Genomic DNA, 144,179 nt, shown 5'->3' on the forward strand with positions numbered 1-144,179 from the left:
GAGTGAAGCCACTTCTGAGCACTGGCAGGGCACAAGCAAAGCCCAGCCCACCTGGTCTGAGAACCTGGCCCTGCTCCCCCCCAGGGTCTGTACAACCTCCCCTCCAGCCTCACACTAAATCCCAGGCAGAGTTGAGCCTGCCCCACAGCAAACAGTGGGCATTAAAATTCCAAAGATCTCAGCTGCCTCTGCTATGTGCTTATGCCAGCTGGATATCATTTCTCCAAAGCTCCAGAAATATTCAAGTTTGTAACTTCTGGAAACCCCCTCCTCCAACTGAAATATGGCATTTTAAAAACTATTTCCTTTATCCAGAGACCTCTGTGGGTTTTGAAAATGCCATGGGTTTAAAATATTTCTTTTAATGGTTATTCTTTTTTTACAAAAGTCAATTTTCACAAAACCACAAATGTCTGTGGTCACTCAGGCTTACTAATACTTTCCACAAATATCTCAGACAGTAGTTAAAAGAAAGGAATTTGTTTTAAATCCTGGCACCTGAAAACAGCTGCTGTGATTTTTTTATATTTTCCATTAATTGCTTGGGAAAAAGAAATTGGATGCACTCTTTTGCAGTATTTTTTAAAGGTTTCATCAGCCTACCAAGTGATAGCAGATTAATAATTGTGGAAAATTCAGTGCAAATTGACAGACAAAATTTAATTAGCTTAGGTCACCTCCCAGAGTCAGGTATTAGATGAATACATTGTTTATGCAACCTGAGCAGGACAATGAATGAATGTTTGTTGCTTTGCTGGTAAAAAAAATGTCATTTCTGGGATGAAAAAGCCAAAGTCTCTACGTGGAATGGGGTGGGCTGTGCAACAAAGGATGCTGGCACAGCAGGTGGGAGGGCAGTGAGCATCAGCGAGCATCACTCCTCTGGGCTGAGGGAAGCCTGGTGTGGCAGAGGGCACTGCCACAAAGGTTTCACCTGAGAGCCTGTGGTGGAGCCCACCAGGCTTCTCCTCACCCCAGCTGCCTTAGGGAGCAGGGAAATGCACTTCCCACGAAAAGCAGGACTTGACACTGGTGATTGGGCTGTAAATCCTGGGAATCCTGCACTGCTCTCGTGCTTCAGCTTGAGCATTAACCTAGAAATTCGAGTGATTTGTGCAGTTTCCTGCACAAGGCAGGGACTGGTGTCTGAGGAGCCCCTCTCAAAGGAAGCTGTGCTGACAGCAAAGCTGCTGGGGGTGCTGACTTGCTCAGAGTAGATGTTCATAATGCTCTCTCACAGCATTACTGATCCTCAGGCTTTTCTCCACACATCATGTGGTCTTCATGACATTTCTACTTTGTGTTATCCCTTCCTGGAAAACTGAGCTCTAAAAGCCTCTCTTGTAACCAGCTGCCCTGGGCTACTGAGGAGGAACAGCACATGATCTCTGCTCTGGGCAGATGTGAGGTCCCAAATCTGTGCCTGTTCCACCACAGCTGTGCTGCAGCTGCTGCCACCAGCATCCAGCACTGCTGTCTCCAGCACACCAAAAGGACTCGTCAGGTAGGACAGAGTGAGGCTTGATTTGAGCTTGCAGCAGCATCTTGAACAGGCTGAGAGGGTGCTTTGCTTCAGAAATTCCTGATTCCTGTTGAAGAAACTTGCTATTCCCTTCACTACATGTGCACTCAATTCTATTTCCAGCACACAGCTCCCCACTCAGCCCAGTGCTGCTGAGCTGGACCTGCCACTCCACAGAACAGTGCTGCAAAGTCTGTGACTCAGAAGAGGAGCCAAGGGCTGGCTGGCCATGGAAATGGAATTGTTTCATCATGCCTGAAGTGTGGTCCCTCAAAGGCACAGTGGGGGGAAGAAGGTCTCCACCTCTGGGAATCTCTGGCTGCTGACTATTCATAAAGAATCTTCTTTCATTTTCCTTTTTTTCCTTTAAAAAGAAAAAGTACAGAGAAGCATATGCATTTCTACAGTCTAAATCACAGAACCACAGAAAGGCTGAGGTTGCAGGGGTCATCCAGCCCAAACCCCTTGCTCAGGCAAGGCCACCTACAGCAGTTCCTGAGCACCAGGTCCAGATGACTCCTGAATATCCCCAACAAGGAAAACTGCCCAGTCTGCCTGGGCAATCTGTGTCAGCATCCAGCCAGCCTTGCAGTAAGGAAGAGTTTCCTGGTGTTCACAGGGAGCCTCCTCTGTTTCAGTCTTTGCCCATTGCCTCTGATCCTAGCACAGGGCATCACAGAAAAGAACCTGGGTCCATTTGATTTGCACCCTGCCTTCAGATATTTATCTGTATTGATAAGATCCTTCTGAGCCTTCTCTTCTCCAGGCTGAATAGTCCCAGTTCTCTCAGCCTTTCTGCATATCAAAAATGCTGCATTGCTTTAATCATCTTCGTGGCCCTTTGTTGGATCTCTCAAATATGTCCGTGTTTGGCAGCTCAGCTCTGGATAGAACATTGCAGATGTGTCTCAACCATTCCTGAGCAGAAAAGAAGGATCACATCCCTCATCCTGCTGGCAGTGCTCTGCCTGATTATCCCCAGGACACCAGTGTCCTCTCTGTTGCAAGCACACCTTGCTGGCTCACGTTCAGCTTGGTGCCCACTGGGACCCCCTGTACTGCACAAGTGATTTCCATCTGTGCATTCCATGGGGTTTTCCACCACACATTGTTGCATGAGGTTGTCCTTCCCAGACACAGGAATTTTTCCTTCCTTTTGTGGAACAGCTGATCCCATCTTTTAGAAGTAAGTCCTTTCAGTGACTTTAAAATAGAGAAGAAACTCAGCAAGAGGCAGAATAAAATGCCAAAGTATGGGAATCAATGGAGCATCACTCAGGGCATCTTTGTTGGGGAACTGGGAGAGTGAGGAGCACAGAGGAAGAGAGTCTGTGTCTCTTTCCCTGCCCTGCCTGGGTCCTGTCCAGTGTGCTAAGGCTAAGGCCAGACCACAAATTCACAAGAAATGACGTGAGGTTTGCTCCAGGACAAAAAACTGGAATGCAGCGAAAGTTGTTGAGCACCCTTCCACTATTGCTGGGATTTGCAGGGGAAGAGCTGCCACCAGGCATGCAGCCAGATGGAAAAATCCAGGGAGAGCCATGAACACTGTCATGGATATTTCTGCTTAGGAAAGTCCCTCTTGGAGCTGATTCTGGAGGAGTTGTGACAGCACAACTTCCCTGGCAGAAAAGGCATTGCTTTTCCAATAAACTGTTTCACAAGTGGCCATCAGTTTAACATATTACCAAATTTGAAAGCATTCTTAATGTGAAAAAAATTGAAACAACTTTCAACTCTCCAGTAATTACTTATCCTGTGTTGACAGATTAGATGAGTTTAGATCATATTTTATTGTGCTATGTATGTGTTATAGCAATATTACAGTAATCTGGGCTACCAGCCCTTTGCTTTATCTTGTTTAAAGTCCTGCATCTTTGGGAGTAGGACTGCCATTTTAGTCCAGTCCAGAACATTTCCCATTAGTCTCAGCACATCCTGTGGGAGGGTTAAATGGAGTCAAGGGAGAGAGAAGGAAAAGAGCACAGACACAGTTAAAAATATAGAGCAATCCTTTTTCTTTAACTGTGAACTTTTACACAATAAATGATGTCTTCTGACTCTGGTTTATATTGGGCACATACATTGTCAGTAAGAGGAACTCAGGAGTTTTCTGCAGGGAATTCCTTTGCTTTTATTAAGATTAAAGGGAATTCACTTATAACTGTGCTTAATTGCCTGGTGTCTTGACACAGCCTTTGAGAAGAGGGAGGGTTCCTCTTGCTTTCCAATAGCAGAGCATCCCCAGAGACCCTGCTACCACGTTTTCCTTCATTTGCAGAGGTGCACTGGAAATTGAGGATAAGAGCTCTCAGTGTCAAGGTGTGCTATAAAGAAGCTGAAAGCTGAAGATTAATGAGGCTTAGGGAGAACATCCTGTGCCTTGGTCCATAGATCTGAAGGGCTAAAAAGATCTAAATTTCTTCACTAAGGGGGAAAATTATGCCTGACCAATCTAGTGATATTGTGTGATGGAGTGACTGCAGCAGGCAACAAGGGAGGATTGAGTGATGCCATTTGCCTAGAGCTCTGCAAGGTCTTTGACACAGCATGACATGGTTTTCTCCAAAGGAGAGACATGGATTTGATGTGGGTAAGGAATTGTCTGGAGGGGGACAGCCAGACAGTTGTGGTCAATGTCTGCTGTGTCCAGGTAGAGGCTGGTGGTGAGTGGTGTCCCTCAGGCTGTGTCTCAGGACCTTTCCATACCATCCACACTTCACAGTGACATGGAAAGGGAAATAGAGTGAACCTTCAGCAGATCTGCAGATGACACCAAGCTGAGCAGGGCAGCTGGGGGGCTAGGAAGTGGCAAAAGAATACAGCAACATGACTCTTCCTAACAGCAAGAAGGAGGAATTTATTGAAAAGCCATGGCATTTATATAAGGGAGATAGTGGAAAACAAAGTAGAAAAGACTCATTGGTCAAAGAAGGCAACACCTCTTCCAAAATATGAGACACTCACACGACAACACCAGGTGTCTATCTGTGTTTTCTTTCTACCTTTCCTTGTTTTGTGTCTGAGAAGGATTTCCATCCTGGGAAAGATTTCAGGCTGGAGCTGAGAAAAGTGAACAACCTGGGGAAAAACCTGACTAGGTTCCCCACGAGCCCCCAGCAGTGTCCACAGAGCAGGACAGCTGGCACTGAAGGATGGGATGCCATCCAGAGGCACCTGGACAAACGTGGGATGTGGCCCCACAAGAACCTCATGAGGTTCAACAAGTCCAAAAAAGTGCTGCAGCTTTGTTGGGGCAATCCCAGTCACAAGTACAGACTCACTGAGAGCAGTCCTACAGAAAGGTTTTGGGCTCCTTTGGGATGAAGAGCTGGGCATGACCTGGCAATGCGTGCTGGCAGTCCAGAAAGCCAAACCCATCCTGGGCTGCATCCAAAGCACATGGGCAGCAGGCAAGGGAGGGGGTTCTGCCCTCTGCTCTGCTCCTGTGAGACCTTCCTCTACAGGCTCCCCTTCCTCTTGCTCCTACATGTCCTCAGCACAGGACACAAACCTGCCAGGGCAGGTCCAGAAAGGGCTGCAGCACCTCTCCTGTGAGCTGAGAGAGCTGGGGTTATTCAGCCTGGAGGTGAGAAGGATCAACAAAAACCTTATGGTAGCTTTCCAAAACCTAAAGGAAACTACTAAAAAATACGAAGAGAAACCCTTTACATGGGCAGAAAGAGACATGACAAGGGAAAAGAGTTTTAAACTTAAGAAAGGGAGATTTAGATTAGATGTTAGGAAAAAATTGTTTACTGTGAGGCTGATGAGACACTGGATCAGGTTGCCCAGAGAAATGGGCATCCCTGGAAGCGTTTAAGACCAGGTTGGATGGAGCTCTGAACAACCTGGTGTAGTGGACTGTGTCCTTGCCCTTGGCAAAGAGGTGGAAGTAGCTGATATTTAAGTTTCCTTCCACCCCAAACCATTCCATAACTGTAGCTGAGTGGGCAGATGAGGCTCACCTGGAGGGGCAGAGGGCCCAGGGATGCCTGAGAGACACAAAGAAAGTGTATTTTCATCAGTTTTCCTCCAATCTAGTAAATGCATTGCCTCAGTGGCTTTCTGTAGATATTGTTCCACTTGGTCTCCTGCAGAGACTTTTCCCCAGAGCTCTCTGCCTGTGCATGCCCTTCATTTAAGACCACACTGTGAATATTTTCCAGGACACCTACTGCTCAGGAAAGCTCTTTGCCACACCCAGGTCTCCTTCTGCAGCATGCCCCTTCCAGGTGAGTGTCCTCACAGAGAGCCAGGCAGAATAAAACTCCCTTCAGGAGTCTCCTTTTCCTCCCAATGATCCAGGTGTAGAAGGAAGTTGGTTGCTCCCACCCACGACTCACAGGGAAAGAGAGAACAGACTGGAAAATCTGAAGCTGTAGATCAGACAAGGAGAACTGCAGCAGTTAACTGGATACCTCTGGTGACAGCTTAAGTGACCCAGAGAGACAAATCTCCAGAGGCAATTGAAGTGTCTGCTGTCACAAGTGAAATATCAGAGTCTTAAGATGTGTCTTGCATCAAACTGAGATCTCTGGCTCCTGTGAGGAGAGGTCAGCTGTGTTCCAAGCCACCAGAGAAGCTGCAGCAGCAGACAGTGATCTGCACCAGGGGAGGCTGGGAGGGGAGCAAGGAAGGAAACAGTGCAGGGGATTGTGCAGAAGACAAAGCTGATAAAGAGAGATGGAAGATCAAAGTGAGAGGACAGAGGGAGGAGGACAGCAAAGCAGGGCAAGAGACAAAAGGGCAGATTGGGAGAAAATGGGAGGAGACTGAAAGAAGATAGAAACTGGGGCAAGAGAGAGGGGTAGGGAAATTACTTGGAAAAAGAGTATGAAAAAGTGCTGCCTGAAAAAGGACAGGGAGAAAGGAGCAGAACACAGTGCAGCAGAGAAGAAAAAAGCCAAAAAACAATACTTTCAGAATAGCAAATGTTTCCATAGAACTAAGATGCAATTGGAGAAGGGTATGGACCCTTATTTTTCCCCAAGTTGAATAAATATAAAGATATGTCCTCCCCAGCAAGAGTCCATCAGCAGCAAATAGATATCTTGGACCAAATCATCATAAATGCTTCTCTTTTGCTTGGAATGCTATAGGAGAGGCACTGCCCCTCCTGGGAGCAAAACAGTCAGAGCAGTCTCTTTCAGACTTGAGAACATGTTTCAGCCTCATATTTCTAAGGATTCAAGAAGGAAGGAAAGAATGAAATTAAAGCCCTCTCTGCCCTCAGCAGAACCTAGCAGACAGTTTTTCCTCTAGGGGCTTAGTTTCCTTCTAGCTCTTACACCCAGCTGGCATCACAGGGGCAGCAGGATGAATGCAGTTGATTGGACCCATTGCTATTCTGTGCCAGGGATCTCTTCAGGTCTTGCAATCATTTTACTCAGCACAGTTATGAATTACACAGCACAGAGATGAATTACTCCAGGGTGGGATTCCTTGATAGCTTCAGTAGTTTGAGCTTTAGTAAGAACTTTTCTTCCCTATGACAGATGCTATTTCTGTTCTTTCTTCTTGTGAGCAAGCCCTTGCTATTTTCTTACCCCTCCTGTTTCTTTGTAGTTCTGGTCAGAAAGCTGAAGTAAAACCACCCCCCTCTGGCTCTGGTTGCATTTCTCCAACCTTTCCATGCTCCTGCCAAAAGATACAGCATCCCAAAGCTTGTTTCTCTCTATCTAACAAATCTCACACATCAATCAAGTGTGCCAACCTCCCATTTCCATTTCCTGTTGGCTTTATGCCCTTTTGCTCCTCTTCCCTTTGAACTTTGCTGCCAGGTGCAGGAATCAATTTGTGGCTGGTACCTACAGCTTGGAGCCCAAGCTTGGCAGATCTGTCTTCTTCCCTGTGGTGTCTAGATCTGTGGCTTGAGGCAGAGCACATCACTGCAGCAGTCAAGAAACATCCTCCACTGTGAATTATCTGGTTAGTACTACTGTCCCAGGTTACAGTGTAAAGACATGCCCAAAAGTATGTATTCTATCCATCTGCTGAAACCAGGTGGGCAGTGATTCTTATCTCTGTGGGAGATATCCTCTGCTAATGGGCCAGCTGTTAAAAACCAGCTGGGGCAATGTTCTTTGTCTTTCCCAAGACCAGGGAGATATCTTCTGTTAATGGGACAGTGAGTCTCACTGCATGACTGATAAAATTACATCATCCCACTGGGAGATGCTCCACCCAGGGGGAGGAGCCAAACATTTCCTACCCAGATAAAAACTGAGATTTGGAACACCAAACAGCCCTTACCCACTGGTTTCCAGAGGACAAGAGCTACCAGACCTTTCTACAGGATCACTGCTTCAACAAGATCACTTCATCTGGACTGCTACCACCACCCTAACTAGTGGGGTGTCAGGTTGTATTCTGACTCTGTCAGTGGTTTTTCTTTTGTACTATTGCATGTATTTTATTTTTCCCTTTTTCCTATTAAATTGTGCATATGGCTTGGAGTCTCTCACTGGTTTTGATTTCAAAACCATTACAACTTCCCAGTACCAAGAAGTAGAGCAGTGACAGCTACTCACTTCTTAGTTCAGAATGTCCCATACCAATTCTTTTTCAGACCATCTAATTACATGGTGTTTTCCATTTTCTGAGTTCATCTCCTTCACCCCAAGGCTGCAATAGCAGCTTGAGACACACGTGAGCTAAGCACCACATCATTTCCCAGTAAAAGTAACTTCTCAGCTCCATTATCCTCTTTCATGCTGCATCTCTGTAGTCCAGAAATCCACCTTGCTGACTGTCTCTCCACAGACATCACACAACAGAGTAGATCCTATAGAAAAAATGTCAGTCTGTCATTTCAGCCTGAGGAATCAATTAAAATTTGGATGGCAGCTGCAAGTAGCAAGGAGCACTGCTCAAAACTGCAGCTGCAAACAAGGCTGAGCTGGAGCGTGCCTTATGAGTTGTATGGTTTATCTCAGGCCTGGTACAGCAAGTGTAGGATGCACAAACATTGCAGAGCAATAAAGATTTAGTCCCAAATGCTACTATCAAGAAAGATGGCAACATAATGAGGCCACAAAGAAGGAGGTAATTTCAGGATTGAGAATGGGACTACAATGAGCTACTGCTTTCTTGCTCACTCCCCCAGGTCAGTTAAAAGCACCAATGCCTACAAACACCCTGGCCATTGGGTTTAGCTTTTTGACCCTCCTCTTTTATTTTCTGTATCTATTTGCAGACACTGACAATTTCTCAGCCATGTTTTCCCTCACCATCTCTATAATTATTCAGGCTGCTAGGTGTGTGTGGTATAGATATACCTAGTCTTGTAATCATTATAATAATAAAACATCTTCTCATCACTGTTCCTATTTTTTTTCTGCAAAAAGACAGACATATAGAACATTTTGAAATTTAAATTTATGATGAGTTTAGATTCAGGTGCTTAAAGATGAAAAGTCTTAAGTATGTTGAAGATTCTATCCTCCCATCTCTACAATTTACAGCTATGAGGAGTGTTTACTCATGGAGAAGAATCCACATGCATCCTGGAGCATGCAGCAACAATAAAAATTAAATTAAATACAACCCCAAATAGGTCCTTCAGGAAGTGGCCATTATTTTATTTTAAAAAATCAAACAAACAATCCTGCCCCACCAAAGGCAAGTCAACTACAGCCACACCAAAAATCAAAATACAACTAAAAAAACCCCAAAATGCTAAAAAGTGTGCAGATTCTAAAAAGAATTTCTTGTTTTGCTGTCAGTTCAGAGTAGCTGGGTGGCCATAACCAGTGCATCCAGCTTGCTGCAGCCTACAACACTAGACCCATTTTGTAGGTGAGGACACTGAAGAACACATCAGATTTATAGTGCTGTGAAAGCACACACAGGAGACTTTTCATTACCCAGGCCCCAAAGGAGATATAATTGGTTTCAGAATTTATGTGCAATAAATCCTTCTGCTTGGTTATTTGTTAATAAGTTCTGTTGATAATACTTTGCAGTGCCTTTAGTGCCTCCTCTGTGGGTTATTGCAATGAAAGTCCAAGTTTTGTGTGTTGGACAGTTGGGGCATCAGTAACCCTGCAAACTTGGGTGTGAAAAGGGTAATATCTCATGCTGAGGCCAGAAGATAATGGTCAGGGGAGGTCAGGAAAAAGTCCTACGTCTCTGCACTTTGCTGCTGTGCCTTGGTCTGTACAAATGGTGAGACAAAGGATAAGTGTTCTTATTTTGGGAAGGCATGTGAGTAGCCAGTGTTTGAAACATCCAGGTGTAGGAGGGATAGCTTGTTTTTCTGGCTTGCTAGTATTTCTACTGACTAGCAAAGCAAATCTCTAAAGTAATTTTTGCACCCCTGTATCTGTCCTGCCATTCAGTCTCCATGAATCTCTCCAAGTCCATCTCAGGAGCAGCAGCTCTCCATGGACTGTTGCAAGGTGGGTCCATCCCACAGGAACAGAGGGTGCTTTAAGTGTGCTAACACCTCGGTGTCTCCCAGACACTGTGAGTGTGCCCAAGCACACCCGTCCCCTCCCAAAGACATTCTGACCCCAGGAGAACAGACAGTGATGTTCACATGTCACTGGGCCCCCCAGTTGGGGGGAAGAGCACACAAATCATTCTCTAGCTGCTCTCTCTGTAAGGGTTAGACAGAGCCACTGTCACAGAACAAAACCATAGCAATCACAGGTAATTTCCAGGTGAAGAATGCTATGGCTTATCATCATCATTATATCAGCAGGGAATCTCCTTGGGGATCAGATGTGAGCAGAACACAATTAGATGACAAGGAAATCCTTTACCCAAACAAGGGTTTGGTTTAGGGTTGGTTTAAAACAATAAGTGCAATGAATTGTAAGGTTACATTCAAAAATGCTTATCTGAAAGCTGATTCCATAGAGGTTTTGATTATCATGTTATGAAATCACTTCTTATTTGTAACCTTTTATGCCTATAGCATGTACTTGCCAAATTTAGACTGGTAGATCACTTATATTTTATAAGAAGATATGGCAGGGCAGGCAAAAACTGGATTTTTATGGTGAGTTACAGCCTTAAAACATTGGAAAATAAATGGTTGGTATAAACTTACCACTGCACATCTATCACTGCCACCCAGCCTAGGAAAAGGATCTCACTGCCTTGGCGTTGTTCCCTGCAGCTCTCTTTTTCCAAAAAGCCCCATGTGCAACAGGAACCATGCTCACTGATAACTCAGCAAGGATTTGACTTTTCAGAATCTAATTTATGGCTGCCAGTACTGCTCTTTCACTGGAGAAGGGAAGGGAAGGGAAGGGAAGGGAAGGGAAGGGAAGGGAAGGGAAGGGAAGGGAAGGGAAGGGAAGGGAAGGGAAGGGAAGGGAAGGGAAGGGAAGGGAAGGGAAGGGAAGGGAAGGGAAGGGAAGGGAAGGGAAGGGAAGGGAAGGGAAGGGAAGGGAAGGGAAGGGAAGGGAAGGGAAGGGAAGGGAAGGGAAGGGAAGGGAAGGGAAGGGAAGGGAAGGGAAGGGAAGGGAAGGGAAGGGAAGGGAAGGGAAGGGAAGGGAAGGGAAGTTTCAGGGAAGTTTCAGGGAAGTTTCAGGGAAGTTTCAGGGAAGTTTCAGGGAAGGGAAGGGAAGGGAAGGGAAGGGAAGGGAAGGGAAGGGAAGGGAAGGGAAGGGAAGGGAAGGGAAGGGAAGGGAAGGGAAGGGAAGGGAAGGGAAGGGAAGGGAAGGGAAGGGAAGGGAAGGGAAGGGAAGGGAAGGGAAGGGAAGTTTCAGGGAAGGGAAGTTTCAGGGAAGTTTCAGGGAAGTTTCAGGGAAGTTTCAGGGAAGTTTCAGGGAAGTTTCAGGGAAGTTTCAGGGAAGTTTCAGGGAAGTTTCAGGGAAGTTTCAGGGAAGTTTCAGGGAAGGGAAGGGAAGGGAAGGGAAGGGAAGGGAAGGGAAGGGAAGGGAAGGGAAGGGAAGGGAAGGGAAGGGAAGGGAAGGGAAGGGAAGGGAAGGGAAGGGAAGGGAAGGGAAGGGAAGGGAAGGGAAGGGAAGGGAAGGGAAGGGAAGGGAAGGGAAGGGAAGGGAAGGGAAGGGAAGTTTCAGGGAAGGGAAGTTTCAGGGAAGGGAAGTTTCAGGGAAGGGAAGTTTCAGGGAAGGGAAGTTTCAGGGAAGTTTCAGGGAAGTTTCAGGGAAGTTTCAGGGAAGTTTCAGGGAAGTTTCAGGGAAGGGAAGGGAAGGGAAGGGAAGGGAAGGGAAGGGAAGGGAAGGGAAGGGAAGGGAAGGGAAGGGAAGGGAAGGGAAGGGAAGGGAAGGGAAGGGAAGGGAAGGGAAGGGAAGGGAAGGGAAGAGAAGGGAAGGGAAGGGAAGGGAAGGGATTATTATGGGTTATTATGAAGGACATGCTCTCTCTCATTGCCCAGCTGTGTGTGGTCCCTTAGTCTCCTTTGCTGCCCATTCATTTTCAGAAGTGACATATGGCAGCAGTCACAGACTCTCCTTCAGCATCAAATGCTGCTTTTCCTTTGATCCTAGAGAATGTATTTTGAATTTTCTTCCCATATATAACTAAAATGACTGAAATGTCATCTGTCACTTCAGTGTGAATTGGGCTGGAAAGACAGCCTTCAATCACACCAGAGCCAATGGAAAGGGAAGGAGGAAGTGCTCAAGGCTCCCATTACAAGACTCTCATACCATTCCTGATGCAGCTTTGCAATACATTTGAAGGTGAGCTGGAGATGAGACAGAAAGGTCCTGACAGGGTCTATCTTCAGCCCAGAGGGGAGACAGCCTCAGAGACCTCTTTCTGAGCTGGTAACAAGAGAGTCTTGTTGTCATAAGTATGAGCATCAGCAATGGCAAAGGCTCACAAGGGGCTAAGCCAGATCCAGTGATCATATTGCAGCTGCACCAGCTGACTTCAAACAAAACCTAAGCCACCTCCAGTACTCACTCAAAAGGTGGCACAGGAAGAAAATAAAAGGAATCTTGCCTAAATAAAGTAGAATGTTAAGAAAACAAACCCTGAAGGTTTATCAAATACAAAGGAGAGGGGTTTTCTCTGGACAGTTGTCAAATCCTGATCCTCTTTCCTGATCCTCATCTGCAGCAGCCAAGGGATTGCCAGGTGCTCTGACCTGTGCCCTGAACCACGTCAGTGGGCATTGCTCTCAGCGTGTGCCTCCAGCACCTGGACAAGCAAGGTGAAGCTTAATCCTCTGTCTAATGAGCTGAAACAGCAGAGTGCTCCATTTCCTTCAGCCATAATCCCATTTCCACATATGGAATAATCCACTTCACCTTCAGACAATAACTTTATCCATCAAGAGTGAAAGAATGAAGCAGATTATCACTTTACTCAATGAAACAACTTATTGGTCCCTAAAAAAGCCCTTGTCCACATGTGGCTTTAGCTGCTGGCTGCTAACAGAGAATGACTTTGTCATGTTCCTGTCCTTTAATGCATGTCTGTGTTCCTGTTCCACTGTGATGTCACTGCCACCTATTTCCCAGACTCCCTTTTAATCTTATTGTCAGGAAAGAAGCTTGATCACAACCCCCTAAAGTAGATTCTGGCTCCTCGCTCAACAGACTCAGGATGTTGCTTTACCTAGGTTTGCTCAAGACAACTGGCAGAACTGTGTTTACATATTGGCTCAGAAGCTCAGAAACCCCCCAGATGTCTGAGGTTAACGATGGAGTGAGTCAGTGCTCACCAGATTAACAAGATAATTTTACCCACCTGCCGTTCTCAAGGTGCAGACAATGAGAAGACCAGATTGCTGTGTGTGCTAGAGTTTAATCTACTGCTGCTGTATAAATTTTTTCCTGAGCATCAGAAATTACTTAGAATAAAACAGAGGCACTCCTGCCCTCCTTTTCCAGAAGAGGCTGTGTCACTAAGGCATGGGGAGTGATCCAGGACCTTCCTCCTCAGAGTGACAATGGTTTGCAGCTTCAGAGAACTGTCTCCAACAGGCTTGGCTACAGCAATTAAGACAAGGGGCTGCACCACAGTTTTCTTCTTGGTAACAAACATGGACCCATTTGTGGGGTGTTCTTTAATGTGTCCAGGCAGAACTACCTCTAGGCTAGTTCAGCCATTGATTCTAGTTATCTGGATGTATACCACAGTTTTAAAATCCATACAATACTTCTCCTATGTGTCTAACAACACGAGTGCAAAAACAGGTCACTGAACTTTGATTAAAAGAGAGCATAAAATACATTAAACTTGATTTGGGGAGCTTTGACATGAAAGTCTGTCACACAGTTGTTCAGATTTTTGCACCAAGTCTCAGCTGTTGATCAGAAATTCATTGTGTTATTTTAAGACAGTTAATCTATGTCCTTTGAAGGAAGGGAATGACTCATAAGCTTGGTCTGGGGTCTGTTGTTACCTAGAATGAAATTTTTTAATATTGAAACAACCCATAAGTCCTAGACAGGATGGCTGGAGATAGAATGAATCATGAACTGATATACAGAGATATGAGCTGCACATATGTACACATAATGGTATTTTTTTCTTCCATAATGCTCATTACTTCAGCATCAAAGCATGCATTTGCTTAGCAGCAATTCAAAGACCTGGAAGATCTTTGAAGCAAGCAGGGAAGAAGGGATTTTTTAAGCAACTCCATTGCTGGAGGACATGGAGAGAATTGGTGACAATCACCTACTTCTCACAGGAAGGAGCATGAGGACCATCATTTTAATAATGAATCAAACACAGTTTGCATTTTCTATTAGTGAAATTACACTGCAGTTGGGTAATTTAACACTGTCCTGATCCAGTGTCACTATGGATGAGCAGTGTGACACACCAGCTTAAACAACAATGAGAAACTTCCTCCTCCCTCCATGTCCTTGTCACTCAGGAGCCTGGTCCCACAGCAGCAGAGGAATCCCTGGCAAGAGTTGCAAGTGGAAGATTAGATTTAATTGAACGACATTTTGATTGGTAAAGATTACACAGATGGAGAAGCCTGATTTAAAGGAAAGCTAAAGGTCATGCACTACTTAGGCAGAGTGGGATTTGTCCATCATGCTAACTCCAAAAATAAACTTTTAGGAATGTAATAAAATTGGACTTAGGACTAGAGGTATTTTGTATATTTTGAAATGCTTATGTAGGAGCTGTGTGGGACACATGTGCCTAATGAAGGGAATTGCATAGTGATTAAAAACATGGGCATGAACAGTGTAAGCCTGCAAGATGGAAACCACAGTGCTGTCCAAGTTCACCTCTAAATTAAGACAATGATTTCACTGCCCCTGATTTGAGACCATTCAGCAGCAATGTCTGTAACATTTGAGTAGTGGGTGCATATGATCCAATCACTGAGACTGGGAAGGGTTAGAGGACCTCATCCATTGACTTCAGAGGGCTTAGGAAAACCCTTTTCAGCTTGTGTATAATTTTTCTCCTAATTAAAATCCATGATAGATAAGTTTTGGGACAAGAAAAAGCTCAGTCTTCTACCTCCTTCTACCTATATGACCCCACATGCACATCAGTTTTTATTAGTGTTACCAGGAAAGGCAAACCCCTCTGAAAAACTGGCTCAGGAGAACTGATTTCTCTCTAATGGGTAATGACCATGAAAGAACTCAGAGCTCACAACCTTAAAACAGCTTTTTTTCCTAAGAGAAATATTTACAAAGCTTCTGCAGCTTTTAAGGCATGGATGCATTGAGTGATAGCATGGATACCTCTATTTCTCATGCCTACTAATCTTACTTGCCTTCTTCTGAGTCCCAAGATTATTACCAAAGGCACCAATGACAAAATTTGGTGGGAGAGTTGCCTGAACCACCCGTGCAGGTGACACATAAGTGCCACCTACCTCCTTGTAGGACCTATGGGTGATGAAAAAGGAAGAAACTTAAAACAATTCTCACTGTCATGATAAAATAGGAAGCAGTCATCACATGCAGTACAATCCTTCCTTGAAGGTTATCAATCCAATGTGATATTTTGAGAAGACCAGCTGCTTCAGAGAAACATTAGATATATTATATCATCAGAACAGACTTCCACCCTAAGGGAGGCATATTGTCACCAGTTGTTTGAGGAAAGAATAGCTTAATGCAAAAATAAATACTCTAAGCCCTTTTAATATGCAAGCATGCAATGAGGTTCATCCTCCAACACTCCAAGGAAACACCAAACCATTTCCATGCCCTGTGCCCTGCAGTGAGAGCTGAGGGTCAATTTCCTTGAGGAGCTTGGTGTGCATACAGGGGAAGGTTGCCAGTGTGAGGATGGACATGTGTTCAAAACTGCATTTTGTTTCTCAGAAGCAGAAGAACTTTTCCTACACAAGCAGGATTTACCCTGATCATGATTTGCAACCCAGAAAGCAAATGTCAGTGAGATAAACTGGGAAGTGCTGTCTTTCAGTGGGACTTGTGCACATCACTGCAGGAAGAAGGGTGATATTTTGAGTGGCACAAAACTGCCTACAGACCTCAAATATACTTCTTTTTCATTGCATTATAATTTGTCTAGAACTGTTCAATTCAAGGAGTCACTTCATGCATGAGAACAGAGTGGCATAAATCAGGCTGCTTCAGGAGCAGGTCTGATGTGGAACTATGCTTGAGATCTGGGCAACAGACAAGATGGCTTCTTAAAGCAATTGCAAATACTTAGAAACTATCCAAAGAAAAAAGTTTACACTGGTGAGTGCAGGTTTGCTGCACAACAACCTTAGTGCAGGTCTCTCTGTGCAGTGAAATGCAGATGTCCATAAAAACATCTGGCACCTGAGAAGAAACCTGCAATAATCCAAGGCAGGGGGCTCAGCCCAGGGGGTATTCTCTGTGCCCCAAAACTCCCTTTCACTGCATCTGATTTTTGCTGTGAACCTCACAAGGACATCATGGTGGTAAGCAAGAGATTGGAAGGCTTCCAGATTCAGAAATCATGGTTTAAATCCTGGCAGGAGCCAAACACAGTAAAAGCCAGCCCAAAGAAATTATAGCCAACAGGAAATTCCGATCATCCTTTGGCTATATCTATCAGTTCCTCAGGGTCATAACCCAGACCCTTGTGTGTATGTAACCACTCTAGTTGTCATCTTCCAAATAATTAGCACAGACAGGATTTATGTGTTTTGCTGGTTTATGGGGGCTTGCATTTCCTGATAAGCATTTTGTAAGCTCATAGACTTGTAACTAGCAAATTCAGAAATTAAATTAATTCAAGACTGAAGGTTCCTTATATGATCAAATTGTTTTAGGGTCTGTATCTGTCTGATTTTAATATAAATGATTCTCATTGGATTTTGCTCTCAGTGAGACTTTTAGAGCCAGAATCACAAAAGAGTCTAAGGAATTCAGAGGGTGAACTCCTCAGTCTGTTGTTCTGTTAACAGTGCCCCTATAAACCCACAAAAGGAATGTAGAATGGAAAAGTGAGATGCATTCCTGTCTTCACTGCTCATTAGTGTGCTTAGGGGTGAGAATAGCACCACACTTGGGCTATGCCAGAGCAAGGTGTGAAGTAATTACCAAAAGAAAGATGGTCTTGTAAAACAGGGCCATCCAATCTCCTTGTTAACAGCTCTCCAAAGATCTATTCCCCTGGTCTCATTGCTCAGAGCATGTCTTGCATACAAGCACACCAACTGGCAACCTATTTACCTGGGGCTGGCCACTCAACCCCCTTTTCCCTCTGTTTTCCTACCTTTGCTCCTCTCTAAACCAGTAATATCCTTCCCTTTGCCTGTCTTTGGTTCCTTCCCCAGCCTATCCCATACAAGGTTTGTGGAATCCACAGCTGCTCTATCCTGTGTCCCCACCCAGGCAGGGATGCCTCTCCCAGCTCTCAGCTGAGCTGGGGAGCTGTTTCCCCTGGGAAGGTGTTTCTTCCCACCCATGAAACTGAGGCTCTCCTGGAACAGCCCCAGCCCAGTTCAGAGCCTTGTGTCTCTGACTGGGATTTTCTGGCTCCATGGCTTGTCCTTCTGCCTCTGCATGTGTGCAGATGAGCCTTTAATCACACAACCTAATACAGTTCTTCCAAAACACATCACATCAGATGAAAGAAGATCCTGAGGACAGCCCTCTGGCTCTGCATCTGTGTCTTGCAGCTTTTCTGTTTGGCTTTGAATAAAACACTTTCTCAGTCTGTGCCATGGGACATAACACACTGGGTGAAGTGGAGGAGGATGATGATGTTGGGCACTTTTTTAATGGTTTTGAGATACTGCCAAAGACTTGGTTGAGAAAAGGTTTAAAAAAGGGAACACAGAGGGCTGTGCTTCATCTATGTTAGAAAGAAGAAGGGAAGAGAGAAATACAACTGTTCTGAGAGAAGGATCCTTTGTGGGCACTTGAGACATCTGTATTCATTTAAAGAGCACTGGAAAATCCTGGCTGTATGGAACTGATCTGCACTCTGCATCATGGAATAAGCCTCCATGGGGACATGGGACAGGAGAAAACCAGAACTCTGGACCTGTGCTACCTTGTGCTACCACACATCCCTTATCCCACAGTGCACAATTCCAATACCAGCCTTGCTGCCCTGGAGGGTTACAACCTGTCCATCTTCCTCATTTGGGGCATTAGGTGCAGGTGTTGATGCTTGTTTCATCTTCTCCCTTGAGACCTAGGTAAAGCACTACTAGACTTGCTGAATTTATCACTTTGTGCAAACTACATTTATATGACAGCAAATCTATACAACTTTCCCATGTCCATTTACTCTGTTGTTCAGCTGTCAAGAAAAGGCAGCCCATCAGGTTCTTGCCAAAGGGCACAGTGCCTGCCTCCTTCTCCTGGCTCAGTAGGATCCTTTGCCCTACATGAAGCCAGACACCAGAGCAGAAGCCTCCTTGGGATTTTTCCTCAAAGATGCAAAAACCCCCCCAAAGCCCCAGATCTCTATTCTAATAAATGACTGAGGTCTTTTCCACTCAGTAGTTCATCTTTAACTTTTGACAATCAGTCTGATTCCCCTTTATATTTCCTATTTTCCATAAGACATAAACATGCATAAACCAGGAAAATCAAAGGAAGAGGAAGATAAGTCCCAAGAGCAGGTACCAATGTGAGGGAGGGAAAATCCTTATAAACTTCATTTTGGATTTTGGCATCACTCCCAGTTCTATCATGGGCACCCCAGGCTGGCAAGGGATTTTCAGACCTATCTGAGGTGGATGAGGAATCTGGAAACTAAGAGACAATATTCCAGTGGGAAAGGTCAGCAGCAAAATCCAATGAAGTTGATTAACCTGAGCAATACCCTAATATTTAAATTTTTTATGAGGCATAACATTGCTGGACCCTGCATTGCTAAATCCATCCTATGCACAGATTGGAGGCATTTGAAACAGTTAATTTTAATTAGAATTCAGTAAGCACATCTTCACAATTTTTCTACCACTTTAAGGGAGAAGATGTTGGCAGGACAGTAGATGTTTGGTTGTGGAGTGAAAACCAACAGATGTGACCCAGCAGGCTGCTGATCCCTTTTTCTGCTCCTTTTTATCTTGCCATGTCTCACAGCTCAGCAAAGAAATCCCACATGGATGGAATGAGGCAGAATTTTACTTGTGGCCAAATCTCTTATGCAGTGAAGAAGATTCAGAGACAGCTTTTTAAAGCAAAATTTTCAGTGCAAGTTTAATATCTAAACATCCTGAAAATTTGTCCTAAGCTAGTGTGAAAAATGAGCCTTAGTCAACCCAAGTGTTAACTTTGGCTTGCTGCAGCATACAAGGGAATGGTTGTAGGCTCCAGTTTTAAATGAAACAATCCAGGAGTCCCCAAACCTCAGCTCTGCTCACAGTGTCCTCTTTACTCCTGGGGTTCCTGTTCTGCCCATCTTCATGATTAATTTTCTCCACTCACCTGACAGCAGCAACAGGAATCACACTTGCACAAAAGCTACACAACACTGAAGGATGACAGCCCTTGTCACCTGAGAGCAAACAGGAGTGTGGAGGCTGAATGGGTTGGGACAGTCAGACCCTTCCCTAAAGCCCTTATGATTAAAAAAAAAAAATTTAGAACCATGGGTTTTGTTGTTGTTGCTGGTTTTGTTTGGTTGTTTTTTTCTGGTTTTGGTTCTTTGTACTTCATCTTGGATTTGCCATTCTGATGACCATGAGCAGTGCAGAGCCACCATGCTGGGACACTCCACTCTTGCCTTCTTCCATCCCTCCTTGTAACTGCTACCTCACAAAAAGCTCATCTCCACACCCACAGAGGCACATGGGATGTGGGGCAGTCCTGGTACCCCAGCAAGAAATGTCCAAAAGGAGTTCTGTCTCCATAGAGTGGCACTCCTGGTGTGGGCAGCAGCTCTCTGGGTCCCATTGACTGAGGAGGGTCTCTGTATGGGGATGCATGGGAACATCTCTGGATTGTGCAAGGCTTGTCAAGGGGTGGTGAGGGGGGTGACCAAGGCAGGGAAAGGAAAGCATTAGCAAGGATTAGGGAGGAACAAGCATTGGAAAATAGAGGGATAAGGGGATGAAGCATAAACAAGTTGCTGGACACCATGCTTGCCTGGCCATGCTCTGTGCCTCATGAATGCTGTCTGTCCTGCCTTCTCAACAAACACCATTCCAAAGCTCATTCAAACCCCTTTTCCTGTGTGAGACTCTGCTTGTGCAGGGGCACAGCTGCAAGTGCAGCAGCTGGAGCAGGAGCTGTGGATCCCTGTGTTGGTGCAGTGCTCAGTCTGTGCTCACCACTGAGGCTGCAGCTGGACCAGCCAGCAGCAGGTGGCATGGCCTGGGAGCAAGGGGGTCAGCAAGTCTCTGGGGTGGGGACCAAGGAAGGCTGGAGGGACCAGGGGAGTGCCAGAGAGCTTTGTGTGTGTGAGCTGCTCTGCAATAACTGGGCTGGGGCTGTGGTCCCAGGGACTGGACCCTCCAAGCTGGTGCTTACAGTGCTGGTGTGAGCTCTCTGTGTGTCTGAGTGCCCAGGATTTATGTACTGTGTGCATTTGTGGTGTGTAGCTGTGCCCTTGGCGTGTGTGTGTGCCTGCAGGAGTGCAGGTCCTCCAGGGCACTGACTTCCCACCTGTGTGAGCATCCTGAGAGCTCAGGCTGAGCTGAGGCCACAGGCAGGTTCTTGGAGCCAGTCAGTTGCTACTGCCAATGTCATCTCTATAAATCCCCTATATCTCAATTGATTTCAGTCACATTCTGCTGGATTTATACCTGAGAGCAGACACTGACCTTAAGCACATGGTCTGAACAGGGCATTCCCACTCAGCTGAAACCATTTGGAGGTTTTCCAGTGCCATTTGATTGGCATTAAGATGATCCATAATGGGAGTGGATGCTGCTGGAACCTGGGCATGGAGCTGCACCTGACTGCTGGATCCAGGCTCCCCCAAGAGCACCCACTGCCACTGCCATGGCACCTCCAGGTACAGATGGGGATGGTTTCCATCTCTGTCAGCCCAAATCACTCAGTGGAAAAGGCCAAAGAAAGAAGGGAAGGGAGAGCACAGCTATAAACCCCAGGGTGTGGAAACAGCTGCATCCATCAGTCACAGTCTGTCTGATCTGTGGATTCCACAGCCCCTCCTCCCTTCCTACCTCCTCCATTTGCATCCCACCAATCTCCTCTCTTCTGAAGGGAAACTGTGTAATTACTCCTCAAATTTAGCCAACATTTTTCTGCCTCCCTCCTTCCTGCCTTCTCAAACCTAATCTGTGATCAAATCCACCCACCAAAGTCAAATGTCTTTCCAGGGATGAACTTTCACACAATCTTGGAAGCAGTTTTCTAGTTTTGTGGTTGGTGAGAATTAAAAATTAATGTGTTTTTTTTTCTGTGTAGAAGCATCAGTCACTCGTTTTGTGTACACTAAATTCACAGGGTCATAGAAATTAGAGACTGGAGAGCCCAGGGGAGAGAACTGCACAGCTAAGGAGCTGTGCAAAATTGTTTTCTGCATTGCATTAAGGCAAGGAAGGTCTTTGAGCATTCCTGAACTGTCATGTTGTCCTTGTTTTCTTGTCACTTTCTTCCTGAAACACAGGTGTGGGCATTGTCTTTCCCAGAGAAAGTAGCTTATTAATTTTAATGAGCAAGGAAGATGTGTGCTGTTGAGGAACAAGCTCAAATTAAAATATTATTATTATGTAATCAAATATGGGCCTTTCACAGTGACATTTAAAGAGCCATGTCCTTATTTTTAGTGAAAACCTGCACTGAGCTGGCTTATGATCCATTAACATCTCTGTCTGAGGATCTGACCCAGATTAGATTTGTTTGATTCTGTTCTCAGGCTATTATATACTCTCCCATTATGGCTGGAGTCTTAATGCCAATCAAATGGCACTGGAAAACCTCCAAATGGTTTCAGCTGAGTGGGAATGCCCTGTTCAGACCATGTGCTTAAGGTCAGTGTCTGCTCTCAGGTATAAATCCAGCAGAATGTGACTGAAATCAATTGAGATATAGGGGATTTATAGAGATGACATTGGCAGTAGCAACTGACTGGCTCCAAGAACCTGCCTGTGGCCTCAGCTCAGCCTGAGCTCTCAGGATGCTCACACAGGTGGGAAGTCAGTGCCCTAGAGGACCTGCTGTCCAGTTATCTTCTGACTCTCCTTTGAGCTCTTTTGGTTTAATTTTCTGAAAAAGCAGACACTGAGTGCACAGACATTGGGTGGAACATCATGATGGCATTGAAAAATGTCATGTTTGCTGTAAATTCACTGTCATATGTTCACCTGTCCCTGTGCAAGTGGGAGCATCAGGAAGAAAGTGTCGTCCCTTCCTCTGCCACCTCAGCTGAGGGGCAGCTGGAGCATCCCTGAATTTCTGTGTAGAAACCAGGATTGCCCTGTGCAATGCTGCTCCCACCATCCCACATCCCCATTTAGCCCTGCAGAGATCCTGGAGATGCCCTCAGAAATTCCCTCTCCTGCATTTTGCCTCCTCCAGACTTCCCAGCGTGGGCTGTGACTTTGTGCTCACCCTGTTCACGCCCTGAATTCACCCCCTTTGTGGATTTAAAAGTTCAGCAAAAGGGCAGCCCCATGCAAAGATTTAGAGGGTTCCTAAGATACTGCTGCAACAAATCTGAAACTCCCAAGCAGTGGAAGTCTGGACATGAGAAGAAATGCACAAGGAGGAAGAAAAAAACATTTTCATTAGCAGTGACTTGCTGACAATGTGGTTTCTCTGTCAAAACCTGTGACCTGAATTATCACTGCCTGTGCTGCTGGAGGGTTTATTGGAAAATGGATAGCTTTGCAGGGAAAAGAAACCAGGCTGGTGGACATGGCATTTTTAAAATATAAGGAAACAAACCCACTTCCTTATATTGCACATAAGCAAAGAGGATGTGATCAGAATACTCTTGATGATGAATCAGGCTGCAGAGTTCATCTGGTCCATGGGAATCACAGGTCAGGGATGTTCCAAACTACCTTTGTGCCCCTGCACCTAAAGCCCCCCAAAATGCATTCTCCAACCTGCAGTTATTTAGATGCTGCTAGAGTTTCCAGTAAGCTGAAAAAACTCCCAAGCAACACTCCAAGGACTGTCATGTCTGAGGGTTGTCCTCTCCCCATCTCCCATTTTGTATGAACATCACCCCAGTGGAGTTCTGCAGCCAGCAGGGCTTCTGGCAGCCTGGAGCCCTCATTCAGATGGTGTTTCCAAGTCACTGCCAAAATATCAGGGATGGAGGAATTTCCTGAGCCTGATAGGTGAATCCTGCCCCCCTTCTGGATGAATGCAGTGCCAGGAGGACAGCAGACAGGCTCAGGTACACAATCCCTTGGGTGGTCTGAAGGACAGACTCGTGTAAGCTCCTGGACAAAAACACAAAAACAAGACAGCACAGGTGGCCAACAGGGCCAAGTGCAAGGTCCTGCACGTGAGCCAAGGCAATCCCAACCACAAACACAGGCTGGGAGGAGCTGAGAGCAGTCCTGAGGAGACTGGCTGTGCTTGGTGCAAAGCCTGATGTGGCTGGCAATGTGCTCCAGGAAACCAGCTGTGCCCTGGGCTGCATCCCAGCACTGTGGCAGCAGGTCAAGGAGGGGATTTGCTCCTTCTTCTCTGCTCTGGTGTGACCCCACCTGCAGTGCTGCATCCAGCTCTGGGGTCCCCAACAGAAGAAGGGTGTGGAAACAGAACAAGGGTGTGAACTTGTTGGAGTGAGTCCTGAGGGTGAAGATCAGGGGCTGGAGCACCTCTGCTATGGATAAAGGCTGATATAGTTGGGGCTGTTCAGCCTGGATATGAGAAGCTTCTCCAGGGACCTTAAAACACCTACCAGTAACTAAAGGAAGCCTACAAGAGAGCTGGAGAGGGACTTTTTCCATGGGTAGATGGAGTAGCAATGCCTTTAAACTAAAGTAGAGTAGGTTAAATTAGACATTATGAAGAAATTCTTCCCTATGAGAGTGGTAAGGCACTGGAACCTACAGGAGTTGTGTATGCCCCATCTCTGGAACTTCTGCTATCTTCAGAATATTTATTGTTGATGCCAGTACTTCTGTTCTTCTTTATTCTTTTTAATGTTGTGGTGGGTTGACCTTGGCTGAACACCAGGTGCCCATCAAGCCACTCAAACACTCACTCTTCTAGGCAGAGGGAAAATAAGATGGAAAAGAACTTATAGGTTGACATAAGGCAATTTACTAAAGCAAAAAAAATAAGTTTACATTCACTGAAGCAAAGAGAAAAAAAAAAAATTGCATTCTCTACTTCCTACCAGCAAGTGATATTCAGCCACTTCCCAGGAAGCCAGACTTCAGCACGTGTGGCAGCTTCTCCAGACAGCAAATATTTTAAATAAAAGTACCCTGTTTTCTCTCCTTTTCTTAGCTTTTCTATCAGAGCTGATGCTGCACAGTATGGAATATCCCTTTGGTTAATTTGGGTGAGCTGGCCTGCTTGTGTCCCCTCCCAGGATTTTCCCACTCCTAGCCCCTTGATGGGGGAATTCTGGGGGGACAGTGCTGGTGCTGTGCCAGCTCTGCTCTGCAGGAGTCGAACTCTGCTGTGCTACCAGCACCTTTCCAGCCATCAGTGCCCAGCACTGTCAGAGCTGCCATGGGAAAACAAACTCAGTCTCAGATCCAATAAAAATGCTTTTCTTCCTTCTGACTCCAGAGTCCCTGCATTAGAAAGGTTCTTCTTTGTTACAACACTTCCACAAACATGTGACTAAAGGGGAAGTCAGCACTTTGCAGACACCAACGAGTTTAGGCAGAGTGCTTGACCACTCCCTCCCAGCCAGGCTGTCTTTAAGTCAATCTTGGATGAACCAGAATTTTGTACCTGTGTTTGCCACTGGTGGGTATTCTTTGTTTCAATTTTTAAAGAATAATGGGTGGGCTTTTGGCATCAAAATGAGGATCCCATCCTGCCTTAGGCAAGTTCTTGCTTTCCTCATAAAGAACAATTCATCCCATCTTTATCAATATGTGAAAGCTCCTAAACAAACGTCACCAGTCAGAAGGGGAATACTCAAACCTGCTATATTTTCCTATAGCAACCTCAGTTTTTGAAAATGTGCCCATTACTGTAGAAGCTTTTTCATACTTCTGGTTGTCCTACGTGGCTCAGTGTTGTGCTGTGTAGATATACCCAAGTCATATCTGAAAACACCACATCAAACACAGACTAATCATATTAATGGAATCTTCCCACCAATCAGTCCTCCTGAAAAGCAGGATAAAGAAGCCAGGAAAGCCTGGCTGCCTCGTCCAGGACTGTTGCAGCTTCTTTGTGTGGTTCTTTCACTGCTCTGCATAAATACCCCTTGACTCACAAGCTTTGTTTATTTGCTGAAATTAATGCAACAGCATGCAGTTACTATGGTGATGTGGGCTCCCTGACTGTGTTAAGCTAAATCCATACCCATGTGTGAGCTGGTTCTTGCAGTGCCTGAAGTTTGCTGGCTCTGGAGCACAACCAGACTGGAACACGTAGGAACAGCTGGGTGATCAGGGAATGTGGGTACCACTGGCACTGAGATATTGGCTCTGCAGTAGCTAGGGACCGTCTTTGGTTGTCTCAATGTCCCTCGTGCTCATGCATGGAGGGGACAAGCACAGATGACCTTTAATCTCTATGAAGAAATGACACAATTCGTGTCTCCCAGCCTTGTTGCTCGTGTGCTCTGCATGATGCTTTCCTTTTGCCAGGCTCCTGCCTTTAGAGACTGGAGATAAGGATAGTTCTGCCTTATTCTCTTTACTGCAAAAGGCAAGACTTCCAAAGTAGGTGGAATTCATGCAGTGACAATGTCCTCAAAGTGTCTGAAACACCTTGAATGCTGTGACATCCTCTGTTTCCAGGGCTTCAGGGCATTTCACAGATGCACAGTTCTTTCACTGGTCTTTAGCATAAAGGGCTCCATTTGTAATTACTAGAAGAAAGTAGGGAACTTCCAGGAGGTTTGACAATTTCTCTGCAGCTGATAAAAGGGTGCACTTAATCAAAGCTGTGGTTTGCTGTGAATTACCTGCTCAGCTGTTGATGGTGACTGGCTTTACCCTGCAGCTTGTTCCTGTTCCCTGGAGCCTTAGATACCTCTGTGCTGCCATGATGATTTTATCTTGTTCAGCCTTTTCTTCAGGGATAAATCTGTGTCCAGTGGTGTCTCAGCCAGCAAGTTTGTCTGCCTGGTGCAGCTCCCCATGGCACACAAAGTTGTGCTGCAGCATATTCTGGAAAAGAACAAAGTGGCTCAGATGTGCTATAACAAAGATGGTTTCCCTGCTAGGCTGGCACAGAAATGTTTGCTCTGTTGAGAGATTAAAGAACATCTGAGAGTTTTCCCCTGACAGGAATGTGTCACTTCACACTGGTTGTTTGCAGAAGTGCCCTGCCATTGCCCAAGCACCCAGCCTGCAGCTGTGTGGTGCCCAGGGAGCACTAATCATCGTCAGAACAGTATGGACTACCAGGCTGGAAACATAATTATGGGCAGATTTTGCAGAGTGTCTATAGATGCAGAAATTTTGGCAAATAAGGGGGGAAAAAAAAGTAAAGAGGGGGAAAAAAAAGGAAAGCTCAGGGATAAAGGGAATTAGTTACCTAAGAAATTTGGGATCTTAGAGCTCCCATTTTTTTAAGTAACTGTAAAATCCACAACTGAGATCCATGGGTGTATTTGAGCTCTTTATCTATGGAGAATTATATCTTTGGATGCTCTTTCAGCTCCCTCTGAGGCTGAAGCTCTTCAGGTGGTTTCTAGCACCTGATGCAGAGAGAGGAGTTGGCTGTGAGCTGCAGAGAGAGTTCTTCATGGAGATCTGTGGGGCTGACAAAATGCTCTTCCATGGGCATTGTGAAGAAGAAAAAGAATGTCTCAAGCTGTTTTGATGCCTTGAGAGGTTACATAGAAGAGGGGCTAGATGGTGTTAAAGGAATAAAGTAGGTATTTATTACAAAGGCCTTAAAGGACACACCTTGGGCAGTACAGGAGCCTGGCAGAGGCTACACCCAAGGTGGACAGCAGGTCACGAGTTTTCACACTTTTATAAGTCTTGGGATTCATTGTCCAATTTCAGTTCCAGGTTATGCAGTCCCATCCTCCCAGATTGCTCTCCTTAATTCAATGTTGTTCACAGTTTTTGGGCCTGAAGCTGCAACAGTGTCCTTGGTTCTCAGGCTGGAAAAGGATTGTTTTGTTTAATTAAACTGTGAAGAGAACTTGCTAACACTTTACATGAAGTTCAGAGCTATATACTAATGCAGTACGGAATCTGGAAAATATGAAAGCTAAAACTTAATGTATCAGTTTCAAAGGTCTTTCCTGGAGATGGGAGAACCATGAGAAAATGGAAAGACTGCAAAAAGATAGGTTTCAGCATATCAAGTTCTCTAGCAACATCGAGACAACAACTTTGGAATAAATTTGCAGATTGTTTTAACCAGTCTGAAGCAGCACAGCTATCATGCAACAACAAGCCCACTGGGACAGGCACTGGTGCATCTGAGCCTTCAGCTCTGTCACACCTCTGTATTTCAGAGAGAACTGTCTCCCATGAAACTTCCCTTTGCAGAGGACAGCACAGACCCAGCTAGTTAACATGCCATGCTCCCTCACACAGACTTTCCTCTTATCCTTCCTTGTTTTGTTTCTCTTGCAAGGAAAGAATTTATTTTAATGCCATTTAAGCTGAAGGAATGTGGCTGCAGTTACTGTACACTGTAATTCTGCTGCCCTTCCAGCACAGCACAGCCCTTCCCTCTCCATGGCAGCTAAATGAAAAGGAGAGGGGAATGAGATATGGGCTACGCTGAGGTGATTATTTTAAAAAGTTCATTGAGCAGATCATTTGGCAGTACAGATGTCACCTGTCATTAAAATGGGAAAGGAATTTGCTCTTTTAGCACACAGCAGTGGGTTTTGTCTCATTAAAATGTAATCCAGGTAACTGCCCTGCTCAGGATGTACTTCCAACACTGCAGTTTGGGAGTTACAGCTCTGTCTGACTCCTTAGGTAAACAAAGACAATAAACTGTTCCCCAAAATAAAGAGGAAGCAGAAGACTGGACCTCAAAGCTGAAAACCAAAAAACATCCTGTGTAACCATGCAATGCCTCTCCCCTTATCTCTGTGTGTCCACATTGTTTCTGTGCCATCTGCACTATCACCAGAGCTCATCACCAGCCCTGGGCAGCTGTGGCTTCTTCTGTGCACTGGTCAGTTCAGCCCACCCATGTCAGAGAGGAAAACAAAGAGAGGATTTGGTCATTCAAAGCACTTCATAGCCATGGCACTCTGGAATTAAATGGAAATGCTCTCCTAAGGTGTAGGAACTAGACTACAGCTGGAAAGCAAAGTAGTTCAAGCCCAGATCCAGGCAGCTGTAAGGCTTCTCAAGGGTGGGGTGCTTGAGAAACTAAGAGGAACCCTGAGCCAGTGAAGACTCAGATGTTAGCAGGCATTATGTGGGCCAGAAGAGGGTAAATAGTGGCTGTAAGGCCAGCAGGAGCCTTTGTGCTCATCTCTGCTGAACCCTGATAGTGTACAGCAGGGTTTCCTCAGCAAGCACATGGCTCCTGGCTGAGCATGAGTCCTCTGGAAGGGCAGAGCCAGCCTAAACCCCCAGTCTTGGGAAAAGATATCAAGGGATGGAAAACACCCCACTGCCCTCAAGAAGGAGGTATTAGAGGAGGGGCTTGAATTTGGTTGGAAAGGTTGGAAAGGCTGGAAAGGTTGGAAAACCTCTCATTGCACTGCTCTCATGTCCTAGGTAGGATTAACACCCTCTAGCCCAAAACCTGGCCTGGCTGCTGCCTCAGAGGGCCTTGGCTTGTTCAGAAGTTAAGCTGATGTCTCTGGGAGGAGCAGTTCCAGAGGTGGTGCCCAGCCCTAGCAGAGACCCCTCTCACAGTGCTTGTGAGGGTCCCTGTCAGCACCAAAGGTGGGACAGAACTACTTTGGCCTTCTTTGTTCTCCTTTTCCTGAAGAGCTTCCAAGTCTCACGGGGTGAGACAGGGTGTTAAAACCAGCATTCAAAGATGCTTAAGCACAGACTAAAATCTGCATCAGGAGCCCCTCTCTGTCCCAAGGGCAGGTTCAGGGGGCAGCACAGCTCCCTTGCTCGTGCTGCTTACTCACTGGCCTTACTGTGATGGACTTGCACCTCACAAATATATTTAGATTCGCTTTTCAGACACTGTGTCTCATGGGATACAGTGAACCTGGAGTTGTACATAGGAAGTATAAGGCAAGTTCTAACTCCAAAATACTCCATACCTGCATAAGGAGTAATGCAAAAAGGTTGGTTCAAGGTGAATTAAAGAGCTCCAAGGTAAAATCTGTTTGGGCTGCAGATGTGTGAGCATCTGTGCTTTGTCTGGTTTCTGCTTCTTGGCTTCTAACTGAGCATCTGAAGCCTTTCCTTAGACCTTCAGCATGCTGTGATCTGCAAGCACAGAGCCCTGCCTGTTCCATGGGAGCTCCCTGCAGGGCCACCAGGCAGCCCACATGGCTCCCAAGTGCACTCACTGAATTTCACAGCAGTGCAAAATTCAAAACAGGTGAACTAGATCATCCCCAAATCTCCAAATCCATGTCAAAATAGCATTCAATGTTGAAATAAATGTTGTAAAGTTTTGGGTTGCATTCTGATTTCTGAACCTACAGGGCACATTCAGTTGCCTAGCAAAATTAGAAATAGCGTGTGTGTATATATATGTATATATATACATATATATGTATAAATTAAAATACAATTAATATGCATTTACATTATATTTAAGTATTACTATATAAATATTTAAGTACATAAATGTTAATATAATTCATCAAAGCTAGAAATACCATATAGAAATATTATTTTTCTAAATCATAAAATATACCCATATATATATTTTTCCTGTGATAATTTTCTTTAAAGTAGCTCATGTGGTGCTGCTGTGTTTTGGATTTGTGCTGAAAGCCAGTGTTCTCATTACTGCTGACAGAGCTTACACAGAGTCAAGGGCTTTTCTGCTCCTCATCTCACCCAGCAGGGAGGAGGCTGGAGGGACAAGGAGCTGGGAGGGGGCACAGCAGGGACAGCTGAGCCAGGGGATATTCCAGATATTCCATTGGGGTCACACTCTGTGTAAAGCTGGGGGAGAAGAAGGAAGAAGGTACATTCAGAGTGATGCTGGCTGCCTTCCCAGGTGGGAAATGGATCCTGGTTTTCCGGGGTGGCTGAACACCTGCCTGCCCATGGGTATATTTTATGATTATGCAGGTTTGGCTCTACCTGTTAAACTGTTTTTAACTCAACCCACGAATCTCTCACTTTTACCCTTCTCCTTCTCTCCCCTGTCCCACATGAGGGGATGAGCTGACTGTCAGGGTTAAACCACAACACCCTCAAACAAGCTATTTCCAGAAATGGGGGATTTCAGTCAAACAGCAACACTTCTGTGCACTGTGTTTGCTCAAATAGTGGCAGTGATTTTTCTCCCCTTCAGATTCTGTTAGGGATGGAGCCCTAGCACAGAACACTTCTAAAATTGCCACACAAATATTGCTTGTTACATCCATAATTTGAATGCTGGGTATTCAGAAATGACAATTCAGCTTTCCAAAACTGAGCACTAAAAAGTAAAAGCTATTTCCAAAAGTCCATGAATAACTTGCTTATGCAATAACATCCACAAATCCAGTGTCAGAGTTAAACTTTGAATTCCACAGACTTTAAATTGCAGAAACACACTCAGCCTCTGCATGTGATACCTTGGGAGATGAAGATCCATCTGAAAAAGTCTATGAATTTGAAAAATAACTCTCATAAAAACTAATGTGATTTATGTAAGCACATTAAGGGGAAAATACCCTGAACAGTTGGTTTAAGTGCTTAGATTTCTTTAACTTAATATTTCCATATGGTTACATTGTAATTTAAATTTTTTTTGTTGCTTCATACTCTTCTTTGTTAAATTTGAGAAACAAATCAAGGTACTGGCACAAAGAAATTAAGCAACAAAGATGCCTGCAATGAGTGCTTGATTGTTCCCACATGAAGCAATGATTCTTTCTACAAATTCCCCTAGTCCTCAAGGAAACATTATTCCAATTGTCACAGGGTTGTTAGTATGATTGTGAACAGACAATCATAAAAAAATCTGATATAAAAAGCAGAAAAATAAGTGAAGAAATAAACAAACTACTATTAAAAAAAAAAAAAAAAGCGGGATTACATTAGCTAAATAAAGATCAGTTTCAAAATGCCAGACATGATTTGAATTCTTAGTGAATTGTTTCATGTTTTTAACACTTTCACATTTATCCCACAAGATTTTCACTTTTGCCTAGACTTTACTACCCCTGCAAAGACCCACCACTAAAAATACTCAGCTCTCAAACTGGCTTATGTGCTGTTTTTTTACTACAGCTTCCAAAGATATTGAAAATAATTATTTTAACCAGTACAGCACATTGTGTGAGCCTTCTCAAACCAATGCAAGCCCACATTATGTTGATTTAACTGAAGTTGATTCCTACCAACTAAAACTAAATGGATACAAATCACTTTTAGAGCAATGTGGAGCTGCAGGGGAGTGGTGTGATCTCACCTGCACATCTCAGCTCACTGACTGCAGTTGTGTACAACAAAATTCAACAAGAAAAGTCTTTTTTTTTTTTAGGAATTTCTTCTCTGCAGTTCATTCTTCCTGTCCCAAAAGAACATGGTAAGAGCAAATGAGAAGACAAAGTAATAAATGCCATCATGAATTTTCTTTCATTATCTGCATGTTTAGATGTTTATGTTTATCTATGTTTATCTATGTTTAAATGTCTATATGTGTCTATATATGTCTATATAAACATATATCTATGTTTAGATGACAGAGTAAGTGTTGGCTGAAATTTGGTTCTGTAGCATGGCCTGAACATCTGTGGGGGCACAGACAGAACTAAGTGAAAGTGTCAACACTTGTCCAAAAGTGCTGTTCATTTTCCTGAAAGTATCTGCAATCAGAGCCAGTAATCATGATGGGGAAGAAGACAGGGTGGAGAGAGAATGGACAGAACAGAGGGGACAGAGAGACAGAGGGGACAGAGAGACAGAGGGGATAGGACTCACCTGAGCTGCTCCTGCAGCTGGTGGTGGAAGATCTCCATAAGGACCAGCAGGATTCTCTTGGGAAAACTCCTTTCTTCTCCCAGCCAGAAAGACTGGAAGTTCCCCTTCAGCCCCATTTGCCACTCATCCAAGTGGGCAATATATAAATATACCAATCATTTTTACCACGTGAAAACATTCCAACCAGCCATTCTTAACACAGGGGCAAGATGCTGGGCAGGAGAAAGGAATTTTATTGCACTTCTTTCCTTCAATCCTAATAAGCCATGATGGATTGAAGGTCAACATCCCAACACTCAACACACTTTGTATGAATTAAAGGGAATCTGCTGAGATACACAAATTTGGCATTTGTTGCAGAAAGTATGTAATTCTAATGTGCCTTCTTCAAGTGACAGAGGGAAAAAAGCCATCAAGAATGGATTCATTGTTCTCTTCTTTATAACTTGGCAGATGTAAGTATTTATTTAGCAATAAAACACCTGCAGATGTCTGGCAGGGCTAGTGGCTGAGCCTGGTACTAGTAGATACAGCTAATGTAGGAATGGCTAATGTTGGAAACCAAGCTGGATGGAAGGAGCTGAAATCTGTGATGCAGCAATGCTTTTTAGTATCTGAAAAAGGGAAAACAGTTATGGAAGAAAAAAATACCAAGATCAATAGTTACATAATCTGCTCTTTTTCCAGGGGACCACAATTATTAAGATATTTTCTCATCTGAGCCACATGCAACTCATTAGAAAGGTACAATCAATAGCAAGCACAGACTGTGGACTGCCTAAGTATTGAAATCCAGCTCTATCTCCCTAACCAGATTTTCAGTGAACTGCCCCTGTGTGCACCCCCAGCACTTGGAGTGAATCCTCTCATATGTAGGCAACAACACCATGCATCTGCTGGAGATCTGCAAAGCCTCATCAGTGTGATGTGCAGAGGAGGATGCCAAGGAAATGATTCAAACCTGGGAAAATGCCTTAGTCCAAAAGTCAGATCCATCTTGCCTAAATACAGAAGCCTGTGATAAATACTCAGGCTGCAATATGAGAGGTAGCCAGCACAGAGCTCCTTGATTGTTGCTAGAGAGAAATAGGAATGCTGTGAGGGACATTTATCCAGTCTGGTTTAAAGATTCACTTTGGGATGAGGCAAGCTTCACTGAGAAAGGGCTCATTGCTCTGAGCTTACTCCAAGGGGATGGTGACCAGGGCTGTATCTGTTGGGTACAAGGGCACATCTGGCCAGATATGTCCCTGTGAGAGACTGAAAAACTTCCATCTACTTAATTCATCAGAAGCAGATCACAGTGCTAACATATCAAGGAGACCTTCATGTAAAGACAGTTTTGTTTCCAATGGGCATTGTTAACAGCAGACAGAAATGAGAATTAACAGGTGTAGGCTGAAGCCAGATACGTGCAAAGAAAATACAAAATGAAGGGCTCTGTACAATGAATAAACAAGCCACTGCTCAACAGTAGAAGAGGTGGCTTCTTGATCTCTGTGAGCCTCCAATGTCTTTATGAAACATCAGTGCTCCAGTTCCATCTAAAGTGGATTAAACAAATAAACCTATTAACCTGAATAAGACTGTGTTGCTCCATAAATCAGACCAGATCTGATTACTTCAGAATGTCTGGCTGGTCCCTGTCTTAAATTTGTTTTAAAACTTGCATAATTTTCTATACTTAACAATCTTCTCCTCTGCTCTGCAGGGGAAATAAATAAACACATAAATAAATAAATACAGTAAGTTCTTTTGTCTTCAAAAGAGAGATTATCCTTTTCAAAAATAACTGCATTCTACACAGTCATGGCAGTGAGCACAAAGATTTCATCTGCACAGACAGGAACAATTTTGCAAGCCAAATAGAGCAAGTCACCTGAGCTGCTGCTGCTGGAATCAATGGTTCTTCAGTCCTGTGCCTGCTCCAGGTGACAAATGTAGGTTAGAAGGGTTGAGTTTGTTCAGCCCCCTCCAGGTAGTACTGGTGTCCATAACCACCTGGTTTCTGAGATAATGAGACAAGTTTGCCCTGAGCTCTGCATTGCTGGCTCAGTTTAGATCTCAGAGAATTCAGTAGAACGTGTTCTATTGCCTCACAGGAGCTGCTGCCAGCTCCTCTGACTGCTTGTGAAGCAGAGTTAGAGCATCACAGGGGCAGCTGGGAGGTGATGCATGCACTGTGCTATGTCCTCATGTCTTTACATGCAATGTTCCTTGCTTTGCACATTTTCCCTGCTGTAAAACAAGAAATTGTTTTGTGGAAACATGAAGCTACTATTCTTTATATAATGCAGGTTATTTTCTCAAACAGGAGAAAAATATAATATATTTGTCAGGAATGCAAGCCCCATCTGCAAACTTCAGAGAATTTGTTCTTCCTGGAGGCTTTCCTGCATCTTTTTGACTTTTGATATGATGTTTACCAACATTATTTTAATTTGCAGCCTGAATACATTCACCTGCACATGAAACTCTTTTCTTCTTCATCTGCTATACATCCCACCTTCCCTGACATTTTGTTCCCTATCAATAAACAGCAATGGGATCCCATTTCAGCTCTCCTTTTACAAGGTTGAGCAAATCTCAATCACCCATTTCAGGGCTTCATCCTGCTAGCAGCTTAAAGTCATCATGTACATCACAATCCTTCCCCTCCTACACTGGAAGCAAGTAAAGAGCTCTTATCCCAAGGCAGACTGCTTTATAAATTTCTAAGGGTGAGGTTCACTCAGTTACCTTGCCCTAAAGGACATCTTGGCAGCTCTCTCAATGGTGTTGACTGCTTTCCAGCAATTATCTCAGTCCAGGTAACTCCTCCTACATGAATCTTGGAGATAGTTTCCAATCTTAATGGTTCTATTTTCCATACTTTATTTGGATACCTTTTCCTCCTGAGTGGTGGACTTCACTATTATCTTGGGTGACATCACACCCTGCTTCATGGAATGTGCTGTGCAGCACTTGGAATTACACTGGGCATGAACCTTGCTCCAGGGGCCTGTTTCTGCACCCTGGCTGCAGGCACAGGCTTGTAGATCATTTGGGCTGCTGCAGCAGTGAAGGTGAGAACCTCAACATCAGGAAAAAACCAGTATATCCAATGAGATTGTAGGAGATTTGGAAATGTTCCCATGTATCCTTAGGAAGCTATTTCAAATCCACTTTCACTAAAAGAACCAAAGGCTCTGAACCTCCATAAAAGCATAGTTTGGTTTGGGCTGGAAGTGACAATAAAGATCATTTAATTCCAACCCACCTGCCAAGAGCAGGGACACCTCTCACTAGTTCAGGTTGCTCAGATCCCCATCCAGCCTGGACTTGAACACTTCCAGGGATGTGGCATCCACAACTTCTCTGGACAACCTATTCCAGTGCCTCTCCACCGTCACAGGAAACAATTCATTTATAATGCACAATCTCGATCTACTCTGTCTCATTTCATAGGAGAGGTGCTCCAATCCTCTGATCACCTTCAAAGTCTCATTTGGAATTCCACATCCTTTTCATGCTGGGGACTCCAGAGCTGGATGCAGTGCCCCAGGGGGGATTCACAGAGCAGGGCAGAGGGGCAGAATCCCCTCCCTCACCTGCTGCCCACAGGGCTGCAGATGCAGCCCAGGACCCCTGTGGTTTCTGGGCTTGCAGAGTGCATTGCTGGGTCATGTCCAGCTCCATCAGCACCCTCAAGTCCTTCTCCTCAGGGCTGCTTTCCATCTGCTCATCTCCCAGTCTGTGTGCTCAGCACTGCCTCAACCCAGGTTGGCTCTGCACTACCAGTCTGCTCCTACCCTTTGGCCCAAATTATCTGGGTATCTTTTTTCTGCTTAACTAAAGGCCAGGTAAACACAATTTATTATATTAATCTTTTTCTGAGAATCATTTATTGCCTCAATAAACTGACAAGGTAATATTGTTTACTGTCTCTCCAATGAACAAAGATTTGCATTTTATCTCACTATGTATTTATTTCTGGATGGTAAATAAGTCTTTTCCTTCTGGATTTACTCAAAGAAATCACACTGTATTGAGCTTAGATTAATTGTTTTCTGGTTTTCTAAATATTTTTTTTCCAATTTCTTAGATGTAGGTTGTGCTCTGAATGCAGCACTTGTCTGGTTTATGCTAAGACCATTTTCAAGTCTTTGAAATGTTTTGTCCAGATCTCATATCTGGTCAGCAATTCTTGTATCATTACAGCACAATTCTTGTATCATCTTGCACAACTTTGCTCTTCTGCCATCAGGGAAGTGTACCCCTAAGCAATCTGCAGAGGCAAGATTTTCTCTAAATGTTGATTTGTTAATATCAGAACTAAAACAGCATGACTTAGTACTGCCTTAGTGAAGAATTCTGCTAGCTTTTGCACACTGAAATAATGCGACATAAGTATTTTCTAGGCAACATCTGGGGAATTGATTTCTAAACTTTTTTATTTTCTTTAGCAGCATCTCAGCTGATCTGTCCTGCACTGAGCTCCAAGCTGTGGGTTAACAGCAGGTCTTCAGAATTATCCCTGCACAAGCACTCACCATCCCTCCTTGGAGGGATTCTGCTATTTCTCCCTTCTCAGCCTATCTCAATAGCTGGAATGGACTGAAAAGTTATTTTAACCTATATATCTGTCAAGAAAGCAAAAACACACAGAGTTTTTTATCCCACCTGGGTTACTATATTGCTTTTCTACCATTCAAAATAAATGCTTATCCATATTAAGTTAAGCTGTGTGAGTAACATCTGCCAGGTGTGCTTCAGTGTTTTATTCCCAATTTTCCCTGGGGATGAATTTCACCTGCAATTATGATTTTTTGTTATTTGTGTTAAAGTTAATACAGAATGTACAGCCCCTGGTATGTGTATGATGTCCTTTGAAGAAAAGAATTTTTCTTGAGAACTGCATGGTGGCACAGCTCGTGTGCTTCTGTGACATTCAGGAGAGATGGAACTGTTAGCTGGTGCTGATCAGACAAGCACATAAGCCTGACTTTTAGAAGGTTCTTCTGTGTTACTATATTTATTTTGTTGGAGCCACTGAAAAATGCATTCTTGTCAAGATGTGTCTTTAACAGGCTTTGCTTGCCATTCTTCTTGTGGGCTGGAAACTCAAACAGAAGCCTAATAGACACTTCAACCTAATCAACAACATTTATTTTCTGGGTGTAATTTCACCTTCTGGTTTATTCCTGACTGTCCTGGGGGACAAGTGAAATGAAATAAAATTACATGATGCTAATAACTTCACAATCACCTAATGCACGTATTTTTGAGTCTGTGCTTGGGAATAGATGGTACTCAAGGCACCGTGAGGTCCAGATGGCCAAAGGTAAATTAGGTTTATTTTACTTTTGTGATGTTCTGTAGGTGACATCTGAACTGCAAAGAAGGGTCATTTGTATTGGAGAGATTGAAAATGCTACAGTTCAATCTGTGAAACACACGCCAGGTACACAGGGCTGTCTCTCCTTGCCATGTCCTTACTTACCTTCATCCTCATTTTAGGTGCTTATGCCATTTCTTCCTTCTGCAGTAAAATACTTACAGCCAATAATTTTTATATTCTTTTAATCTTCCTGTATGCTGACAGAGGTAGAATCATAGAATCATTAAGGCTGGAAAAGAGCACTGAGATCAAGTCCAACCTTTGACCCAGCCCACTAACCGATATGGCAAAGTGCCATGTTCCCTTGTTTCTTGAACACTTTCAAGGATGAACACCTCTACCTGTGTTATGTTTTTTTCTTCTATTTTCATGTCCCATCATTGCCTTTTAAAAAATTTTTCATAAGTGTTTATTATTCCTCTCAGGTTTTACACTGTCCTTATAGCAAAACTTGCATTTATCTAAGAGTACAAAAGTGGAGAAGTATTTCATAGCACAGAGAGGTTTTTATGTGAGTTTGTGGGAGTTCCAGATTTGCTGAATATTTCTGCAGATCCAGCTTTTGGTGTTTACTGTGTGTTTTTATGTGCTGCAATACTGAAAGGTTTCTCTGACTTTCACAGACATTTATTGAGAGCAGATTGTACCAAATCACAACCTTTACCCATAGCCAACGCTCCTGTATTCAGCACTAATGAGTCCTAGCTGGCAAAAACACGTCTCTGTGTAATACTTTGGCCTCACAAGAAATCTTTCTCTGAAGTCACAGCTGTCTCTGATGTGGGCCTGCACCCAGGTCTGTGTCAGTACCACTGAGCTCTTGCAACTCCTCACCATTTGAATTCCACGGGCAAGCAGGGGAGGATGCTGTTTATTGTTTCTCTTCTCTTTGCTCTTAATGCACCCTGGTGCCAGAGCCTGGTGTGTGAAGTGTGGAGGCTGAGGATGTGATCTAAAAGCTTGCTTTAAGCCTGCACTCTTAATACTGGCTTTTAGAAGGCTCTGGATCAGGGAAGCTGTTACAGTCCTGTGACATTTGTCAGAAGTATGGGGTGTTTTTTGTGAAAAAACAGTAAGAAGACCAAGCCAGACATAATAAAGCTGTGCATCAGTTATGGCAAAGTCTATAGCCACCAAATAGCCTTATCAAGTTTGTTAGCACGGTGTATAAAGTGCTGCTGTTCAAATTATACGATAATATAATAAGATATGATAAGGGCAGTGACTCTTACATGTTTGAATACAGAGCACAATGCACCTCTTCAGTGGAAGTAATGTAAATGTGATACACATATACCATCTGTCTCTTCTGCCAGTTAGAATAAATAAATTGTGTACAGTCCATCTGTGGTCAGTCTTCTTAGTTTCATATCTATAAAGTCTGGAATTATTTAATACCTTTCACATCTAGTCATCCTGATCAAGAGGTGTGTTTCTGTATGATATAAAATAAACACAAATAGTTACCTAATGTAAATATATAGATTACCAGCAAATGACTGTGAAGGGAACCACCCTGGTGGTGACCTGGGGGCAAAACCAGCAAGGTCAGGAATCAGTCCTGCTCTGCTCACTGAGACAGGAGCCACCCAATGGCACTTGGCCTGTGCAGGAGCAGTCCCATTCCACAGAAGGAGGGGGAGAAGCTGGGGAGGGGGCACTACTTGGCCACACTCCTGGATCCTCTCCTCTTTCCTCCCACTGGGAGCACAGTGCACTGGTAGCACTTAGCACATCTTTTAGAGCAAGCCAACCGTTTTTGAATGACAATTTATTTACACAGGCGAGGAGAAATAGCTTCTTGGCAACTGTGTACATGCCAAATGCTGATTTTCTATTTTAACTTCTAGACACAATGGCAATTGGCTTGTTTGAAAGATGACAGATTATGAACTGAAGGGAGAGCTAATGAGGGGGGAGCAAACATGAGCCCAAATCTGCACTTTCCCAGGGCACTGCCTCAATTTACAGCTTGGTCAAACACTTGACATTGGGTTTGAGCCCAAGGAGCTTTTGAAATAACCAAATCAATTTATTTTTAGCTGCAAGTATGGAGTAACTTTAAAATAGAACAGCTGGACAATGCAGGAAAACAAGGAAGAGTGTGGGAATCAGTTGATGGGGTTGAAGCCCAGGCTGCCTTTGAGCATCTGCAGGGTAGGTGCCTCCTCCCTTTCTTGTTGCAAACAATCAGGAAGGGACAAGAAATGAAATCCATGAAAGGTGTTATTCACCAGCAATTAGCTTTGCCTATTAAAACTATTGGGAATTACTCAGATGGCATTCCTAGCACAATATTTAGGGACTTAACAGGAGGTTAGTAAAAAAATACCCCAGCTATCCTTCAAAAAATAACCCAAAGACAACAGGTTTCATGGCTCCTCCAGCACTACCTGGCTCCACCCTTTTTGCAGCCTTAGAGCAAATAAAACTCAGCTCCTCTTTCTCTACCTTGGGACAAGGCTTCTTAAGATGGGAGAACCACAGTTCTGCCCACATCTGGTTTAGCAGTGTGTGTAAGAGGAAAAAAGTGCTGCAATTGCTTCATTTCTCCTCTTTTCTGATCAGTGCTGGTGATAATGGTTTCCTTGTTATGGCTTGTAGGCTCCAGCATGCTGCTGTGTTGAAGCATAGGAGGGCTCAAATCTGACTCTTAAATAAAAAAGGATTTGGTTCCAGCACAGCATGTTTGTAAAATATCTACTGACAAGTCAAAAATTGTTCCACATGGCCTGTAAAACATATGTTAAAAATTATGCATCATAGACCAGCTTTAAATTATTCATTTTTAATTCTGTCAGCCTTGAAGGGCCTTTAAACATTGACTACTGAGAAACAATCCTGCCACCGAGGGAAGAGCTATAAAATAAAAACCTGGCTACTTAAAAATATAGAGAAAAATGCTTTACCTAGGTGCAGTTTCTGAATTTTAAAATATGAATAAAGGTCTGGATCCCCACTTGGTAAAAGCTGATACAGCTCCTTTGAAGTCTGCATAACTATCCCCCCTCAGCAGTTGGAAGCCCTGGCCCAGACTTTAGAATAGATATAGTTTCTCTACATAAGACGACAAGCAAGATTTGCATGGTGAGTTCAAACTATTCCATATTCACTGAGCTGTTGAGGAAATACTGTCTGTGAAACAAATCCTGGATTCTTTCCCAAAACCATCTAAATGACACTTGCTAGTGAAATGCTGCAGCATGAGGGAGATCAGATCCAGCAGGTTGGACCCTGCTGTAATTCCTGTGGTGTTATCAGAGAACACTTGTTACCTCCACCTCGCTGGGATGCTTCAGGGAACTTGGAGCATCTGAAGGAATTAAGTGAGTGTAACACTGATATAAAAAGGAGAAATAGGCTCCAAACTTACTGTTTCAGGTGGATTTGGTTTTGTTCCCTGCTCTTGGCTCTCAAGGTGCTGGCAGAGACCTGTGGATCTTCTCCATGCTCTGCACTTCTCCATGCTCACTGTATCATGCTCCTCTGGGGCAAACACACTCCTCCTCTGCCTTGCTTTACAGAAAGGAGTCTTTCTGAGCAAACCCAGCCACTGCAGAGCTTGCCTCCATATCTGCTCCTTGCAGCGTGTGACCAAGGCTGGTGTGGCTGTGGGGTGCACCATATCTTATCTCTCGTGTGCTCCAGAGAAATGGTGCAGAGACCAGGCTGCTCAAAGCCCCACCCAGCCCAGCCTTGAACACTGACAAGGATGGGACAGCCACAGCTTCTCCAGGCAACCTGTGCCAGTGTCAGCTGGATTAACTGTTAATAATTAGGATGTTCTTGGCTGCTGGGTTAAGTTTTCCTTGATACAACCTAGTGAAACTTTACGTGTTGTATGATGATAAATCATCTATTTTACTGTTGAACTCATGGACAGACCAGGTGAGGTACAACAAGTAGTGAAATGCAGAGTGCTCAGACTCTTCTTTCTCATCGCTCTCTCACTCCCTCCCTCCCCTCCAGAAATGCTTGGGAGAAATCTCCAAACCTGATGCACACCCCTATTACTGGTGAGCTGTTCCCCAGAGATTCATTTTTGTAAACAGCCCCACTCGCCCACTATTATTGTGAAGCAAATGAAGCACCAAATTCAACCAATTTGCCTGAAAGTATGAGAATGTCAAGGCAAAAAGGTAACAGAGACACTAACAGACAATCAAATTGGAGCTCCTCATCCCACCTCCAGCAAAGTGTCAAGCAGCTCCTGGGAAAAAGCAGTGAACAGCTATTTAATAGACTGTTTCCACCACACAGTAATTCCTTGTATTGATACATTCCTCGTAATGTGCTTTTACTTTTTTTTTTCTTTAATGATTAAATCCCTTCCAAACCCTGTTTTTGTAGCATATGACACTATGCTGCTGTTGAATATCCAGAGGCAGGATTTAGTGATGGGGTGAGTCCCTCAAAGGGCTTGTGTGGGGTTATGCTCCCCAAGCAGAAAGCTCAGGCTGTCACAGGTGCTCTCACCTGCATGCAAATGCCTGCACAGCACTGTACATGATGTGACACCAGGCTAAATCCACACTCAGGCTTCTGCTAATACAACTCTATGGAAACAAGCTCAGTGTGATTGATGAATTACAGCTCCTACATAGCACGTTACACTTTCCAGTGGAAGTACCTTGTGCTGGGTTTAATAAACCAACAACGTGGGCAGTTTCAGTAACTAGATTAATCACCTGTAAACTCATCTGCTTCACCAAGGGAGGTGTGCACTGCTCTCCAGTGTTATGGAACATGTTTTTCAGAGCTCAGGAATGCACTCTCCCCTCTGATATGTGCTGTGCATGTTCACTGTGCATATTTGCCTGCCTACAGAAGGGTGGAGAAGATCAGAGATCATTTGCTTCTTTGGAGGTGCTATAATCCCCCCACTTCTAGTCATGGCCCCAGTCTTTGCACATCTCAAGGCTCCAGTCTTTACACATCGACACTAAAAAAGACAGCATTATGTTGTTAAATAGTTTTAGCAGACACTTTATCACTTGAATGTATCTGTCTGGGGGATTCTTTAATGATGCTGCTTTCTTTTTAATTCTACAGTTTTTATAGTCACCTTAAAAATGTCTGATGCTGGACAGAAAGAAGAGGGGTGAAGTACCTCTCCTGTAAAAACAGGCTAAGGGTGGGGATTGCTCAGCCCAGAGAAGTCACAGGGGAGACCTTATAGCACCTTTCAGTACTTACAAGGGCTGCAAGAAACCTGGAATTATTTGGGGTTTTTTGTTGGGTTTTTTTTGGGTTTTCTTCCCCCAAGGATATGTAGTGATAGGACAAGGGGGAATGGCTTTAAAACAAAAGAGAGTAGGTTAAAATAGGTATTTGGAAGACATTCCTTCCTGTGAGGGTGGTGAGATGTGAGACCAGGTTGCCCAGAGAGGTTGCAGAGAATGCCTCTGTCAATGTGTTTGAGCCCAGGCTGGATGGAGCTCTGGGCAACCTGGTGTAATACAAGGTGTCCCTGTCCACGGCAAGGGGGTCGAAACTAGAGTGTCTTTAAGGTCCCTTCCAACCTAAACCATTCTGTGACTCTGTGAATATCGACTATGCACTATTTTTATTAGAGATGCCACATAGATTTTCTGCCCTGAGAAGCACCAAATCCCTTTCCACTTTCCCTGCTGATCCCTGCAGCCCAGTGTCAGACACAGCAGTTTGGGGGTTGTGGGGAGCACAGCCATCCCTGGGAGGTCACCCTCTAGGGAGGGCCCGAGCAGAGCAGGATTTCATCCCGGCAGCGCCCGGGGTGAGTGTGATGGGAGGGGAATGGGGCTGAGAGAGGGGCAGTGCTGGGGGCAGTGATGAGGCAGTGCTCGGGTTAGTGCTGGGGGCAGTGATGGGGGCAGTGATGGGGGCTGAGAGGGGGGCAGTGCTGGGGGCAGTGATGGGGCAGTGATGGGGGCAGTGATGGGGCAGTGATGGGGGCAGTGCAGGGGCAGTGCAGGGGCAGTGATGGGGGCAGTGATGGGGCAGTGATGGGGGCAGTGCAGGGGCAGTGCAGGGGCAGTGATGGGGGCAGTGATGGGGCAGTGATGGGGCAGTGATGGGGGCAGTGATGGGGGAAGTGCTGGGGGCAGTGATGGGGGCAGTGCAGGGGCAGTGATGGGGGCAGTGCTGGGGGCAGTGCAGTGATGGGGGCAGTGCAGGGGCAGTGATGGGGGCAGTGCAGGGGCAGTGAGGGGGCAGTGATGGGGCAGTGCTGGGGGCAGTGATGGGGCAGTGATGGGGGACAGTGATGGGGCAGTGATGGGGGCAGTGCAGGGGCAGTGATGGGGGCAGTGATGGGGCAGTGCAGGGGCAGTGCTGGGGGCAGTGATGGGGCAGTGATGGGGGCAGTGATGGGGGCAGTGATGGGGGCAGTGATGGGGCAGTGCAGGGGCAGTGATGGGGGCAGTGATGGGGCAGTGCAGGGGCAGTGCTGGGGGCAGTGATGGGGCAGTGCTGGGGGCAGTGATGGGGCAGTGATGGGGGACAGTGATGGGGCAGTGATGGGGCAGTGATGGGGCAGTGCTGGGGGCAGTGATGGGGCAGTGATGGGGGACAGTGATGGGGCAGTGATGGGGCAGTGATGGGGGGGCTGCTTGGGGAGTGGGATGGGGGTGATGAGGGGGGTGAGATGGGGGAGATGGGGGGGTGATGGAGGGGGGATGAGGATGGAGAGGATGATGATGGGGGTGATGATGGGGGTGATGATGGGGATGATGCGGGTGCCGGTGGGGCGATGATGATGGGGATGATGATGGGGGTGATGCGGTGCCGGTGGGGTCCCGCCCTCCCGGCCCGGCCCCGAGGAGGAGCCGGCGGCCCCGCGCCGTCCACGTGGCCGAGGGCGCGCTATATGAGCGGCAGGAAGCGCCGGGGAGGGAGCGAGGGGAGGGACGGGGCCCCGGAGCGGCTCGGCGGGCAGGGCCGGCAGGCACACACAGACACACAGACACACAGACAGACGGACACACAGCGCGGCGGCAGCCACAGCAGCGTCCGTCCGTCCCATCCCGGCCGTGGGGCTCGGCCGGCCCCGCCGTGAGTACCGCGGGACCCCCTCTCTCTCTCCCTCCTTCCCTCCCTCCTTCTCCCCGCTTACCTGCAAGCCCCCGCTCCCCGCTGCTGCAAGGCGCGGTGGGAGCCTCCCAGCCTCCTCGCTCGGCTCTTGAGTTGTCGGGTTTTGAAATCGTCCCTGTTATTCGGCAGCAGGGCGGCCCCGGCGCTGGCCGAGCTCGCAGCATCCTGCGGCGCCGGGCGCGCTCCGGCGGGCGGCTGCTCCCGTAGCGCCGGGATTCCCTGGGGGCGGCACACGGGCGGCGGGCCGGGGGCGAGGGGGCACCGCCGGGGGCGAGGGGGCACCGCCGGGGGCGAGGGGGCACCGCCGGGGGCGAGGGGGCACCGCCGGGGGCGAGGGGGCACCGCCGGGGGCGAGGGGGCACCGCCGGGGATGCTCGGGGCACCGCCGGGGATGCTCGGGGCACCGGGAGCCCCCCGGGACCCGGGGCTGCCCAGCCCGCTGTTCTGACATCGCTCCCTGGGTGGGCTGTGTGCCCGAAGAGGAGCCGGTGCTGCTCCGTTAGAGGGCAAAGAGCAGGCTGCCTGTCTTAGGGATCCGCTCTGCACTCCTCCTTGCAGAATTAGTCATTTATGCTCGTCTAGAAATTAATCTTCGAGGTCAGCGGTTTGCTTTTATTGTGCTTGGTATATTTATCTCAGCAGAGAACATCCGTCCCGGGTCCTTAGTGTGACTGTGTGTAGTCTTGGCACAAATGAAAACAAGCCAGTAAAAAAAAAAAAAAGCCTTGATGTAGATTTACTCATTTGAGGCACACAAGATTTTTCAACTCTTTGTAACGGTTGTGCTTGTATGTAGCCAATATACTGAAATAACTCATTCACGTAATTGTAAGTCTGAATTATATATTTCTCTGCTGGGCACATATGTTGAAGGAAAAACCTCCCTAATTATGGATCTTTCAGGGAGATTGGAAGGGTGACAAAGCCCTTGTAATCTTTTGGGTCAATTTTCATAAGCTCCAAAAGCTGTCTTTGAAAAGGAAATTAAATTTCAGTGTACAAAAGGGACAGGAGATTCAAGGATATAAAAAACGAGTCTCTTATTCTACTTTGATCTTGTCCTCAGGAGTTCATTTAGTTTGGTGCTCTTCAGTGACACAAGTTAAAATAAGAGTTGCCTTTAACTGGAGCCTTCCTGCCTCTTGGCATTTCAGGAGGAGCAGCACACCCCTCCTGTATGTTATTTACACAGCTTCACCTGGGTGGCTGGCTCTGTGTGCAGCAGCTGCTGGGAAACACTTGGCTTGTTACATCCACAGCATCCTGTGCCTTCCACAAGGCACTGTGTTCACCCCTCCTCTGTTCTTCTGTCCCAGCCCAGAGCCAGTGATGCTCTGCCCCCTGTGCACAGAGCCTGGACAGAGCTGCCCTCGTGGTGGGAGAAGCTGGGGGTGGCCCTGGGTTCCCTCTTCTGCTTTCAGCAGAGGCAGGATGTTATCTGCAGGCATGGCTGTGCTTGAGGTCCTTCCTGGGCTTATCTGGGACCCTGACCATTTTTAATCTGCTTGAGCACACGTCTGCTTGGTGGCTGGGGGTAAAGGAGGGAGTGCTTGGATGTGGATAAAAAGAGTGGGTATGTTTATTAGTTAATAGCATGTATTTTCTTGATTTTCCTGGAAACAACAAAGCCCCAGCATAAGCCTATGGTAAACTTGGTGGTCTGTTCCTCTGCCAATTTCTCACTTCATTTACTGTTTTGGTGCTGCTGTAGGATAACATTTCTGTGTCAGGAGGTTTAAATCCTGTGCCTCAACAAAGTCCCAGTCTATGGTTCTTCTTTAAAGCTACCACTAAGTTTTTAAACTACAGTTCTGCCAATACACATTTATTTTACCTTTTAGCTTAGTTGTGTGTAAAAGCATTGTCTCTGAAAGTGCAAAAGAAGAGAGAAATTGTATTACTTCTTATTTTGGCTCGCTCACTCGGTGCACAATCTAATTCTGCAGGGGAGACAGTGAGTTGCCCTGTTTGTATGGATTTGTCACATCCCAGCCAGAAACTAACTTGAAACCTTCTTTGCAGTTTTTCTTCCAAACTTTATTATAGTGCTAATGGTAATGGCCTCTCAATTGAGGAAGGTTACTTTTCAAACTAAACATAATTTTATGTAAGATTTCGCATGTGCTTATCAATTTTCTTTTTGTTTATGCAAAACTGGGAGCAACTTGAGAGGGAATTAAGGTCATGCAGATGGCAGTTCTGTCTTCTAGATTATAAAAACATATTTTATGTCAAATGAGTTGCAAATGCTGCCATTAAATGATAGTAAAAATAAATTTTTACTTGTAACATCTTTTGCACCTATTTTCAAAACTGGAGTGAAGCAGAAACTTGCTTTTAAAAAGCAAAGGAGAGAGAGCAAACTCAGCTCCACAGCATATTCCAAGTGCTGTTAATCCCACCACCTGGTGGAGCTTTTCATGGCTCTGGCTGAGGAAACTGAAAAGGATGTGTTTTTTGTCTTATTCCAACACTTTCACATGCTACATGTGGAGTTTCTTCAACTTTTTTTTTTTCATACTAGACAATTAATTTTCTGTGTCTTCTGTATCTTTTATACTCTGCAGAAGGCAGCATAGGACTATTGATGTTTCATCTGAAGCAGCAGATAGATGAACTGGTGAAGCAGGGGATAAAGTTTTCACCCACAAGTACTTAAGTGGAAGAATTATTTTTAATAACCATCCCCTCTGCCAACATACTCTGGTGGAACCTTTCAGTGCAAGCCCATTTAACTTTGTACTAGTACTTTTTATATTTTTATATAAATATTACTATAGCATATTTTTATTTACGATAAAATATTTGCTGAACAGCCTGTGTTCAATCAAGCTTGCAAGGAGCAGAGAGGCAGATATATTTTGAACTGATCTGAGATTCCTGATGTAGGTTATTAAAACAGGGGGATGAATTCCAGGAATTAAGGTGAAGTATGGCAGATGTACTTCACCCCCCTCTGCCACAGTCTTGCCTGAGTGCATCTAAGCCTGTCTGTTATGTTTATGGTGTGCTCCTAACTGATAAATCAGATCTAACTCACAGGTGATGCCTTAGGTATGCAGGCTGAAAGCAAACTCTGGGGTTATCTGTCAGCTCACAGGTCAGAGGAATTGCTTACAACAGCAAGAAAGCTCCTTGCCCCACACAGAGATTTCCTGTGCACGACACAGCCTTGTGGGCAAAACCCTGCTGTAATGTTTATATTGCTCCTTTACCACAGTGCCTGTGGCAGCAGCCAGCAGACCAGGGGAGGCTGTGGCTGGCTAGGGATGTGACAGCTGCCATTGCCCCTGAGTGCTGGCAGGAATGGTGTGCCTGTGCCTGCTGGGATGGGCAGCTGCCCTTGAGCCCATCCAGAGCACGTCTGCATCCCTCCTGGCTGGCTGGGTGTCTGTCACTGCCCAGTAGGTATCTGCTCACCCAACATGTGCCTCAGGGAGCTGGGAAGCTCCTACCAGGCTTCAGGGATCTTGGCTTCTCACCCCTGGTCTCCAAGTGCTGTTTGAGCTGCCCTGGACTATCTGTCCTTGTCCTCTGGTGCCAGTACAGAAAGGTGTGGCTGGCTGACACCTGCTGTTGTATTTGAGACCAAGGTGTCTTCAGTGGCACCTAAAATGTATCTGGCAACTGAACTGGCCCTGTGGGAGCTATGTGTGTTTTCTGGTCACAAACCTCTGTCTTATGGAATAGATAACCTTATCAACATAAGTGGCCTCTGTTCAGTGTGTGTGTGTCTGTTTGTTCTTCAAAGTTGTCGCTTCTTGTGACCCCTCTTGTCCTGATAAGGGCTCTGGGCTGACCTGGCACTAATTAACAGCAGCCACACAGGAACTGCTGCCACCCTTCTGGTCACCTTTCCCACTCTTACCCCAACCTCCTCTTCCCACTGCTGCCAAGTGTCCCATGCTCTGGTTTGTAAGTAGCAAGCTCAAGTCACTTTGTGTAAAATGTCCTATAAAACTTGGAAAAACTCTTTTAAGTCAGGGCTGCACAACCCCCTCAAGCTGTGAAATAGCTGTGGAATGTGGAAAATGGGGGGGGTCTTGACACACAGGGAGCTCTTTAAAAGAAACTCCCCACAGTATTGGTAGGAGGTTGCTCTGAAGCACGAGTTAAGATTAGGAATGTCATCAGTTGTGAAGACTGTAGTAATTGTTAAAATGCAGTTCTGGGGGAAAGGAGGATGGAAAGCAATTCTTTCCTGGCTCTGCTTCCCTTTGAACTGCCTGTGATTAAGTTGCTTCATCTGGACTGACGTGCACATCCCTCCTCAGGGAGAGAAGGTTTGTGCCCTGCCTATGAGATGACCAAACCTTTGAGCAGAGCAGTTGTTCTATTTCAGGAAACCTGTTAACCTCATCAAGCCACATCTGTTTCTCTGGACCAGTCCCACAGCTATTTCTGCCAAGCAATTACAGATTATCCTAGAATGCAAAAGAGACACAACATAGTGGTTGAAACCTGCACCTGGTGACAAATGTTTGAAGTGTAGCTGTCTTTCTCTAAGGACATCATCTCAATACAACTTTTTTTGTCTGTTTTTTGTAGTAACTTTTCCATCTCTTTGGAAGTCCTTTGTCCCAGCAGATTTTCAGTGCAGGCCCAGCACTCAGCTTTCCATCCCAAAAGATTTGAGGGGTGGTCAAGGGGCAGTGGGTGACAGGTTAGAGCCCACAGGGTCCAAGCACATTTCCCACCTTGCTGGCACCTGACAGAGCTGCTGCTGGCATGGAGGGGACCACACATACTCTTGGTATTCCCAAAACTCCTGCAGTGGGCTCCTTATCCATCCCTCTGGAGGGCTGTTCTGGAGAGTGAAAACTGGCACAGTGACACTGAGGCATTAAATCTGGTACAATTTTAAAATGTCTCTGGACTAAATAATTGCTGCTGACATTTCTCCAGGAGTTTGGGATTTTTTTAAATTTTGTTTTTAAAGCTTTGGGACAAGAAACAAAGGTGTTTCCTTTTAAAGGACACTACATTATTTCTAGAGGCTGGGTCTTCAATCAATGACTTAATCTTACTTATCTGAAATACTTTGTGTATTTCACTGACACATCACAGTGCTGTGCCAGCTCAAAAAAGAAATGTAATTCTATCAAATCTGCCAGCTCAGTCAACATGACCCTGCCAGGGAAGCATATGGCATCACCTCCAGTTCTTTTAGGGAGGTATCAGATTCCCACTGCCAGCTCAAATTCAAAGCACAGTGCATGTGGCCAGGTTTGGATTTTAATAACATTTTCTAAGGTCCCTCTTGGATCCTGCCATGCAAAACCACAGATCAAACTGGAAGATATTGTCTGAATATTTGGGTTGAACCATAGCAGTTCTGAATCCTACAGCCAGTCCTTTGGGATTAGTCTTGAAGCAGAGACCTGTGTTACTGCACCCTGAGACTTCTACAAGCTCATGTGTAAAGAACATGATGTGGGGCTACCTGCAGCTTGAATCAGAGCTGACCTGGCAGTTTCTGTCTCTTTTTTGATACTCTAGAGTGCATCCAAAGCTGCTAGGGTGTGATAGGGACACCCAGGCCTGTATTTGAAATTCCGTAGCCTGGTGGGAGATGGTGATGCCTTCTATGAACCAGCAGCCTGCATTACTGCAAGACTTTCCCTGCAAGTGCTGTTGATCCATGCATCTAAAGCTCTCTTACTAGAGCTTCACTTAAATCAAATTATCTGACTTAGATATTTTTGGTGACAACACTGAGAAAAATACTCATTTACATTGAATTAAAGCAATTTTTAGTTAAGCAAAGGCAAGTCAAAATAATTATGGTTTTGAGAAAGTGATGCATTGTTGCTTTTAGATTTACTTCATCTTAATTCCAGGTCCATTTCAAACCTCTCAGGTAGTCAAAATTACTCATTTTGAAAGAACCAAGTCTGCAGAGATGTCAAAATGATTCCTCTGAATTTGGTGTCACCTGTATTGTCACAGTTTGTCAGCCAATGGCTATACTGATGTTATAGCTGAATTTGGGGTTTTGTTTCTTTTTTTCTTTGAAACTATTTTTGTAGTGAAGTTATTATTCTTTGGAAAGTTTACCTTGTTTGTCTCTTCAGGGAAAATTCTAAATATTTTGAGTAAGAAGAGGATCTCTCCTGCTCCTCAGTCTAGTGCTTATTAGGAGAATTAGAACTCTTCCTTCTTGATCTCCCTTTCCTTTTCAAGTCCTGTATCCTCTGCTTTTCCCCTTCAGTTAAAATCTGCCTTTATTGAGAAGCATTGACTTTATGATCAGATATCCTGTGGCTTCACTCTGCCTGTTAAAACAGACCTGCTGCTCTTCTCAAGCAGCTGGCTTGATTCTAGCCTAAAAATTCAACCTGAGAAGTGAAAATGAACTTCTGCTTACCCCCCATCCCATTAACAAATGTTCAGCTTCAAACCTCAGACTCTCACACTGGGGCTGCCAGAGGATCAAGCACTGCTGGAGCACAGAGCAGGTAGGTGCTGAATCTGCAGGATTTGGTGCATGTACAGCAGCTGAAAATGCCACAGCCCTTGGAACTGAGCAAGTGGAATCATGGAGCATCCTTGGTTGGAAGGGATCATTGAGCTGGCCCTGTGCAGGACACCCCAAGAATCCCACCCTGTGCCTGAGTGTTGTCCAGATGATCCTTGAGCTCTGCCAGGCTGGGTGCTGGGATCCTGCCCTGGGGAGCTGTTCAGTGCCCAGCCACCCTCTGGGGAAAGAGCCTTTTCCTGCTGTCCAACATACACCTGCCCTGATGCAGCTTCAGGCCATTCCCTGGTCCTGTCACTGTCCCCAGAGAGAAGGGATCAGTGCCTGCCCCTCCTCTGCCCCTGTGGGAAGCTGTAACTGCAGTGGGGTGTCCCCTCAGTCTCCTGGCTGAACACACCAAGCTGCTCCTCATGTGGCCTCCAGGCCCTTCACTGTCTTCACAGCTCTCCTTTGGACATTTCCTAATATTTTTTTACCTTTCTTGTGTTATGTTGCTGTTGTGATGTTAGGATGAAGGTCTGTCGTGCTCTGGAGATTGTGCTGTAATGGAAATACAGAAATGCAAGGGAAAACTGCATTGCCCTTTGTAAAAGGTCAGGAGCTAAACAGACCCTTTCAAAAACTTCTCTTGGTTAGGAAGGCAATATTGAAATGTAAACTGGCTCTTACAAAATAGCACCAGCATAGACAACTCCAGTTTCCATATGATAAGAGGATTTGGGAGGGTGTGTGGGGATGCTTTATAAATTTGGTAAAAGGCAGCTCCCTTCTCCTGGGCTGCCAGAAGTGCCTGTGGTGTGCCTTGCTGGTGTAAGTGGATTCCTGGAGAAAATCTGGGCAGGGGACACAGCTGTGGGGTCAGGATATGGCTTTGCTTCAAGACCACAGCTATAGGCAAAAAGACATCAGCTCCACCAAGGTTATGTGATGTGGAGTGCCCATGAAAGCACAAAGTGTGTGTGAGAGCTTCTTCAGAGCTTTGAGAGAGTTTTTTTTCTACTTTCACCTCCATTTCTCTGCTGTCTGAGTAGGTGCTGAAATGTCCTTTAGTCCTGCTCTTCAGGCTTTTTTCCCTGTCATGGTTTAACCCCCCAGACAGCAGCTACACCCCACACAGCCAGTCTCTCACAATCCCTGCAGTGGGAGAGAACTGGGAAGGTAAAAGTGAAAAAACTCATGGGTTAAGATAAATTTAATGTGTAAAGCATCAGCTGCACATGGCCAGCAAAGCAAGCTAAGGAATTAATTTGTCACTTCACATTTTCATATGATTTCTGAGATTTTCTGATGTTTTTCTCAATAATGCCTGGAATATTGACCTGTTTGTTGTGTTCCAGTGTCGATTTTAGGACAATTTGTGGCCATTTTCAAATGGATATTGTAGGGATTTTTGCATGTTTTAGTGGGAATTTGTTAGGCCAAATTTATCCTGGATTTTTCCCATGTTTTCCAAAGACTGCCTTTAATTTTGACTGGTTTGAGGTGTTTCAGTGCTGATTTTAAGACAATTTCTGGCCATTTTCATATGGATTTTGCGGAGATTTTTGCCTTAGTGGGAATTTGTTAGGCCAAACTTATCCTGGAGTTTTCTCAATGTTTTTCTTAATAATGCCTGCCATTTTGACCAGCTTGAGGTGTTTCAGTGTCAGTTCCAGAACTATTTCTGGCAGTTGCTCAGCCATCCCCAGGAAGGCAGAGCTCCATCCCATGAAGTGGTGAATGGGCAGATCCATGCCATCACTCTGAACATGCCTCCTTCTCTTCTGCTCCCATCTCTGCATGCTGATCACGATGCTGTGTGATAAGACCTTGCTCAGTTGGGGTCAGCTCTCCTGGCTGTGTCCTCTTTCAGGTCCTTGTGCTCCCCCAGCCTCCTTGGGGTGGGGTGAGGAGCAGAAAAGGCCTTGGCTTTGTGTAAGCAATAATGAGAACATGCCTGTGTTATCAGCACTGTACCCAGCACAAATCTAAATCACAGCCTCATGCCAGCTACTGTGAAGAAAACTGACTATCCTGGCCAAAACCACCAGAGTCCTTCTTTTGCACATTCTTGTCCCACAAATTCTCCTTGCTCAAAAAAATTCACAAAATTCAACCTTGCTCAGGTTATTCCTGCAGCTTCCACCAGCCCCTTTGTCCTCTGCATGCCAGGATCAGAGTGAACCAAGGCAGAGGAGAGCCAGGGACACCCAAACTTTCCATCTGAGGACAAGTGAGTTGAGAACTTGCAGTGCCCCTTCTCAGCTCCCTGCTCCAGCCTCTCTGGCTGCAAAGGACAGTATTTCAGTTTCCTGGAGGTTTAGTTCAGCCTGTAAAGTGGTTGGAGATTCCTGTAAAGATGTAAACATTGCTCTTTTGACCAACAGCTTGATTTTTGAACTATGAAAGTAAAGGGAAATCTACTACATGGAGGAAAGAGCTTTAGAGAAGGGATTCACTCTCTGCCACTCCACTGAGTGGGCAGTCATCAAAGATGTACAAAAGCACAGATGATGCAATATAAATTTATATTTTCTGTTTTTTCTGGATATTTTTGTTTTGTTTACTACAATGAGGTTATCACTATAGGGCTACAGGGATTGTGCAGTTTGGTGCTTTATCCATGTGGCAGTTCATGAACTGCTTTTGCTTGCCTGGATCTTAAGACCTTACAGAGGAACATAGTGTCATTGACTCCCTGTGGCTGTCAAAGCAGATTTTCTGTTAAAGAGTATGCAAAAATATATATGCAAAAGTAAAAGCTGCTTCAGACCCAGAGTTATAGAGAAAAAGCCTGTATTGCGGTGGCTGGATGTGTGAAATACAAGAAGCTTCACAGCTTTGTGATAAAACCATGAGGATGCTGGAGCACAGCTGTCCTGCATCCTGCTGGTAAATCCATCTCTCCAGTTCCAAGACAAGGATGTTGTGTGGGACAGTGTGTCAAATGCTGGGCACAGGTTCATGTAGATGATGCCAGTGGCTCTTCCCTCATCTTGTAGCTTTGTGAGACCCTTGCATGCCCATTGTAGAAGGCCACCAGATTTGTCAGGAGCAATTTGACATAATGCTCACATTTCAGACAGTTAATTATACTGACAAAAGTTGGCTGTTAATGCCCAGCTAAGACATTGATTTGTGTTTCTCCAAAAGCTCTGTAGCTCTGTTGTGTAAAAGAGTTTTGCTTCAAACAGAAATTACCCCAAGCAACTGCATAACTGGCTGTGAGGCCAAAGAGCAGAGGAGCAGGAGATGGATACTGGGTGTTGAAAAATACAAGGTTATTGAAAACCAGAAGGTGATACAGTAATTGCAGAAGTGGCTAAAACACTTGGAAGTAGCGAAGGAACAAAGCAGTTTAGGATAAGCTGCTTTTCTCCAAGGCCAAAGTCTCCTGCCTGTGCTGAGCTGAGTGTTGGCAGAGGACGTTTCTGTGCATTTGCAATTCATTTTGGAATGTTTTTAATGATGGAAACGAATCAATAGGTTAGAATTACCAATCAGACTCCTTTGGAGGGGGATGTAGCTTTCACAGAGCACCAGGAGAGGCTGCTCCTTTCTTCCTCCGTTGCCATCTGACCTGCTGCTGCTGTAGGAGAGAGGCTCCTTTGATTTTCTGCTCTCTTAGGAGGATACACACTTCTCCTTTGCCTGTAAAAGGTCTGGATGAAGAAGTCTATCATAGAATCAATTAAGTTGGAAAAGATGTTTGAGATCATCCAGTCAAACCATCAGCCTAGCACCAACACCACACTCACCATTAAACCATGTCCTCAAGTGCCATCCACAAGTTTTTTGAACAATTGCAGGGATGGTGACTCTACCACTCCCCTGGGTAGCCAGTCCAATGCCTTACAACCCATTTCATGAAAAAAAAAGTCCCAATGCTAAATTTGAACTTCCCCTGATGCAACTTGAGGTCATTTCCTCTCACCTTGTCACTTCTTACTTGGGAGAAGAGACTGACCTCCACCTGGCTATAACCTCCTCTCAGGTGGTTCTAGAGGAAGGGAAGCTCTCCCCCCAGCCCCCTTTTCTCCAGGTTAAACACCCCCATCTCCCTCAACTGGTCCTCATAAGACTTGTATTCCAGCCCCTTTTCCAGCTAGGTAAAGCTAAAATTCTGCCAGGTTAAGGCAGAAGTGCTCAGTGTGGCCACTGTCGGTTCCCACACTCCAGTGACAGTAGCTCTTTGTCCCTTTGGTTTAAAATACCCAAGTCCTGTCTGTGGTGACTGTCATCACACTAATTGAGAAACAATCCTAAGAAATTTGCCCCATTTTCAAGTTATTATCTTGGAAAAAGGACAGTTATCTTATGGGAACATGCTGGACCAAGAGTTAATCTTAGTGCAGCAGAAAGCAGTCCTTACATCCTTCTCAGGCAAACTATCAGAGACTCACTCACCCAACTTTCCTTCTTGTGTGTGTGTATGAATTTTTAAAGAAGCACTGCTCAAAATGTCTTTTTTTTTTTTTTCTGACTTATCTTACCCTATGTAAACTTAGAAGTTCTCTGTCTTTTATGAAATAAACCCACCAGGCACAGCTCCACTTTGGAAAACAGCTTTTCATTAAGGTGTAACTCTCCCCTGCCTTGCTCTAAGCCACTAACCTTACTTTTGTTATGTCTCTGAATTTGGAAAGTAGTATTATGAGTCTGGCTGTTGTCTGCCACTACAATTTTTACACCTTTGCTGTCTTGCTTGGAGATTTAGTGGCTCTGATATGCAGAAGATGCCATGGTGTATCTTCAGTGAGGAGCTGCTGGTGGAACAGGCTGGAGCTGGAGCAAACCCCAGGGCAGCTTGCTGCACTTGCTGTGGGGGTTCCAGGCTGGGCAGAGGGGCACACCCTGAGGGTGGGATTAACCCTTCCCACTCTTGGAAGGGACCAGCTGGCTTTCCAAGGCAGCTCTTCCCCAGGGAAAGTGCCTTTGGGCAGGAGCCACCTGCTGTGCTGCTGGCACCCCCCTCCTTAAACCTGAGATGTGGCACACTGCCACCCCTGCCCAAGGGTTAATTTAAGGGCAAAACGGAACAGATTTGCATGTTTTGAAAAGTATCTCTTTCACTGTCCCTCATCTCTACAAAGGGAATCCATGCAAATCTACCTTTGTTACTTTTGTATCTGAACAGGCTTCAATTGACAACTCTACCTCTTGGAGCTGGAAATTCTGTTATTAGGGCTCTGACACTTTTCTGAATATTAAAAAGCTCTTGCTTTTATAGCTGTCAGAATCGATCTTTCAGATCTCACCCACAGCTGCTGTGGTCTCTTGTGAGCTGATTGCTGCTCCTGGGCAGGTAAGTGTCAGCATTGTTTTGCCTGGCACCAGCAATATTGACTTCCAAGGAAAGGAGGGTGTTTCTGCATCTGGGATCAAGCCCTGGATTTTTTTTATGATACTCTCTTCAGTCAGAAAAAATGCTGCATAACACTTTCCCCTTTGTCCAAGAGAGAGCAAGGTCGTGCTCAGTAACCTTGAGTTCGGACCTGTTGTATCTGGTGAGCTCGTTAGAGCTTGATCTGCTCATTACCTGGAGACTTTTGAAGGCAAGACCAAAGTATTTCAGAATTCAGGGAGGGCAGCATGCTTCCCTCTGAGTGAGCATGGGAATGTTGTTCAGCACGTGTATTTGAACTGATTGCTGAAGCTGACATCTGCTCACTGAGGTTTACAAGCTTGTGGCTTCTCCTAATCTGTAAAACACATGGCATTTGTATGAACAGGCTTGTCAGTTGTAGTTCCCTTACCCAAAGCCAACAGGACTCTTCCATCTGTATAGCAGAGCCCTTTCCTTAGAACCATCAGTCATCACTGTCTAAGAGTCTAGCTGAAAGTGAGTAAAAATAAAATTTTCTTCCCTTCCCCAAGGAAATTCTTTTAGAGGTGTGGCAGCCCTTATCAGTCCACTTATAGCTCCTATTGAATTTCAAGTTCCTGTCCAAAATTGTTGGGATGTGAGATGGTTAACAAGATGTTCTTCCTCAAAGGCCACAGGACAAGGGATCATTGTCAACAGTACGTGGTGAAAGATTTCAAGCCTGATGAGTGACTTTAGGGCATGCAGCAGACACCCAGAGAGTGTCTTGGGTGTTGAGAGAGTTAAAACTGGTTTGGATTTTTTTCAGGAAGAGCAGAACAAAGCCACAGCACTGGCATTAGCATTAAAGATGTCCTTCAGCCTGCCCAGTCAGCTATTTTGGGAGACACAAGTGATGTAAACATCATGGCAGAGAGACTAAAACACTTGTGGTTTAACCCTAGCCAGGAACTAAGCACCACTTTCACCCCCCCACCAGGGGGACTGGGGGAGAATTGGAAGGGTAGAAGCTGGAAAAGTCATGGGTTGTGATAAGGACAGTTTAACAGGGAAAGCAAAAGCCACACACACAAACAAAAGAAGGAAATAATTTCCTTCTTCCCATGGGCAGGCAGGTGTTCTGCCATCTCCAGGAGAGCAGGGCCCATCACAGGTGATGGTGACTTGAAGACAATGCACATCACCCCAAATGTCCCCCCTTCCTCCTTGCTCCCCCCACTTTATTTACTGAGCATGATGCCACATGGTCTGGAATGTTCCTTGGGCCAGCTGGGGTCACCTGTCCTGGCTGTGTCTCCTCCCAGCTTCCCATGGACTCCCAGCCTTCTCACCACCATGGCAGCATGAAAACCACCCAAAACCCAGCCCTGAACTGGCCCAAATCAGACACCACTCCACACCAAATGGAGTGGTGTTTATGCAGGCTCATGCTCTCCTTCTCAGAGTGCCCCAACACCTATGGGACTTGTATCATTATCTAAACAGGATGGAGACTTGTCACTTGGCTTCTTCCATCAGGATTCTCTAGGTGCACACTGAAAACCAGTGTGTAGGTGCACCACAGCATCATGAGTGGCCAAAGTTACACCCTTTTGGTTTAGCTGAACAGAGATGAACCTTTCATCAAGGTGCTGACTTGGTTTCTGAGCTCACCTAAAAATAAACTGGGTGCTGACTGGCATAGTTATATTTTCATTGCTTGACCTATCAAAGGAGACAGTGGCAGGGAAAGGACACATCTGAAAATGTTTGGGTGACATTGCATTGATTTGTAGCAATGCTGGAATTTCCATTGAGATGCTTCCTAAGGATGTTGCAGGCATCCAGCAAAGGCTCTGCTTGTTCTTCCCTTTGATATATGCCCAGAACCAGAGACAGATGCTGTAAAACTGAGTAATTAAATGTGTAGATTTCTTGTAAAAAATGGTTACTGTATTTCATTTAATAGTTTGGGGGTAAGGGGGATCTTTAAACATATCTTCACTCTGCTTGTGTAAAGTGAAGGTGGCCTTTTTTCTCTTTTTTTTTTTTTTTTTTTTTTTTTTTTTTTTTGTGTTGGTTTGTGGAGGTTTTTTTGGGTTGATGGTTTGTTTTTTTGTTTTTTTTTTTTATTAAGCACAAGGCTTATTTAAGAACTTTATAGGCAAAAATACTTTGCAATACCAAACATCTTCTGTTGTGTGTTCAGAGCAGGACTTTCTTTGCTCTTCAGCTCAGAATGCTTTAGTCAGAATGGGAGAAGGACATGAAGGAGAATTGTGTTGTACTTAGCAGAATTAGAATAAGCCCACAAGCACATGGTTTGTACTTTTTAATTCCAAGAGCCTGAATCTGATCTCACTCCCACTAATCTCTAAAGAGATTATTCCTGATTTACACCATCCTGAATGAAATCAGAATCTGGCCCTGAAAGGCTGTTTGCACTTCAGACTTTCTCAAGGCAGCTGACCTGCAAATATGAAAAGGAGACCTGAGTTCCTGTGGGTTAACTGTTTAAATCTGTCAAGCTAAGTCAACTACAGCTTGTTTAGCAGGGAAATGGTACTGCAAAACCTCAGGCTGGAGCCTATTTACCTCTGTTGGACTAATGGGAGGTAATCAGAGGATCCTCTTTGGTACAACAGTGCTCTGCATTTGCATAGCACCTTTCATCTGAGGATATTAAATAACTACTTCACTGCACTTCTGGAAGCTGTTCAGCCAGACAAATCTCTTTAATGACCTGCTGCGACTCTGGTTGCTAGCACTGAAGCAAAAATAAGTTAGTACATTGAGTCTCTGGTCATGAGTGGCATCTGTAAGAAGAGGTCTGCAACCTAGAACAGTGTGAAGCTGTGAGCTGAAAATATTGGGGTTTCTGGAAAAAAAGGCTATGTCATACTTAGCTGCTGAGAAGAAAATTGATTTTTATTAGTACAGGTTCAATTAGTGTTCACTGAGACAGGTACCAAAAGCAAATGTACAGTTTTAGGGTAGGAAAGCCTTTAGGTTGCCTTTAAGTCATCATGCCAACTCCTTTATGGCCCTAAATTAATATTCTTTTTATTCATGTTTTGGTTGTCTACATGCTCATTTTTAAGCCTGTGTTTACACTGTGATTAAGGGAAAGTTGAAAACACTTTTTCATGGGGCTGCTCTAAAGGAAACTGGTCTATTATTTTATACCTGTGCATATTCTCAAATGAGCATGTCATGTTTGCCATTCTGCAAAGCACAATTTTGGTGTGGTGACATATTTGCACAGTGTTTGAATATACTAAATGTAGCCATACAGTGGGAACCAGATGGGTAGCCTCCTGCAATGGCACACCTATTTCCTTTCAGATTTTGTTCTTGAATTTGGTTATCAGCTCAGATTTCTTAGTGACTGTCTCTCTGCCATCTCAATTTGAGATGCTCCAAGATTTAGACTGCAGTAGTTAGATGATTGTGGATCCTGTCTTTATGGACTGTAGGATTCCTACAGCCCATGATTCACCCAGCACAATGGAAAAAAAACACTGAACTCTGAGACACATGAAAAAGGCCCAGTATTGGAAGATTTTGCTCACACTGGTTCAGTTATCCCATGCAAACATGCTCCTGCTGTGGAGCTGAGACACTTTTTCCTTTCCCACCTGAAAGCATGGTTATGACATTAAATGTACTGAACCAAATTTGACATGCACAGTCATTTGTCCAGAAAATATCCTTATTTTTCTTACAATAAGTAAGAAAGTCTGCTACTTCCTCCAAGTGTATTTAGTTTTATTGCTAGTCACTCCAAGTTGTTAGCCATGGCTGATGTTAACCCTGCCTGTCTATCAGCAGAGACTGGAGGAGCTCCTGTGTCCTGGAGGTGAGACTTCATTGATTCAAGCTGAAACAGCTGCTGAGCAATGCTCTGAGGAGTTGGCATTAAAATAAAAAACCAGGAGGATTTGTGTCAATAGTTTATAGGAGTAACCCAGAAAACTCTGTAGTGAGATCTCTGCATTTTTCTGTTTTCTACAAAAGAATCATCACCTTAGGTCCACATCTCTCTACTTTTCTATATTTACCTGATATAAACCAGAGTAAGTGCCATGTGAGCAAATGTGGGATTTACTGGGGGAATGAGAACTCTTCGTTAATCCCACACTCTTCAGCAAAACTCTCCCTTCCTTCAATTTCACCTCTACAGCAATGTGTGCATCAATCTGGGTCCTCTTCAGTGAAAAAGTGATACTGGACCTTCCTTTGAACCTTTTGTTTTGTTATTGAATCAAATTCTCCCTATATATCCACTATAGGGTAAGAGACATTTTTCCCTGTTTGTCTCTGCTGGTCCCATGAAGACTACTGCCACAGCAGATGTAAAGGTGGAGAAATTTTAAACTACACCACATACCAGATATAAAATCTACTGCCTTGCTGAACTGGCTAATGTTGCTTATCTGACATTTCTACAGTGTAGGAAAAGCTGCATATTACTGGCCAAGCACTTCATAATTTTCTGTTATTTCTAAAATGGATGCCAGCAATTGGAAGTATTGAGTAATTTTTAATTGAAGTGATATGATCAGTGGGTGATTAGTTTTTGGAGTGCCTTGGATGTATGCTGTGTTGTAGAGACAAGCCATCTGGAGCAGAGCTGTGGTTTAGCTGCTGTAATGAGTGCCCATGGACTGCAGTGCCAAAATGACCAGGTTTATTACATCCATGAAGATCTTGAGTAATTCAATCCATTTTCACAGATCTAAATGAACTAAAATGAGAACATAATTTGGCCTGAAGTTTTAGTTTGATGCTCTTAATTATTAAACCAAGGATCATCGATGCATTTTCCACTATGCTTAAAATAACCAGCCATAGCAAATCAAGCTGTTGAGTTCCTTCCTTTGCCTGCAGCTTTAACCAAATTTATTTATGATTTTGCCTGGATGGCCAGTGTGACTTCATTAAGTGCTTCTTGCATTTGCTGCTCCTCTGACCTACAGGCATCACAGTCTGCCTCTGGCCTTGGGGAGAGGAATCACAGAACCTCAGAATGATTTGTGTTGGAAAGGACCTTTAGAAGTCACCTAGTTCCACTCCCCTGCCATGAGCATGGGTGTTTTCACTAGACCAGGCTGCTCAGAGCCCTGTCTGTGCTGACCTTGGCTGTTTCCAGGTGTGGAGCACCCACCACTGCTCTGGCAGCCTGTGGCAGTAATACCTGAGGTTACTGGGCAGGTGAGTCCCACCATAAATCTGTGTTAGCCACAAAGCTTGCATTGCTGCAGGGTACCTGCAGCAGCTGCTGGACTTAATTACTCTAAAATGAAGACTGATTTGTGGCATCACACCGAAATCAATCCTCCCTCTTCCTGAAATTTTCATTACACAGTCCTTTTGCTGAAGTCTGATCAGTCATGGTGATGTACATCCCTGAGACTTGAATCTGAAGTGCTGCCCTCTATTCAGTGTATCCAGGGGTGTTTGGAGCAGTGAGGGTTACTGGAGGAAGTGACTGGAAGTGGCTGAAAGAAAAAAAAAAAGCAAACAACCTTTGAGAATGCTTTGATCTGAAATCAAATATCTGCACCAAGGAGGCAGTGTATTTTTAGGAAGAGGGCACAGGCTGCATGTAAGTAGATGCATTCTATTTGATGTGCTGAGATCAAGGTGTTGGAGTCTTTAACTGCTCATCTGGCCATCTTATCTTGTGTTTTCCCTCTTAATTTTTCCCTTGTGTTTTAAAGTAATTTTTCCCATTTATTCTGTGAAGCATTCTTATGCAAAGCCAAGTCTCCTGCAATTCAAGCAAGCTTGTTTGTAGCACAAGAGCAAAGAGGTATCAGAGTTTTGGTTTTGCATAAAAACACATCCCTTTTTTTTTCTCCCCAAGCTTGTTATTAAATGAGCAGTACTCTAATGAAGCATTTAATGGAGAAAACAAAACAAAACAACTTCTGTATCCTCGAGGTTGTTCCCAAATCCCTGAATGAAAAATTATTTAGAGATTAAAGCTCTTGCTGTTTCCTGTGTCATTGCAAAGCAATAATGAGCAGAAGTTGAAAAGCTCTGCTCTCCCCTGGTTTGGAGTACCAGCCTCTATCACAGCATCAAACAGCTATGCCAGCACTTTTTCATGGTACCAGATGATGAAGTTTCATAGCAGATTCTCCCCAATTTAATGCTGCTAGTGACTATGTGAATGAGATTTACAAGTTTGAAATCTCAGGTTCAGCATTGGAGCTTAAACAATCTGTACAGGAAGAGGCTGTTGAGAATGCAAGCATCAGTTTAAAATTGCCAAGTTTTCCAGTTTTTATTGCAATTTCCCCAAAGCCACGCAATCCACAGCAGACCCAGGAATAAATTGCAGGAATCAGGTTCTTGCTGTAAGCAGGGACAAGTGGTGTGCCATGAGCACTGGCACATGATGAACAAGCCTGTGGTTTCTCTCAGCAAGAGGTGAGTCACTTGGGTAGTTCCTGTTTTAAACAGCAGAACTGCATTCATGCTTCAAGCAGCCAAAGAAGAACAAACTTCAGGTTAAAACCTTGTGGTTTGTGTCATTACCTTCTCCTTCCTTTCTACCCCTGACAGGATGTCAGAGGGTAACAAGGGGAAGGGGAGCTTTGCTGAGTGTGGGAATAATAAAAACCAGCAAGGTCTACACTGTGCAGTCCTAATCTGCAACTAGAGAAATAGAGCACTTGTCTTGCCTTCTGATGTACAGGAGAGAAAAACAGGGGCATTAGATGGAGTTTTAACTAAATGGTTTTGCAAGCTACAGCCTTGTAGGCTTCAATGTACTGTGTGGGAAGAATGAGTGTCTCATTTGCTGTGAGGGTGGTGAGACACTGGGACAGGCTGCCCAGAGGAGCTGTGGATGTCACATTCCTGGAGGAGTTCAAGGCCAGCTTGATGGTGCTGTGACTTGCTCTAATGGAAGATTCCCTGCCCATGGCAGGGGTTTGGAGCAAGCAGGTCTCAAAGGTCCCTTCCACCCCAAGCCATGCTGTGATTAGTAGCCCTTGATATGAAGCAGATGTGGTTACAGATGCCAGTGTGTGTTTGACAGCGTGCTGAGAGTGGATGTCCCCCAGCAGGATTTGCTGTCAGCATGCCAAAGCCATGGGACATTGAGGTGTTATCCAGGTGGGATGCTGCCATGCCTGCCAGGGAGGCAGAGCTGACATCCAGGGCATTGTGCAGGAGAGGATCAGCCCAGGTGCACAGCAGAGCCCTGTGGGATGGGAGTGTGGAGAGCTGCAAAGGTGACATCCTCTTAAGCAGAAAGCCTTGGTGGCCAGAGGAATTTCTGCTGCCCAGGCAGCTCCACAGCCTGAGGTGCTGTGCAGTCTGCAGTGACTGCTGACCATCAGATGAGATTTCCTGTACTTGGATTTTACTTGATTTTACTGTACTTGGCAGGCAGTGATGAGAGTGGAGGAGCTGCCACCATGGACCTCCTCTGGCAGGATGAAGCCTGTCACTGTTTCATCTCTGCCTCCTCTTGGTCCCAGTGCTGCAAATGAGGTTGAAATGTGGCAATTGCATCTGTGCCAGGGAAGGTGGTTTTAGGTTTTCAGGGCTTCCTGAGCATTGCAGCTCCAGTACATTTTGTCCCCAGGCATGTCTTTATTCTTCATTTCTGTGGCTTTTCAGGCAAGGCACTGTCCTCCTGGGTGTCCTGGGTTGGTGGTGAGGACAGAAAGGGAAAAGAGAGAGCTCTCAACTGGAGCCAGTGGTCAGAGGAGCCAAGAAAACAAACAGCTAGGAAAAACACCTGGCTTCTGGGACTTATTTCCCTCAGAAGCAAAGTGGAGAGCAAAAACGTGGGATGACTAAGATATGAAGGAAAACCAGGGTCATGTTTGGCAACAAGCCTTGCCTTTCAGCACTGAGGGTAGGGCTGGGTTTCTCCATCTTGCTCCAGGGTTAGTACATGTGTGGCTCTCATGGACAAGGCTCCCACTCCATCTGCCCTTCTCCTTGCTGCTGGCTGACAGAGCCACTGGCAGAATCAATACTGGGAGCAATACCCTGCTGTGACCCCATCATGTAAAAACAATCTTGCAGAAACGAGTCTCGGAGGGAATTGGATCTTCATTTTCTTTTAAGAATACTCCAGTTTCTCTCAATCAGGAGAAAACTGCTTTCCTTATGAAATGAGAGGCAGTGAGTGCATGGAGAACAGGCATTTACAAGGTGAAAGCAGTTCATGTTCCTTTTGGAACTAAGGGGGTTTTCCTGTGCTAGAACTTCCTTAGAGTGCAGATCAGTGTTGGGTGCATCTGACAGAGCACAAACATGTGCTGCTGTCAGACCTGGTGAGCTGTCCTCCTTTTATGGGTCACAGTGAGAAACAGGCACTTTAATATGTCATTTGTCTCATTTAGAAGAGGCATTGGACAAATGGGCTCTGGAGGTGGGACTTGCCTGTGCTTGAGGGCTTGCTCAGGCATTGAGGTGTGACCTGAGATGGGATGGGTGCTGCCCCAGCAGAGCTGGGAGTGACATCCTATTGACCTCTAGCTGGGCTGCAGGTGTCAGAGGCTGGGGTGTCTAAATAGGGAGCTGGTGCTGGGTCTGTGGTTACCTTCTGTGGAAAACTGAAGCAGCAAGGTAGGGCCCATCCAGTAACCTGATGGAGACTTTCAGAGCCCAAACAGCTCTGGTTGTCTGCACCTTAATGAAAGTCAGTGAGGGCCATGCTGCCTTGCTTCTTTTATGTCATTAGAAAACTGCAATCCAGCAAAAAAAATACAAATATATATGTGTATGTATATGTGTGTGTATGTTATCTTTTGAAAAATATCCAACACATAGGTGTTCCTTTTAGATAAATGTGAAAGAGATGGAGTAGCTTCCTTATGGTCCAAAATGAACAGGATCTGCTCCTCTTTCTGTAGTAAAAAAACAAAAAAACAAAACAAAACAAAAAAAAAAATTAAAAAAAACCCAAAACACTGGCCTGGTTGACTTGAGATGTGTCATGCAGAACTGAGGACCCAAACTCTTTTCATAAAACCTTAATGCATGAAACAGAGTCAAAGCCCAAATACTCCATTGTGCTTAGATCCATGGCTTAGCTGAGAACTGGTTGGTGCCTTCCTGCTCCTCCAGCCCTGTGCACCCTTTGCAAAGTGGGTTTTTTCCACAGAGGAAAGAGCTTCCTCAAGTATTTATTACTCTGCCTTGTCCCCTGATGGAAAGGATGCTGTGAGCCCTCTGCACAGGGCAAATGCTAGAGTGTTGTTTTTTTTCTCAAATGAAAGGATAGCAATGTTCAAGTTCCAGTGGAGCAGTGATGCTTCATCATAGTCTAGTTGTCCCTGGGACTTGCTACTGTGCTACAGTTTTGAGTGCACAGGAGAGCAGGGTTTCTGATACACCAGGTGCTGTGTCTCCTGTCTGGGCTGTGCTGCTGCCTCCATAGGGTTAAGGAAGAAATGGCTCTTCCTGCCTGAAAGAGCCTTTCAAAACCTTCTGGTGGTCTTTAGGAACACCAGCTGCTGGTGATAACCTGAGGATGGAATTTCTCCTGTACAACCATCTGAACAGTTGCAATTTCAGCAGCAATTTCCCTTTGTTCACACTGCTCAAATGCACTTTTCTGATGATTTGTAGCAGAGGATTCATTAGCTCCTTTTTCAGCAGGACAGCTCTGCTGTGCATGCAAGTCAGTGTTGATATTATAACACATTTGTCTTTAATTTGATAGCCCATTGCTCTTACACATGTTCACTGTCATTGCAAAAGTGTGCTTTTTGTTGGCTTTTCTCAGGAAGGGATGAGGGGATGCAGAAGTGAAATTTGTTTAGTAAAGAAATACCATTTCTGTTCTCTGTTAACAGCTGAGTAAAAGAATAAAGCCAGAAATACTGGTCAATTGTAGAGAAGCAAAAGGAGCAATGCTTTGCAAATGCAGCTGAGGGATGTGAAAACATGATTCATTTTCTGAAGATTTTATATTGTAATTCTGCATCACACCTTTGGCTCTCAGCACTCTGCTCTCTGTCTCTCTCTGTGTTCAGCTCATAATATTCTGATTATTTGTCATTAGCTGGGCAGCTATAGCCTTAGTTGTGATGTGATCTAAAATCTCCTGAGAGACTAAAATACTTGAAGGCAAGGACAGATGTTGCTAAATAGCACATGATATAGCTGGAAAATCTGACCACAGAAAGCCCAGGTTTCTTCTAGAGACACTATTTTCTTAATTACCTAATTTTGAATACTTAAGGAAGTGTGTTAAAAAGAAACAAAGCTAAGTTGTGGGCAATTTTTTGAGGTCTAACATGACTATTATGGATGATCCTTAGACTTTCAGACGATTCCACAAAAAAGAAGCAAAGAAACCTCTACTGTATGCCATTAGAACATGTTGATTATTTATTTATTTTTAGCTCTGCAGCTTTTAAATCAAAAGTTGCATTTCAGGTTGCGGAATACTAGGTCTGTTTCACAATGATGCTTTCCTCATTTGCCAGCTTTCTGCTGAAGCTTTTATGAATATCTTTTTGCAGAATATATCTTTTTTATGAACATATTTTGCAGAAGCCCCCAGATTGCCCCTGCCCACGCACAGCTTTGCTCCGAGGTGTCTCTGGTGCTCTGGCTGCCCTTTCTCAGTGCCAGGCCTCAGGGAGTCACAACTTCCAGCACAAAGAGCTTGCCCTGCAGTTCTGCTTTTGCTTTGTTATGTTCCAGTTTTTTTAAACCTTTTTTTCCCCCCTCTGACCTGCTGCTGATGACCTTGCTGAACCTCTGTCCTGATCTGTATCTTGTGCTGCACTGACATACCATGCACAGGAAGCATCTGGCTGTTCCCCGGCTGCATGGGGCATTCTTTCAGCAGATTATCTCTGCTCCATTCTGCTTTGCTCTGGCACGAAGCCTGCAGGAGTCATTTGACAAGCTGAGCTCTCTGCAGATCCAGATCATCCATCTTGCGCTCCTGGGACCAGCGGCTCCGAGCTGGCTGCCCTGGGGACGGGGCCACTTCTCAGCTTTGCTTCTTCCCCTTCTCGTTGCTTTGCCAGTCATACCCCCTAGAAAAGGAACTGCAAGCTGCCAGGAGAAGGTGAATCAGTGTGCTCAACTTTGGGAAGTGAAGTGTGTGATGGAGATGGGATTTTCTAAACATCCATGGTGGCAAGGAGGGGCTGTGTTTCTGACATGCTTCTGGCTTCTCTCTTGCAGACTTCCTGTTGAGAAGGAAGTTGGTTTTGGTTTTGCAGGTGCAAGAGAGAACAAGTGTCTGTGGCTTCCTTCCGATTTGACACTGGCTTTTCCTTTTTTTTAAATAAATTTGGCTCAACTGCTTTGCACAGCCCTGGCAGGTACCCAGCCCCCATCATGTTTCTTTGTTGAGTCAACAATAAATCCAGCCAGAGGAGAACAGCTTAATGGCCTGTAGTAATCATCCATCCAAAATCCTGGCTAAAGTCTTCGTCTCTCCAACCTGTGTGGCTCCTTTCCTCCCAAAGGAGAACCATTTGTGTGTGTGGTGGGTTGCCAGAGGGTCCCTGTGCCTTGGTGTGTGTTCAAGGCTAGGTTGGATGAGGCTTAGAACAACCTGGTCTAGTGGAAAGTGTCCCTGCTCACAGCAGGGGGCTGGAACTGAATTATCTTTAAGTGTCCTTCCACCTCAAACCACTCTGATTGTTTGTAATGAGTAGTGCAGGTGACGTTGGTGCAGCAGACCCCAGACCCCTGGGACCCCCACATTCCTGGTGAAGTGTGTGCCTAACATGTCCCCTTTTGGAAAATCAGGAGAACCTTCAATTGGGATGTAATACCTTTTTCCAGGCTAAAATATAATCTGCTCAGTTCCAGATAAATGGGTTTCACTTTGATGCTGCAGGTTTTAGTCTTGTGCGTTATTGCTGTGTTGATAAGATTAATGATGTTGTCATGGTCATCTTAATGGTGTTTCACTAAAATGCCTCCTTTTCTGGTTGGGTAGCAATGTGAGAATCTCTCCCTTCATGCTTTTTTTTTTTTTTTTTCTAAGTTTCCTATTAGCAGGATAAGCACTGAGGTGTGATTCCCAGTGCTGAGAGCAGAAGGTCTATTTGAAGAATTCAAAACCTCATGGTTCCTTAGGACCTACTGAAGGGTGTTTAATATTTGGGGCTGCACCAAACCCCTCAGAATACAGCTGCAAGGAACAAAAGCCTCTGAGAGATGCACTTATTCATTACTTTGTGCAGTGATAGATTATAAAGTTTAATGCTTGCAGACTGGGTGTCAAGGACTCCATTTGCACTGTGTTTGCCTCTTAATCATTATGATAATTTCTTATACATCAGCTCTAAAAAGGAGATTAAGTCCAAGCATGACAAAACCTCCCATGGTATTGCTGTCCAATTGCAAGGTTCTTATTTACCTACTATCAAACCATGCAATTAATTAAAGATATTGTTCTTCTGCTCAGTGATGAAATTAGCCCCAAAGTGACAGCAGTGAGGGCACCCAGGTGGCTGGATGGGGTGCCTGAGCTCAGCAGCAGTTGCCCATTCCAGCTGCTGCAGTGCCCTGGGAGCAGAGTTCTTTGGCAGATGCAGCTGGGCTGGGGCAGGTCCTGCCAGGGTCCTGGTGTGCTGGTGCCTCTGCTGCTCTCAGCATTGTGCAGATCCTGCAGGGAGGGATAACTCTGCACTCAGCACAGGAGCAGGGGCAGGGCAGCATCCTGACAGAGACCAGACAGTGCTGCTTGCTTCTCAGCACAGCCCTTGAGAACTGCAAGAATTCATTTTCCCTTTCAGGGCCCCTGAGCTTGAGTTTCACAACGAGAACCATATTTGAGCTCTTTGTTCCGGCAGAGAATCAGCTCCTCTTTCCTTCTGACACTCTCCCAGTGCTGCAGAGGTGTGTAAATCAGCCAGGCTCTGCCCATGCTGCACATTTAGTGTTTTGTGTTTGCCAGACTGGCTCCTTTGGTGGGGCCCATGGGGGCTGTGGCTGGGCAGGGGAGGTCCCACTGCCCTGTCACACTGTGCTCAATGTGGCTGCTCTCCCTGCCTACAGCTCCTTTTGTGTGAGATGTCTCTCTTCCAAATGAGTAAACCATAGATGCAACTTTCTGCAAAATTACCAACTTTTACAGAACACTTATGGCTCCCTGCGAGGTCTCTTCCCCTGCTCCCACTGTGCTGCTGCTTTTCTGAAGGCAAATTAAACAGATCTATTCCAATCTGACTGAAGCCATTGAGTTACTTAAACAGATTGACCTGACTTGGGCTTATCAATTTCTTTAATGAGGTGTCCTCTGCAACTTCTGCTTGGCTTTTCGCCATCCTTCTCATTAAAAAATTTATTTTGGAATCTCTTTGTTCCAGGTGGAGTCATTGCCAAATAGTTGGCTGGGTATATGCTTGACCCTTACCCCCTAATAATGCTTTAATTTTCATTTTTAAACCTAGCAGAGGCACTGAGAAATTATCTTGCTTATAGATGTATGATTTGGAAAGTGTTTTAACTCTAAGTGAGGAGCAGCAGTGAAGATGGTGCTTCTTCCCTCTGGCTCCATGGAAATAACCCTGCATAACAGAAAGAGCAAAATGCTGATTTTTGCAGCCTGGGTGAGATAATCTTTTTATGGTCAGTGATAGATTCCACCTAGGCTGGCAGGATAACAACTTCCCATTGAAACTTCTTTATGAAAGTGAACCTTCAGGATCAAATGGATATCTCAAAGGTTTACCCAAAGTACGGAAAAAAAATCATTGTTGATGTGTAGAAAAACTGGTGTGCTGCTTTGGGATGAGTATGCATCAAAACCAGTTAGATTAATCCAGGTTTACTCTGATAAATATGTACTTGAGCATCTTTCCCTGGGCACATCTTGATGCTGATGGTCCTTCCCCTAAAGCTGTTGTGTTGGCTGATGTTAGGAGATTCTCTTGGTCTTTTTCCTTGAGCCATTGAGGTCATTTATGTATTTACATAAGTCAAGGCCAGATCCTCTACATGTGCATACAGTCACACCTGTTTGAGTGCCTTTCTCAGGCTACAAGGAGAATTCCTGTTTTGTACTCCAGATCCTTCAACTCAAACCTTCACCCAAAAGTACCTCCCAAGTTCTTCCTCCTCTCCAAAAGAATAACAAGCAGTGCTTGTCTTCTTTCAGGTCACAGATTATAAATCCTTCAGGTGTAAGCCTGAGCAGAGCTTTCAGTGGTGGGAAGGGAGGATGTCCTTCAGCCTTCCTCTCTACAAAACTGACTTTCTGCAAAACCCCTCTCATCCATGGGCACAGCATGTGCAATGGGGGAACTGCAAGGAGGCACAGGCAGAGAGAGAAATGAGTGACTTTTGGGTGCCTGTTGTATGCAGCCATGAGGTATAGGGAAATGCTCACTCTATCCAGGTGCAGTGTGCTGGGACATCACACCAGGTGCCTCTGGGAACATCACCACTACTAGTACTTTGGGTTTTGTCCTTTAAGACAGTCTCTGTAGAGTTTAGGTGCCAGTGTGGGAAGAGGGCCACTGACCTGAAGGGGTTTGATGCACAGGTTTGCACTCAGGCATCTCCTTGTTGTCTCTCTGAGTGTTTCCCAGAGCAGAGTCCAGAGTTCCATCTGAGCTGGCCAGGTTTAGCAGGAGCTGGTTTTGCCTTCCTCTTCTGCATGTTCTGTCTATACTTACTGGGGGCAGGTTCCCAACTCCACTCAAGTGTTTCATTCTTTCATCCTGGTAGGAATAAATCCAATTTCATGCAAAGCTGCTGCAGAAGAAAAGCCTTCTGCTCTGGCAAATAAACCATGTCTGCTCCTGTCCCTCCTGCTTCAGACACCCAGCCTTGCTGCTGACAGTATTTTCATCTCAAATGCACAGTTAGAAGAGCAGGGCTGGGAAACCCAAGATGTATCTTGCAAAATAGATACCTTCTGTGTAGAAATACATCTCCTTCCCAGACAGAGAGGGGAGGAGGAGTGTGTGTGGCTGTGTGCCCTGGAGCTGACTGGGATGCAGGGGAGTGGAGCCATCCCTGTGGCACTAGTGGGGATGCTGTGTTGCAGATCCCAGCAGCTGCTCCAGCCTCCTGGTGCAGAGCACAGCCACAGGATTTATTACTGACTGCTCTTGGATTTTTATAAAACTGATTCAGCAGAGCATTTGCATCTGCACTGTTTAAGGGAGTGGGGAATGGCTGTGTGGCTACAAAGTTAGATGTGTGCTTAAGTGTCTTGCTGAGCTGGTATTAATTTAGAGAAAATAAATAGGTGCTCCTGGCTTGAGTCTGGGGCCAGCGTGTAAAACCTGATTAGATTTAGGATGTTTCAGTTCTGAGTGCCTGACTTAAAACTCCTCAACACACAAGTTAATTTAAAAAAAAAGTGTGAGCACCCACTAGAAAACAGATCCTTAATGGCACTGAACCATATACAGCACACATTTACAGAGGGTTTTCCAAGGTGTGCTGTCCTTGGATAATGAATGTAAAGCTGTCCAGAGGACCATGTATATTGGATTTGCAGACAGTATTGTTGAGCTGTGGTCAGACTGACCACAGATAGACCTGTTCTGACTCAAATAATCAGGTAGCAGTCTGCATGGAAGCCACAAGAGTTTGGAGAAGGTATTTTTTGTGTTCTGTCTGTGCCCAGTGGGCCTGATCCTGCATTCCTGTGCTGGTTCTGAGAAGTTGACCATTAAAATCAAAGAGGTTTTTGACTGATTAAGGAGTGCAGACTGTATTGCTGTGGATTTTGGTTCCTTCCATTTTTATTCCTTTGATTATCAGTACAATGCTTTATTTTTTGTACAGTGTAATATTTTATTAAAGGCACATTTGTAGCTAATAACATTTATGAAGAGGCAGCTTTGACTGGAACTGCATCTGAATGTCACTTGAATAATGAATGGGAATGCCATATATCCATTAAAATTTGAACAATGATAGCTGTATGTCTGTTAGAGTCCCCTTTTTGATGGATATGGCCAGCAGCCATTAAAATACAGTGAGAATTCTTGTTCAGAGCCCCACACTGGCTGATAATAACACTCTTGATAAGAATTTCCAGCTCAAGACACCAATTTTACAAAAGGGATTTATTGCAGCTAACAGCAGCTCTGAAGATTAAAATGTAACCATGATTCAGTTTTACTTTACTATTTTTTTAAGTCTCAGGTATGTAAAGAAAGGATTTTACTTCCCCATCAGTCTCTGGAGTTGGTTTCCTGCTGGCTCTTATTAAAAGTTACTCACTTTTTGAATATGAAATGTTAGCCAATATCCCCACTGGTTTAAAAGAAAAAAAAACCCAAAACTTTTCATCCTATTTTTAACACAGAGGGTTTGTAGAATTTAGAAATAGATGTGGCCTGGTGGGTCATCTAGTCAGTTTTCTGTACCCCTCCATTATTTCCTCAAGCCTTCATGTTTCTGGGTTTTTAATGCTTACAGATGCATTGCTGCTGCAGCTGTTCTCCAGCTCAGTGATGAGTGGATGTCACCAGGCTCTGACAGGGAGACTCACGAGGCACTTTGAAGTCGGAGGAAAATAGGGAAAAATCTTCTTAATAGAATCTATCCCAGAAAGTGACATTGCTTAGCTTACAGTAAATATGGGGTGCTTCCAAAAAATGTATTAACTACAGAGTGTTGTAACTGTTTTCTTGGACCTACAAAGCTGATGCAAGAGGCAGTGTAGTACACTGGCTGAGATGACTGACAGGTTTATATTCTGATTTTTGACCTTCAAAAAGTCACTTAATGGAGCTTTCCCTTTCCCCCCTCATCCCTTCTGCAGAGCAGGCTTTATCTGAGCAGAAAGTGCTTGCTAAGCACCAGTTGAACACCTGCTGTGCCAGACCCTGAGCTTTATCTCTCAAGCCTGGTCAAATCCAAAATAATAGGTTGGTCTTCTGAAGAAATAGGTTGTTGGAAGAATCGTGTAGGCTCGGGTTTTCCACTGGCACAAAAAATTGGATTTCTTAAGGATTTGGCAAGCTGAGTTTAGCTTTTCTTCTATAATTATGGATATAGTGTGTTGACTTTGCTGATTCTTTACCTCCATTCCTGTGTTCAGTTCCGATCTGGCAGCAGGAGCTGGAAGGCTCACGTCCTTGTGCATTAAACAGGATGCAGTGCCTAATTATTATCTTGATTAAATTTGGTGATTAAGTGATCTGTAATTGTGTGTAAGCTCAGACATCCCAAGATGTTACTCAAAGCCATGGTGACTGATCATCTGGTCAGGGCTGGGGTGGCACTGTGTTGATTAAATCTTACTTTTAGGAGAAGTTGGTTCACATCTCTGCAAGCTCTTTGCTGAGCAATCTGCAAAAGTACATCGAGTGCAAGTCTAGATAAGTCATAAATGTCAAGAAAGTATCTACAGAAGGATGTATTTGTGAAATATATTAATGGCTCCTTGTTTAATTTAAGAAGACAGAAAAAATACCACATTCCTGATAAATTTCTGAAGTACAAAAAAACATGAGAAAATAAATATATGCCAGCATCATAATTTCCTCTTGATGACTAAAGCTATGGCATTTTTAAAGCCAGGAATGAAGCAATTTTAGGGGTGATTCAATTGAAATCTCTGCCTTTCTCTGTCCTCCTGCAATAAACCACCCATGCATTTTAATTTTTGCTCCTTTCATATGCTATGGGATATTGATAAAAAATGGTAATAATAAAAAAAGCAATGCCCCTTATAGCAAAGAAAAGGCAGTCTGGTAGTCAAATGTTTTTCAAGCTTGGTGCAACTTGGACTGAAAGGCTGGAATATCACCCAGTAATAAGTTTGTGGAGATGAAATCCACTTGGATAAAAAGTACAGAGCTATGCAACTTGACAGGCTGAGTCCTTAAGGGCAGCAGTCTTGGATCCAATAGTCTCTCTCATTTTGAATAATTGCTGTGCAACACAGAATCAAGCATTTATTGCTGAGTACAGGTGCATTTGCTCTCCCTGGTGACTCTCTATAAGCAAATGTGCAAGACGATTTTATTACCAGGAATGCAATTCACACAAACTGTTTGCTTTAGAGAATTAAATAAACCCAGACAAAGGACAGTCAATACTGTTGTTTTACCTTCTTGCATTTAAATGCTGCCTCCTGGATGGTTCAATAGCAAACTGGAAGACAGAGGGGTTCTATGTAATGATTCATGTGAAGAAATTTACCTTTGAGGAAAAGCCACAGGAGCACCAAAATCAAGGGGTTATTTTGCTGTAGACAAATTCAGAGTATCACCTTCATCTGAGCAGGCTGCTGTGATTGATGACTAGTGGGAGCTGGGTTGACTGGAGAAATCTTGGCTAAAAAATGTGTTTCCAAACTGGAATGGCCGAGCAGTGGCAAAGCTTTGATTTTGCTGCCAATGCAGCATTTGAAGAGTGAAACCATATTTGTGGCTGTGGTTGAAAGAGCTTCTAGGAGACATTTGAACCCATGCCATGAATTTTTGAACTAGGAGGATTTTTCAGTGCAAGGGAAAATGACATCTCTGAGAAGCACTTTCCTGGGGAGGGGCTGTGATCAGTCTTGTCTTTGGGCAGAGACCTCCCTGAGATCAGAATCTCTTCAATGCAATTAAAAATAAAGGCATCTGGTGCCTGGCTTGTAGTGATGACAACACATTGCATGGCTGTGGAGGGACATCAGGAGCAGTGCCTTATTTGCTAGTCTACTGTATTCATCAGTGTTGACTGTCTTTGGTCTTCTCCTTTCTATCAGCTTTATGAGCACAAGAGGGCTGAGGCATCCCAAGTGTTTGTCTTCATAAAGCCCTGAGATGTCCACTCAGAGACACAGATACAGATCCAACACACACCCTGGACTCTCAAACCTGGCAATTGCTTGCATTCAGATACAGGCTGGTGTTCTCTCCCCCAGCACTGTGTTTTGTACAGTGATAAGGCAAAGGAAAAGAGAAGAACTATAAAATATATATTGGATGTGACTGATAGCACCTCATGGAAGCAAGAGTAAATACTGAAATGCTGATTTATTTTTCCAAGACCAACAGCTGGGCTTTTTATGAGACTTGAACTAAGGCATATAAACAGTGGGTGACAGCTACAGTAGGACAGACTATTCCTCCAGTCTATCCAGTTATTAAGAGCCAGCACAGAGCAGTGCAGAGAAGCCATCAGAGCATTGCAGAGCTGCTGCAGATCTGTTTGTGGGGCCAGGATGAGATCTGGAGCTCAATCCCAGCCAGGGTATTCTGGGGTATTCATCCTCTGCAGGGTTCAGGATCAGTCCTTCAGCCCCATGGAGCACAAATATCACAGGCATGAGATGAAAGCCATCATGGACCATTTTCTGTGTGTCTAGCCCTGGTTTGGAGCAATAGGTTTTGTCCTGAGCAAAGGTAGGTAGAAGGAGATGTGTTTCTCAGCACTCTTGAGAGTGTGTGATCTGGCAGAGGAGTCTGTCTGCCAAATTTTTCTTTGTGAGATAAATAAACTGCAGGTGTCACACACAGCCAAATGAAATGGAAGCTATGGCAAAGCTGGTCAAGGGGACTTTCTCCTTCAGAAACTTCATGTAATGGGTGACCCAGACTTTCAAGACAAATTATTTATCAAGTGAGTTCAAACTGAATAAATTCTTGTATTCACTCAAAAGCTTGTGCTTCTTGCTAACTCAGTAATGTGCTGTTGGGACAGGTAGAAAGGGCTGTTTTCCAAAAATAGGCAGATATTATGCAACAAGCTTAGTTATATTAATAAGTGAAAAAACGGATGTACTGTGCATCATCTGCTTTCAAATCCAAGTAGACAGTCATACTGATGATTACTGATTTTTTTTTTTATTCTTACAAAGAGAAATGTTAGAGGAAAGGCAGAACTCGGTCTTTAGCATTCTTTTGATTCCACATTGCAGCTTGGTAATTGATGAATGATGTTCCATGCGTTGAACACGTTACTCAAGACTTTGCTGTTGGCTTTGTGATCTGAACTAGGTCTGACAAGTTACATCCAGAGTCCTTCTCAGGACACTCCCTCTAGCAGGAGTAATCCCCTTCTTGCAGGACCTGCTTGTGGAGTTCTCATTGAAGTGAATGGACTTAATGTGGATAGACAGCATTTGTCTCTATTCTGTTATTTTGGGGGGTTTTGTCCTGATTCTGTTGAATATAGGAGCTGTCCTGCATGTAATGTCCACTGCTATAAATAGGAACAGTACTAAAATTCATCCTTAATTGTTTTTAAAAAGGAATTTTGGATAAAACAGCTGGTGGAAATCATTTGAAAGACTCAGCTGGCTTTGCATGAAGTTGGAGCAGGCTCAAAATACACTGACAAGTCCAGCAGTGAAAAAAATCCCTGTTGTCAGCTGAGGTATCTCCTTCCCCTGCACTCTGGGTTATTCTCACTGTCTCTCCTTAGGCACTGAGTTTCAGTGTCTAAATTGGCAGCACATTCACCTGCTCCATCATACTTACATTACCTTATGCAGAGAGCAGCACTCCTGCACAAGAAACCTGTGTTAATATCACACTAAGCACCAGATTAATGTCCTTGCAACCTCAGTGGCCTAAAAGGGGTTGTGCAGATGTGAATAGCTGCCTGTGGCTTCTCTGACCCAGAGAAAGGCAGTATGTGAAATTTGGGCTTGTATGCCTGCATGGACATACATAGCTAGAAGAAAACAAATGAGAAACAAGTTGATAACATGTACCTGTGCTCTTGAATAGGGTGGGTGACAACAGCATGGTGTTTTCTGGATGCAGGTGGAGGCAGCAGATAGCTGTGGTGACTGGTGCCAGGCCAGCCAGCTCCTGCTGCAGGGCCAGCTTGGAGCCCTGTGGCTGCTTTGCAGGCATCACCATGGGTCACAGAACCAGCTGGTAGCTCTCTGTCTGCAGCTTTCTTTATCCCATAAAGACTTTCAAATGCTGCCCCCCACTCCTTGCTTTTTAACAGATGGCACTGAAGGACATGCACTGTTTCCCCCCCAGTTTTTTTAAGGCTCTCCCTGCCTCATCATGTCATGGATGATGCCTCTGACAGCTGACCACTGACTTCTGCAACATCAACATTTTCTTGGAATCACAGAGACACTAAGGTTGGAAAAGACCTCCAAGATTATCAGGGCCAGATGTCTTTTTTTCTTGTCCAGCAACCATTCTGTGGCAGGACTGCCTAAACCCCCTCCTGGCAGTGCAGGCACTGAGCCCCCAGCCCATCCCAAGCTGGGGATGGGGCACATCCAGAGCCTGGGAACAGACCCTGCCTCCTGCTCAGCTGCCCTTGCCAAACAGCTCTGCAATCTGGGCTCAATTCCTGAAGCCAAAGGCAGCTGAAGCAGCTCAGTGTTACCTCTCCAGGGACCAGCTGCTCTCACCTGGCGCCTCGCAGCTAATCACAGTGACAGGAGCCATTGTTTATTTTCCTCCATCCTTGTCTTCCTTGTTTTATGGAAAATTAGAGCAGGCAGGCAAGCCATCCATCAGCCTATAAATGCTGCAGAGTTTTTTGGCTTTGTGCTAAATAATTGTGCATTTTATTGCTATTTACACATTTATTTTCTGAGGCAATAAAATACAAACTGCAGTCCTCAAGACTTTATATTTTGCATCTGTATCGCAGCAGCCGCACAGGCTTCAGCAGCAGCATGCAGCCTGCTGCCATAAATTCACTTGCTTATTTTAGTAGGTCTAACATTTATTTATAATTAATGTCAGAGACCTTACACAGGAATGCCAATTATTGATTTTTTTTTCTTTTTTTTAAGAAAAAGAAATTACTTTTTTTCTTATTACTGCCATAGCAGCACAATCAAATTGCAGAGGCTAATCTGGCTCTTAAAAACTGAGTTGGTGGTAAAGTTATAAAAAGCACCATGCAACCCTTTAACTCTGGAGTTTGTATATATGGAGATTATTGTGTGGGGGGCAGGGGAACAGTAATTCAAATTAGCAGCTCTGCTGATGTCAGGGAAGGCCTGTGGGAATGGGGAAGATCTACAGCAGGAGCCATTGGAACCACTGCAAAATGAGAGCCTTTGGAAGTGGCAAGGGGCTCAGTGTCCCAGTGCAGCTGGGGATGGGGCACCCAGGGTCCTGGATGGATCCCCAAACCCCAGTGCTGTGACTGAGGAGTGACTGCTGTGCCTGCAGGTTTGCACTGCCAGCAGTGCCCGTGGGGTGCAGCACTTCCCATACAATCATTGTACTTGGAACTCTGCTCCACTTGCCACAATCACATGCACAAGGATGTGAATTGAACCAAAGAAGCCTTGAAACATATTTTTATGGTTTGAATCTCCCATTACCTGCTTAGTGCTAAGCATGCTACCCATGCATTTGTTAACTAAATGGCCCTTACCAGTAGCCCTTGCACAGCTTGTGCTTCTCCTTCAGTCCAGCTATGCCAGGAAATCTGCTGAGGGAGGCATCAGACTTGGCAAAGAGGGATGGGAACAGCAGCCAACTCCATCTTAAACTAATTTTTACCCCTGGCAGGGATGGCTGCCTAACAAGTGTTGAGCCCTGAAAAAGCTGCAGGTTGGAGGCATGAGGGGCTGCAGCGGGCAAAGTGTCTGCTGCTGCAGCAGCTTCCCTGCCTGCTGATTGCCATCAAAATGCTGAGCAGCTGTGGGAAAGGGAAGGAGTGGAGTTAGGAGCAGGGTTGGGAGCCAGGGGTGGATGTTACATTTCTACCTCAAGCTCTGTAATGGTGAGAATAATGCCTGCAGGCTCACTCACCCCTTCCTCAACAGCTTGTCTTGTGTATGGTGGTGTTTGGAGGGATTGCCAAAAAGACAGGGCTTGTTGTGATCTGTTGTGGGGGTTGGATAACCCTCTTGTTTTGTGCCACCTTCCCTTCCAAGGGGCTCTCCTCCCACAGCAGGTGGGTCAGGAAATAAAACCAGAGGTGATCAGTCCATCTCTGTGACATCTTCCCAAAGAGCTTCAGAAACAGCAAGGGAGCCAGCCCTGGGTCAGCTGGGAGGGGTGTGGTGTCTGTGCATGAATGGGGCAGAGATGCTGTCACAGCAAAGCTGGATGTTGCTGAAAGCAGGGGAGACTGTGTGATTCAGTCTGAGGAACAGCAAACCAATCCTGAAGGATTCTCCTCTGCCTTCCTGGGGGCATTGAGTGGCAAAAGTTGTGGAAAACAGTGAGGGGTGGATTCTCAGCATCTCTGGAAACTCATACCTGAAAAATGTCATGTGGAGTACCACAAATGGAAGCAGTGAGTGCTTTGGCTGTTGCTTGTTTGTCATTGCACAAGCACAAATGCCACCTAAATTTTGTCTTTTGTCACTTAAAGTCTGGCTTCTTCTTTTTTTTTTTTTTCTTCATAGCACTATTAGGTTTTTTATTTTTTTGCTTACTCATCAGGAAGACAGCTCTATTTTCATTTCTTAATTAGCTAGAAATTTCTGCACTCATTCAAAGATGTCTGGCCAGCTTGAAGTAATGTGCAATACCTGCCAAGCCAAAGGCTTTGCACACCAGGACTGGAAAGCCTGGGGGCAGGAGAGCATGTGCTCTCACAGAGCTGTGCTGTCTGGGCTTGGGGCTGGTATCACCCACAGGAACTTCACCTGCACAAGGTGGGATGTTGCTGACAGGCATCTGGACATAAAGGAGCTTTATCCTTGCAGTGGGGCTGCAAAAACTTCTTCATTGGCTCTGTCTGCTGTGACAGTGCTGGGCAGCTGGGCCACCAAATGTGCAGCTCACCTCCGTGGATTTTGTAAAGCTGTTTCTGAAAGCAAATCCTGGTTTTATTCTGCTTGTGTTGAACAAGGTGAGCTGTAAATCATCCCATGGATGCTATTGCAAACCCAGCCCTACTTTTTTGAGTTGCATAAGGCACCAAAAACATCCAAGGACCTGTAGGAATGGGACAAGAGGTAATGGTTTTAAACTAAAAGTGTTTAGATTCAGACTAGATATAAGGAAGAAAGTTTTATGAGGAGGGTGATTAAACCCTGTCACAGGTTGTTGAGAGAGCTCCTAGATGCCCCTTCCCTGGAAGCATTCAAGGTTAGGTTGGATGGGGCTCTGGGGAAGCTGATCTTGTTGAAGATGTCCCTGATCATTGCAGTGGAGTTGGACTAGATGATCTTTAAAGGTCCTTTCAAACCCAAACCATCCCATGATTGTAATAAAAGCTATGGGGAGAAAGAGGGGGAATGTCTCTCTCAGTTTTCATCCTTTGCTCCAGAAGAGGGGTTCTGTCTCAGAGGGAGGCTGGTTTGGCTCAGACCAGCAGAAGTTTGGGCATCCCTGTGTGCCTCCCACACAGAGCAGCATGACCCATATAGGGGTTAATTCCACCAGTAAGCCCTGCCAGCAGGTCAGTGAACCTGCTCCCTGCTAATCCAGGCAAATCCTCTTTCCCTGTACCTTCTCCTGTGTCTTACATTACCTTGGAGTAAAAGGGTGAGGATGATGGAAAGGAAGGAAAGTTCTGGAAACACTCTTTAGCCATTCTGGGAGGTGCATGAGAGCAGAATCAGAGTCCCTGAGTGCAGCCCTGCTGTCTCTGTGGGCTCTGCAGATGTCTGTGTGCAGTCTGCCCACCCTGCCTGCTCCTCCCTCAGGACTGCCTGGACAATGGCATCCCAGGACCTTCCCTGCCTTTCCCAGCACAGTCATGTCCTGTAAATAAGGCTGAGCTTATCTCCCAGGCTGCCTGTATCTAAAAATCAGGGGGCCATTTCCTTCTGGGTTCATTTAGTCAGGAGAAAAGGAAGCTGAGGGGAGACTTTATCTACAAATCCCTGAAAGGAGGTGATAACCTGGTGGGGGTCAGTCTCTATGCCCAAATAACAAGGGATGGAATGAGAAGGAACAGTCTCACATTGTGCCAGGGCATGTTTAGAGGCATGTCTAGATTGGATATTAAGAAAAATTTCTTCACCACAAAGGCTGTTGAGCATTGGGACAGGCTGCCCAGAGAATTAAGGAAATCACCATCCCTGAAAATGTTCAAACAACATATGGATGTGGCACCTGGGACATGGTTTAATGATGGCTTGACAGTGTTGGGTTAACTGCTGGACTCTGTGATCTCAGAGCTCTTTTCCAACCTGAGTGAGTCTATGATTCTTGCCCCCTGTACTGCTGTGCAAGCTTCAGCTCACAGACTGCAGGGGGATGCTCTGAGGGGATCCCAAAGAGTTTAATTTTTATCCAGGACTGAGAGGATTGCAGCAGTGAAGGCTGGGCTTCTTTCAGTTTCTTCTTTCAGTCCTTTAAGACTGCTAAATAAGAGTTTGGGGAAGCACATTTTTTGCTGCTGTCTTGTGATCTGGTACTGATAACTAATCACTTAAGAGAGGCAAGAGAACTTCCTGTACTGGTTGTTTGTGGGGAAGGAGTTAAAAGGTCATCTATTAGTTATGTGTGACTAGTTAGTGCTGCCTTTGCATGGGAGGAGACCTCTCAGCACCTCACCCAGCTGAGCCTCCCACCAGTCTGTGAACAAACATCCAGGATTTAAGCCAAACCATCTCAGTTTCGGGTGTCAGCCAGGAGCTGCCCCTCTCTGAGTGCCTGAGGGGTGAGCAGTCTTGTCCTTGGCTGCTGTTCTGGTAGCTCCACGAACAGAAGTGAGTGCAGATGTTTGTAAAGCTCAGAAAAGATCACTTTGCCTCCGTGTGCTGTCACTGTGAGCTCCCTGCCCTGCATCTCACACTTCCCTCACTGGGGAAAGGAGGGATGCACCAAATCTGCCATGCACATAAACCAGGGCAGGGCAGTGAAATTCAGAGGAAATACAGCAGGCTGCCAAATGAGAACAGTTTTCATCAGCTGCAAGTTTGCAAACATCTCAGCAGCAGTGGTGCTGGGAACTGGGAACTTGGGAAATTCATCTTCCAAACAAAGATCCAGCAGTCACTGAGGGACAGGAACCCCTGTACCCATTCTCTTTTCCTAAGGATGGAAACTCCCCAGCAACAGCAATTACCAAGTACTGGATCATCCCCCTGTAGCTGAGTGTGACAACACTTCTGGGGCTGGGAAATCACATCTCATTTTGGAGGAAATTGGAAACAATGGTGCCCTTCAGCTGATGCATCTCCTCCATAAGTCATAGGTCAGTTCTCCTCTGGGAATGGCTAAGTTTCTGTTCGTAATGACTTCCCTTTGGATGCAGTCATTATTTTTCAGCATCACTTTTTATTTTTGAACAAGAGAGGCGTGGTATAAAAAGATTAAAAACTCATTACCCTGTTTAAAACCAAGCCAAGCAGAACAGCACATTTCTCTGAGTTTCTTGGTGTACACTTCCCTGCAAATCTTAGAGAGATTTTAATTAAAGGTTTCTTTTCCCTTTCCTTAATAAGGGCAAAACACAAATAAAAATCTTGTAGCTACTACATTTAAAGCAAACTTTTGGACACAAATTGATGTCTCATTTAAGAGAAAACCCAAAATCCCAGGGCTCTGCTGCCTGTGGTCACTGGGGACTGTTAGTTTTTAACAGTGTGCCCATTAAAACTTGCCAGGAGCTTTATTTCTAGAGTGAGTGGTGACATTTTCATAAACTCCATTTTAAAAGTTACCATGAGATTTTTCATTGGAGTGAGAGCAGGATCCCACATTCATTGCAATAGCCATATGCACAAAGCCTTGCAATCCCAAAGAAAAGCTTCCCTGTCCCACTGAAAATGGAGGGATGATTTAGGTGGGGAAAGGATATTGCAGTGAGGGTGGGATCCTGTTCTCTGGGTGTGGATGGGAGGTGGGATCTTGAACCCAAGGACAAAATTCAGCTTCAGATGTTGCCCTGCTGTGGGTTTTGTGCTGACAAAGGGCTCTTACAGTTATGGTCACTTCAGGACAGTGACACAGGCTGAAGATGAGGTTTCTGACAAGCCCCAAACCAGCCCATGTAGGACTGGTGTTTGTCTTTTGTCTTTGTTGGTGCCCAAGAAGAAGTTCTTGGTTTTCTAATGTGTCACTAACAGGGAAGATGCTGGAAAGTATTACTGGGAAAAAGTCAGCAGGCAGGGCTTCCCCATCCTGATTCAATAACCAGGAGCCCAAAGGACAGAGATCTCCCCTCTGCCCCTCTTTGTCACAGGTAAAAGGGTCAATTCACCATCTGGCCTGCTACAGCTTGATTTCTGTCTAGCATGCTGGCAGCACTGCAGGGGGCAAGATCAAAACAGTATTGAATTGGTCACCACTTTCTTGTGTGAAAATTTCTCCTTTTATAAAATCAATGATATAATTTTAGAATTGAAAATTTAAGTACTAAAGTAATTGAATCTTCCTCTGCTAATTGTTTCTGTATGGCTAAGTGATACTTTGAATTTCTCTTTGAACGAGGAAGAGCTTAAATATTCAAGGATTGCTGGCTACCTTAGCAGACTCCCTGTTTATGTTTTAGCCATCTAAGTGAGACAGGTGGAAAAGATGCCATAGTTGTGTGCTTGTCTGTGTGTGTTTCTCCAGCATTCAATTACCAGCATCCAAAACCTCAGTATTACCATTTTTAATGCAGTTCAGGATGCCCAGCTGAGTGCTGAATGTGCAGCTCTGATGTATGCAAATCCATTTTGCATGCAGCTCTTGACATATTTTCATATTCAGGATTATGGGAAGCTTTTTGTGTGCCACTTTGATGTATGCTAATCTTTGTTTTCTAAAAACACTTTAAAAAGTCCACACAAGTAGACAATATTTCTTCTGCACTGAAACCTTGTTTTTTTTTCTCTACCCAGGCTCCCACATAGTTCAGAGCAAAGCTTCCACCAGTGGTGTGCTGGAGAGCCATATTCATGTGTCCTGCTCTGGGCAGCTGCCTGTATCCATCAGCCTGAGATCTAGCAGTCCTCTGGATAAAAGGCAGCCTGAGTAATTCATTTCTTTCTTGGCTGTCACCTCTGTTGTAGATGCAGGGCAAAAGCTGGAATAGGAACCTCACATATGGGTGATGCCTGGGCTGGCAGCAAAAACACCCAGTGCAGTTGGATCCACACAGGTCAAGTACACCTGTTAGGGACATAAGTGATCAATCAATTAAAGTGGTTGCCTAATAGCTTTGCAATTCTGGCTTCTAACACAGTATATTAATTATCAAATGTGTTACTTATATCTTTAATATATTTTATTGTATCATTTATAGACTCCTTGTAAACTTTCTGTGGCTGCCAAACTTATCATAGTGTGCACTGTAGATGAAAAACTTGAAGTATTATTCTGTTCTTACAAGGTTTGCAGTGGGTGCCAGGTCCAGACTATGCACAGATACTAAAACACCTCTGAATTTAATTGTGGGTAGTTTGACACCTTTGTAGCACCATAAAGGCTAAATGTAAATCCCAGGTTAATGAATGAGAAAATCCCTGTGGTGTCATTAAATCTTACCCAGAGTGAACTCAGCCTGCCCAGTGAATAAATGTTTAATGCAGTGCTGTGTCAGATGGAGCCATCGATTGTGAGAGGAACGCTGTTGGTTTAACGAGGATCCATCAGCTGAGCTCCAGTAACAGCCCCACAGTGCCAGCAGCTGCCTGCTGTTGCTTCAGGGCAGGAATCCCAGCAAAGAGACCCAGAGGTGCTCACATGGGCACAGAAACATTTTTCCTAGGTTTGATTAGGGTTTTGGGATTAATGGCAATATCATCAATATCATCACCATTGCCATCTAATCTTCCTTGGCATTCAGAATTGTAATGCCATGAGATCCCCTGCAGTGCATTAATCACTTCCTTAGTACCAGAAATTAATGTTCCTCACAACACATTCTTTGAAGCCATGAACAACTGTATTTATAGCCACATACATTTCCCTACAGCTTTAACCAAGGAACAGCTTGGTGAATATTTTTGAGCTGGATATTCATAGATGGTGTAGCAAAACACCTGTGGTTGGGTTCCATTTTGTATTGGGATTGTGTGGCCAGGTTTTGGTGGTGAGACTGGGGGTAGGCTTCTGTGAGAAGCTGCCAGAAGCTGCCCTCATTTCCAGCCTGGGCACCTGGCATCCAGACAGGGCCAACCCACTGCACACCTTTAGGTCAGAGTGTTCTACAGGCTGAAATAATCCTACATCCTCACCTGTAATGCCATAAAATTAAAACAAAGGCAGCTACAGATTCAGCAGCTGCAAACTACTTTTCAGTACTGAAAACTACTTTTCAGTAATTTTAGTTTGCATCTGTTTCTACTAATGCTGCTATCATTAATTAGTCACTGTGTTCTTTAATTACATGAAAGCAGTTTTCTTACTGTCTTTGGTGAATTAGAAGGACTTTAAAAATAATCCATAGTCATCCCAACATAAAGCTAAAACCAAAAAGAAGGGGTGAATTTTTTTTCATTTCTCTTACAAGAATAAAAGGAGTGCTTTTTATTTGGAAGGCAGTGATGGTGGCGGTGGTGTTTTTGTTCTGTTTTGAATTTCTAAATGATTTGCTTTCCTTTAATTACCAAAAGTTACACATTTTCCAATAAAAGCTTTCGCAAAGTGAAAAGTAGATTTCTTAATTTAAAATGTCAAAGATCCTTCTTTTTAAAAATTTATTTAATACAGCAAATCAAGATGAAAAATAGATTTAATTTTGACAAACTGATTTGAAACAAGACAGAAATAAAAATAAATTGTGCTTGAAAAACTCCTTACCAGCTCCAATTCTAGACTTGTCCTATCATGAACCACTTAAAAATTCTTCTAGGTGCAAACCCACATAGGTGTCCTGGAAATCTCTTTGATAACTCTTCTTTCCCAAGCAAAGGGTACCAGAGCTTTGATCACAGCCTACAAATCACGTAATGGCCTGGGAAGGATGTGCAAGTACAAGGGCAGTCTGTCCACCATGGACTTGGCTATCAAAGTTTGTCAACAGGAATCAAACAGCAATTTTTATGTGTCCAGTTGTCTGCTTGGATATTTTTAAGGAACTCTTTGAAATACAGCAATTCGCAGAGATAGAGTGAATGAATTCTGGTGAGCAAGTGAAGTTTAGTTTAGGATTTTCACCACAGAATTATTCTTTTCATTGTCCCAGCTTTCTACTCTTGGCATGCAGCCCAAAAAAATCCCATCCCAACCCATGGCAAATGTTGGCCCACCACAGAAAAGCTCTCACCTGCAGGTTAAACCTATGTGTCTGCCCAGCATTGCAAACTAAAGGATAAGGAAGGAAAAGAGTATTTTTTTAAGAACTTGTGACAAGGTATTTGCTATTTAAAACATCAGTGTGTCTGTGGGAAATGGGATTTGGAATCTACCAGGAAGCAGAGGTGCCATTTTCTGATTAATGGAGTGTGTGCAGAGAGGTAGGGCTCCTCCAAAATCACTTTCTAGCAAGACAGGGGCTGTGGAAGACATTCTGACCAGCAGCTTATTTTTCCACTGTTGTTTTTAGCACATCCCTGGTTAACCTGGCAGAGTCCAGCCTCTTGGCCATAAATGCTGCTGTTCACGACTTGGCTGGGCAGTTCTGTCATTCCAGTGCTCCTATTTTGTCCTGAAAATATTTGAACTGAGGATTGAGCCAGAGGAATGGACCATAAACAGGTCAGCAGTAGAGCTGCATGTTAAGCTTGAATTCATCAACAAATTCAGGCTTTTTGGCCTCTCCCAGTTTATCTCATTGTTGTTTCCTTCTATGAAGATGAGGCTGAGTGCTCCCTTGGCACTCTAATGACCTGGAAAACTTAGGACCAAGCTCCCACTGGCAAGCTGTGGTGCATTACCAGTGCTCTTTTCTTCACTGAACCTGGCTTGGTACCAAGCCTGGCTGCAGTAACAAAAGGCCATTCTATAAACAGTGACTTACTCACATTATAGTTCCCAGTGGAAGAAAATTGATCATGAGTTTATCTCCACAGCCCCAGACATTCATGTGTTTCTGAATGATAAGTGGTACCCAGGTGAATGGCATCCTTGCAGAGCTGGTGCCTCCAGTGGAGGGAGCTGGGCTCTCCCCAGCCTTTCTCTGCACCCCAAACCCAATTTCACTGCTCTCTCAAGGCTGTGTGAAGAGATGGTGGCAGGGGACATGACATTTATCAAATAGGAGGAAATTTTCTTGGGATAGTAGAATGGATCATAAGCATTTTTAATTCTTAGAATCACAAAATCAAAGAATTGGAGTTTGGGTTGGAAAGGACCCTTAAAGATCATCTAGTCCAACGGGCCCCCTCTGCCATGGGATCAGCTGGATCATTTTGTTCAGAGTCCCATCCAACCTGGTCTCCAACACTTTCTGAGATCACCATTCTGGGAAATCTGTCCCAGTGTTCCACCACTCTCACTGTAAAAAAAAATCTACTTTTTATCTAGTATAAATCTATCATCTTTTAGTTTAAAATCATTCTGCCTTATCTTGTCACTACAGGCTCTACTGAGGAGTCTCTCCCTACCTTTCTTAAGCCCCCTTTAGGCACTGAGAAACTGCTCTGAGGTTCCCCAGAGGTTTCTCTTTTCCAGGCTGAACAAACCCAGCTCTCTCAGCCTGTTCTTCACAGGAGAGGTCCTTCTCCTCACATCTGCTCTCAATCTTTTCATCCCCTTGCCTGTTTTGATACCTGGGGTTGCCCTTGCTGAACCTCATGAAGATTTTGGAGCCAGATAGTCTTTCACAGCATTTGCAGCCCCTTTCAAAGCAAAATTTCCCACTTGGCCTGAAGTCATGAGTACAGAGTGTAGCCCATGGAGCACAGCACAATTAATCCTGGGTATTAACATTGTGTTTTTTCCAGCCTTTGCAGGAGTGAACTCTTGGAATGCAAGGGAGGAGGATGTGGTGGAGGAAGAAATGTCTTCACCATGGTGGTTGGTGGCAGGGAAGGCAGCTCTGTGCACCCAAGGGCAGACTCGTGACCTTTTCCAAGCCAGATCCTCCAGCCCTTTCTTCAAACACTGCAAGGGAGTTCTCATTCCCAGACCACTCAGCAACAACCTGATAAAGTCTGCTAAGATAAATACTTATTTTGAGGCAACAGAATGAAAATTCCCCACCCAGGTTTCTGTTGATCCCATACACATCTTACACAAAGAGGTGCTTGCTTACCCTGCCCATGCAGAGCATGCAGGCTGTGTCAGAGTGCCAGGAGATTCCCTACTGACCTGGCAGCCCAGCCTGCTGCCAAGCTGCTCACTGATAAGGCACAAGTGAGTAATGATTTTTTTTCGGATCACTGGCACCTAGAATGCTGTGCAGGTTATGCTCTATAAACCATCTCCAGAGTTTCTTCTGTTCACTGTGATGGATGAAACACTGCCCAATAGCTGGCTTCACATTCAGGAAGCACAGAGGAGCTGCTGCATTCAAATTTTTCTGAAACCACTTTCTCTCATGGCTTATATGTTCCTGAATGCTTTTGTTTTCCAGGCAGTGCTGATATGATTAGGTTGAGTTGCTTGGAGTGAACATTTTATTAAATGTGAGAGCAATATACCAACACTTTGCCTGATTTCAATGCTGTGATCCCATTTGACAGTGACAATCAAACAGATTTATGCCTCTCAGCATGGTCAGTGATGGGGCAGAAGAGATACAGATCATTTTCTCCCTGATTAAATGGCAGGTGAAACTTGGGTCTGCCTTTCTGTCTGTGAGCACACAGGACAGCAGCACACATGCCTTCTCTGTGAGGATGTAATGATGGACAGGAGAAAGGAGCCAGTGAGCTGTGAGAGACGAAACACAAGCTGATTTTAATGAATCATAGAATGGTTTGTGTTGGGGGGACTTTAGAGATCATCTAGTTGCAAGCCCCCTTTGCTATGGGCAGGGACATCTTCCACTAGACCAGGCTGCTAAGGACTTCAGTCAGACTGGCCTTGAGCACTTCCAGGGAGGAGGAATTACATGGAATCCATAATGTAAATAAGAGATGGATGCGTGGATGGATGGATGGGTGGGTGGGTGGATGGATGGATGGGTGGATGGACGGACAGATGAAAGATGGGAAAGGGATATGGCAGCTTGTGCTTTTCCAGAATTGTGTCATGTGGTGTGTTTTGGTGCCCTATAAGGACAGGGCTCACCTTTTCCTGCCAGAGCATCGAAGAGGCTGGAGTGGCAGGGGCAGCCCTGCCGTGTCTCCATGAGGCTCCAGGGATCCACACTCCCTCCCTGTGCTCAGCTCTGCCTGGCTGTCCATAATCCACATCCTGTCTCACCCAGCAGAAGCTCAGAGGTCCTGGTGAGGTGTCAGACCAATGAAGTGTTTCTTTCCAAATGTCAGCCAGCTCTGTCAGGGGGAGGCAGGGGGTGATGAGCCAGCCTAGGGCAGACCAGCCTGTGGTTTGGAGTGAAACAGTTCCCTCCATTGTTTCTCTCCAGGCCTAGCACAGACCTGGGGGATGAATTTATGTGTGTTTTTCCAGGGACCAGCTTTTTGTTGCCCTAGAACAGTGTCTTTCATGGCTGCTCTGGGCCCTTGTGGGTACAGTAAGGCAAGATTTAACCTCCCATCCTCTCCTGGCCAGGGCTTTGAGACCAAGGGCTGCTCGAGCAGTTACTCACAAGAAGTGTGGACAGGAAAAAAGTCCTGAAATGGCAGAAAGGATGCTTAGGGACATGCTGTCCGTGTTGCCAGATTTATAACAATGTAGCTGTCAGTGGCTTAGCTGAGAAACTGCTTAATCTCTGTCGGTTTTACAGGGCAAGAATCTGAGCTGTGCTTCTGAAAATGGGCACTTGCAGTTCTGCTGCTGAGGCCTTTCTAGCACAGCACATTCTCTTGAAGTCAAAATTGCAGCAAATCTTGAACTTGCTCCTTCAAGTGTAGAGTTTCCAGCTGTAAAATCCTGTGGGATGTCCAAGGATGTGTGATGGCCACCATCAGTCACGAGAGAGCTGCAGCAGGTCACTGTCCTTTCCCAGGCTCTGGCAGGGCAGGTGGATGTGTGAGTTTTACAGGATTTTGGGACCTCTGAGCTGCTCAAGCACTGGCAATGCCTCTGTGCCAGGATGCTGCTCTTCCCTGTTGCCTTTGTGCTCTTTTGCCTGACATGCTGGGTCTGGAAAATGCTGGCAACTTCAGCTAGAGAGTGTGTTTCACACCAGGGTTTCAATGTGAGTTACAGACCAGAAAAGCTGCATCTGAACCATCAGCATCTAATGAGCTAACAAAGATCTCCTCAACATGGTGCTGGTACAAAGCACTTCTTTGCTAGGAAATAGGCATTAAAAAAAGGCCAAACACCAATGTACTGGGACATTTACAGTGTGAGGGGATGAGTAGTAGTAGTATGGTGATTTTTTTCTCAGTGCTTTTTCATTGCTATTTTCTTCATGCATTTTGTCTAAGGCTCATCCATTAGAAGAAATTTTAAAAAATAACCATTGTGCTAATATCGTGTGGCTGACCACAAGATCTTGTGTAATGCCCAAATGCCCTTCCCCTGCACCCCAAACCCAAGGCACCAACAGATGCCAGTCCCAGAGGCAGAGCTGACTCACCTGGGTGAGCTTCATGCCTGAGCCTGAGGCTGTGCAGGACCAGCCCTGGCAGGGATCAGGCAAGGTGCCCCTTCTTTGAGTTCTTGTTTCAGGTTCCCTCGTGCCCTTTGGGCTGCTCCTGCTCCTGGATGGGCCTGGAAGCAGCTGCAGCAGGGCATTGTTTAGGTTCCCCTTCTCTTTCTGTGCTCCTTTGTGGGAGATGTGTGCAGATTTGCTTTGTGTGCAGATGAGCTTTTGTCAGAGAGCCTGACAAGTGCAGTGAGAATACACTGCATTTGTACGTGGATTTGTAAAAAAAATATTTCCTTAAGGTGTTAAGAATTGCTTTGTATTAGTCCATTGAACCGATGTGTTTTTATCTTTGTTAATTACCAGATTGGCAAGGGGCCAGGGACATTCTTCAGATTGTGAGTTTACAATGCAAATAAAATCTACCTTGGAGGAGGAAAAAAAACAAAAACAAAAACAAAAAAAAAAAAAAAAAAAAAACACAAAAAAAAAAAACAAAACAAAACAAAAAAAAATGCTCTTTCTTTTTATTTTTTCTAAAACATGAAGATAATGACGACAATCACAATTGGCTGATCCTGGTATCTTTTGCATAAAATGTAGACAGAAGGTTAAACTCAACTCTCACTTTTGACCATTTAACCACCCTGGACCCACTTTACACTCAGAACAGAGTTTGGAGGAACTTGTCTCTTCTTCTGACCCTGCCTCTCTGTTCTTCCTGGGACATGAGCCTCTGCATTCTCCCTGCACTGGGTATTACCAGCATAAGTGAACTGTCCCAGGGTGCACAAAGGTGCCTTACAGGGGGACAATGACACTGGCTGAAAGAGAGGGAGTGGGAAGGGAGCAGGCAAAATCCAGACCAGAAATAAGACCTTAAGCACCCAATCACTTAAGGTAGCTTAACCTGCTGCTGGCATGGGCTGAGCTGGGATCTCTGGGCACAGGCACAGCTGCAGGATGCAGTATTAAGCTCTGCTTATCTCTCAGGGATATGTGGGAGAGGGCTGGGCACTAAATCTCCCTACCTTCAGTCCCCAGAAATTGTTTCTGGGTCTGAGGCTAAAATAGCCTGTTCACAGATGTGCTAATGCTGAGGTCATGGCAGGGATGGTGATAAGGACTGTGGCTGGTATCATGATACTTACTTGTAATGCCTTAATTTAACTATCACAGGTGGTATCCAGAAGTGAAACATTCCTGACAGCTGGGGCTGGCATCCCTGCATGTTTCCCACACCAGTCCCCAACCTTCCACTTCCCAGCACCTTGCACAGATTTATGCATCTTGTGTGAGCAGAGGATGGGAGGCAGACACAGGGATAGTCTGAGATGTGGTACAAGATGCTGTGAAGAATGAAAGTAGTGATGTCAGGGTTGGATATTCCAGGGGTTTTAAGGAAAAAAAAAAGCTCCAAATCACATTGAACTTAAAAAAAAAGGTTTTACATTAATTTCATCTTCTTCCTCAGGCCCTAAATGAAATATATAGTCCTGTCAGCATATACATATATATAATATATGTGTGTGTGTCTGTGTATATTTGTATATTTATCTAACATAAGTATCTATAGGAAGCATGAACATTCAGAGGAAATCATAAGTAGTAAGAATTAAAATTGAATATCCAGTGTTCATATCCACAAGGGAAAAGGGCCTTAGGAACTCTAGTTTATCACCTTCCTATCACATGCTAAAAAGGAGAGAATGATTAGGAATTTGAAGAGATTGTAAACACTGGTTTGGGTTTGGGTTTTTTTCTCCCCGAGTTATAAATATCAATTTAACCTTAGCTGAGTTACAGTAAATAAATAAATAAGTAAATCTGGTTAAATGAGTGCTTGTTTTGGAGGCCAGAACTGTTTTATCAACAATACTCCATTTTATAGGCTTTCCCAAGAAAGGCTAGATAATCTCCCTCCCTTCTCTTAAAAAAATACCAGAAGAGCAGGAACTGTGTTTACAAATACTGACTTGGCCCAGCGCTGACAGCAGTGGGGGTTTGACCTGCCAGCATTACAGCTCTTGAATTATCCACTCCATAAATGGAAAATCAATTTGCTTCTGGGATTCAGCTGTTTTCAGGGTTGTTAGAGGCTGTGTTTTTGTTTAGACTCACAACTACATCCAGGCTAGGAAAGCAAATGTGTTGGGGCAGTTCTGCAGCGAAGAGAGCAGCTGGTGTGGATGGGGCTGTGCACTGGGCTGTTCTCCTGAGCTCCCCTTCTCACTCTCCAGCCACAGTGGCAGCATCCCCATCACATCTCTGAGGCTGAGATTCCTGAATTTTACCTGGGAATACTTCAGCAGATTTCTGGTTAGTATAAAAACTTCCCTCTGCGACATTAAAGTGAATGCAGGCTGCTTGCCTGTTTTGCTGGTGCAAGGAGCCCAAGCAGAAGGGGTTAATAAAGCCCTTTGTTATCTAGCCTGACCCACTTGTCAGCCCTTGAGCTCCTGTAAATGCTTGTGGAGGGGCCAGACTGAAAATAAATCTCGAGGCATTTGGCAAACATCAGCGAATTGAAGGGCACACGCTGCCCATCACGTGCTGAGCAGGAGAAGCCTGGGGCAAAGGCTTAAAACCGAGGTCTGAGGCTGTTCTGTTCAGAAATTACTGTATGGGACTCTCTAAATATTTACACAGCACCTCTAAAATCCAAGCTGTTTCCAAGGTGCTGTGTCAAACCCCTTGGAAAAGCTGTTTGGCCTGGGGCAGCTCCTCGCAGAGCCCCAGGAGAGGAGCAGCAGCAAACTGGGGATGCTGCAGCTGCACTTCCCTCCTGTCTGGATACACAGCACATTTGGGGGATGCAGTGAGGGGTCCTGCACCAATGCCATGCACAGAATGGGCTAAAATGATGAGGTTTCATCCCAACAGTTGCAGTTTTGCTGGCACTGAATGAAACTTCTCTTGCTGGGCTTTCACTTGTTAATCAATTGCACATATTTTGACATGGTTGCTTCTCTGATTTGTTTCCCTACCTTTAAAAAAAAACCAAAACAAACAAAACAAAGAGTATTATTTAGGAATGGCACTTTTGGGACCTTTTGTAAACATCTGAAGTTTTATAAACAACGTGTTTTTCTTCCCACTAAACAATGCCTGTCCCACAATGGCATTTCCATAAAACCCTGTGGGATGAATGGATTCATTTCTGACTTTTAAAAACTTGTTTAAATCACTGCTGCCAGGCAGGGAACACCAGGAGGGGAAAGGAGAGCAGCTCTGGATCCCTCTGTACCTCCAAAGCAGCTCTGTGCCTCTCTGCCTAGGCTGGGTTCAAGCTGCTATCACCTGCCTTTCCTTGACAGAAAAAAGGACAATTTTCCATGTGAAACAAAGGCCATTTATGCTTTGACTTCCCCTGTTTGTCCCAGGACATATGAGCTGTTTTTGCTTGGCTTTCTGTAATCACAAATCCAACCCCAATCCTTAAGAAATTAAGCTGGCTGGGGAAAGAAAGAGAAAAGAACTGATTCATCTTTCCCTATCCTGCTCCTCCCTCCATTGCCGGGTGCTTGCTGTTCAGCTGCTCTGAGTTATGAATGCTTTGCTGGTATCTTTTGGCTATCAAGGTCAGCCTGAAGGAGGGAGGTGAGTCATTGACATTCAAATAGCTACAAACTGTAATTCAAATAAGGCCAGAGCAGAGCCAGGAGGCTGATTCAATACAAGGGACTCAATGTCTACAGGTCCATGCTCTGCCCTTTCCAAAATTTCACCCTCACACTCCTCACTGTGCAAATACCTGAGCAGAGCTTGAAGCCAGGGCTGCTGTTTTGAGGGCTTTGACCTGATCAGAAGTTCTGGGATGGGGAGGGAAAAGCAGAGAAATTAGGTTAAGAGGAGTGGAAAAAAAAAAAATCAACTGACCATTTTTCTTTCTTTTTGTGTCTGTGTATCTCTAGGCTGCAAACTTCTCTCCATGGCTTGAATGGATATTAGAGCACATCTCTCTGATGGAATGTACAACCCCAGATGATCTGATTGTTCAAGAACTGAATTCCAAGAGAAAGAATACAGTTCTTCCTACAATTTGCTTGTTTTAATGTATGGCTTACTCTCAAACACAAAACCTGAGTTTTAATTTCTGTATGCAGAAAGGCAAGGGTCTATCTTCAGTAAACCCTCATCAGGGCGGTCAGCAACAGGACACAGGTGGAAGGAACTTCGAAGCACCACGAGGAGGTGAAAGGAAATACCCAGCTTGTCCTTTTTTAAGCCCATTTGGGGAAGATGAAGCTTCTCCCCTATGGCTGGAAGTAGTGGAGTCAATCTGTTCAGCCTGAGCCTGGGGTGGTAACTGGCAGGCACCTGCCTCAGCCTTTCCTTTCTGCCTTACACTGGACCCTGCCTTGTGGGGGCAGCACCACGGGGCAAAGATGGTTGTGGTGAGGAGGAGGAATGTGAAAATGTTCACCTTCGCCTTTCTGCTCATCACAGTGACCTCATTTCTGCTGAACTACACACACCAGGTGACCACAACCACCTGGGACCCCAGACATCTGGTTGTGCAGTTTTCAGAGCATGTCCAGAAACTCTTCAAGTACCCCAGGAGGCCCTGCAGCTGCCGCACGTGCATTTCAGAGCTGGGACATTCCCTCTGGTTCGACCAGAGGTTTAACTCAACTATGCAACCTTTCCTGACCTCACAGAATGCCTTGATCCCAGAAGACAGCTACAGGTGGTGGCTGGTAAGTGGGGGTGTGGATACAGCCTGGATTTGGGGTGTCAGGCTTCCAGAGATGAAAGATGTTTTCTGCCCAAAGCATTTGCTGTCTCAGCTGACAAGAGGTGGAAGGAAGTTGTTTGTGCTGCTGTTTAGCTCGGAGGGGCTTGGACTGTACAATCACTTTCTCCAAGCTAGAGAAGTCCCTGATAGAGTTAGGTGGTAGATCCAGAATTTGCAAATGTCAATACTGTCATTTTCTCCCCTCTCTTCCAAAGGCCAGGCTTCATAACCTCTCTGTTTCAGCTTCAGGTGGCTTTCTGCTATTCATCAGGGTGGATATCAAACTAATTGTGACACGTGCAATTCTCCTGGGGCTCTCCCTACCACAAAACATGTAAATAATTCAAATGGGGAAATATTAATTCCATGCATATGAGAACATTCTCTCTTGTGGCTGATGGTGTAGAACAGATCCAGAAATCTCATGGGTGGCTGTGGGTCACTTGGAAAGAACAGCCCCAAGTGTATCCTTGAACAGGGTGGTCCAGTTACCCCTTGAAATCGAATTTAAGCATTATGAAAGTGAGTGGATGCCTTTTTCATAAAGCACAGAAGGGAAAAAGATGCATCCTGTTGTTTTGCCTAACAAAAGCCCCTTTGATGTTCTCTTGAAACAAGACATCAGTGGTTTGATTTACTCATGGCTGTGCTGCCCAGGTGCTAAAGTGCAGGTTCTGCTGCAGCAACCCCAGTGAAATCACAGTTTCATTGCACTTGTTTTCCCCCTGTTCCAGAAGAATAATCCCCTGTGCCTTTCTTTGAACACTCAACAGCCTGGAACTTGGTGTCCTTCAGCAAGCACAACCCTTGCTGTTGAATTCTGGGCTTTCAGGCCATCTCTGGCACCATGAAGGGGCCTCTCCAACAGGCACCCACTATTGCAGTGGGAGCATTCAGGTTTGGAGGGGATGTCAATACTGTGGGAATGAGGCTGTATCAGATTTATCACTTCTCACTCCACTGGCTGTTGCATTTAGTGTTGAAAAATAAATGCCACTGAACTCTGCCATCTTTAATTGTTGTGTAAATGATATAATTGTTTTATGATGAGTCCCTCCCTTTTGCAGTGACTCTCAAGTACTCCAGGTGCTGTATCTTTTCACCTGCCCCTTGGCCATGACTTTGATTTCCCATTGCTTGTGGCTTTTCTTGCAACTTCCAGACACTTTTCCTTCTGTTCCTTCTGTTCCTCCTGTTTGTTGTCTGGACTTTGCTGGAGCCTTGAGAAGGGAAGATGGCAAGTTCAGGTCCTTGCCCTGGCTTGAGGTTTCACCAAGGAGCTGGGCTGGCAGTTTTCAAAGGGGTGGGCATACACCAGATTGAGCTCAGTAATGAGAGGATGAGGTTACTCATGGACACCATGAGCAAAACCACTCTGCATTCTGCACTCAGAACTGACTGATTTAAGCATGAGGTTTGAATGCATTCTCTCTTAAGGAAAAAAAAAAAAAAAAAAAAAAAAAGAAGAAGAAAAAGCTTGGGAATCAGTACAAAAGTCTGAATTATGTAATGGTCCTTTTGTAGTGAAACAAAAAAAAAAAAAAAAAAAAAAAAAAAAAAAAAAAAAGCAATGCTTTCTCAATTTACAGATTCAGTTAGGTTGGAAATGAAAAAGACCTCTGAGATCAACCTGTGTCTGAACCCCACTTGTCAATCAGAACAGGGTACCAAGTGCCACATCCAGTCCTTCCTTTCTTTAAACACCTCCAGGGATGGTCACTCAGCATCTCCCTGGGCAGCCCATTTCAATGTCTCATCACCCCTTCTGTGAAGAAATTCCTTCCGATGCCCAACTTCAACCTCCCCAGCCATAGTTTCAGACTGTGTCCTCTCATCCTGCTGCAGTTCCCTGGGAGAAGAGGTTGACCCCACCTGGCCTCAGCCTCCTTTCAGGGATGCAGAGGGTGACAAGGTCACTCCTGAGCCTCCTTTTGTCCAGGCTAAACAGCCCCAGCTCCCTCAGCCTCAGTCACCTCACAGGATTTGTGCTCCAGACCCTTCACCACCTTTGCTGCCTTCTCTGGACTTGCTCCAGCACCTCAGTGTCCTTCTGGAAGGGAGGAGCCCAGTCCTGGACACAGCACTCGAGGTGAACTCACCAGTGAGTTCAGAATTCAGCTCAACCTGAAACAGATTCTTTCAGAGGAGCTTTGTTTCTTTTTCAGCAAAATGAAAAACGGAACAGCCAAAAGTCTCCCCTCCCCATCCCAAACAAAACCTCTTCATTAATTTTCAGGGCTGTCTAACCATGTTTTAGTGTTTTCATTTTTTTTTTTTAATTTAGATCAAGTTCAAAGGAAATACACCACTTCAGAATAAAAAATCAAAGCCATTTTTTTCCAGATGGTAAAAATAAATCTTCTAAGATTCCTTTTTCAATCTTCAGACAGGATATGTGAAATATTTTGATATCGCCCATAACTGCATTATGTATTGTAAGTTTTTACTTACTGAAAGTCTTTGCCCTAATGTGTGGTAGATGGAGTCAGATGCCCTGACTCCTCTGAAAGATGGTTTTGGGTAAACCCCAAGAGTGATGTGGCCTCACCTCATCATTGCAACTAATTCCTTGTGTACATGTTGCTTTGGGTAAGCTTTTCCAAGACAGTGTCATTTCTTCAGCAAGTAATTCCCAGGTGCATCCTGAAGGCAACTCCCTTTTTGCTGTTCATTTTTAGGCTCATCTTCAAAGCAATTCTGAGATTTCGGCCAGTCTAAGAAAACATTGCTCATGGCCATGTTTCACTCCTGTGTGCTTTGCCAACTTAGTAATTTGTGAGTTTTTTGCTATATTTGTACATAGAAAGGAGGTATGAGGAAACCTGAGATTGCTCAGACTTCTTTTTGGCAGGGGGAATGACTGTGTGTTCACTCTCAGGAGGTGATTTCAGACAGTGTGGAGGTTTTGTTGAGCTGTAGCTGAGGCTCTGAGATGGCACTGGAGCTCTTTCTTGCACAGCTGTGACTGCCCTGCCATGGGGAGACCCTAAAGGCAGGCAGAGTGCTTCCCTGTCCACAGACTCAGCCTGCCCTCCCTCCCCCTTCACCCTGTTGCTGTGAATAAGTGCTATTCATCCAGGTAGTCCTGCAGCATTAGTATCCCTCCAGGACTAGGACAGTGAGGACTGATTTCAGAGATTAATGACCAGAATTGGAGACAAAGGGATATTTAGGACCAAGAATGGGGTGGTTTCCCTTGCTTACAGCTCTTCCCATGGCTGCCAGGCTGCTTCATGGTTTATTTGGAGAATATATAGTTTGAACACTTCCAGCCTGGTAGGATGTGACCTGTAGAAGGACAGATTCCTGCTTGCTCTGAATGAAGTGGTTTGTGTATACTGGGTTTAGTGCTCCCACCTGTGCAGGTGGGAGGGAGCAGGGGAGAATCAGTGCCACCATCCCTGCAGAGGCTCATCCTCCTTCCAGAGAAGACCCCTGAAAATGGACCTGCCTGTTTCTTTGTTCATGGAAATAAGGGGGATGTTGTCAGCACTGCTCCCTGCTTCTCATTTGCTTAAATATACACAGCTGATAAACTGTCCATTATTTTAGTCAGGTAGCAAATAATGGCCCAAATTCTCCTCCCATGTACACCCCTGCAGCTGCTCTGTACTTTTTGTGACTTAAGGTTGAATTGGAATCCTCTGCACTCAGGGAGGATCTGGGCATTAATAACACTTCAGGTTGTGAACATTTTGTTAGAAACTCCTTCCTCCTTCCCTTTTCTCCCTCTCACCCTTCCTGTCTCTTACCTCCTCTCTCTTTCTTCTCTGCCTTCCCTTATTTTATGTTTAGGGACTGTGAGAGTGTTTTTGCAGTGTGGCACCTGGTATTACGTGATACATTCCTTTCTGTTTATGTTTTCTTCCTCACCTCCCTGAGCTGGTTCACCTGCAAGTTTTCCATTGTTTTACCATGACACAAATGCTGTGGATGTTCTCAGTAAATTTAGTAACCCATATATAAGGAAACATGGCAGGAATTACACACTGTAACAAAGCACAGCATTTATTTATCGTTTTCTTGCTTTGTTCTAAAGGGTTGCATTGTTCTTGGTGGTCAGAAAGTATAAAAAATAGATCAGAACCTGCTGTTCTAAACCCAAATGTTGAGTTTGATGGATTGAAGTTGTGATAAGTAAATTTAGGCTCAGTTTCCTGGCAATCTTCTCTGTAGCATATTGTTCATAAACTATCATGTTATAAGAACTTTTATCTCTAGTCTCACGATGTTTGAGGGTTTTGCCTTCTCTTTGGAAGAAAGTTGAGATTTCGGGGTCATGTTATTACCATATCTAAAAGAAAATATTGGTTCAAACTCATTATGTTTGTAGAAAAAATGCAATATATATGACTTAAAAATGGGCTTTCAGCTGGTGAGCAAAGGGGCATCCCCACCCAACACGTGTTGGGGAAGCTGGGGCAGCTGCACTGATTTTTAAAGCAGCAGCAGAGCTGCTTGGCACCTGAGTCATGCATTTTGCATGCTCCCTGAGGAAAATGTGTCCAGATGCTTTGATCACCAGAAGCTTCCTTTGAAACTGGGTTGCTGTCTGTGACTCTTTGAAAGCAATGCAGAGGGCTCAGCACTTTGGAGTGTGTAGCTACCAGGTCACTGCAGAAGGTGCTACCAAATCCCAAACCCAGGCCCAGGCTCTGGTCCCAGTCCCACCCAGTCCCACCTGCAGTTCAGCTGCTGGGTTGTAAGTGTGACATTTAGACCAGATTTGGACATATGGGGAGAACCTGACCTTGGGTCACCTCTTACCCTCACTGGCAGCCCCCACAAAAGTCCAGCTGGGCTGGAGCTGCTCCTCCTGTGGTGAGGACAGGTGGATGTGAAGGTGGTCCAAGCTCACAGGTCTCTCTCAGCACGAGGGTCAGAGTAGTGTAGAGGTGACCCATACCAACCATGGAAGTCAGAAATTGTACAACTCAGCATATTATTGTGTGTTATTTACAAAATATATATATGCACAAATATATTTATATTTGAAAATGTAAATTTTTTGACTACACAGATCATTAAACAAAGCCCAAACTCTTGACAGCTCCTCAATTTTTCCCCTTCAACTCTTAGATGCATAGTAATTGAAGGACACTAAGTATAATAAGAATAAAGCCATATTTTCCAGACCAAAGAGCCATTTTTAAAATTGATGATTTCCTTTTAAGCTCTCCCAGAGTCTGTAGAGCAGAGATTACCTGGATTTGCCCCACCAGACTGTTGCTAAGATTAATCTTGTAGCTGGGAAGTGTTGCATGAGTGTTAATTCCTCCAAACTGCAGCAGTGAGACAATTAGTAGCTGTGGAAAAGGGATTCTCATGGGGCTTTATTCATTCTTTATCTTTTAAAAACAGTTTAAAAAATTTAGAAAAGCCACAAACCCCAGTATTGCTGCCCCAGCTTTGCCCAGGCTGTGTGTTGGCAGGGCTGCCTCACCAGTTCCATGCTGCCAGACCCACAGCTGGACCTGTCTGCCCACCACAAGGGCTCTGCCTTGGGCCATGTTCTGTCTGCATCAATCACACCAGTGATTGCAAACTCATCTATCAGTTGTGTTTAATATGCTGCCAAATTGGCCATGGGTGCAGGATGCACACCAGGAGAGCTTTCCTTTGAGGGGCTCCTGACTCCTTTGAGGCTCAGGATAAAAAGGACGTGGATGTCTTGGAGTAAATCCAGAGGAGACCAGGAAGACAGCTGGAATGCCTTTCTTATAAAGAGAATTGGGGTTGTTGAACCTGGAGAAGGCTTTGGGGAAACTTTATTGCTGGCTTTCAATATCTAAAGGGGCTACAAGAGAGCTGGACAGGGACTTTTCACAAGGGCATGTACTGATGGGAGAAGGGGGGAATGGCTTTAACCTGGAAGAGGGCAGGTTTAAGATTAGTTATTAGCAAGAAATTCTTCCCTTTGAGGGTGGGGAGGCACTGGCACAGGTTTCCCAGAGAAGTGGATGCCCCATCCCTGGTAGTTTGCAAGGCCAGGTTGGATGGGGCTTGGAGCAGCCTGGTGTGATGGGACCTGTCCCTGCCCGTGTCAGGGGGATCAGAATGAGATGATCTTTAAGGCCTCTTCCAACCCAAACCATTCTGTAGCTGTGTCCTCACCACTCCAAGCCATTAGCTCTGAGCAGCCTTGGCTGAATTCACACTCTCCCCTTAGCCAAGTTTTGGGTCCTGCTGCTTGGTAGTGCTGTCAGTGTGATGGTATTGGGGAGCTCAGTGAAGCCTTCTGAGAAGTTTACAAATCCCTTCTCATCCTTAGTGGAGGTGTGCACAGTGATGAGGAGGGAACAACAGGTCCTTCCTTGGAGAGCCATTCATGGGTAAAGAAAGGGAGTGCATGAACTCTGAGGGTTCTTTTTTCTTGCCGTTTTTTTTCTTCCTTGTTTTTTTTAAATAAGAAGAGGCAAAACTATCTAGTTCACTTCTGTATATTAAAAGGGGGAGTTTCTAAGTCTGGGAGATGATTTAGGAAACTTCTCAATCTGAACTCCCAAATATAGTTTTTAGCAACCTAAGGTGGAGAGTTGACTCTCGAGTGACGCACAAATGTTTTATGGAGGGAAGCTGGAGTGTTTAGTGATCCAGTGATATTTTTTATGTGGACACAAGATGGGTTAACATGCTTTATGATCTTGGACAAAAAGTTGAACTGCTTCTTTAGACACACATATTACTTGCACAGACTTCTGAGAAAAGCAGCCACTTCACTCAGGACATGGGTCAAGTATTTCAGTGTAGTTAAGGCCACTTGTAGCAGCTATATCCATACTCATATCCCTGTCATACATCTACAGCACTTGGAGGGGGGATGCTGTCCTAGCAGAGCCACATGGCACTTCTATGCATGGACAGACTTTCACTCTATGCCTTTGCTGCTTTATGGGAATGGCCAGACTGGGGAGAGCTTGATGAGGAGGGAAAAAAAAAAGAAATTAAAAAAAAAAAAGAAAATGCAACAATACTAAAAAAAAAAAAAAAAAAAAAAAGAAGAAAATAGGACAGAAATTCAGAAATTTGGTGTGGGAAAGTGAACTATAATCAGCTTGTAATTGTAATGCTATTAAAATGGTCTTTTTTCAATAAGCCAAGCAAACATTGTGCAATAAGGAACTGGCTGTATGTTAAGTCTGAACTGAATATGCCTTGGAGTTAACCTGCTCTGTTGCTTCCTCTTTGTTTTGCTGAAATGTCAAAGACTAACCAGTGTTGATAGAAGGTTAGGCCTGAAATGCGTAGTTCAATCAGATAATCTCTGGGAAATCAAAACAGAGCACTTGGAATGAGTTAAGGACAGATAATGGTCTTTCCCATGGAAGTTGTGTACAGCAGAGGGATTGTAGGACAATGGTGTCCTGCTTTCGGGTTGATGTTGGTTGCCATGTTTCAGCTTGGTTGCAGTGGAATTACTCTAGACAGAAGCATAAAAGAATGGTAGATGTCTGAGCTCTGCAAATGGAGATGTTTCTTACTATTCTTACTATTTTAATGCAGCAAAAATGCGTCAGTTCTCCAGGTCTTTCCCTTTTCTGATGCTGTCAGTCTGGATGAAAAGATAATTTAACTTAAAAGGGCACTCAGGTACTTGGAATTTTCTGAAAATTGCCTTCCTGTTCTAAATTTTTTCAGACCAAATCAGTTCAAGAATAAGGTTTTGGTGGGTTTCCTTTTCATTTTTTAATGACAGTTGAGAGTCAGCTCATCTTTACAGAGAGAAAGAGTGTATATGAGTATATGCAAATGTGTGTTCAAATAACTCAAAATAAGTTCATTTTTCAAAAAAGATTGTATTTTACTGCATTATACACCTGTACTACACTCTGTGATGTCAGTGAAGTCTCAAATTATTATGAAGGCTGCAGGTTTTTCTAACATTGTTTTTCTCATATTTGGAGTAAGATGAGGTCAGATTTGATTCTTAAAGAACACACAAGAGTTTAGATATGTGACCATATGTTTGTTTAATCACACGCACATTTAGAAGATTACGTTTTTTATTTATATAATTGAGCCTTGCACTGAATAGTGACATACATGGTCATAATTTCAGTCTTGTCTGGTCATCCTAATTACCTTGCATCCTAATCACCTTGTGCAGCTCATATACAGGTATATAGATTAGGAAGATTTAGTTGGAAGATTAAGTCTGTGAATGGATTTCTTTGTCTTCTTTGTCTCAAGTTGTCAGTGTCATTTTCTAGCTCTGAGCTCCAAAGACCCTGTTCATTTCAGTGCAAATAAGGTCCTGCAAGAAGCACAGAATTTAAACAAAAATTGCAGTGCTGCTTTGTGTGAGACAGGGAGATACAAGACAAATTAACAGTTCCTGGTGCAGTCAAGGGAAACATATTGGAAACTAAAGCCAAATTAGCCCAGGCCATTCCAGGGAGTCGTGGGAAAAGGTGTTTCTTTTCTCTCCCTCCCTGTCTTTCCACGCCCTGGGCTGGCAGAGCAGGACAGAGCCCTTTTGGCCCATTCTGTGCATTCTCCTTTTGTGAGCTTGGGAGCCAGTGGCACACGAGGGTGGGCAGAGCTGTTTGTGAGCATGCCAGTGCTGCCAGCCCCTTCAGTGAGCCTAGAGATCTGAGCCAGAAGGGCAGTGTCTGACCATCCCCTGCCCTGCACCTTGCCTGTACCCTCCCAGTGCAGCCATTGTTCCCACCAGCACCACACAGCTGCCACAGAACACGTTCCCTCCATGGCAACAGACACAATGACCAAGGTCCGGCTGCTTTTCTTCATCCTGGAGATTTTTTTTTAGATGATTACACATCTCCAGCCCTCAGGGCTAAGTCTAGTAGGATTTCTCATTGCGTGAGCAGAGGTTCCTCCACAGTTCACTTCCCATTTCCCTCTCCACTCCTGGCATATGCCAAAAGTTGTGGCAGGGATATCATCCACTTCTGTGTTCCATCAGCTCCCCAGAGACTTTTCTGTCATTTGTAGGAGAGTTAAAAGAAATCTTACACATATCCTAACAGAAGATGCCTGACCCAGAGTGGGTTTAGGCTTACCAACCTCAGGAAAAATGCTTGATCTGATCTGTTGTGGCTAGATAGAGACTGAGGAAGCGTGGGAATCTGATGAGAAGGAGGAGAAAAAGGAAGGCAAGTTAAAAAGTTCAGGGGTTTCCCAGCTGGTATTTTTCCCTCAGTGTTGTAACCCAAGGCCGTGCACTGCAGAAGGTCTGTCTGTGGGCAGCCCTTCGGCACTCCAGGCCACGCTAGCTGCCAGAAAAGCTGTGTGCTAACCCGGAGCGCTTTCCCTCCCTGACAGAAGCTGCAAGGAGAGAAGGCTCCGCGGAGCCTGAACTCGACGCTGGCAGAGCTGTTCGGGGTGATCCCCGGGGACGGGGACCCGCTGCAGGCCCGCGGCTCCTTCGGCTGCCGGCGCTGCGCCGTCGTCGGCAACTCGGGCAACCTGCGGCAGGCCCGCTACGGCCGCGCCATCGACGGCCACGACTTCGTGCTCAGGTGAGGCAGCAAAGGGCAGTGCTGGGGAGAGGAAGGGTCAGCAGCAGGCCTGGATTTGGCACTGTTTGTGTCTCATTTGGCACTGCCTTTGGTGCCTTTTCGCGCGAGAATATTTGCTGCTTCTTGTCACACATAGCGTAGTTTGTTACCTTGACCTAGACATTCCAATGGAGATCTGCCCAGGGCCTCCAGGGCTCAGTTAGGAAGAGTTGGCTAAACGGAGCTGCCCTGCCTTATGTTGGATGTATCTCATATCCACAGAATCAGAGGATATTCTGAGTTGCAAGGGATCCACAAGGGTCATTGATTCCAGCTCTCAAATGAATGGCCCATACAGGGAACAGGGAGGGGATTTCTGAACTCGGGACTGCAGAAATGCCTGTGTTCACTTCTGAAAGCCAATCTGGGAACACATCAGCAATTCCCTCCCTGATGCTTTAGCTCCTCAGTGGCAGAGATTTGCATATTTCTGTGGTGCAGCACAGTGCACATTACTCCTCAGCTGTCTAAAATCCACTGCTGTGTGGGGGGATAAGTGAGGATCTGTCTAGTGAAACCTGGTACTTGAGTCTAAATTTCAGGTGTGTGAACTATGTGTGTTGGAGATATGAGCTCATGTTTTAGGTTGGACAAAAAAAAAAATAAAAAGGTATTGATACTGTAGCTTGTTCTGCACAATCCATGTTAAAATATCAGATAAAAAATGTTTGCACTTATGAGTGAAAGTTATTTCTGCAGCCAGTGCTCACAAGTGATCTTTCAGACATTTAACTGATTGTTTTAGATTTTACTTCCCTGCACTAGTTCATTCTGAAGTAGTGCCATGGTGGGGAAGCCAAAGACACTTTTCATGGACAGGAGTCACCTGTTTGGCTGCAGGTAATTTGTAAAGGATGTCATTGCCTCTCCATTTCAAGACAACAAGGTTGGCTGCTTTGTTCCACTGAAAGGCAAGCAGGAGCTAGGTAAGCAGAGCTTATCACCTAGAGGGCAGCCAAAATATCTGGACTAAGTTCATCTCCAGTGTGTCATCTGCCTTTTACACCACAGCTGCCTGCACAGTACAATCTGGAGAGCAATAAAGGGCAGGAAGGGAGGGATTCCTCTTGAAATGCCACATGTGGGATTATTCTCTCAGCAGCAGTGAAAGCCTTAGTAGGAAGCTGTGCACTGAAGTCAAGAATAAATCAACAGAAGATCAACACTGTTTGAACTGTTAAGCCACCTTGGCTTCTGATGTGGCTTGAACATGGCACAGAGCCTTCAGATGACATCTAAATCTTCACAAATCATATCAGGAGTTGCTTCCTGCAGTTGCATGTCTTGCTCTCTGCCAAAAGTACCTCCCCAAAGGCAGAGGCACCAACCTGGCCTACAGATCCATGAAGGGAAAGGGAGAGCCCTCAACATTATTCCTACCAGTTGTAAATGTGGGGCAGCTGCAAATGTGGGAAGCTGTGGTGCATTTATGCCTAACTCTGTGTCCTTCCATATGGAGACAGCCCCATTCCTGTGTGGACTCTCTTTTATTGCCTATCCTACATTTCCAGACTCATCAGAAAAGACTTTACTATACTCAAAAGCTGGTAGTAATAAATAAAGAGTAACTCACCCAGGTGCATGTTTCTGCTCTGAGGCCTTGCCCATCCCATAGCCAGACATCCCTGGCAAGGGCAAAATTCTTGGTGACTTAGTGAACCTTCCAGTCTCAGATTTATATTTATATTTATATTTATATTTATATTTATATTTATATTTATATTTATATTTATATTTATATTTATATTTATATTTAATTTGTTTGTTAAGCCCTATCTGAAAGGATTGCACAAGATTTTAGGATTCCCTGTGGGAATTTGTGCAGACCCCTCTGTTCGTCAAACACAAAATCTCTGGTGACCTGAAATTCACTTCCACATGCTCTGGCAATACAGCCAAGTGCAGGGGAGAGCCAAGGAGTCTGAGAGGGCACCTTTCCTTCCAAACAGTGTGTTCCAGCCCACTTTTATTTGTGCAGCTATCTACTTCCATGACAGAAGGAAGTTCCTGCTTGGTCCTTCCTGCTGAGGCTGGGTGTGAGCACTGCCTTCTGCCGTGGCACCACCAGCCCCACCATGGGTGGTAGGAAAGGTACACAGACCCCAGGGCAGATTGTAAAATGACCAACATGCCACCCTTGTCTTTATCATGGTGGAAAGAAACACCCATATTTTATACCTTTGACTGGCTAATCTCAAGGTAAAACACAGAAAGTCCTGTGCTTTTCCAGTATCTCTGCACAGAATGGTGTGGGTCACTGGTCATTGGCAGGGAGGCCAATAACAGGAAACTCCATAAATCCATGAGGCTGGCAGGATGTTATAACTACACTAATAACTGCCATGAAGGGAATTAGAAGAAACTTAAGTAATTCACCTGGGGGAGAAATGCAATAGCACAGCCTGGCACAGACTTGATAAACAGATTTTGCCTCTCCTGTTATCATTAACCAGGGCAGCATGTTGTCTGGCAATGTATGATACTCCTTGTTACCTCATCAGCTACATCCTTCCTTGTCCTCCCTGTGCTTCTGCCAGGAGCTGAGCTAATGTTATTGCAGAAAAAAAAACACATTTTGGTCAGAAACCACTGGGGGGTTTCTCCATGGTTTTGCACAGCAGCATGGATTCATGCAAGTTGCTTCAGGGATCTGTAATGTGCACTGTGCTGCACCACAGAAATATGCAAATCTCTGCCACTGAGGAGCTAAAGCATCAGGGAGGGAATTGCTGATGTGTTCCCAGATTGGCTTTCAGAAGTGAACACGGGCATAGGGGCATTTCTGCAATCCTGAGTTCAGAAATCCCCTCCCTGATCCCTGTGTGGGCCATTCATTTGAGAGCTGGAATCAATGATCCTTGTGAATCCCTTGCAACTCAGAATATCCTCTGATTCTGTGGATCTGAGATACATCCAACATAAGGCAGGGCAGGCCTGTTTAGCCAACTCTTCCTAACTGAGCCCTGGAGGCCCTGGGCAGATCTCCATGCACTGACCCCAGGGTTACCTAAAGCACCCCATGTGTGGGCAGTGACCCTGAGTATCTGTGGACTTGGAGTACATACTACAGAGTAAAAGCAAGGTTTGAGTAAATGAAGGGTCAGCAGCAGGTTCTGTATTTGTCACTGTCTTTGTGTTTGTGGGAGAATCATAAGGAATATTTGTTGCTTCTTGTCACACATAGCATAGTTTATTACCTTGGCCCTAGATACATTCAAATACACCTGTAGGGATAAGGGGATATGGAACTTCAAGAAGTCAGGCTGATGTAGTTCAGGGAAATTTTTTCTCACCAACTGGAGGATGCAGCTTTAGGAAGAAGTGAAATGTGTCCTTATGGACTCAGCACTCTTTTGATGACTGTAAAGGAAGTGCAGGGATGTGCTCAGAGATACACCTGCTTGGTAGGCATTCCTGTTCAGTCCAAGGAATTCCAAGCTGAGCTTTTACTTACTGTTTAGTCACATGGGTTACAATCATCCAGCTTGCTTGAGGACCCCTACACCCTGTCAGGGTTGTCTGAAGACCCTGCATATAGCACTCCCCTTAGCCATGGGAGTGTGTTCCTGCACCTCTAGCAAATAACTTGGTGAAAATTCACATGTACATGTACTTACCTAATTCCCCTTCTGTCTCACTTCTTATTTTCGGGCTGCAGAATGAACCGTGCCCCCACTGCTGGCTACGAATCAGATGTTGGGAGCAAGACCACTCACCACTTTGTTTATCCTGAGAGCTACAAAGAGCTGGCAGCAAATGTCAGCATGATCCTGATCCCCTTCAAAACCCTGGACCTGCGCTGGGTTGTCACTGCTCTCACCACAGGCACCATCAACTTGTGAGTAAGGGCAGGCACGAGGGGTGGCTGCTCCAAACTCTTGCTGTAGGAGATGAGAGCCTTTGTGGGGCAAATCTCTGATTCTGGTAAGGCCTAGGGGTGCTTTGCAGACCCTCTCAAGCCAGAGTTCAGCCCTAAACACTTGATTTCTAGGAAAAGTTTAATGTTAAGATGCAGTTATTGAGGCAAAGATTGACATCCAATCCCTTACATCCCCAGTGGTCTCAGAGAAATGAAAAGAGGAGTTTTTGCTGGTGGAGGTGACCAGTGAGCTGTGGGGTTCAGTGCCTCACTTTGGGCTTCTGCTCATCCTCTGGTTCCTTGGGAGTTAGTACACTTGCAGAAGAGGATGAGGAGACAGAGGAGCTGTGCAGGTTGCCCACCTGAGGCAGGGAGAGCAGATGCAGACCACAGCACTCAGTGCCCCATCACAGGATGAACTCCCCTGGACAGGCTGGTCAGGAGTTTGGTCTGTCTTTCCTGGTGGAACATGATTGAGAACTATGCAGAGAAAACAATGTTTTGTGTGTCACCTGCATGTCTTAGCCTTAATTCAAGTGTTCTGCTTGGTAATAATGTGACACACTGGGAGTTATTCTCCAATTCTTTTTTGAGTGCTGTCAGAAGTAAAGGTTGTCTCCTACTAGATGTTTTTATGGCAGCACCAGAATTAGAAATGTGATCAAAATGCATGTTTTTTTCTGGAAGCCTGCTAGCAGATCCTCTTCCTTCATGTAAGCTGGCTTTTCCTAATCCAGAGTATGAAATATATGACATTTGTACTTGTGTGTGAGGTTATCTGCTGGATATGAAACCACAGCCTGGTGGGATTGCTTGGTGACACTCTGCTGCACATAGACAGCAAAAGCAGATCAGACTGCTTTACTCCAGGGAGAAATATTTCAAGACATTTCAACTTTTTTTTCCCCATTTCAAAATCTCAGAAGATTTAAAATTGGAAAAGTGTGTCTTGGGCATGTTGACTGGGCATATGACCCATTTTGCAATTGATGGAAAAACAAATGAAGTTTTATTTCTTCTCTTCATTTTCTTTTCTCTCTTTATAGAAATATTTTAGATTATTTTCATTTCCTATTAATTTGTAACAAATCTGTGTTAGCTTCCTTTTACCATTTTTTTATCACCATCATTTCATACATTCAATCATAAACTGGCTTGGAAAAAATCCACCTTCAAGACACATTCATAACTTGGAAAAATCAGTACACTTAGAAAAGTGTGCCACTCACTACAAGGAAGACATTGAGGTGCTGAAGCCTGTCCAGAGAAGGGTCATGGAACTGGGGAAGGGTCTGCAGCACAAATCTGAGGAGGAGCTGAGGGAGCTGGAGGTGTTCAGCCTGGAGAAAAGGAGGCTCAGACCTTATCACTCTCTACAGCTCCTGAAAGGAGGCTGTGCTCAGGTGGGGATCAGTCTCTTCTCCCAGGTCACAAGAGACAGGACAAGAGGAAATGCCTCAAGTGTCACCAGGAGAGGTTTAGATTGAATACCAATAACTTTCTTCACCAAAAGAGTTGTCCAGGACTAGAACAGGCTGTCTATGGGAGTGGTGGTGTCACCATCCCTGAAGGGATTTAAAAAATGTGTAGGTGTGGCACTTAGGGACATGGTTTAGTGATGACTTGGCAGTGGTGGATTAACTATTGGGCTCAATGATCTTCGAGGTCTTTCCAACCTAAATGATTCTGTTGTTCTGTAATTTCCATGGACACATGTTTTGCAGGCAGATCCACTGTCCCTACCACAGCAGAAAGCTTTTGGTTTTTCCTGAACTCTGAGCCCTGCTCTGATTTCAAGTGAACCCTTGGACTATTAGGAAGATGTAACTGGTTGACCACAATGCAGTCACAGCACATGAAAGGAAAAACACCTTTGCATAATAAATTACAGGATATATTATATATTTATAATTAGATTGTATACATGGGCTTGGTAAGCATCTGGTATAAATTAGTGAGTGAGTATTTAACCACATGAAAGAAATACCACTATTTTAAGATATTTGCCATACTCAGAACAGGGAAATTGCATAATTAATAAGCTGGAATAATAAAAGCAGAAAATCATAAGCATACAAATCACAGCAATGTACATAGTATAATTTTAGCCTTGCAGAATTAACTTAGGAGCATGCATTAAACACACAGTGTCAGATAATGGGTATAAGGAAATTGTTGAGTGAACATTTTTAAAGGGGAGAAAGCATGAAATAAAAATAAAACACATTTGAAAGTCAGTATTTTATGAAGGAAGAAGTACTTATCTCCTTAGCCCAGCATGCTTGGGCATTGTTCCATGTGCACAGGCTGTATAGTATCAGCTGAGTTCAGGATAACAAGAACCCAAAAGTGTACTCATAGCTAAAATAGATAAGCATCCTGTATTGGTTAGACTTTTACACAATGTTTAATTTTCTGTATTTCAGCCAAATGAAATAATTTGCTAAAACTCAAAACCTCTGAGTTAAACATATTCTTTCTTCTCTTAGTATTATCATAATTCTTGCAATTTTTACAGTTTAAAACAAAAGCCAAACTTCAGATTGCCTTAAAACTAGCTTCAGTTGATAGCTAAGTGATTCTCTCAGACACTCTCAGTCCCATTTGACTGATGTATTTCCATCTAAAAACGTCTCTCTAAGACTAAGCATTGTTCCAGAAAAGACTAATAAATGCCTTTCCTGGAATAGGAAGCTTCAGGCTCTCATCAGCCATATGTTTACCCTGGTTGCCTTCACTTGCAAGTCTTTTAGGAATCTGTATGGTAAAAGAACTCCACTTAGTTTGACAAAGAAGTTATTGTATTCCTTGAAATGTTGCACATCTTGGGTCAAGGGTTCAGTAAATGTCTTTTTACACCTTGTGTACAAGGTGGGCAGGGACAATGACAGAGTTCCCTATAGCTCTGCAAAGTGGCTCATGGAAGATGTTCCCCAGGTGATACACAGCACTGCCTGTAGCCACCTTCATCACAGGTGCCACTCTGTCCCAGTCCTATTTGGTACCTCCTGGGTCACTCATGCCCTGGCTGCCCTGCAGCCCAGGTTTTACATGATCATTAGAGCAGAAGTCTTAATCAGTGTGCCAATGTTTTCTGTCATTTGATGAAATTCTGCAGCCACGTGACAGCAGGACTTGGATATTTCTTCTGAAACAATGAAGCAGCCCTTGGTTAAAATGACTAATGTGTCATCTGACAAGAGCTACAGCAGTCTCCTGGCCAGATCAGAGATGCCCACAAGTACTGTCCTGAACACTGCTTACTCATCTCTTTGCTCTTCTGCTGTATCTCTCCATGAAATACAGCCCTCTTGTTTCTTCCACATCACCTTTTTAGAAAATATTAACTGTTCATTTATATGATATTAAAGAGATTCTACCAACAAAGAAGCCCTTTCTGTCTTCATGAGCACAAAAAGGTCATGGGATCTGTGTTTACTGATTTGCTGGTCCAGGTCAGGCAGGGGCTGCAGCTGCCAGGGCAGATTTGCAGAGACCAGACTGAGAAGTCCTGCATGAGTGTCGGTGTCCCTTTCCTCAGCAGCATCACCTCTTAGGAGCACTGGAACCACCCATCCCCTCTCACTGCCTCCAGCCCAGAGCACAGATTGCAGCTCAGGAGAACAGTGCCAGGTCACCACCGGTTTGGGAAGGTTTAGAATAAGTTTTAAAACTGATAATGTTCTGTGGTTCAAAGAAAATAAAACCTTAATCATGGGAACCTTGTCACCAAAACCCAAGTGAAAAATATTTAGATTGAATTAATGGGAGGTTTGGTGATTTACCACAACCCATCTAAAAAGTGTGGAGGATATATTTTGGGATATACTGCAATTACAAGGCCAGCTCACCCGAATTTTTTCACTTGAAACAAATTCAGGGTGATTTTTTTCTTACAGTAGTCATGATGAGCTGTGCAGTGCCATCACACACTGTGCATGAGATACAGGGAATAAAAGATTATTTCATTTTCAAGACATGACTCGTGATTTCACCCCAGTCATAAGGTGTAGCTTGGAAATGTTATGCTGGAAACTGCAGGAAGCCTTCAGCATCACCCTGGGGAGGAGGGAAATAGCTTTTTGTGAGAGGCTGTGTCCTGGGAATGCCCAAGTTTCATACAACTACATGTTCACAACTGGTGAACTCTGCTGCCCCTGACTCTGAAAATCATGTGCCAGATCCAGGTATTAGGAGAGGAAAAGTCTCCCCCTGGTGGGAAAAGGTTTTTCTGCCATTGAATTAAATGGAAAGTCTTTCCCATCATCAACGAGCAAAGACTGCAACAATAATGATCCAAGAATTAGAAATCTCAAGCTCCACACAGTATTGACTCTACAGTGTATTCTCAATTAAATCTTTGGTGTCCTACTGTCAATAATTAACTTGAATATCTAAGAATGTAATAGTTTTCTATAAAATTGCTTCAGTGACAGCTCAGTTTTTTTCCTGCTGTGTTACTTAATTGCAGCCTCATTTTACAACAACTTCTGAATTTACTACTTTCAAATAATTTGAATTTATCACTGTACGTGAAGAATATTCTTTCTTTGGAATTACATGAAAATATAAAAAGTTGGGCTTTTATTTCTCATGGTGCTGTCTTTCTTTTTTTATTTAACAGCACATATGTTCCAGTTCCAAGGAAAATCAAAGTCAAAAAAGAAAAGGTGAGCGATGCTGGTTTGTGGATTTGTTCTGCTAATTTATTTGCAGGTCTTTTGCCTCTTTGGGAGACTGCAGGAATCCAAACAAGCCCTTGACATTCATGAAAAGTTGCAGCCAAAATACAAACACTTTATAAAGCTCAGCTAAGCTGAAGATATGGCTCCTGTGTGCCATTTAGGCCATAGATCAACCACTAAATAACTGTGATTGGAAAGAAATTGCTCTTGTGGCTATGCTGTTGCATGAACACTGTTCTGAAGGTTGCATCACATCCTCTGATGCTGCTCAGGGACATTAAAAGTGCAGCATTGTCCTCCACAGTAACTGCTCTGTTTCTACCCACTGCAGTCATTTGGATGTAATGATACTGAGGAGAGACTTTGGAGGTTTTCTTAAATAATTTTAATGTTTGAACATCAAGGATGTTTCTCGCTCCCAGGTCAGTTCCTTAAGGAGTTAAGTGAACTCTGAACAAATAAAGCTGTGTGTTTCCAAGCCAGTGGAGAATTCCTGGTGGTGGGCTCTTAGCCCACAGCTGCAGTAATTACCTGTACCAAATTAAACAAGCTTGGAGGCTGAGCTCAGTCCAGGAAGGTTTTGCTCCAGGTGTATTACAGGTCTCACAGGCAATGTTCCAGCACAGTTTGCAGGAGAGCACAGACAGGGACAGGCTGGAGGCAGGATTTGCCATGGGGCAGGATGTTAATTCCCATTTAGGAACTTTAGCTACTGTGCAAACATTTTTGTTGTTGTAGCTGCATGGTTTGATGATATAACCAAGGTAGGCTGTGTGAGAAAGGAAGAACATCTTCCATGGAGCTTACAGAAGAATAAAGATCTCATTCTCTCAGCCTTTGGAGAGACTGATTTTCCAAAGAAGTACAGGTGTCCAGTCCATCAAGGGCTGTAAAAGTATGATATTAGCTCCAGAACATTAAAATTGCAAATTAAAGCTCACACCTTTCATTCAAGGGCCAAGTTTTGCCAAAGCCTTCAGGTGAGACCCTGAACTAGGATCAGTTTATTTTCCTTTGCTTCAAACCATGGAGCTCTAGTATGCATTAAATAATCCCTCAGCTCATCCTTACCTGTTGTGAGGTACATGATAACCTCTGCAAAACCCCAGTGAGAAGCACCAGGGCGGGGTGTTAAACCCACATCACAGCTGAGTGGCAGCAGCCCAGGGTGTGGTGATATGCAGCAGCTCCCTGAGCATGAGAGGAGAAGCCTGTGTTTCTTCCCACAGTGAGCAATGCAAAACACCCTGTGAGAAGAGATTACACACAGATGCAATATCACCAATTAACCTCTGACTCTGTAAAGGGAAAAGCCTTGCAGCTAACCAGATACCACTGAAATGCTGTCACTCTGCATTACAATTACAAATGCAGCATGGAGGGAAAAGCCTCTGTTTGTCTCACTCAGGGGAGGGGGTTGAACCAAGAGCTCCTACCAGTCCTTGGGTTTACTGTACTCTCAGCTCTTATCTTAAGTGCTCTGTCTATGTGAGATGACCTCTGTGAGATAAACACATGCATTTTATGTCTTGTAAGAAAAAAACATACAGCACAGAAAAATGGCATGTTTGAAAAACAGGATGAAAGAAGCATACACAACCTGATAGGCTTCCTGGTAGTTTACATTTGGCCCTTGCTTTCCTTAGGTCTGTACCTATAGAGATACCAAGACATGGCTGGCACGTTGTGCAGAAGAGGCAGTTGCTCTGATGTTCCCACTCAAATTACAGTTGGACTGATGATCTTAGGGGTCTTTTCCAGCCTAAATTAATCTATGGTTCTGTGAAACCTATTGTGACATCTCATGCTTGCCTTCAGGACTCCAGCTCCCCAGAGCTCACCTGCAGGGTGCTAATGGCTAATGCCTGATTTCCATCTCACTTGTGCTGTTTCATACCCATTGGTTTCAGTAGGAATCTCCAGGATTTACATTGCTGTAAGCAGGAGGGATATCAGGACCAAAGAGGGGCTACTGATATGCAATTGCACATGGGAAATATTCCTGAATGCACTTAATATGGGGCTTATTTTTGCCTTTCACCTGCCTTCAAGGAATAACAATTATTCCTTTCTTACCTGGTCCCCTATCCTGGTGTCCTTTAGGAATGATATGCTAGCATTGGTTTTTTCCCAGGGTATTTTACTAATGAGTCTTTCTCTTCAATTTTGCCTAGATCCTGGTTTATAATCCAGCTTTTATGAAATACATCTATGAAAACTGGCTTGAGCATCATGGGAGATACCCCTCCACAGGCCTTCTGTCTTTGATGTTTGCTCTCCATGTATGTGATGAGGTAAAGTCTGTGTTCGGATATATGGATAAAAATCAGGACATTTTACACTGAAGAGCCAGGAACAACTGCTGGCCCCTCACTCAGCCTTGGTTTCCCTCTCTCCACCTTGGCTGCTATTTACCTCTTCAAACATGTGCAGAGTCCTCAGAAACCTGCAGACATGCTCAAGTGGCAATGATGGAATTTTTTAATGTCAGCAAATCATAAGGTTTACAATGCACTCCAGGAGAATATAATTAAACATAAACAAAGATTTCAGCTGGTATCAAAAGACATCTAAAATGAATGACATCTATGCCCATCTTGCTAGTGAAAGTTTTAATTATGTTTTATCTTATATTTTCAAACTCAGGCTTGTGGGGTTTTACTGTAGGTTATAGTAAATGCCTTTGCTCCAGCAGTTGCTTGGGGAAATTCCCTGGTTTGAGTGATGTGAGGTGCTCCAAGGTGACTGGAGACTCAGCTAGTTAGAATAAGGCCAGGTCAGCTCTACAAAATCCTGCAATCATGGGCTTGTCAGCATGGGGGATAAAAATCTCTTTGCTGGCAAAATCCCTGTCTTGGACACACATCTGCTGATGAGAGTTTTGGTCATCCAGGCCTGTTTTGTTTGGAGAGGTGATGGAAATACTAGAAGAAGAAACTCTATCATAGTCACAGCAGATTGGGTGGATCCTGTTTTCGGGTAAGCAGGCAATGAACAGGGCTCTGACATTACCAAAAACAACTTAAAAATAGCTCATATTTGAATGGGCCTGTCTGTGCTTGGTTTAGGGAGCTGGTTTGGGGTTATGACCCAGTCAAATCCAGTCAGACATATACCACTCTCAGTTTAAATAAATCAGTGGTGATGTTTGGCTTGTTAGCATCAGAGGAGACAGGCACAGCTATTGACAAACAGCCTTTGGGAGAGGACAGGCTGTAGGTGGATACACCTGCAAAGAACATAAAATCCATCTGTCTCTGAAGTAACTGCAAACATCATATAATCAAGCATATAAGTGTGGTCACCATGGATCATTATTTGGAAAATCAGGACCAAACCAAATCTTTTTTTACTCTTTGTGGCTTAAATCAGCTGAAGAGGAGATTCCCATCCCAAGCCAAGGATCTCCTGAGGTCAGTCATGCTTAAGGGATAGGAATGCATTTTCATAATGCTAAATAAGAATTAATGGATTGAAATCTCCTTTTCCCTCTGAGTTCAGGTCTGGGAGTGTCCCAGCATAGCTTAGGGTGTCACATGCCTTGGGTAGCCCTTGGGCTGTTTCTCTGTGCTCATGTCATGCAGCAGAGGAGCTCAGGATGCACTGAGGCTGCTGCCTGTAAACACTGTGAGAATAAAGAGTGCCTTCAGCATTTCAGATAAGAGCAATTGCTTTCCAGTCTGTAACACTAGTTCTCCCTTCCATGCTAGGTGAATGTGTATGGCTTTGGAGCAGACAGCAAAGGACACTGGCATCATTACTGGGAAAACAACACTTCAGGTGGGGCTTTCCGGAAGACAGGCGTCCACGACGGGGACTTTGAGTTCAATATAACTTTGACTCTTGCCTCCATTGAAAAAATAAAATTTTTCAAGGGCAGATGACCCTTGCCACAGGGACAAGTGAGGGCTGCAATTTCCAGCATGCAGCAGAGCAAAGGTCAGTGAGGATGAGGCACCAGCCAGGTTTGAGTGCATGGGTCTGCGGTGGGTTTGGAGCATCTCACTCTGCAGGGAGCGAGGCCGGGCTCCCAAGCTGCACATGATTCCTGTCTGTGGAGAGCCAGGAGCTACCAATCACTTGTGGGAATAAATTAATCTCTGCTTAGGCTCTACAGCTGGATTCTTGAATTCCTGATGAAAGATCTGCCTGTTGCAATTAGAGGAAGCCTGAGCACAGGAACTGCTGTCTGTGTGTCTGTTCTTTCCTCGAGCAAGGCAGGAGATCCTTGAAGAGGAGTGAAAATGACTTCTGGGACTTGGGATCTGCTAAGGCAGCTGTGAACATCATAGTAAGGATTACCTCAAAGAAATGAATTCACTTCTGCTGTTGATCTTCTTTTTGAACCACCTCTTCTCTGTTCTCTTATTACTTCTGTTTTCTTGCTGTATTAAGGAAAAACATGATGAAGTTGCCTGGAGGAGTAAATATTTCAACCATTGCCTCATTTTACATTGATAGTGTCTAGAAATACGAATCAAATCATCTCATGTATTATTTAATATTGCTTCCTACACAGCCATAATGGTGGAGAAAATAATACTGAAAACTCCAGGAAAAAAATGGCCTTTCTAGCCACTTGTCTGTCTTGTTTAATTATATGTAATTTTTGGTTTTTTGGTGTGTTTTTGGGTTTTCTTGGGTTTTTTTTTTTTTTTGACAGAAAGTACTCTGGAATGTTTCTTTGTTTGTTTCTTTATTTAATCAGTTTCAGACTGGGAAATGGACTTCCTTCAAGTCATTTATATGTGCCTTTTAAAATTGTGCAACAAATGTGATTTTTTTTTAAGATGACAAACCCTAAATTAAACATTTTTGTAAAAGGGGGAAAACTTAACCAAAGTTTAGCTTCTGTCTGGTATGCTTTTGTAGTCAAAACCAATAATAACAAACCCTATATTGCATTTGAACAAACACAAACAAGACAATTTTTAAAGCTAGCTTTTACCTTTTTTCATGGAAAAATATTCAAAAATCCCAAGGAACATCTTCTTCTTAATTTTTTACAAGTTTAAAAATGCAGTATCTCTTTACAAGGAACAAATCTCTTTACAATCTCTTTACAATGGAACAAAAAAATCATGGTTTCAGATATTAACTAGTTATACACTAAAAATCTTTTGCTCTGTAGCAGCACCTGCAATGACAGTCTGCAAAGCTGATCTTAGAGCATGAGACAGATTTCAAAATCAAGTGCATCTCTGAAGAAATGAGTGTATTGATGTCAGAACCTCCAGGCAGTGAGAGGAAGGAGGTTACAGTGGAGGTTTTATGTCCACAGATTTTTGCTGGAATCAATGCATTAAAGCTTCAAGGACAGATGAAGTATAAATCCAAGTTCAGGCAGTGAAGAATGGAAAACAGTGGTCTTTGCTTCTCAATATCATGAAAACAGGACTTGTGGATTATGGATCCACTTTCAGCCTTGGTGAAACCAGAGGACTTCTTGCCACTGACTTCAAGGGACTTTGATCAGGCTTGAAAAAAATGGCATATTTAATTTTTAATGTATCACATTGGTTGGAGTTTATGGCAAAAGAAATCATCATATAAAAGTCCTCTCTTCTATGCACCAGTTGTGGCAGAATGTCCAAGCAGGTGAGTATTTGAGGCTGGTGAAAGCCCTTCAGCAGTGATGTGCTTCATCCAAGATTTATCCCTTTGTCATTCTGCAGCAGTTGGTACCATCCCCAAGGCAGCAATACATGTCACAGTGTCATGGTCAGCTGGAATTTTGGGCCACAGTGCTGCTCAGCACCATGAATTACTTTATCCATGTATTACTGGAGTCGTGCATATAAAGAGCCAAGGACCCCAAATGTCTGTGTGGGAATCCCTCAGCTCGTGTGCCCCTTCAGTTCAGCAATGTGGAAAGGATTTTCAAATCCTCATGATGAGACCTGTTCACAGTCCTCATGTCAAGAAGCCATTTCCCAGCATGGCAGACAGAACTCACCTGCATGTCACAGGGCACAGCAGATTCTACATGTCCTTTGTAGAAGAATGAAGCATTACTGCCTGAACCATGTTTATTTGCTTGAAGCATTCCTGCTTGTTTAAATGCCTGTTGTGAGATGCTGCAGTGATACAAACATAACAAGTTTGAGAGGTAAAAGACTATGGGTAAGATGCCAGTGATAATTTCACAGGATGGCTGGATTTTGGAGCTTCAAGTATCTTTCTTTCTTCCTCATGGACAAATATTAGTAATTCAGAAACATTGACTGCTCTTTCAGTCATTTTTAGAAAGGCTTGGAAGAAAGCTCATGGTGGTTTATCCCCTTGACGTTTTTGGTTTTGTTGGGTTTGTTTTTTTTTTTTTAATCACAGGGGTCAATTTGGAATTAAAAACAGTGGAAAAAGAAGCCAGCTATATTCTAGCCTGTGTTCTGAAAGTTTCCTTTTGCTGTTCTAATAAAATTTCCATTTTCCCCTGAACATTCTGCCTGTGACAGCACATACAAACCTCATGGCTCATACATGCAGGTAGATTTAGTGTCTTCATCATGGAACAAGCTGCAATTCCCATTTAATTTTGTTGCCAACAGCAAGCAGTAATTGTGTACCACTGATATCCATTTTTCAGAGTGGATCTCTCCAGGAGTAGGATGAGGAATAGTCAGTCCCATCATGTTTCTATTCCAGGGGAACTTTTTCTAGAGTCCTTTAGGCAGCTGACTGTTGTGTTAGATTCTTGTCTCAGTTTCTCCACAATTTTGCTGCTCTTTCAATTGCATTCAGAATCAGGAGATACCAACAGAAGATGCTGAGGTAAGAATTAATTCCCACTGACATTGTTGAAGATTGTTTTCCTGCTAGAAACTTTTTGGATTTATTTGGTTTTAAAAGAAGCAAGGAAAACATTTAACAAGATGTCAAGGCTTCAAGCTCTTGGACTGTATTTGCCACCACTGCAAAATCTCTGAAGCACTCCTTGAGTGTGTGTTATGTTTTTTACCAAAGCCAAATCTCTTGAGCACTTTTTTCCTCCCATAACCAGGTTTTCTTTGTACTTTTCTCTGACTACACAATTGATTATGATTTTTTTCTCTAATGGTGGGGAGAGTCACACAATCATTCGTTGACATTATTTATTTAATTTTTCAGTATGATATGAATCAAAATAAATTTTTTATAGTAATTAAATCAAAGTGTTTCTGTGCATGCTTCTTTTTCCAGAGTATTTTCATTAGCTCCTAGAATTTCCTCTGTCACATAACAGTGTAATGGAACTTCTTCCACTTCCTCATACCCATCCAGTCAGACTCAATGATCTAAGAGGTCTTTTCCAAACTTCATGATTCTGTGATCCCTTGGGTGACATTGGCATGTTTCAGGCTGCTTGTGGTCATGGTATCACACTGCTCACATGGCAGCTCTAGGCATCTCTGGAGAAACTTTCCTGATCTGTCCTTTCCTTTTCGTTGTTTAAGGAACTGAGTAGGGTAGATGGTCTGGCAGTGATGCAAGTTGCCCTTTGAAATGGAACCATCCTGATGCAGGAGCTCAGGAAGCTCCTGTTCAGACACAGGCAGTGGTTAGTTGGTCACAGTAAGAGCTGCTGTCTAGTGTGGCCTTCAGAGGATCAGGTTCTCAGAAACTGCTTGACACTTTGCTTTCCAACCCAGGCTCTAGACATGCTGCATCAGTGAGATATAAACCTCCATAAATGGATACAGCCCAGCCAGAATCACACTTTTTGAAAATGAGTGGGAAGTAGAGACACACAGGTCTGAGGAGCTATTCCAGTCACTTCAAGTGCGGAGGAGATGCAAAGCATTTGCTCCTCTGTTATCCCCAGCAAAGCAAAATAACACAAAGGAACAGTTTTCTTGGAAATCATTTTGTATTTTGCTTCATGTCCATTCACAAGAGGTGCAATGCAATGCGGCTTCCAGGTCTGAAATGATTTTGTCAGGAAAGTAATTTGCATAAAATTACAGTCTGGAAACCACTTGAGACTAGTAAGACAAGCAGCAACAACCACAGCAGCATGCAGACAGATGGACTGACCACAGGACTTGGACAGAGGACTTTGCTTATAGCATGAAATGAAGAGCGAAAGTGCCCACGGGGGAACTGTATGGCTTCAGTCCATGGCATGGGTTCCTTTGATGGCTCACAGTCAGAATAGCAATTAAACCCAGTGAATGAAAAGGCAAAGGAGTCCCTTGCCACCCTTAAAAATCTGTTTTCCCATGTCTTTTCTATAGAATTTGAGGGAGTTATCTCATTACATTTAATGTCTTCAGGCAATATGAAATAAAATAGAGTTCACATAGTGAAAAGTTCTTCGTGGTCAGGTACGTGTATGCAGAGGTAAATCTCTGTGTTTTCAGTTAAATTTTCTCCTGTAGGAAATTTACCATGTTGGTCTACCCCTTAGTTTGTAGTTTCTAAGGTAACCTCTGGCTGGCAGAATATAAATATACCCATGTGGGAGTTTGTCTGTCCCCATAACACTAACACTGGTACTAAGGGCATTTTCTACAATAGTCACTGTTTCCACATAATCAGAGACTCCAGAGTTACACAGCAGCTACCAGCTGGCCTCCCTGTCCCCCCAGACACCAGATCAGTAAGGAAAACCTGTGCCACAAGTGCTGCATCCTGCAGCACCATGGGGTCCCCCAAGGATGCCCCAAATCAAGAGTGACATAAAGGAGCCCTTATGGCCATTTCTCCCCATGTGCATTTTTTTGTTCCTCTCCTTGCTTTATTTGGGCTGGCCCCAAAGAGCTGCCACAATCCAGGGAACTGCACATTGCTGCCCCAGCCCCATCCCAAACCCCCAGCCTGGGACTGGCCATACTTGAGCTGTGCTTTGAAGTGTGTCCAGTCTGTGGTCACACCCCGTGTTCAGCCTGTGCAAATTCCAGCATGGTTTCATATGGTAGAAAATAGCAGTGATTTCATAGCATCAGTCATAGAATCAATCATATAATCAGTCATAGGATCATTGTGCTCTGGGGTGACTTTATGATGATGAATTGTATCCCCATTTTCTGTTTATCCCAGAAATAAGTTTTGTGCCTTTTAAACCAGGTCTGAGAAGGAAGTGGGGATAAAGAAAAGCAGTGGATTTTTTTCATGGCTGTATTCAAAAACATAGAGATGGTTGGGTTGGAAGGGACCTTCAAGATCATCCAGTTCCACCCTTGCTGCCATGGGCAGGGACACCTTCCACTAGACCAGGGTGCTCTGAGATCCATCCAACTTTGAACAATTCCAGGGATGGGGCAGCCACAGCTTCTCTGGGCAACCTGCCAGTGCCTCACCACCCTCACTGTAAATAATTTCTTAATAACATCTAATCTAAATCTCTGGTCTGTTAACTTTAAACTGCTCCCCCTTGTCCCTTTACTATTTCAACTCCTCTTTCTCCTTTAAATGTTGAAGGGTTCAGGTATCAGAGGGTGGGTAAGTGTGAGCAAGTTCCCCAAGATGCTGATGAGGCACAGAGCTTCTGTCTGTAGTGAGAGTCACAGAAAAGAGACACGGGAGAAACTGATGACCAATGGTTCTTCACTGGGGCACCAGAGAGTTGGCTGCAGGGAGAAATTCTGTGAGCTGACAGGTTTTGTCATTTGAGTTTGATTTGGATAGGTAAGTAAGGATATAGAAATAAACAGATTTAAAGGTAAAGACAGGATAGATAAAAATAAAGCAAATGGATCTTTTGGAGAACCTTTCAAAGGAAGGCAGAGTTTTATCCATTTGTCTGGTTCATCAAAGTAACTGAGCCAGAAATTATTTAAATTGATGATGCTTTTGGGCACACATGTTGTGATTTGACCCCAGTCAGTAGCCAAGCATCCACACAGCCAGTCACTTCCCACAACCAGTAATCCAAAGCACAGCACTATGTGAGTTCTAGGAATAAAATTCACTCCATTCCAGGGAATCTCTGGACATGTATCTGAAATAAATCTAGGCCAAATTTACACCTACCTACCTCAATTGCTTGATGCTTCTGATTACTCATCCATCCCAGAGATGTCCCACTGGAATCAGGTGAGATTAAAACTCACCATTAGCAGTAAAGACAGTAAAGCTGTAAAATCTACAAGGTGCTTCAGGAGGAATGCACCTGGGGCATTGGTGGCTCTTCACTTCTCTTTACTTGTAGGGGCTGGAATAACTTTAGACCAACAGCCAGGGCAATGAGAAATCGCTCTTATGTGGCTGTGGGCATGGTGTTTGTTTCCTTCTTGAAGCTGGGTGCCATTCCACCTCTCTGTGGTGGCTTCCTGTGGCCCAAGGGAACATCACTTCTTGTCACCAGTTGCAGGTTTTGAAATGTGCCTTTACAGCTTAGCAGATCCAGCAGATGCACACAAATGAATCCAGAATGATGTTTTTTATTTCCTGTAATAAGCAAAGGAATGGGACACATCAGCATGCACACACATTAATGGGCCTTTGAGCAGTGAGATGTGATTAACCCATCTTAGTCAGCACTGGGGATCTCAGCACCTCATTAGGTTTTTCATTAATGGTTATAACTAATATCTGATTAGCGTCTGTTTTGCCAGTAATGAGTTCTCCTTCTTAATGGAGAGAGAGTTTTCCACTGTGTGACAGTGACAGGAAGAGGGAAGGAGCTTGCTAATTACTGTGCTGATGGGCACTTTGCCATCAAGGTCTGACCCAGCTGTCCTCCCACGCCCCTCTCACTGGCCCTGCCACACTGGCACAGGCAAACGTGCCCTGTGCCAAGTGCACTCGGCCAGGCTGAGGGCAAAGACCCAGTTCTGGCTCTGAAAATCAGCCCAGGCTGTGTGTCACTAGGTGGGACAGCCTTGGGAGGACTGTCCCCCTGCCCGGGCTAGGGGTACCGGGACAGAGAGTGACAGGAGATGCACAGTGATGGGAGAAGAAACACGGGATAGGGACAGGGACAGGGACAGGGACAGGGACAGGGACAGGGACAGGGACAGGGACAGGGACAGGAACGGGAACGGGAACGGGAACGGAAACAGGAACAGGAACAGGAACAGGAACAGGAACAGGAACAGGAATAGGAATAGGAATAGGAATAGGAACAGGGACAGGGACAGGGATAGGGATAGGGATAGGGATAGGGATAGGGATAGGGATAGGGTAGGGATAGGGATTAGGGATAATAGGAATAGGAATAGGAATAGGAATAGGAATAGGAATAGGAATAGGAATAGGAATAGGAATAGGAATAGGAATAGGAATAGGATAGGATAGGGATAGGGATAGGGATAAGGGATAGGGATAGGGATAATGGGATAGGGATAGGGATAGGGATAGGGATAATGGGATTAGGGATAGGGATAGGGATAGGGATAGGGATAGGGATAGGGATAGGGATAGGGATAGGGATAGGGATAGGGATAGGGATAGGGATAGGGATAGGGATAGGGATAGGGATAGGGACAGGGATAGGGAGCAACAGCTGCTCTCACATGCAGTATTCAGTGCAGGGATTTGTTTTCTGATAGATTTTTCTAACAGACTTCAATGATTTCCCCACTAGAGCGTGCTGTTTTCCCGTTCCCATGAGTTATCCCGTGGCTTCTGGAGCACTCACAGCAGTGTGAGTCACATCACAGGCTCAGAGCGTGTTCCCTGCTGACACTTCTCTCTTCACAGCTGTAAGGCTTGGGATTTATGTGCTGAATCTATCTATTTTGGCCTCTAGGTAATAGCTAAATGCAAGAGCTCACTGGCCACGAGGGAGAGCAAGATAAGGGTTTCCATCAGTGCTGCTTTTTGTGCAGTTTTCCTTTCTGTTTGAAAGGGGACAGCACTCTCAGATATGTTGTGGAATTTTTATTTTTTTTACTGACCCTTTAGAAATGCTCATCATTAAAAAAAAAAAAAAAAAAAAAAAAAAGAAATAAAAAAAGTCTCCCCTTGTAACCAAGTTTCCTGATAAGGAACAAATATTTGGGACTCCTGGCTATGTTGTGGTACAAATCTTTTATCTGGGGATGTAAAAGGCTCTAGTTATAGCAAATCAAAATGTCCTTTGAGCACCATAGAAGCAACTCAGTTATTTCTAAAAGGATTTTGATGTTATGCTACTAATACCATCAGCTTGTGTAGTTCTGGATTTATTTGTTCTCAGCTGTAGTACCCAAATGTTAAATGAAGCACAGATACATTGTGAAAAACAATCAATGCTGCAAATTAATTTTCTGGGTTCAATGAAAACAGAAGGTCTATCTGGCTGCTGGCTGCCAGCAGTGTTTTTACCCAGAGCTTTCTTCATGATAATGGAAAGCACAGTAAGGCTCCTCTACCAGCTCCAGACATCCTTCCAGGAACAGCCAGCTATTCATTGCTGTGGCTACATCAGCACTGCTCAGACATCATTTTCTGGAGCTGGTCTCACCCACAGTGCTGAGGATGAGTTCTCTCCATCTGACTGACCTTTTTTGCTCTGATTAGCACCTAACCCTGCATCTCTTGTAGCAACAAGTACTGTCCCTGTTACCTAAAATAATGTTATTCCTTAAACTTGTATATATTTTAAGTGTATGAAATCATGTGAGAGCACTGCAGCAGCACCATCAGAGTGGGATTCCTGTGACACAAAGCTGAATGTCTGCACTGTGTCCCCAGAGGGGGCAGGAGGGGAATGCTGGACATTGCAAAGGGTGAACTGGCAGCTGGCACTTAAGAGGCATGTTCTGGGACATGTTTATATATGTAGATATATAAACATTAAAGTAGGATATAATAAAAGATCAAATCTCTTTCTTGTGACTGAGGGCATGGAGTATGACTTACACCTAAACATCAGTGATTTAAAAATCCTGGATGGCTTTGTCTCTACTGTTTTTGGGCTGATGCTGTGCCCCAGGCTAAGTCTGTGGGGGGATGAATAGCCATGATATAAAACAGTGCCAGGAAACACACTATGGACTAAACAACACTGATGATATCAGGCTCTAGTTAGTCCCTAGCCTGAATGTGCACCCTGAGCCTTCCTTTCTACCATATGAGCAAACCATGTATAAAAAGGCAGGAAATACTGTCTGGCTTTGATGTCCTTGCCCTCCTGTTAAGGGAGGGTGAAGAAGGCTGAGATATGTTCATTTCTGTAGTATCAAGTGGCAGGAGAAGCAGCAATGGCCACACATGCAGCTTGGGAGGTTCAGGCTGGACATTGGGCAAGATGCCTTTGTCATCAGGAGGGTGAGAAGAAACAGGTCAGCCAGGAGAAGAAATGGGACCTCTGTCCCTGGAGGACATCAGGGCATGGCTATACTGGTCTATACTGTGTGTTCCCTTTTGGGTCAGACACCTCCAGAGAGTCCTTTCAGCTGAGATTTGTGGGAAGCTCTGGTGAACAGAGTTTTCTGTTGTTTGCAAGGCTGGGGTTATGGGGTTATGGCAGTGGGCTACTGCAGGAGGGGAATGGCCCTGGTGAGCCAGCTGACATTGCAGGGTTTGGAACAAAAGACATAAAAATTTCTTTAAACTCATCAGTGAAGAGTGTCTGTCATCCAGGTTTTTTTGGGAGAGGCTCTATTTTGCAGGAAGGACAGAGAGATTACTGTGCTTGCAGCAACAAATGTTGGCCTCACAACTGGTACAGAATAGCTTTAGTTCTTTGTGTTTCAAATATTCACTTCCTTTGATAACAGTGCCCTTCAGACCCTCCTCTCCTGTGCAGTCCTACAGCACAGCAAAACTTGGACATGTTCTCATGGATGCAGATCATCTCCTCCCAAAGGTCAAAGCTACCTCAGTTTTACACCAGGCAGCATGATTTCCCATTGCTCCCAGAAGAAATTAGAAAAGTATTTTTAAAAAATTGTAATCACCTGTACCCTCTCCTTGGATTTAACTTTCTGTATCTGGATTTATGGAAGAGCCACATGGCATTTATAGATATGCCTGCCATACTTGATATCCATTCCATTCAACACTTTCAGCTTATCTTTTTTCAAACTTCTGCCTGGAGCTTAGCACAGGAAGATCTGGGCCTTGACCATACAGTTTTGACCTGCTCAGAAGCCATTAAAAAAAAATCCTGGCAAAACTTGTCTGCCAGTCAAATGTTTTCCTGTACCTCAACAGGTTCCTAAAAATCCTATCACTTAATGGCATGCAGCAGGGCCAGGTTGTCAATAAAATGACAGTGACATGGTGAGTCCTTCTTGCTGCAGCAGAAGTGTTCCGTGTCTTCATAATGGTGTCTGTCCTCAGTACCAGAAGTATAAAGGCAGAACAAAAATTATTTCTATCCCCAAGATACACAAGCCATGTAAATATTTAATATAACTATTGTGCTACCAAGAATAATCCAGAGATGTAATTAATGACTATATAAATTTCAAAATTATCTTAAACTTTATCTTATTTTTATAAAGTGGGTTGTATAGAAATATTCATATATTTACACAATAAAAATCTAGCTATCCTTGAAACCCAAGTTTTAATTTTTTAACATGTTCTCCAAATATTTTTTTCCTGCCTCCAATTTTTTAGGAGTTGTGGAGTAATTTTAAAGGTCAGAGAAAAGAGTAAAAAGCACCTGTGTTTAAAATGTAGCAATAAGTTCTGGAATAAAGTGAAAATGTTCCTTGGAAAAAATAACTAATTTTTGAAGTCCCATTCTGTTTCAAAAGAACTCTCATCTGTGGAGGGAGAGTACAGCATGGCTTTAAGCATGAGGTTAACAGATTTCACCTACAATAATTTATTCTGTAGGTCAGTCATTAGCCATTATCCAGGCCACTGTTCTAAAACTTACCCTGACTGGACTTGTCATGCTCTCAGTTATAAACTCCTGGACCTGATGACCAGCATCCACCCTGGCTTGGAGGAAGCCTCAGCCCTCCACACCAGCCCTGCTGCTGAGAATCCACACCAAGCACTGCCCTGACATCAGCCTAAAGCTGCTTAGGCTCTGAGCTTGGTCTGATCCCGTGGTGGCCTGAATTCAGCTGAGGACATGACACAGAGGACATGACCAGGGCATCTCTCCATTGTCTGCACTGGGTTTGGATGAGGACTGCAGGTGAAGTCTGTGTCAGAAGTCACAAACCTTCAGCACAGCTCCCATCCACCCAGCCAGCTGTTCCAGGTGCTGCCTCATGGGAATGGCCCCCAAAACCAGGCCAGCAAGTGTGCAAGGTGTGTGGGACAGGGTTTGATTCTGTGTTTCATTTATCACTGTGGACTCAACCTGATCAATCAAAGCCAGGTCCCACCAGTGCACTGGAGCAGGAGGAAATGCACTGTGCCAGGGCAGCCCAGCAGGTGCTGGCCACCCTGCTGGCTTTGACTCAGAGACTGGGTTTGGCACTTCTCCTTTACTACCAAGAGAGATGGCAATCAAAGCCCTTACATGTTTTCTTTTCCACTCAGCAGTTGGGCTGGAACAATGGAAAGTGATTTATGCTGAAAAAGAGTTGGACAAAGGAAACGATGCCACGAATGCAGTCCCTACCACATGGGAATGGGCAAGGGGAGGGAGCTCACAGCACACAGGTCAGTGAAGTAACTTGTCCTGGTTACAAGGTCAATTGAGCTGTGGGTTCTGATACTGTGTAAAGGACAGGAATGTCGTTTTATGGCTCGTTCACTCTTTCCTGTTGAAGGAACTACTTCTCTTGGAAAATTTTAAGTTCATTTCGTAGCACAGTTTTCTGTGGAAAAACATCCCTGAACTGGCCTAGTGAATGGAGAGAGAGGTCAAGTGCCCTTATTCTACCCAACCTCAGTTAAGTCCCTGGCTGATACCAACCTGCTGTCAGGAGGTGACAGGTCCATCATCCCTTCCCAAATATTTTCTTCCCCATCATCATCAGTGCAATCAGCTCAGAGAGGAACAGGCAGCAAGCCCATCAGGGGGTCCTCCTGAGCCAACCCTCTGTTCTGCCTGATTTTGGGTTATTACTGACCTTGGTGAGACAGGAGGTAGTGAACTGAAAGCTGGAAATTCCTGCTCCATTCCTCAACCCCTGCTCCATGCAGTAGCCTCAGGAAAGGCTCTGGCTCATCAGTTTGTTATTGATCCATGTCACAGCAGTGGTAATTGCAGGGATGGGAATAACAATTAAAGCAGTGGAAACAGTGTAAGCTGTGGGGGTTTCCAGAGGAGGAACCTCTCCCATGCAGGAGTGGACAGAGGTGGTCCAGACACTGCTGGGTCAGGAGCAGCACACTTGGTCTGATTCCCCCTTTGCAAGCCTGGATGGAAGCCACCCCATTTTCCTCAAGCCACACCTGATCACATGTGCATCCACATCATTTCTCCTGGCCTGAGGACAAACAGACCACTTGAACTCTTGAGTGTTGTTCAAAATCCTGGAAGGCAGAACTGAACATCTCTGATGGCACGTAACATTTGGACAGGGGGACACCACTCATGCAAGAAGACATACAGCCCATTCCACCAACCTTGAGATGATCTGCATAGTCCAGGTGTCCTGCTGCTCTGTGCTGGATAAGAGAGCTCAGCATCCTAAGATCCTCCATTTTAAGGAATAATTAAGAAGATTTTAAGCTAGAACAGTTTCACAGAACAGGAACAGACTAGGATCTCCACAGTTTAGAGCTAACAAAGCAGGATTTAACACAGTAGTCCAAAATGTTTTACAGAAGCAAGTAATGTTCCAGCTCCACTGATGCTTATTTTTTCCCTTTCTCACCCAAGCTACAGCTTGTGCAAGAGAGTGGGACTGCACTGGCACAATTGTGGGGAGGAAAGAAGAGAGGTAAAAAAAGGAGTGAGACCTGTCCCTTCCAGCAGCCAGGAGATGCCAGACTGGCTCTCCCATTTTGTGTCACTAGGGAGAGGCTGTGCAGATGCACAAGCACATCACTGGGCACAAGGGCAAACAGCAGCAGCCACTGCTCATGGGGAGGAGCCCACATCTCCTTTTATTTTCTCCCATGGTAAATCCATCCTGATGTTTGAGCTGCTCTGGAGTGGCTGTCCCACACAGCTATAGGAACCAGCAAAAACCAATAAACACAGTTAACAGATTACATCATCCTGCTTCTGGCAGAGAAACCACCCCAGTTCTTTACGATCTTTAAGGGTAAACAAGGACAAGTGACATATGTACAGTTTCAGTTATTGTGTCCCTGGTCTGCATTTTAGTCCTGGTTCTAGTCTCTTCTCTGCTGACAGCTAATGAAATCCCAAAGTGGGCTTGTTCTGATATTTCCCACCCCTCCCATCGCTCCCATTTCTGATTTCTGAGATGTTCTGAAAATAATTCTGTTAGCAGGAAAATAAACAGGACATTACTCTTGATGGCATTCAATTGTATTTTCTCTTTCCCTGATGTCAGGCCCTGGCAGAGGGGGGTAAAGAGGAACTCAGGGCCATCAGAAAAGCTTTTCTGGCACACACAAGAAACCTGCATGCTGCCAAACCCTTTGCTATTGTTCAGTGTGCACCCTGCTGTTTGTTTGGGACCTGGAAAGTAGGGCCTTACTGTGAAATTTTAAGTGAAAAATGTTAAAGCTGAGCATTGCAAAGGCAGGTCAAATGGCAGAATGAGCTGGTCCAGCAAATAGGCATTTTTGCCTTCCGTGAGAGCTAATGGTGAGAAACAAGAGTTTGGATTTTTAATGGCTATTGTTTTTGGCTTATAGATTAGAGGTTTTAAACGAGGCTGAGCAGAAGTAAAAGAGAACACAAGCCAGACTTGGATCTTTTCTGACTCCATTCACAGGGCATCCTTTATCCCCAGAGACACAGCTAGGCCCTCCTTGGCTCAGCTCACCATGCTCTAGCATTCCCTTTCAGCCTGAGGGGCCCTGACACCCTGCCCATTCAGCAAGCCTGTGTCCTCCCTACTGATGGTGCTGAGAGCTTGTTTGTTTATTCACATTTACCACCTCAGGGTGAAGCAGAGACTGGGTGTTACAGGAGCAGCTCCCTGCCAGAGCAACTTTGCTTTAGCACAAGCTGTGTTAGTTAAAAATGCAGTTATTAAACTTTGGAAGGAGTTCCTCTGCACATGGCAAAGCTGTCCCCCTGCAGGGACTCACGCCTTCAGAGCTCCCTCACACCCCTGCAGGACCTCAGGATGCTCCAGTCAGGCAGCAAAAGGAAGAGGCAGCAGCTGAGGCTCAGCTGAGCAGTGAGTGCTGCCTCCTCCCTTCTCAGACCCCGCTGCAGATGGCAAACAGTGCTCAGTGAAACCCGAGAGGCAGCTGCAGGAGCAGTGTCAGCATCGGGACTGACAGAGGGAGGGATGCTGCCCGAGGCACACTCCGGCTGAATGCAGCTGGCTGGGTGCAGGAGGGAGACAAGGCGCCTCAGGTGGAAGAAGGCGCCTGGAATCCATCCTGCTGAGCATGCTGCACTGCTTTCACTGGGACTGAAATGGCTAAGTCTCCACTTTCCCTTCCAGCCCAGGCTTTTCCCTGGGAGCATAAGCCTGGGCACAGAGTGACAGACCAGGGCTCAGCTGCCCCAGCACCCCGTGGACATCCTGAAGCAGATGCCCGAGGGTGTGCACACACAGCAAGTCAATTATTCCTTCTCCTCTCTCCCAGTTTCTGGCAGATGACACCCCAAATAAGAGGTTATACTTCCATCCACCCTGTCCTACATGGATTTCTCTGTTTTGACTCATATTGAAAGGCACTGCAGATGTTGAAAGGGATCTGAGCTCTTCCCATCAAGAGAGGGCAGTGCTGTCCTCCCTGTCACAGCCCAGGGACACCTGTGCCAAGGAGGGATAAAGTGCATCATAAGTCATTGAAGTGGCACAGCTCTGTGTTTTGGTCTCCCAATAAGCCAGCTGAAGAACTCTGGGGGTTACAAAAGCCAAGAGTTAATCAGTAACTCAGATGTTTATCACCTGCCTGTTTAACTATTTTTTTTCCTGCCTTGCAATACCTGCTGGTTTGGGTTATTTTGCCTTCTTTTAATGAGTAACTACTGGGAAGGGGATTAAATACACCTGTTCTCTCAACATAATATGACTCTTGATCGTGGCCATTTTGACTGTAAGCAGCTGTATCCCAGTCATTGACACATAGAAAGAGATTCTAGTGCTTCTAGCAAGAAGAGAATTCAGCCCCTTCAGTACACACTGCGTGTGTGGCATGTTCCCAGTCCAGTGCTGTTCTGAGGCATCTCCATGCACACCCCAGTATGACTTTATCCCTTACACCATGCTCTCTCAGCATCTCCTCTTGTCCTTTCCTTTCCATCTGTTCACTCAGAACCACAGAAGCATCTGGAGAAATGAAACCTCTGAAAGTTTTGTGTCCGAATATCTTCCCTCTGCTCTCTGCCAGGGCCTACTGGGAGAGGAGCAAGGTGGTGAACAATTTTTTGTTGTACAGTGGATTTTGGATTACATACTTTCTATAGTTTTCCATTGCTACCTGTGTTAATGAAGCCAACAACTCTGTAACCTGAGACAACGTGGTCCAAGAGCACTGCAATGCTAAACCAGCTGAGCATAAAGGGTTTTCACACCTGTGAAAACATGTGAAGGCAGCATTAAGTATTAACATGCACTTTTAAGGCAATTCTTCCTCTATAAAGAATGGGCTGATCTCTCTGCATCCCTTCCCACTCTGTTGCTCTGATTCCTTGCATTTCATTTCTCCTCAGGTCTTCACTGTGGTTTTTCTCTCTCTCTTTCTCCAAACTACAGCTTTAAAGGAACTGTTAGAAAAGTTTATGGTGTCAAATCTTTATTCATGTTCATAATCCACTCTTCTCACTGCTGATAACAACATAATAATCCAAGATTAACTCCTCTTTGCCCACCAGAGTGCTACAGCTGCTCTCCTTCACTCACCTCAGCTTCCTGTGGGGCTGTCTGTCCCAGAGCCTCAGCTCACCCACAAAACCTCCAGCAGAGAAACAGGCTGTGAACATGGGCCTGAGCTCACTCAAAATAAAAGCCAGGGCATGTCATTAAATGGAGGCACAATGCTTCTGCAGAACACACTCCTGGCTGGCAGAGCCTGAAAGCACACAGCTGGATGTCAGCAGCCCAGGCAGCATTTAAGGACTGGTACTGAGAAAGGAAGGATGGATTGATGGACATATTCTTCCTGTAAACTGGAAAAGTCTAACCACAGAAAGCCAGAAACAACAAATCCAGGAGTGTGAAGGGCAAATTTCATGGTTGCTTTTGAGAGGAGAGACTCTCTTGACCTGGCAATGATGTTACTTGCTTCCTAGCATTGATTCTGAAATCCCCTTTTCTCTTTCCAGCCTACATTAAACACTAATTAAAGCCACCTATTGCAAAAACAGCCCTAGGTTCATAGTACTATTTATTAAGCTGCCTGAAAAGCCCCAGCTCCCTAGTGAGGTAAGAGAGAACAATATTTTGTGTTACCAATTTTTTATTAACTGTTTCAGTTATATGCAGTGAGATGAAAGAGGCAAAAGAAAGGAGTAAGCAAGAGGTAGAGATCTCACAAAAAAAAAAAAAAAAAAAAAAAAAAAAAAAAAAAAAAAAAAAGGTCAGTAATTTTCCCTTTTCCTTTTGCTGGAGATAGAGTGGTAGTTTGGCCACAAATAATAGAACAATACAGAGCAAGCAGAGATCCATGCTCTGCAGCATGAACAGAAATCAGCCTCCACAGAACATGCCAAGAAAACCTGTGACCACAGGGAGAGGCTAATAGTGTTGCATAGATTGGTTTTCCATAGCAGGTCTTTTGTTGAGCTAGAAAATGCCAAACAAAGTCATTGGTCAGGCTGAAGAGCTTTGCTATTACAAAACAAAAGCTTCACATGAAAACCAGAGTCATCCCTAGATACAAAGGGGGTTTTCTGCCATTTTCCATAAGGCTCCAGGCCTTTGCCAGCAGTGCAAAGGGCTTGACTGTAAATTATTGTATTTCCTGCCAAGGCATTGTCCAGGTGTCAAATGCAGAATGGGTTTTAAAGTGTTAAATCTTCAAATCTTTGCTGCTCCCATTTCACTTAGTTTCCTACAAATCTGAATTCATGGTGGTGACAGACCACAGTGAGTGCATGCACATTTACCATAGGTGCAGTATTTCACTGAGAGCCCCCCCAGAGCTCCTTACACAGCTCAAATGTGTTTGCTAGTTACAAGCCCAGGGAGAGCCTCCCTGGGCTGAGACATCCAGGCTTGAACTGGTCATGGGCTGAGCAGCCACCACATTGTCCTACCCAGTGATTGCTAACAGGAACTAATAAATTCTTACATTTCTACCTATATTCAGCTTCTCCTTGTGCAACCAATTTGTCTTTTCTGCCCAGTGGCTGCTGCATCATCATTTTATGCATCACTTTCAGTCAGGTGGCTGCAGGGGAGAGAAGCACACGTGGGCTGTATGCTGGCAGTGGAGGGAGAAGGGTTGGATGGCTGTGGCAGATAAGGGCCAAGACAGCAAATTCCCATAGTTGCCCACTAATTTCCCACTAAGTTTTCCAGAGTAGATGTCCTTACAGTGCAACCTCTTCTGAAATCTGATAAATAGTGTTTAGGGCAGAACCAAGCATTATAGGCATGTAGGACCTGTGAATCAGGAAAGGTAATTTTCTCTGTTGGAAAGCTTTTCTGCAGTTTGCCTTGCCTGGGGACAGATACTCTTCTTATCTGCATTGCAAGGGAAGGCCTTATCTTTGATAAACATATCAATATCTTCACATGGAAACAAATCACACCCAGACCTGCAGTCAAGGATATGAGCTTTTCATGACCACAGACCTTAATTCTCAAAAAAATATAAGGGAAGAGGGAGGATGAAAGGGAATAGCTCATCAGAGGCAATGACATGCTCAGAGTGCATGCAGGTCAGAACATGCCAGGCAGCACTGCTCCTGTTTCAGCACTGAACCCAGGAACATCCCATGGAAGGTGTGTGTCCCAGGAAAAGGCATCACTCACTCCTCTGAGACGTGAGGGACGTGCTTGCAGGGATGTGATGTTGCAGAATTGGTTGCTGATTCACCACTGGGATTTTTGTCTGAGTTAAAATTTTACTTTACTTTCCCAACACTACATGGCCCAGCCTGGAGCTCAAACCTAACAAGGTTTATAATCTGCTGAACTTCAGCTTTGCCTGCAGTTTTCTCCTTGCTTCCTCTCCTGTGCTATTAATAATTGCTTTATTTCTGGAAAGTGGAAGCCAGACAAGGGGAAAAGTGACCAATTAAGCAATAATATTCCAGTTCTGGCCAGTGCCAGACACAGAACTTCCTAACTGTGTGCTTACATGTACAAGGACTTGGAGTCCAAGAGCAGGAGACTGGAGATGACTGCTCTGTATAACCACCTTGAAGGTATTTCTTGGCCCAGTTTTCTTCCTCTCCCCCAGATCAGACACTCAAAAGATCCAAGGCATCTCGAGGACTTAGTTTCATTTAAGCCAAAGTGAATTCTCAGCAGAAATTCAGCATTAGTCTTGCCTTGGACTCTGGGCACACCTGGAAAGACCAAACGAAATCTTGGCATTTGTACCATTTGTACCATTTGTACCATTTGTACCATTTGGCTGTGCCTGGGAAGAGCTCTCAGGCTGCCCTGCACATTCAATGTAGCTCTCACTGGGAGGTGCACAAGGGGGTTTGTAACACACAAACACACCCAGGCACACACACCAGCACAGCAGGGTCACAGGAGGCTTCTGAGTCCATAGTTTCTCTTCAGGTATAGCAACACCACAAACTAAGGCCCAAAGGAAATGAAAAGTTGGGGTCTTCAGGTCATGTCCTCCATGGCAGCTCTCCATATTCTCAGGTCCTTTCACCTTCTCTGATATTGGCTCTTTGTCTTGATAAAACCATGTCTATCTCTTCCCCCTGTGCTAAGTGGTTTCCTTGAATCTTGGCAGTCTTTCCTGTTTTAAAAAGGAGCTTGTGTGGGAAGTATTTCAGCCTCCAAAATACTTTCCAGCACACAAGGGAAGGAAGGAAAAGAGGTGAGCTTCACCCTGCCTTGTGTCTGTGGGAAGAATGAAGTAATGAGATTTGATGACTCACCCTGCTCCTCTATGCAAGGTGAGACATTGTTTTGTCATCAAGGGTGGCTGCAAAGAAAAATCTTGATTTACACATCAGCTTCCTCATACCAGACCCATGCCTCTGTTCTGTGTGGTGCACATGTGCTGATACTCAAACAGCACAGCAAGTCCCATCACAGACTAAAGATTTAGAGTCAGGATTATTCAAGATATAAACTCTTTTTAAGTCACTTCTGAAAATCCTTGAAGTCTGCAGGCCTGGGATCAGAAGAGAAAAAAAAAAATCAGTCTAAGCATGTGACAAAGGGGAACAGAGGTGATGACCTTAAGGAAATGAGTGTGGACCAGGATATAAGTATCTTAGTCACACACAGATTGTACAGATGCCAAGAGCATCACCCTTCACACACAGACATAGCAGCACCCTCTCCTTTTTGCTGCCATTTATAGTATCAAAAAAACCAACAACCAACCTAGCAAACAAAGAAAACCAAACAAAAACCAAACCAACAAAACAAACAAAAAACTCAAACAAACAAAACCAAACCCCACCTGGTATTTAATGGTCTGAATACTCCTGCTAACAGAAGCTAAGATTGGACCTGCCAGGATCTGAATGGGAAATCCCAGCTGTGGGTTCACAACAAAGAATGAGAGTTGATCACTTGGTAGAAAAACAATAGAGCAAAACTGAAATGTTCTGTTTGGTGCCATCTTCACAGAAGAGCAAAAAAGATTATGGTGATCTGAAACCCTCTGCCTCCTGACAGGGCATCACTAAGAAGAGGGACCTGCATTGGCAGCAGGGAGACTGAGTATGGCACAGGAATAAAGGACTTATGAAGGGCCTGAGGAATTATCAACACACTCTAGATTTGATCTTAGAATTTTAGGGGCTCTCTGAGGTTGGGATGGATCATCTGTGATGTCCTGTATGAGGAAAATACTGTTTTGGCTTCTCCAAGGTTTGAGTATGCTCCATCCCCAAACAAATCATAATTAAATTATTGATGTTCCAGACATGGACCACGAAGATGTGTCTGCTCTCACATGTCCAGCTCTATGTTTCTGTGTGCTGAAAGGAAAACACACATTCCCCAGATGAAACTCAAGTTGTTACTTGTCCTGCACTAAAGATCTTTTTTTACTGAAAAGAAGAGATCTTGTATGAGTTGGGATGGGACCAGTTTAGCTGAGTGACTGGATGTTAATGCAGTGGAAAAATGTCAATATAAAACTGAATAGCAGGCAGTGGAGTTCTGGCTGAAACTTCAGTTTTCCCTTTTCTCTAAAAGTGCTCAAACACATAATGAGAGCACCAACTCGAAGAACTGCTAAACTCAACAAAGCCCAGGATAAATCATATCAATTCAGCTATTGGCATAGCACTGTTTGTTTCAGCAACTGATTTCTGAGGACCTCATCAGTTAAGTGTTTTCTTTCCTTTTGTTTCTCCACTTGAGGACTGCAGGGCTGAGCTCAGACCATGCCCCCACCAGACAAACCCTGCCAAAGCTGTAACCAGCAGATGTGCTGGAAACTGGAATCAGGAGCAGCACTGTTACACAGCACTGTGATTTCTTTAAAACAGGCAAGCAGTTCCAGGGTAAATTATGCCTGAAAAAGGTTTGCTAGAGAGGAAAACACTTAGCCAGGTTCTGGAGAGCGTTGCTCTGTGTCAGCACTGCCAACACTGTTCCTGGATGCCAGATTTTCTTTTCCCAAGTCCCAATGCACCTGGCTCCTCACAAAGGGCTTTACTCCTACCTGTCCTCCAAAAAGTCCTTCCAAGAGGAGAGAGTTAGGGAGATCTTTCAGAGGATATCTCTACTGAGGTGTATTCAATATATTCCCTGTTTCACTGCCATGCATTTGAGAAATACACCCTTAGTCTATGGCAGAAATCAGGCAATATTAGGATGCAAAGTTCTGCACATGGAGTCTGTGAATATGGAGGAACAGATGCTTCAGGGAATTACCATGTGAATTTACAGCTTGCACAATGCCATACTGAAGTGCTGTTTATGGTGATTATGTCATTTTTGTGAAAACAAAACATGCAGCAAATGAGCTAGGATAGCACTATTCAAATATTTCAGAAATCTTCTCCAGTGGTAGCTGTTAGAAGCCTGATCTTTCTGCAATGTAAATATTTTCTGGGAGGATAGAGGACATAAAATATGGCCCCAAATCTCTCAGTTTGCACTGAGAGTCCAATCTAGGATTAATTGGTGCCCCTGTAAATTGAATTTCAGTGACAGGCAGAAAAATGTTTAACCCTCAGTGTAAGGCAGGAAGCAAGTTACTTGTACTAGATGTTATCTAGTAAATAAATCTAGCCTACAGCAGGCTTCCTCACAAGTTTTCTGGCAGCCATCCTATTTTCATCCCTCCTAAGAGCTCCACCCAAAGAAATCAAAAAGTCATATGAGGAGAAGCAGAAATCCTCTTCCTCACCCTCTTTGCAGGTTTGCCTTCCACCCAGGAGCTGGAAGCTCCCCACACCTCATCCTGCTCTGCACCCGCAGGTACCACTGCTCCTGGCATGGAGCATCCTGCTGTGCCCAGCTGGGACAGAACAAGCCACTTCTGTGGCCACCATGGAAGTGATTCTGTGACACAAAATCCTGGGGCTTTTGCCATCCCTCTCAAAACTCCAAGAAACTTCAAGAGTGTTTAGCTCCCTGCAGTGAGGCAAGAATGCAATACCTTACCCAGATTTTTGTAAAATATGTGGCACAAAAGTAAATTCCTAGAAGACATTTCAAACCTTCCTTTCAGGTGTTTAATTTTCTATCAGGCCTTACAGGATTTACTTGCCAAGAGCAAGTTTTTTCAATTCAGTATAATCTTCTCTTCAGGCTCCTTTTCCTTGGCCTCCTACCCAGGGAACTCTGTCTCACAATTTTTCCCATTACATGTAGGTTGGGCCTCACCTGCTGAGGGCTGGGCTGCTCCCTGCAGGATCCCAAGTGCATTCCTGAAATAATTGCTGGGTGGAAACTTATCCTGGGGTCCATCCTGCTTGAATATGTAAAGGATTCCAGTGTTATCTGGCAGGTTTTCTGCAGGGTATTGCCCTGTGCTCTCCTCTCTTACCTTCCCTGGGGTTTCCTACCCTCTGAGAGCAGCCAGGAAGGTGCTGGGGGTGCTGTGTGACCTACAGCACTGCCTTTCTCCAGGGGCTCTCCCCATGAATCCCATTGCAGTGGGATGTGTCCCCTTGCACACACTTCTATTCCAGCCACAACAGTCCACATGGGGGTTTTTAATCTAGTCCCGTCGTGAAGACACGACATTAAATACTAAATATTGTTAATAAATAATATATTGGTGTTTATTTATGTAATTTTTATTGTTAATTATTAATTTCTTTGTGGTGGACAGATGAAATAGCCTTTCTGAGTGTTGGTGGGACAGGTGTGTGTGTGTGTGAGGGTGCAGTGTGGGAATTCTGCACATACCCTGCGCCTGCAGCACACCTCAGGTACTGTGTGGTTGGGATTACAGGCTGCTGGTAATCTGAGAAATATTCATCTTTCATGGGAAAATGCAGATGCAAATAAACTCAAAATGTATCCTAGGAAAGGTTGATTAAAGAATTTGTCATTTCAGACAGAAGCATCAAGGAAAAAACAACCCACATAATCACCACCTCATGTGGAAAATCTGTTCACTTTTCCAATGAAAAAAACAAGATTCCAAGTTAGTAATGGCCATTTCTTTCATGATTTAGAGTTGCTGGGTGAAGCTGGGTTGCTTTGTGCAACACCTGGGCAGGAAGAAGTCTGCAGCTGGTTTGTTTGCTTCCCACATTCTGTTTCTTATTTATTTTTCTTTTTAAACTCTAAATTACACCCAAAAAATCAAGTGGCAGAGGTATAGTTTAAAACACAAAGCGTCCTCTGCCTTTGTGGGAAATAAGTGGCAAACAAGGCAAAAAAGAGCAACTCTGTGACTCAGCAGCAAGTCATCCATCTGCCATCAGTGCAAGTGATAAATCCTCATTTGGGGGAACACAAACTTGAAAGATGGCTATGGCTGCAGCTTTGCTGTTCCAGATTTAGGGATGTTTTTAAGAGGCAATCAAACAATGCATCTAGTTAGTAAAACTTGTGACTTGCTTTCTCCCACTCACACACCCCAGAGCCAGGGTATAATAATGGCCATTGTTTTGGTTACAAGTGATGTGGGGGAAGTAATACTTCCTTTTAACTGAGGCAGTCTGAGGCAGCATTTTAAAGAATGCTGAATCGTGTTACAGACACTTCAGCTTCTGAGAAATGCGGTGCAAGGTCTGGATAAATGCATTTCTGCTCCCAGCAGGCCTCTCAGCAAAGGTCAGTGGGCAGACTGAGCATCTGTCTGAGGTTTCAAAATACTGGTGTCCTTCAGGAAGGGTTATCTTTGGCCAGAGCCTGGCAGGTTGGACAGGACAGTGCAGCCTGTGGAGGCAGCACTGCCCCAGTTCAGGGTGCTGCTGATTGGGCTGGGTGCAGATTTTTGGCTGCAGGCTGGGATTTGTTTGTGTGGAATGGGGACAGTGGCCAATGTGAACCTGGCTTCTGCTCCCACTGGAGTCCATCTGACCTTGTTTCCTCTCCCATCCCTTCCCAGCTGGGTGCCAGCTCCAAGCTGCTGCAGCAGCAGCTGAGCTGTGGCCGTTCTATTGAGGAAGGTTTGTTTTTCTGCCACCTGGTTCATCCATGTCAGGGTAGCATTGCACAGCCCTGTGTGTTTCACTGCAGGACATGCTCCCTGCAGTGAGCTGGGTGGTTACAATTATGGCCACTATTAAAACATAAAAGAGAGATAAAGGTGTGTTTCAAAGTGCCAAAGGGACAGAGAGGCAGATGCACATAACGGCTGAGTAGTTAACACCTACTTCTGGATAAGTCTTATCTGAAATCAGAATTTCATGTTGACATTTTGAACTCTCATAAACCTCTCTTGAGCAGAAAGTAAAGTACAATAAAGCAGTATTTCATTTCAGGATGGTATTGACCAAGCTTTACCATAGTCCCTGGCAAATCCCATTGAGCGTGCTGAGAGCTGCCTTAGTACAGTAATGTATCACAAATGATAAGAATTTTATCAATAACTGATATTCAGGGGGCTTTCAGCAGACATCACAAATCACCACTGATCTTTGCTCAAGCACATGACTCCTGTGAATAAACACATGCAAGAAAGTGAGTCCAAGTGTGCCAGTAAGTAGTGCCTCAGAACAGCAGCAGGATCAGCAGTTTATCTCCTGGTTGGTATCAAGGTGGCAGCTCTCATTTTGGAGGAGTGCAAGGTGAAATCAGCAGACACTGGTCCCAAAAGAAGTCTGTAATTAGCATTGTGTCCTTCACAGATTGTTCAGTGATCTCAGCTCCTATTCCTTTGGCACAGGCCCTTTGAGTTGTGGCTACAAATACACATCTTGGGAAAGAGAAGGTTTCCTCCCTTAGGGACATGGAGGGTACATTTAGGGTCCATGAGGCCTGTTGATTTCCATCACTGATGAAGGCTTGTTTTCCTTGTGTGGTGTTGTTTCTATGGCTGATGACTCTTCCCGTGGTGCTATTCCAAGCTGTGATCACTGTAAACAGGTAACATTCAATCTGTCTCAGTTTTCATCTTCAAACAGTGGAAAGGACCAGGCTGGGGTCAGAGAGGCACAGGGAGGTGCTTGTGAAGAGGGATTGTGGTTTTGTAGTAATGATTGGGGCAACAAAAAAGGAGTGGAGAGATGCTGGAGAGCCCTCTGCAGAGTGTGAGTTTCTACCAGACTGAAAATAACTGACACCAAGTAAAAAAGTGCTAGTTTTACAAAAAGCTAAAACTAAAAGGAACCTTAAATATAAGTGACATTTTTTCCCCAAAAAAAATATATGTATTTCCATAATGGTGATGGGATTTGTTCATTTCTTTATCTTGCATTTAAAAAGCAGACAAGGTATTATATAGGGCATTTGTTGCATAAACTCCAGTGATTCACCATCTTGGTGAACATCACATTCCCAAGTACCATCCTCCAACACCAGAAAGCCTGGTAAATTGGATATGATAATTTACAGCAGTACCTTGCTACACCATTCAAAACATCTCTTGCATAAGTGACTCTTTTGATGGCATCCTCACCTTGGAAAAGAAAGCAGGTGTGTACATACACTCTGTTGAGAAGGCATAACATGTTGCTACTGGCTTTACCAGACAAGTTTGGAGCAATGGAGGATGTGCTCTGTGACATCTGGGGGGGACAAGATACTGCTCAGGGGTGCTCCTATTCCTACCAGAGGTGATCAAAATAAGAGCAGTCAGAAAAGAAGGGGTGCAGATCCGTGCTTGCTTTTCAATCCCACCACTCTGCCCAAACTGTCTCCTGCACTTTCTTTGAGCAACTCTATTTGGAGCTGTAGATATTCTTCTGTTCCATCTTCTCCTGATCTTTTTATTTTTTTAAATTTTTTTTTAATAGCAGAACCAGGAGAACACATGAGCACTTTTCTCGTGTGCTGCACACTTTCCAGTTATGCAGATGGTTCCCCTCGGTCATGTCAGGGATGCTCCCATGGGACTGCCCCATCCTGAACCACACACCCAGAGGGAAGAGGGGCAGCTCTCAGGTGCTGGGAGAAAATCACCTGCACGATCAAGGCTGGTTTCCAAACCTTTATCTTCCAGCTAATAGTTTTGGCCTTGAAAGGTCACTGGGAATGGCTCTGACATAGCCTGCAGGGCTGGGAAGGAATTTCCCGCCCGCTCCCTGTAGGAGAGCAGCCACTTCTCAGGTTATCGTGAACGAGCATTGCCCAGCCCTTAGCACTGCACATTATCTGACAGCATTGGGCAAATCTTGCTCAATTCAAACACTCAGCATAACTCCTGGTGTGAGTGGAGCCCCTACCAGCGCCGAGGTCATTACTGGAGATATTTAAACACTCCCCACTCCCCTCCCTCCTCCTCCCTCTGCCCATTCTCCACGCTCCAAACCAAACAATTTCCCCTTTCTGTGCTATATTAAGATAATATGCTGAAAATCCAATACATTATCCTCAGGATTAAGTGGCATCAGCAGAGTGTATTCACACGTTGCTGCTGTGCTTATATCAGGGGCACATTTGTTCTCAGCAGGCACTAAATGTTCCCAGCTATTCCCTGAGCAGGGAAGGTGGGCAGCAAACCAAGCCGTGCATTTAGAGCCTGTGGAACAGTTTAACTACAGATATATTAAGGAATTTGCCTCAGGAATGTAAACAGATCCAGAAGGTTTTGTGTGCCAAGGCAATTAATTTTAAGAGTTCCCTTGCATGCACACACATGAGTATGCACACGTACCTGCTACACCCTTCTGCCTGAACCAAACATAAATCTGCAGCAAAAGCAACATTTCTGAGGGACTAATAATAGAAAATGCTCTTGCCACAGAGGTAAAAACTTCATACTTATTTGGGGTAAAGTTGGAGGTCATTCACTGGTCACACAAGGAGTTGTCCATTCATGATACAATATTAAAGGATGACTTGGGCTTAGTTGCAGTGCATGGAGAGTGTACATAAAACAGGTCTTTGAGGAGGTGAATGTGGTTAAATAATTTTACTGGAACAAGGAACAGCTTGACCTCGGGAAAGAAAAATCAAATTTAATCTTGTCAGGCATTTATTAGAGCTTTGGGTCATCTTAATCCTGCAGTGCAAATTGTTTATTCCCTGTGTTTTTGTGCAGCTCCCAGACACCCAAATGAAATGTTTTCACATGCCCTGGTCAGTCAATTCTAGGTTTAATCACTGTCATACTCTCCTTTTTGTGCTGGACTGCTCAAAGAACAGCACTTAAAATTTTTCATTGCCCTTTGGCATAAAGGTGTCAAGACATTAAACAGGATTTCAGCATGGATGTTCAAGGATGCTCAAT

The 144,179-nt window shown here is 44.5% G+C and overlaps 1 protein-coding gene across 1 annotated transcript; it reads left to right on the forward strand.

Moving 5' to 3' along the window:
* Positions 1-44,250: 44,250 nt before the first annotated feature.
* ST3GAL1 (ST3 beta-galactoside alpha-2,3-sialyltransferase 1) lies at positions 44,251-117,801 on the forward strand. Its single transcript, XM_056484871.1, has 7 exons — positions 44,251-44,409; positions 94,472-95,257; positions 104,581-104,777; positions 108,475-108,654; positions 113,300-113,345; positions 115,535-115,654; positions 117,071-117,801. Exons 2-7 carry the CDS (start codon positions 94,946-94,948, stop codon positions 117,242-117,244), a joined length of 1,029 nt encoding a protein of 342 aa, XP_056340846.1. The 5' UTR covers positions 44,251-44,409; positions 94,472-94,945; the 3' UTR covers positions 117,245-117,801.
* Positions 117,802-144,179: the final 26,378 nt, after the last annotated feature.

This window comes from Oenanthe melanoleuca, chromosome 2, assembly GCF_029582105.1.
Source record: "Oenanthe melanoleuca isolate GR-GAL-2019-014 chromosome 2, OMel1.0, whole genome shotgun sequence".
NCBI lineage: Eukaryota > Metazoa > Chordata > Aves > Passeriformes > Muscicapidae > Oenanthe > Oenanthe melanoleuca.

Bases quoted from the DNA above. Each gene is read 5' to 3' on its own strand.
- ST3GAL1 (XM_056484871.1), top strand. From the start codon at position 94,946: ATGGTTGTGGTGAGGAGGAGGAATGTGAAAATGTTCACCTTCGCCTTT. The intron at 95,258-104,580 runs GTAAGTGGGGGT...CCTCCCTGACAG, and splicing joins ACAGCTACAGGTGGTGGCTG to AAGCTGCAAGGAGAGAAGGC. The intron at 104,778-108,474 runs GTGAGGCAGCAA...TTCGGGCTGCAG, and splicing joins GGCCACGACTTCGTGCTCAG to AATGAACCGTGCCCCCACTG.